The sequence below is a fragment of the Cetorhinus maximus genome, chromosome 23 (genome assembly GCF_964194155.1).
Source record: "Cetorhinus maximus chromosome 23, sCetMax3.hap1.1, whole genome shotgun sequence".
NCBI classification, from domain to species: domain Eukaryota; kingdom Metazoa; phylum Chordata; class Chondrichthyes; order Lamniformes; family Cetorhinidae; genus Cetorhinus; species Cetorhinus maximus.
In genome coordinates this window covers 11,355,928-11,500,106 of record NC_135901.1, presented here as the reverse complement: position 1 = coordinate 11,500,106, position 144,179 = coordinate 11,355,928, and the positions used below count along the sequence as shown (strand labels likewise).

The following is a 144,179-nucleotide window of genomic DNA, read 5'->3' as shown; positions in this document are numbered from 1 at the left end:
GCGAATGCACGGGACACAAACAGGAAGTCTATCCGGGAACGGATGGACCTGTCTGGCCGCGACCAGGTGTATCTACGCTGCGCTCCGTCTGCAGAGTTGCTGAAGACGTCGTGCAGCTTGGCATCCTTAAGTGTTTCCATCAGAGATCTGGACGTAGCATCCAGTCCGCTGCTTTATAGTCTTTTTTTTTTGCAAAAATATACTTTATTCACAAAATATCTTCAAACAACATTCCAAAACATTTCAAAATCACCAACGCAAAAATACAAACAGGTTCAAACTTTGACAACACGTATCACGAAATCCATTGATACATACAATAAATATTACATTCATTTTGAGCTGTACAGCCCGAGGGGATTTAAACAGTTCCCAGTCCCTCGGTGCACTACGGCAGAAAGGTCTTAGGCAGCGACCCTTCCCCATTGCGCCTTTGTGGCGGCTGCCCCCAGCTTTAGTGCGTCCCTCAGCACGTAGTCCTGGACTTTGGAATGTGCCAGTCTGCAACACTCGGTCGGGGACAACTCTTCGCGCTGGAAGACCAACAAGTTTCGGGCAGACCAAAGAGCGTCTTTCACCGAGTTGATGATCCTCCAGCTGCAGTTGATGTTTGTCTCGGTGTGTGTCCCTGGGAACAGCCCATAGAGCACAGAGTCCTGTGTCACCGACCTGCTCGGGACAAACCTTGACAGAAACCACTGCATCTCTCTCCAGACCTTCTTTGCAAAGGCACAATCCACAAGGAGGTGAACAACGGTCTCTTCCCCACCACAGCCACCTCGAGGGCAACGTTCAGAGGGGGTGAGACTCCTGGTATGTAGGAAGGATCTGACAGGGAGGGCCTTTCTCACCACCAGCCAAGCTATGTCTTGGTGCTTGTTGGAAAGTTCTGGCGATGAGGCATTCTGCCAAATGACTTTGACAGTCTGCTCGGGGAACCATCCCACAGGATCCACCCTCTCCTTTTCCCACAGGGCCTCTAAGACGTTACGTGCTGACCACTGCCTGATGGACTTGTGGTCAAAGGTGTTTTTATGCATAAATTTTTCCACGAGGGACAGGTGGTACGGCACGGTCCAACTACTTGGAGCGTTCCGTGGCAGCGTGGCCAGACCCATCCTTCGCAACACCGGGGACAGGTAGAACCTCAGCACGTAGTGACACTTGGTGTTTGCATACTGAGGGTCTACACACCGCTTGATGCACCCGCACACAAAGGTGCCATCAGTATGAGGGCGATGTTGGGCACGTCTTTTCCCCTTTTATCTAGAGGCTTGTACATCGTGTCCCTGCGGACCCGATCCATTTTCGACCTCCAGATAAAGCGGAAGATAGCTCGGGTGATCGCCACCACGCAGGAGTGTGGAATGGGCCAGACCTGCGCCACGTACAGCAACAGCGAGAGTGCCTCACACCTGATGACCAGGTTCTTACCCGCAATGGAGAGGGAGCGTCGCTCTCACATGCCCAGTTTCCTTTTCACCATAGACACTCACTCCCTCCAGTTTCTAACGCATGCCCTGGTCCCTCCGAACCATATCCCCAGCACCTTCAGGCCGTCAGCCCTGACAGTGAAGGGGACAAAGGATCGGTCAGCCCAGTTCCCAAAGAACATGGCCTCGTTCTTCCCACGGTTTACCTTGGCTCCCGAGGCCAGTTCGAACTGGTCGCAGATGTGGATCAGTCTGTGCACCGACAGCGGATCCGAGCAGAAGACGACGACATCATCCACGTACAGGGAGGCTTTGACCTGAGTGCCTCCACTGCCTGGGATCGTCACTCCTCTTATGCCCGGATCCTTCCTGATGGACTCAGCAAAGGGTTCTACGCAACACACGAAAGGAACAGGCAAGAGAGGACAGCCCTGCCTGACTCCAGATTTAATCGGAAAGCTATCTGTTTCCCACTGAGACTGCGCTACTGATGTTAGTGTAGAGCAGTTGGATCCAATTTCGAATTCCCTCCCCAAACCTCATTTTGGAGAGCACATCCACCATGTAGGTGTGCGATATTCTGTCAAAGGCCTTCTCCTGATCCAAGCTGATGAGGCAGATATCCACACCCCTGTCCTGTACATAGGCAATCGTATCCCTGAGCAGCGCGAGGCTGTCAGAGATCTTCCTGCTCGTCACAGTGCAGGTCTGGTCAGGGTGGATCACCAATTCCAGAGCGGATTTGACCCGATTGGCGATGACCTTGGACAGAATCTTATAGTCCACATTCAACAGTGAAATAGGTCGCCAATTTCTAATTTCCTCCCTTCCCCCCTTGTGTTTGTAGATGAGGGTGATAATGCCTTGCCTCATGGATTCTCACATACTGCCGGCCAGGAGCATACTCTGGTACACTTCTAGCAGGTCTGGACCGATCCAGTCCCACAGAGCCGAATACAATTCCACCGGCAAGCCATCGCTTCCGGGAGTTTTACTCTTCTCGAAGGACTCAAGGGCCTTAGTCAGTTCGTCAGGAGTTAGCGTTTTGTCCAGGCTCTCCTGTGTACTGTCATCTAAGACCTCCGTGATAGAGGACAGGAAGGACTGGGAGGCCGTGCTGTCTGTGGGCTTCACGTCATCCAGTCCGGCATAAAAGGATTTGCTGATCCTCAAAATGCCGGACTGTGATGACTTTACTGAGCCGTCTTCTTCCTTCAGGCTGCTGATCACAGAGCGCTCTCTGTGTACCTTTTGGAAGAAGAAACGTGAGCACGTCTCATCCTGCTCCAAGGAGCGGACTCTGGAACGGAAGATGATCTTGGAGGCCTCCGAGGCAAAGTGCAAGGCTTGCTGGCTCTTCACCTCTTGGAGTTCCTCCTTGACATCGACCCCCATCGACTGCAGTCGGAGCAGATTCTGCATGTTTTTCTGGAGTCGAGACATTTCCCTCTGTTCCTTTCTAGCTTTCTGGGTGCCTTTGAGGATGAAAAACCTCTAGTTGTTTCCCTTGATCGCTTCCCACCAGTGTGTCAGGGACTCAAAGAGGGGTTTCACGGTTCTCCAACCTTTGTAATCCCTCTTGAGCTCCTCAATGTTCTCTAGGGTCAGCAGTTGCACATTTAGCTTCCATGCCCCCCTGCCCACCCTCAGGTCCTTCTCTAAGTGGCAGTCCGCCAGTAGGAGGCAGTGGTCAGAGAAAAACACCGGCTTGACGTCGGTGGATCTGACTGTGAATGCACGGGACACAAACAGGAAGTCTATCCGGGAACAAATGGACCCGTCTGGCCGCGACCAGGTGTATCTACGCTGCGCTCCGTCTGTAGGGTTGCTGAAGATGTCGTGCAGCTTGGCATCCTTAACTGTTTCCATCAGGGATCTGGATGTAGTGTCCAATCTGCTGTCGACACTGCTGGATCGTCCAGCTGCATCGATGATGCAGTTGAAGTCACCGCCCAGAATGACCGGCCTGGAGGTCACCAGCAGCAGTGGGAGCTGCTGAAAAACCTCCAGCCGCTCGGCCCCTTGTGACGGGGCGTACACATTAATTAACCGGAGTGGAGCACTCTTGTACATTACGTCTGCTACGAGGAGGCGTCCGCCCACCACCTCCTTAACCTCGGAGACGGTGAAGTTGCCTCCCCGCAGCAGAATACCCAGGCCGGAGGAACGAGAGTCGTTTCCGCCCGACCAGATCAATGGCCCATGGGACCACCATCGTGACCATTGCCTGTAGGAGCTGAGGTGTGGTATCGCACACTCCTGCAGAAACAACAGGTCAGCTTTAACCTTGGCAAGGTAGTCCAAGGTCGCAACACATCGCGTAGTAGATTTAATGCTTCGCACATTTATGGATACAATCTTTACACCCATTTTAAAGTGTTTATTTTCTTACCAAACCAATTGTCTCTGAGGGCCCCAGACCTTCAGTCTGCTCCTTCATACCCGTGGTGAGCTCAAATTGCTTCACTTTGGATGGGCTGAGGAAACGGTCCTGAAACTCCCCATTGGAGATGTTCCGCTCAGGTGGCATCTGGGGGTTCGTGTAGAGAACGGGATATGAACTGTCCTCTGTTGGAGAAGCTTCTCCAATCCTCTCCCCCTCTGGGGCGTTGCTGCTCCCGGCTTCCCGGAGCTGGGGTGCGCTGAGCGCCTCACCGCTCCCAGATTCCTGAGGCTGGGGTGCGCTGAGCGCCTCATCGCTCCCGGCTTCCCAGAGCTGGGGTGTGCTGAGAACCTCACCGCTCCCAGATTCCTGGGGCTGGGGTGCGCTGGCCTCTTCGGGTTGTGGACAAAATTGGGGAGCGCTGGTCTCTTCTTTGTCTCCAATGTTCTGGAGCTCGGGGGTCTCGTCCTCCAACACACTAGAGCTTTGCCGCTTCTTCTGTGGGTGCCACCCTGGCCCTTCTTCGTCCGAAGAGCTGCTTCCTTTGTCATCCGTGTCGGATGGGAGACACCTCTTGCCACTTGTCTGGGAAATGGCTTGGTTCCTTCTTAGCCCCTTCTTCCGTTTGGCTCTTTTCACCAGCTGCAACTCCCCCTGCTGCTTTCCCACTGCTGCCTCCTCCTTCTCCATTTGTGATCGAGGTTTCTGCCCTGCCAGGTAAGTATAGTCTTTATAGTCTTTGTCGTTCTGAATGATGACAGTATTAACCTGCTCCCTAGCCTGTCCTAACTCTTCTGCCGGTTCATTTATTGAAACCAGGGACTCTCCTTGTCCTAATGCTGACATTCCCTGTCCGCCCAGTTATTCCTTCAAGTCAGCCCTTGAATTGTTTCATCATGTTCCCTTTATTGTTTCAGAAACAAATGTTGAAATGTTTGCTTCACACCCACAGGGTTTCATCTGTTTAAAGCCACAAACAGAAAGGTCCAGTTTTCTCCTGGAGTTTGAGACAAATCAGCTTAGAATGATGCAGAGTTTCAGCCAATGAGGGAGATCCGGGCTCAGCCCCGTCCCTCATTCATTCCGATTGGTTGGCGGGCCAGGCACAGTTAGTTATCCAGCCCCGCCTCCTCTTGCTATTGGTCCAGAGCGGCCGTCCATCAGGCGGGCTCTGTGAGCTGGAGCATGCGCAGTGCGGGTGAGGACAGAGAGCTGAGGTGATTTGTGTCGAAATTCTCGGCCGGTAAAATACTGCCGGGTGGGTTATGGGGGAGGGATGGAGCCGACGAGTTGGGTGGGAGGCTTCACAAACACCCTGTGAGGGCCCCAAGCCTCGAATACGAAGCTCGGGTACAATATTTGAACCGGCTGCAGCTGCTCGGACCATTAGCCGACACTGGGCCGGGTTAACGGCCGCCACCTTTATCGGGGACAATATGCAGCCTGCGGAGACAATGAGGGATTTATGGGCTCAGCCCCGCCCCTCGTTCACTCCGATTGGAGGACCAGCCGTTCTCGTTCTGTCCTCCAGCTCCATCCCCTCGTCCCATTGGTCATTCCCTCCCGTCAATCACTCCCCGGGCACAGTGAGCTGGAGTAACCGTTATGAATAATTATCAGGTCCTGGTTTGCAGCTGCGGGGCTTCTCCCTCCCGGGAACAGGCCCAGGTTAACGGCCGCCATCCTGGGTCAGCGAGTGGAGGATGGTTCACATCAGAGGATGGGGGAGGGGGGACAATAAATAAGAGGTTACACTTTGGGCTCCAGTCAATCAGGATCTGATCTGTGGGAAGGAAGGAAACCCTGGGAGGTGGGCGGGGAGGATTCAGAAACACCCGCTGGAGGCCCCAACGACGGCCTGGATCCAACTGCTCTACACTAACATCAGTAGCGCAGTCTCAGTCAATGGGTGGGAATCAGATAGCTTTCCGATTAAATCGAGTCAGGCAGGGCTGTCCTTTCTCGGCTGTTCTTTTCGTGTGTTGCATAGAACCCTTTGCCGAGTCCATCAGGAAGAATCCGGGCATAAGAAGAGTGACAATCCCAGGCAGTGGAGGCACTCAGGTCAAAGCCTCCCTGTACATGGACGACGTCGCCGTCTTCTGCTCGGATCCGCTATCAGTGCGCAGACTGATCCACTTCTGCGACCAGTTCGAACTGGCCTCGGGAGCCAAGATAAATCGTGGGAAGAGCGAGGCCATGTTCTTTGAGAACTGGGCTGACGGCCTGAAGGTGCTGGGGATATGGTTCGGAGGGAACAGAGCATACATTAGAAACTAGAAGGAGCGAGTGTCTATGCTGAAGAGGAAACTGGGCATGTGGGAGCGACACTCCCTCTCCATTGTGGGTAAGAACCTGGTCATCAGATGTGAGGCACTCTCGCTGTTGCTGTACGTGGCGCCGGTCTGGCCCATTCCACACTCCTGCGTGGTGGCGATCACCCGAGCCATCTTCCGCTTTATCTGAGGTCGAAAATGGATCGTGTCCGCAGGGACACGATGTACAAGCCTCTAGATAAAGGGGGGAAAAACGTGCCCAACATCGCCCTCATACCGATGGCCACCTTTGTGTGTGGCTGCATCAAGTGGTGCGTAGACCCTCAGTACGCAAACACCAAGTGTCACTACGTGCTGAGGTTCTACCTGTCCCCGGTGTTGCGAAGGATGGGTCTGGCCACGCTGCCGCGGAACGCTCCAAGTAGTTGGACCGTGCCGTACCACCTGTCCCTCGTGGAAAAATTTATGCAGAGAAACACTTTTGACCATAAGTCCATCAGGCAGTGGTCGGCACGTAACGTCTTAGAGGCCCTGAGGGAAAAGGAGAGGGTGGATCCTGTGGGATGGTTCCCCGAGCAGACTGTCAAAGTCATTTGGCAGAATGCCTCATCACCAGAGCTTTCCAACAAGCACCAAGACATAGCTTGGCTGGTGGTGAGAAAGGCCCTCCCTGTCAGATCCTTCCTACACGCCAGGAGTCTCACCCCCGCTGCACGTTGCCCTCGAGGTGGCTGTGGTGGGGAAGAGACCGTTGTTCACCTCCTTGTGGATTGTGCCTTTGCAAAGAAGGTCTGGAGAGAGATGCAGTGGCTTCTGTCGAGGTTTGTCCGGAGCAGTTCTGTGGCACAGGACTCTGTGCTCTACGGGCTGTTCCCAGGGACACACACCGAGACAAACATCAACTGCTGCTGGAGGATCATCAACTCGATGAAAGACGCTCTTTGGTCTGCCCGAAACTTGTTGGACTCCCAGCGCAAAGAGTTGTCCCCGACCGAGTGTGTCAGACTGGCACATTCCAAAGTCCAGCACTATGTGCTGAGGGATGCACTAAAGCTTGGGGCAGCCGCCGCAAAGGCGCAATGGGGAAGGGTCGCTGTCTAAGACCTTTCTGCCACAGTGCACCGAGGGACTGGGAACTGTTTAAATCCCCTCGGGCTGTACAGCTCAAAATGAATGTCTGCAAATGAATGTAATATTCATTTTTTGTATCAATGCATTTCGTGATACGTTGTAAAAGTTGAACCTGATTGTATTTTTGTGTTGGTGATTTTGAAATGGTTTGAAATGTTGTTGAAGATATTTTGTGAATAAAGTATATTTTTGCAAAAAAAAACACCCGCCCCAAACCTCCAATAAAACTCATTGATTTTATTGTCAGTCTGCCGACAGGAGCTGGAGAACTGAACCCAGGCAGAGGAGAGGGAGGGAGAAAACTAGGAGTGGAAGAAAGAAATGGTGGAGACGGTGAGATGGGTTTGGATTTCAGCCCAGGGAGGAGGGAGAGTGTGTGGGACGGGGATTTACAGCTTTGGGAGAACAAACTCCCAATAAGAACCTGCAGGTCCCGCGTTTGCAGTTAAAAACTTTGTGCGGCCATCTTGGTGAAACAACAAAGAGTGGGCGGGGCTTCAGGGTTCCTGTGACCAGGAGAGAAAATGATTGATTCATTGATTCTGTTCTCACTCTGCACGGAGGGGCTTGAGAACTGAACTCAGCCAGAGTAGAGGGAGATAACTGGGAGCAGAGCAAAGGATGGTGGAAATGATGTGATGGGTTTGGCAGGGTGAGCAACTCTCACAGAGATAATTAAGGGACAGCCTGCCATGGGGTCCATATGTGTGTGTGTTGAGGGAGGCTGTTGAGTGGGGTGCTGCCAGAGCTGTGAGGGTGGGTGGGGATGAGGTTTGGCTGCCAGAACAGTTTGAATAAGGTTCAATGTAGGTCCAATTTATGGGACAAACATCATCCTTGCACTATGCAGCCTGGGACAGTTAACTCAAATAAGGGACAATCCCATAAAATACTGAACAGTTGGTAACCCTGGGTTTGGATTCCAGTAAAGGGACAGGGAAAGTGTGTGGCATGAGGATTTACTGCTTTGCAGGAACACGTGAGGAAAACATGCTCCATAGAAAATAGAATTTTCTGTTCTGAATTTCTATCCTGTCTTGACAGTGCTGATGTTTGTAAACTCCTTTGACAGGATATTTGAAAAGAAGGATCTACTGACATGGAATCGGCCAACCTGGAGAATCACAAGGTCAAGAAACCATGGAAGTGTGTGGACTGTGAGAAGGCATTCAGATCTCCATCCCAGCTGGAAAGTCATCAAAGCAGTCACACTGGGGAGAGACCGTTCACCTGCTCCATGTGTGGGAAGGGATTTAATCGATCATTCAACCTACTCACACACCAGCGAATTCACACTGGGAAGCGACCATTCATCTGCTCTGTGTGTATGAAGGGAATCAGCAGTTCATCTCACCTCCTGAAACACAAGCGTGGTCACACTGGGGAAAGGCCGTTCACCTGCTCCATGTGTGGGAAGGGGTTCACTAATTCATCTGACCTTCTGACACACCAGCGAGTTCACACCGGGGAGAGGCCATTCACCTGCTCCATGTGTGGGAAGAGATTCACTCAGTCACAAAACCTAATGAGACACCAATGAGTTCACAAATAACTTCTGGAGGTGGATTCTCTTGTTATTGCAGTTGTTAATCACATCCAGGTCTGAACCATGTTCATTCGGACAGTTTGCATTTGTTTCTGCTGCTGTTCATAACCCCTATAACTGGTTGGAGCTAACTGTTCAGGAAATTGTCCCTCAAGTTCTGAGGAGATGAATTGATCAGCCAGAGTCTAACTGAATAGCAGAGCAGGCTCGAAGGGCTGAATGACCTACTCCAGTTGATAAAAGATGATCAGATAGGTGTGATCTCATTCTTATCGAACAATATGCAATGAGAGAGATAAAGGAGTCCATTTGGCCCTCAGATCATTTAACTGTGGACTGTGACTTGGAGTTGATGAAGCATCTGTCAGGCTGTGTTTATACTACATTCCTAGCCCATCTAACAAGGCACATCTCATACTGAGCCAGATGATCTGCTGCTTACAACCACTGGGGTGTTACATCACGGAATTGACCACTTACCTTGGCAAAATAGGTGCATTTCAATTTTTGGATGGAAATGATGGCACTGTTCTGGGAACCAAATTGGAGACACAAGCACAGAGGTGTGGGGAATCTACCCACTAGTGTGGGGATTGTTAACACAGCTGTGAAGGGATTTGGAACTTTTTACTGTGGCTAAGGCGCTATATACAACATGCTGTAGTTACTGTTGACTGGGGTGACATTCAATTCCCTGTTAACTCGTGGATACATTCACAATGCAGAAAGGCTGTTCACCAGCTGCATGTGGAAAGGGATTCACTGAGCCATCCTTCTTTCTGACACACCAGCACAGTAACGTGAGAGGGAGACCATTCAGATACTTCATGTGTGTGAAGTGATTTACTCAGTTTTCCCACCTGTAAACATTCCATATTTAAATTTTCAAAGGATTTGTTGCACAATGGGTACATTCCGGCTGGTGAGAGGTTGTATAAATGTGTGTGTGGAAGAAGATTCATTCATGTATGCTACTTGGTGACACATCAGTAGGCTCACATTTGACCATAGGGAGTTATCGATGCTGTTATTCACATCCAGGAGAGCACTATGACAGAGGACCCATGCACTAACTTTCTGAAACATAATCACAGAATGTTACGGTGCAGAAGGAAGCCATTCAGCCGTCGTGTCTGCAGGGCTCTCTAAATAAGCATTGACTGAGCACCATTCTCCTGCCTTTTCCCTGCACCCTTGCACATTGTTTCTATTAAAATAATCATCTACTGCCCTCTTGAATGCCTCAATTGAACCTGCCTCCACTACACTTCTAGGCAGTGCATTCCAGACTTGAACCACTCACTGTGTGAAAAAGTTTTTTCTCACGTTACATTTGCTTCTTTTGCAAATCACTTTAAATCTGTGCCCTCTCATTCTTGATCCTTTTACAAGTGGGAAAAGTTTCTCCCTACCAATTCTATCCAGCCCCCTCATGATTTTGAACATCTCTATCAAATATCCTCTTACCCTTCTCCTCTCCAAGGAGAGCAGTCCCAACCTCTATCTTCATAACTGAAGTTTCTCATCCCTGGAACCATTCTCGTAAACCTCTTCTTCACTCTCTCCAACACGTTCACATCCTTCCTGTCGTGCCCAGAACTGTACACAGTACTTCAGCTGAGATCTAAATAATGTCATATATAAGCTCAGCATAACCTACTTGCTCTTGTAGTCTATGCCCCTATTGATAAAGCCCAGGATACTGTATGCTTTATTAACTGCTCTCTCCACCTGTCCTGCCACCTTTAATGATTTATGCACATATACACCCAAGTCCCTCTGCTCCAGCACCCCCTGAACAATTGTATCTTTATTTCATATTGTCTCTCCATGTTCTTCCTACCAAAATGCCACATCCAGTCGTGAATGATGGTGGACAATTAAACAACTCACTGGAGGAGGAGGTTCCACAAATATCTCCATCCTCAATGATGGAGGAGCCAAGAACATCAGTACAATAGATTAGGCTGAAGCATTTGCTACAATCTTCAGCCAGAAGTGCTGAGTGGATGATCCATCTCGGCTTCCTCCGGAGGTCCCAAGTATTACAAATGCCAGCCTTCAGCCAATTCGATTCATTCCATATGATGTCAAGGCACGAGATACTACAAAGGCTATAGGCCCTCTCAACATTCCGGCAATAGTACTGAAGACTTATGCTCCAGAACTTGCCACGCCTCTTACCAAGCTGCTCCAGTACCCACTGGCATCTACCCGGCTATGTGGAAAATTGCTCCAGTATGTCCTGTGCACAAAAAGCAGGACAAGTCCAACCCGGACAATTACTGCCCCATCAGCCTACTCTCGATCTTCAGTAAAGTAATGGGGAGGGGTCATCGACATTGCTATCAAGCGGTACTTGCTTGGCAATAACCTACTCATTGACGTCCAGTTTGGGTTCCACCAGGGTCACTCAGCTCCTGACCTCATTACAGCCTTAGTTCAAACATGGACAAGAGAGCTGAACTCCCATGGTGAGGTGAGAGTGATTGCCCTTGACATCAAGGCCGCATTTGACCGAGTGCAGCATCAAGGAGCCCTAGCAAAACTGAAGTCAATGGGAATCATAAGGAAAACTCTCCGCTGGTTGGAGTCATAGCTAGCACAAAGGAAGATGGTTGTGGTTGTTGGAGGTCAGTCGTCTCAGCTCCAGGACATCACTGCAGGAGTTCCTTAAGGTAGTGTCCTCAGCCCAACAATCTTCAGCTACTTCATCAATGGACCTTCCTTCCATCATAAGGTCAGAAGTAGGGATGTTCGCTGATGTTTGCACATTGTTCCGCGATTCTTCGGATACTCAAGCAGTCCATGTCCAAATGCAACAAGGCCTGGATAATATCCAGGCTTAGGCTGACAAGTGGCAAGTAACATTCACGTCACACAAGTGCCAGGTAGAGACCATCTCCAACAAGAGACAATCCAACCATTTCCCCTTGATGTTCAACGGCATTGCCATCATTGAATCCCCCACTATCAACATTCTGTGAGTTACCATTGACCAGAAACTTAACTGGACTAGCCATATAAATGCTATGGCTACAATAGCAGGACAGAGGCTAGGAATCATGCGAGGAGTAACTCACCTCCCAACTCCCCAAAGCCTGTCCACCATCTAAAAGGTACAAGTCAGGAGTGTGATGGAATACTCCCCACTTGCGTAGATGAGTGCAGCTCCCACAACACTCAAGAAGCTTGACACTGTCCAGGACAAAGCAGCCTGCTTGATTGGCATCACATCCACAAACATTCACTCCCTCCACCACCAACACACAGTTGCAGCAGTGTGTACCATCTACAAGATGCACTGCAGGAATTCACCAAGGGTCCTTCGGCAGCACCTTACAAACCCACGACCACTACCATCTAGAAGGACAAGGGCAGCAGATAGATCGGAACGCCACCAGTTGAAAGTTCCCCTCCAAGTCACTCACCATCCTGACTTGGAAATATATCACCGTTCCTTCAGTTTCGCTGGTTCAAGATCCTGGAACTCCTTTCCTAACAGCACAGTGGGTGTACCTACTTCACATGAAGTGCAGCGGTTTAAGAAGGCAGCTCACCACCACCTTCTGAAGAGCAACTAGGGATGGGCAATAAATGATGGCCCAGCCAGCGAAGCCCACATCCCTTGAATGAATAAAAACAAAAATCACCTCACACTTCTCCGCAATGAACATCATCTGCCACCTATCTCTCCACTCCACAAACTTGCCTCTGTCCTTTTGAAGTTCAACATTGTGCTTCTCAAAGTTTACAATTCTTCCAAGTTTCCTATCATCCCCCAACTTCGAGATTATCCGAACTCTTTGGCTGCAATTCCAATCGAATGAAAATGATATTTCGAGTTTATTGAAAGATTGATATTTAATGGCGATGCTACTCCCCAGCATTCCCCGGGGCCCAGATTGTGCCCTATCTTCACGACAGGAGACACCGCGCTGGGCGGGGCTGTGACTGGAGCATGCGCAGTTTGATTGTTGAAATTGGACGGCCTCATTTCAATTCGATCAAGATCAGGTGAGAAACGTCAAGGGAGGAGCGGAGCCGGCGGGCGGGCGGAGAGGAATGGAACCCGTGTGGGGGGAGGTGGCGGCGGGAAGGCTTCTTAAATACCCTGTTTAAGCTTCAGACCTCGAATAACAAACTCCCAGTCCCGCCTTTATACCCAGCGGGCGGCAGCTCCGAGCTCCTGCTGGACCCGGGTTTATGGGGGGAGGGCAATGTGCAGCTGGGCGCATGCGCGGTCATCCCTGTCAGCAGGAGAGAATGTTGTAAATTTCTATCCTGGGGTCATAGAGGTCGACAGCACAGAAAAAGGTCCTTTGGCCCGTCGAGTCTGCGCGGGTCAAACAAGTACCTAATTCTAATCCCATTTTCCAGCAGGAGGCCCATGGCCTTGTATGCCATGGCATCGCAAGTGCACATCCAAATTAAATGTTATGAGGGTATCTGCCTCTACCACCCTTTCAGGCAGTGAATTCCAGACTCCCACTACCCTCTGGGTGAAAAAATCCTTCCCCAAATCCCCTCTAATCCTCCTTCCCCTTACCTTTAATCTATGCCCCCTGGTTATTGATCCCTCCATCAAGGGGAAAAGTCCCTTCCCGTCTACCCTATCTCTGCCCCACATAACTTTATACACCTCAATCATGTCCTCCCTCAATCTCCTCTGCTCCAGGGAAAATAACCCCAGTCTATCCAATCTCTCCTCATAACTAAAACTCTCCAGCCCAGGCAACATCCTGGTAAATCTCCTCTGCACTCTGTCTAGTGCAATCACATCCTTCCTATAATTCGGATTCCAGAACTAAAGGCAGCACTCTAACTGGCCAAACCAGCATTTTATACCGTTCCAACATAACCTCCCTGCTCTTATATTCTATGCCTCGGCTAATAAAGGAAAGTATCCCATATGCCTTATCTACCTGTTCAGCTACCTTATGGGACCATTGGACGTGCACACCAAGGTCCCCCTGATCCTCGGTACTTCCCAGGGTGCTACCATTCATCGTGTATTCCCGTGCCTTGTTTGTCCTATACCAAGTGCATCACCTCAAACTTATCTGGATTAAATTCCATTTGCAACTGACCAGCCTGACTATATCCTCCTGCAATCTAAGGCTATCCTCCTCACTATTTACCACCCCACCAATTTTCGTGTCATCCATGAACTTACTGATCAATTCTCCTACATTCAAGTCTAAATCGTTTATATATACTGCAAACAGCAAGAGACCCAACACTGATCCCTGTGGAACCCCGCTGGACACAGGCATTCAGTCACAAAAACACCCCTCGACCATCACCCTCTGCTTCCTGCCACTCAGCCAATTCTGGATCCAATTTGCCAAATTGCCCTGGATCCCATGGGCTCTTACCTTCATTATCAGTCTCTCATGTGGGCCCTTATCAAAAGCCTTGCCGAAGTCCAAGTAGACTACGTCATAATGCATTGCCCTCATCTGCACACCTGGTCACCTCTTCAGAAAATTCAATCAAATTGGCCAGACATGACCTCCCCTAAACAAAACCATGCTGACTGTTCTTGTTTAATCCCTGCCTCTCCAAGTGTAGATTAATTCCATCCCCCAGAATTGCTTCCAATAGTTTCCCCACCACTAAGGTTAGACTGACTAGCCTGTAGTTCCCTGGTTTATCCCTTCCTGCATTCTTGAATGACGGGACCACATTGGCTGTCCTCCAGTCCTCTGGCACCTCTCCTGTGGCCAGACTTGCCTCACTGACTGACAGGAATGGATTTTGGAAACTCCTTTTACAGGGGGTTAGAAGGGGAGGATTTACAGAAGGGAAACTAAAATGTTTTCCTGATGAGATCTTCTACAGGAATTGTGTTGGTGAGTGGTCAGAAAAGGGCAAATGAAATTAAATCCAGAAAAGTGCGAGGTAATGCATTTGGGGAAAGCAAACAAAGCAAGGAAATACTCAATAAACAGGAGGATATTGAGAGGGCTGAAGGAAGTGAGAGACCTTGGACTGCAAGTCCACTGGTCCCTGAAGGTGGCAGGACAGATTTACAAGAATGTTGCCAGGGCCGGAAAATTGCAGCTATGAAGAAAGATTGGATCGGCTAGGGTTGTTTTCCTTAGAACAGAGGAGGCTGAGGGGTGACGTAATTGAGGTACACAAAATTATGAGGGGCCCCGATAGCATAGACAGTAAAGGCTTGTTTTCCCTAGCTGAGAGGTCAGTTACCAGGGTCCATAGATTTAACGTGATTTGGTAGGAAGATTAGAGGGGACTTAAGGAAAAATCTCTTCACCCAGAGTGTGGTGGGTGTTTGGAATTCACTGCCTGGTTTGACGGTGGAGGCAGAAACCCTCAACTCATTTAAAAGGTACCTGGGTCTGCATCCAAAGTGCTGTAACCTGCAAGGCTACGGAGCATGTGCAGGAAGGTAGGATTAGAATGGGTGGCTAGTTTTTTATTTTTCGGCCTGCATAGATACGATGGGCTGAATGGCCTCTTTCTGTGCCATACCTTTTCTGTAGTTCAATGAATTGTTTCTGAACCGCCTCACTATCCCATTAATATAAATAGACTGTAGGTTGCTGTGAGTGTCAGACTATATTGTGTCTCCTCATTCTTCCCCCTTCTCCCACTCCGAGTTCCAGGCTGGAGGCTCCTGCGGATCGATGTGTAGCTTTGGTGGGAATGTGGGACAGTTCTTGGGCCCAGAGATCCTGGAGGGTTGTAGGGCTGGAGGAGATTATAGAGATTTGGAGAGGGGAGGCCATGGAGAGATTTGAAAACAAGGATCAGCATTTTAAAATTGAGGTGCTGCTGAACCGGGAGCCAATGTGGGTCAGCAAGCATGGGATGGTAGGCGAATGGGACTTGGTGTGAGTGAGGATATAGACAGCAGACTTTTGGATGATCTCACGTTTACTGGAGGTAGAATATGGGAGGCCGGTCACGATTGTGTTAGAATAATCAAGTTTAAAGTTAACAGTTTGATGGATGTAAGTTTCAGAAGCAGATGAGCTGAAACAGGGGCAAAGTCAGGCGATGTTACTGAGGTGGAAATGGGCAGTCTTAGTGATAGTGCAGATTTGTGGTCAGAAGCTCACCTTCTGATCAAATATGACATCGAGATTGCAAGCAACGTGCTTTAACTTCACACAGTATGTGTACCATCTACAAGATGCACTGCAGCAACTCACCAAGGCTCCTTCCAAAGCTGAGACCTCTGCCATCTAGAAGGACAAGGGCTGCAGATAGATAGTAACACCACCACCTGGAAGATCCCCCCCCAAGCCACACACCATCCTGACTTGGAAATATATCGTCGTTCCTTCACTGTCGCTGGGTCAAAATCGTGGAACTCCCTCCCTAACAGCACTGTGTGCGTACCGACACCACATAGACTGCAACGGTTCAAGAAGGCTAAAAGGTTAGTTAAGGAAAAAGGGACCTATCAGAGATGAAGATGGAAACTTGTGTGTAGATGCAGAGGCTGTGGGAAGGGTTTTGAATGAATATTTTGTCTCCATGTTTACAAAGGAAAGGGAGGATGGAAATATAGTAGTCCAGGAGGAACACTGCGAGATATTGGACTGGATAGTCATAAAGAGAGAGGAAGTACTCGAAGGGTTGAAACCCTTGAAAGTTGATAAGTCACCAGGGCCAGATGGATTGTTTCCAAGGCTGCTGAAGGAAGTCAGGGAGGAGATAGCAGATGCTCTGAGGATGATTTTCCAATCTTCACTAGATACAGGGGAGGTACCGGAGGACTGGAGAAATGCAAACATAGTTCCATTGTTTAAAAAGGGATCAAAGGAAATGCCAAACAATTATAGGCCAGTTTGTCTCACATCGGTGGTGAGCAAATTAGCAGAATCAATCCTGAGAGATAGGATTAACTGTCATGTGGAAAGGCATGGGCTAGTCAGGGATGGTCAGCATGGATTTGTTAAAGAAAGGTCTTGCCTCACAAATTTGATTGAATTCTTTGAAGAAGTGACAAGAAGGGTTGATGAAGGTAGTGCAGTGGATGTTGTGTACATGGATTTTAGCAAGGCATTTGACAAGGTCCCACACGGCAGATTGGTCAGGAAAGTAAAAGCCCATGGGATTCAGGGTAATGTTGCAAACTGGATAAAAGGTTGGCTTTGTAACAGGAAACAAAGAGTAATGTTCGATGGATGCCCTTGCGAATGGAAAGTTGTCTCAAGTGGTGTTCCACAGGGCTCAGTGTTGGGACCTTTGCTGTTTGTGTTATATATTAACGATTTGGACGTGAACGTGGGGGGAACAATTGGGAAATTTGCAGCTGACACAAAGATTGGTGGAGTAGTGGATAGTGTAAAGGATAGCCATAATCTCTAAAACAATATAGATGGGTTGGTGGAGTGGGCGGTAAAGTGGCAGATGGATTTTAACATAGATAAGTGTGAGGTCATACATTTAGGGAGATCAAACAGTTACAAGGATTACACAATAAATGGGAATATACTGAGAGGGGTAGATGAAGTGAGAGATCTTGGCGTACAAGTACACAGGTCCTGAAGGCAGCAGTTCAAGTAGACAAGGTTGTAAAGAAGGCATATGGAATGCTCTCCTTCATTGGCAGAGGTATAGAATATAAAAGTAAGGATACAATGTTGGAATTGTATAAAACACTGGAGAGGCCATAACTGGAGTGTTGTGTGCAGTTCTGGTCACCACATTATGGGAAGGACATAATAGCTCTGGAGAGAGTACAGAGGAGGTTTACAAGAATGTTGCCAGGGTTAGAAAAGTGTAACTATGAGGAGAGATTGGATAGGTTGGGGTTATTTTCCTTAGAACAAAGAAGGCTGAGAGGTGACTTGATTGAGGTGTACAAAATTATGAAGGGAATAGATAGAGTGGACAGGATAAAATTGTTTCCCATGGTAGAGAATTCTAGATTCAGGGGACCGTAGATTCAAGATAAGTGGCAGAAGGTGTAGGGGGGAACATGAGGAAGAACTTTTTTACGCAGAGTGTAGTGGGTGTCTGGAATTCGCTGCCCAAGTTGGTGGTTGAGGCAGAAACTTTAAACTCCTTTAAAAAGTACCTGGATCTGCACCTTAAGTGATGTAAGCTACAGGGCTATGGGCCTGGTGCAGGAAGGTGGGATTAGAAAGGGCACCTGGGTGTCCTCGGGCTGGCATGGACAAGATGGGCCAAATGGCCTCCTTCTGTGCTGTAACTTTTCTATAGTTCTATGGGTATAATGATGGCAGATTTGAAGGAAAGATGGACAGGACTTGAGAGAGAAAACTGTCGACATATTCAGTGAAAATGGGGAAGTTGAGTGATCAGTAGTTTAGTGGGTGTAGGGTCAATAGAGCAAGAGATGAATTTCATGGACAAGATGAGCTCTGAGAGGGCATGAGGGGAGATGGAAGGGAAACTACAGAAAGATGTGAGTTCAGGGCTCAGGTATTGGGGAACTTTAGGGAGGGCGAGTGGAAAGGAGGGAAGCAACAGAGGCAGCTCATCCGATTGTCTCAATCTTAGTGACAAAGAAGCTCCATGAGATCCTCACACCAGTTGTTGGGGGTGAGGATGGAGGGAGAGCATTTCAAAAGGAATGAACTTGTGTTAGAGATTTAAAAAGATTCAACACATCGTGTCTTTAACACAAAACTAATTTATTTGATATTTATCCAGAATATTCGCCCTCCTAAGTGGTCTGTAGTTTATTAACATCAGCAGGAACAGATCCCAATGAACATGGTTCAGACCTGGATGTGATTAACAGAAAAATCCCACCACTTTAGTTACTTGTGAACTCGCTGGTGTGTCAGCAGGTTGGATGAGGTAGTGAATCCCTTCCCACACTGAGGGCAGGTGAATGGCCTCTCCCCAGTGTGAATTCGTTGGTGTGCCAGCAGCTTGAATGAGGTAGTGAATCCCTTCCCACAATGGGGGCAGGTGAATGGTCTCTCCCCAGTGTGAATTCGTTGGTGTGTCAGCAGGTGGGATGGATGAATAAATGCCTTCCCACACTGGGGGCAAGTGAACGGCCTCTCCCCAGTGTGAATTCGTTGGTGTGCCAGCAGGTTGGATGAGGTAGTGAATCTCTTCCCACACTGAGGGCAGATGAATGGCCTCTCCCCAGTGTGAATTTGCTGGTGTGTCAGCAGGCTAGATAACTGAGTGAATCCCTTCCCACACTGGGGGCAGGTGAATGGCTTCTCCCCAGTGTGAACTCGCTGGTGTCTCAGCTGGCTAGATAACTGAGTGAATCCCTTCTCACACTGGGGGCAGGTGAATGGCTTCTCCCCAGTGTGAACTCGCTGGTGTCTCAGCAGGTAGGATGAGGCAGTGAATCCCTTCCCACACTCAGAGCAGATGAAAGGTCTCTCCCCTGTGTGAACTTGCTGGTGTGTCAGCAGGTGGGATGACTGAGTGAATCCCTTCCCACACTCGGGGCAGGTGAACGGCCTCTCCCCAGTGTGAATTCGCTGGTGTACAGTGAGTTGAGATGATCGCCTGAACCCAGTACCGCAGTGAGAGCATTTAAATGGTCTCTTGTCAGTGTGAACACGTTGATGGGACATCAGCTCACAGGAACTTTTAAAGCACTTCCCACAGTCTGGGCATTTAAAAGGTCTCTCTTCACTGTGAACTCGCTGGTGGCTCAACAGGTAGCTTGAAAGAGTAAATCCCTTCCCACACGTTGAGCAAGTGAACGGCCTCTCCCCAGTGTGACTGCGCCGATGCTCTTCCAGCTCTGACGGGAATCTGAATCCCTTCCCACAGTCCCCACATTTCCATGGTTTCTCCCCGATGTGGCTGCGCTTGTGTCTTGACAGGCCAGATGATCGGTTGAAGCCTCGTCCACACACAGGACACATGTACGATTTCTCTCCACTGTGAACGGTACTTTCTCCTTCCATGTTCAAAATCAAATGATATTCAGGGCGAATGTCAGATTCTGCTGTGATGTTTTGTTTCTGTTTCCTGACTGCAAATCCTCCCCTTCTAATACCCTGTGAAATTGATTTAAAACAGAAAAAAAGGTGTGAGAGAGAATCCACAAAAACACAAATGCAGGTTGTGAAATTGAGCTGAATGAATCTGGTAATTTGTGGGGCCGGCATGAGGGAAAAGTGACCATGAAAACTGCCGGATTGTCATAAAAACCCAACTGGTTCACTAATGTCCTTCAGGGAATGGAACCTGCCACCTGGTCTGGGTCTACACAAGACTCTGGCCTCCATGGGATGAAAGAGAGAGGTGGGAGGTGCAGGGGGTGAAGATGTGTTTAATACATCTTCAGCTCAACCAGAACTTTGGCAGAATATCCCAAACCCTCAACATCCCCTACCTAGAAGTACGAAGGTAACAGGTGTCAATGAACACCATCACCTCCAACTCACACACTGTCCTAACTTGTCTGACATCCAGTACTGGATGAGCAGAAATTTCCTCCATTTAAATGTTGGGAAGATGAAAGCCATTGTCTCCACTCCCTAACCACCGACTCCATCCCTCTTGCAGCTCTCTGAGGCTGAACCAGACTATTCACAATCTTGTTGTCAAATTTCAGCCCAAGCTGAGCTACTCACTACAAATCACTAAAACCACCCATTTCCACCTCAGTAACATCGCCCAGCTGTGCCCCTGCCTCAGAGCACAGCCCGGTCCCCACGCTGGCGCTCTGGGTTCCTGTTCTCATTGATAGGGGACTTTCTGACCCACAGGGCATTCTGGATAAACCAGCCGCCATCGAGACCAATCAGTGAACAGCCATTTTTTTCCCCCAGTTGGTAAATTGGAAGATCCATGGCAAGGGGGATATTGGACAGGAAGCACAATGAGAGGTTCGGACACTTTATTAAATACTCACAGCAGAAGCACATTAATCTGATCGGAGATCACTTCCTCACGAGCAGCCAGCGGTGTGAAGCCTCCTGAGATTCCGGTCCCTCAGTATCTGTGGATGGAAACCATCCTGGTACCTTGTCTATCTTTCAGTACAGACAGCTTATCCAATATCTCATCAATTTTAAACCCTTCCAGGGTCTCAGCTATCTCCTTTCTCATCAGGACCTGTGCAACGTCTTTTTCTTTGGTAAAGGCAGGTGCAAATTGTTAGTTTAATACCTCAGCTATGCCCCTTGCCTCTATGTGTAAATCCCCTTTGTGGTCCCTAATCAGCCCCACCCATACCTTTATCACCCTTTACCTAGTTGTATGCCCACAGAAGACATTTTAATTTTTAAGTTACCTGCTAATCTCTTTTCATACTCTCTCTTTGCTTCTCTTAATTGCTTTTCCAATTCTGCTTTGAACTTTTTTTATTCAGCTTAGTTCTATTTTACACCTGACATCTGCAAGAAGCACATTTTTTCTTCTTCATCTTAATCTCTGTCGTTTTAGTCATCGTGAGAGCTCTGGACTTCTTGCCCCTATCTTTTGCCTTGTGGGAATAAACCTTGACTGTGTCTAAACTACCTCTTTTTCAAAGGCAGCCAATTTTTCAGTTCCAGTTTCACCTGCCAACCTTTGATTCTAACTTAACTGGGTCAGATCCATTCTTACCCCACGGAAATTGGCTTTCCCCCAGTTCATTATTCACATACTTACCTGAAACCTTTGCCTACAGACAAACTGTTTCACTTCCACATTCAAACTTTGATGATATTTAGGTCCTGATTAATCGAGTGACTCTGTCAGATGTTGATGTGATGTTTGGTTTGAGTTTCCCGTCTGTCAATCCTCCACTTCCAGTGCCCTGTAAGTTTACAATAACCGTCACGATAAATCCAGGATAGAAACTGAGAAGGGACAAACATTTCTCTTGATTTGAGTTTGCTGTGTGTAAATCTTCCCCTTCTAATCCCCTGTAAAAGGAGTTTCCAAAATCCATCCCTGTCAGTCCAGGATAGAAATACACAATATCATCTCCTCCTGCTGACAGGGATGATCGCGCATGCGCCCTGCTGCACAAGATGGCGGCCGTTAACCCGGGTCTCTCACCTAGGGACGCGGATCGGGGGAACTGCCCGCCCACAGATACCAGCGAGGAACCGGTAGCTTGTTATTCTGGCTTCAGAACGGCTCAAGGTGTTTACGAAACCTGCCCGTCCACCGGCCGGCTGCATCTCTCCCTCAATTCCGCCCTTTATCTTACCGGCTGCGGACCTGACAAACAAGCAGCTTTCCTTCGCCCTCACTCACACTGCACATGCTCCAAACTCGAGGCGGGACTGCACCTGCGCTCTGATGTCCAGTTCCAGCAGCCACACTGCAAATGCCAACGTCACAATGTCCGGGTGATTGACGGCAGCTCCGGACCAATGGTGGATAGGGGCGGGACTGCAGGATCAAGGGGGTGCGATTGGCCCTCCAACCAATCGGAGTGAATGAGGGGCGGGGTTGAGCGCGGGTCTCCCTCATTGGCTGAAACTCTGCATCATTTTGAAAACTGATTTGTCCCAAACTCCAGGAGAAAGCTGGACCTTTCTGTTTTTGGCTTTAAACAGATGAAACCCTGTGGACGTGGAGCAAACATTTCAACATTTATTACTGAAATTTGGGAACATGGTGAAACGAGGCATAAACTTAAAGGAATAACTGGGCAGACAGGGAATGTCACCACAACAATGGGAGTCCTTGGTTTCAATAAATGAACAGGCAGGAGGGTTTAGGACAGGTTAGGGAGAAGATTAATACTGTCATCATTCAGAAAAACACAGAATGTAAAGGAAAAACTGATCTCAAAGACAATCTGTTGTAATATGTGTCAAGGGAATGTGCTGAAACAGGTTTAAAGGAGTTAGATATGTTTTCTATATTGCACAATCACATGAAAGCTTCAAAGATGAGACATGAAAGCCCTCGACATTAATCATGACAAGTGGGAAGCTAACTGATGATTGATGCAATTGGAAACACCAGCTGTGGGCAGGAGTTCACCACCACAGCGACATGTGGTTTCAGAAACTCCAACACAGACAATCAAGGTGTCAGCAGAGATCATCCCACAACAGGAGTAAGGAATACCTTCATACGGGGCACTTTTGCCTTTACAGTATCGGCTTGTTCAGCCATCAGATGGAGTGCAGCAAATCATCTCATCTGATCTCACCAAGGTTCTGAGGCTGTATTCCCATCATCTCTCACAGATGAATGGATGCTAAACATATGGGACAATCACATTAAAATCTGGAACTCAGATGGGAATATGGATTGGTGTTAGGTGGGAAGATCTGGATCAATGTCTTACTCCAGGAAGACTTAAAATCAAAGTGACAGTATTTCAGAACTGATTCCTGTGATATCAGTGATCCCATTGCTCGTAAGACCGATGGAAGTATTTAGTGGAGACAGTAGCATGTTGGAAGATGCTGTACAGAAGGTTTTCTAAACTAACTGAGGATAATAGTGAGGGGAAAGGAAGGGATCTGGAAAAAAAGACTCTTTGTGTTGTTACAAAGGACATTGGACCTTCCACTTGGTTTGACACACACACACCCACATGGATACACTTCCTATCGATCAGGTGGACCAAGTTTTGCCTCACACCGCCAACCCGACTACTGACTAGGACTGGGGATAAAGTATCAGTGTCTGTAAGGACCAAAGTGTTATAGAAATTCAAGTAAACATTACGCTCCAGGGACTCAAAGCAGTTTTGACTATCTAATTCCAGCACTTTCTCTGAACCTTAATCTATAATGGACAACATCTTGAACAGAAGCAATAACAAAAAGTTAAGCCATCAACGGATATTGAGCGGTCTATGGCCACCCTGGTGATCAGCCCTGGTGGGAGATTTTAGACAATACAGGACATCTTTGCATAATCGCAGCCCCTACTTCCCTATCGGTATTACAGATAAACCCCCTTATATTGATGGTCTGGGTGAAGGTCAGGCCACAGAGCAGAATGGATGAAAAGATGGCTCCAAACTCCCTGTAAATCTAACCCTCTGAATTCTGTTTTGTAGCCATCTTTCCATCCATTCTGCTGCCTGGCCCTTCACACCACACAGCCTGATCTTGGTTACCCTGTAGGTTGTACACACTGTTATGGATAACAAGCTGGTTACAAAACAGAAAACAGAGAGAAGAGGTTAAGCAAAGTGACTCAGACTGGTAAAAGATGGGGATTGATGCTCCACAGGAAGAAATGCTGGGGCCACTGTTATTCACAATTTACATAAACAATTTGGACTCAGAAATCAGAAACCCAATTTTAAAATTTGGGAGCAGAATTTCAGTAAATCACAGATAAGAATTCCCAGTTAACAAAACTTTGTTGCACAATTCATTAAATCTTTAATTCAGTAGCAGAGTGTACAACGACACGAGGAAGTGATGAACTGATTTATTTATGAATTGTTGTGGTGTCTTTGATGAACGGACCACAGGAGACTCGGGTACAGGTTACGATCGTTTATTCGAGCAATTGCAAGGAGGGCACCATCTCAATGTAGCTTGAGAAAGTACTCTGCTAAACTACAAGTGTTCATCATATTTATACATTATTGGTCACGTACAAGAACAATTTCCAGATTTCGATCTCGTCAACATATAGGTTTACATTAAACAGACAAGTCTTTGGTACAAAAGTACATGCATCATCTGACCCCACCTTCACCCAGGCAGAGACCTGCCTTCCTATCTAAGCTGGAACCATCTGTCCTTCCCCTATCTGTTGAAGAGCACACTTAATCTGTTATTGCCATCCTCTGACTCCAGCCTAACTCCCAAAACTCCCAATCTATCATATTTACATTCTTCTTCGTTTAATATGGCCTTGCTGATGCTCGCAAGCCCTGAGAATGTGCAAGGTTCAGCATTCTCTCTGTCCCAGCCTGAACTTTAAATGTTAACTACTTAGCAATTGTGGTTTTGCATGCTGGGATATGTTAAGTCAAGTCCCTTGACCATTACTGTATTCCTTTATTTCCCTCTAACATGAATTAATTGATTACCAAATTGGGAAGTACAGTTAATACTGAGGAAGACTGCAACAAAATCCTAGGATCTAACACACACACATCAATATAACAGGGAATTCTTGAAAACACGGTGCAGGTCCTTCTTTATCTGGAGATCAGATGTCTGTTGTATAATTGTCCCAGTAGTTAAAAGGATCATGTGAATTCCTCCATGTGTTATTTCAATGCAGACTTTACACTATTTATTTTTAACTATGTCTCACTTTTTAAAGGTGCTATGTCAACACAAGTTGTTGTTGACATTGGTTTAAAGTAGTGGACTCAGGACTGTCACTAATAAACCTTAAAAACTTCACAGAATAATCACCACAGTCATTTTTAAACTGGAGACTTATTCCTGCCATTTCAGTTTCAGTCAGGAACAGAGCACAGTTTTACATCAATCTCTGATTTAAAAGCACATTCCCAGACTGCCTGACTCAGGTTGAACAACCACAGTTGTAAAGGAACCTTCTGCTCTGTGCCTAGGAGCTTTGAACCACGATGGTTCCAAACAGAAATCAGAGGGTTAGATTTACAGGGAGTTTATATTTTTCCATCCATTTTTCTATGTGGCCTTGGACTCCACAAAGCCTGACCTTGGTCATCTTTAGGCTGTATGTACTGCATAGAAGTGGCTGTGACACATTTCTTACACACCTCAGGACTCACCCACATATGGGTTTTGCTGTCAGTGAAGAGAGATGAGAAAGACCAAAGTGTCATTTGTCCCTCTCAGTGTGACCCTGAAGGACTGTGTCCAGGCTAAAGTTCTGTTCCTGCCATATGATCCTCCCTCAGATTGTCCTTTCTGAGCTCCAGCCAGGTGATGTTAAACACTCCGGTGGGAAAGACAAAATTGTACAACAATGTGTGAAAAACAAAGTTTGACATGCTATGTGACATTTATCCGGAATATTAAGCAGCAGCCCATTGATATGGTTTATTAACTTATATACGAACATACGAATTAAGAGCAGGAGTAGGGCACTCGGCCCCTCGGACTTGTTCTGCCATTCAATAAGATCATGGCTGATCTGATTGTAATCTCAATTACACATTCCTGCCGACCCAATAACCTTTCACCCCTTGCTTATCAAGAATCTATCTACCTCCGCCTTAAAGATATTCAAAGACTCTGCCTCAACTGCCTTTTGAGGAAGAAAATTCCAAAGTCTCACAACCCTATGAGAGAAAAAAATAATTCCTCATCTCTTTCTTAAATGGGCGACCCCTTAAGCAGTGGCCCCTAGTTCAAGATTCTCTCAGAAGAGAAAACATCCTTTCCACATCTACCTTGACAAGGCCCCTCATAAGCTTATGTGTTTCAATCAAGTTGCCTCTTACCCGTCTAAACTCCAACAGATACAAGCCTAGTCTGTCCAACCTTTCCTCATAAGACAACCTGCCTATTCCTGGTATTGATCTACTAAACCTTCGCTGAACTGCTTCCAATGCATTTACATCCTTCCTTAAATAAGGTGACCAATACTACACACAGTACTCCAGATGTGGGCTCACCAGTGCCCTGTATAACTGAAGCATAACCTCCCTACTCTTGTATTCAATTCCCCTCGCAATGAAAGATAACATTCTTTCAGTTTTGCTTGTTGCACCTGCATGCTAATATTTTGCGATTCATGCACCAGGGCACCCAGATCCTTCTGAATCTCAGAGCTCTGCAATCTCTCACCATTTGAATAGTATGCTCCTTTTTTTATTCTTCCTGCCAAAATGGACTTGTCACATTTTCCCACATTATACTCCATTTGCCAGATCTTTGCTCACTCACCTAACTTGTTTGGATCCTTTTGTAGGCTCCTTATGTCCTCTTCACAATTTATTTTCCTACCTGTGTGTCATCAGCAAATTTAACAACCGTACCATCGGTTCCTTCATCCAGATCATTTATATAAATTGTAAAGAGTTGAGGTCCCAGCACTGATCCTTGTGGCACACCACTCATCACATCCTGCTAATCAGAAAAAAGACCCATTTATGCCTACTCTCTTCTTCCTGTTAGCTAGCTAATCTTCTATTCATGTCAATATGTTACCCCCTACACCATGAGATTTCATTTTCCGCAATAACCTTTAATGAGGCACCTTATCAAATGCCTTCTGGAAATATAGGTACAGTACATCCACCAGTTCTCCTTTATCCACGGCGCCTATTACTTCTTCAAAGAGCCCCAATAAATTAGTTAAACATGATTTCCCTCTCACAAAACCTTGTTGACTCTGCCTGATTACCTTGAATTTATCTAAGTGCCCTGTTATAATGCTTCTAACATTTTCCCTATGACAGAAGTTAAGTAACTGGCCTATAGTTTTCTGCTCTCTGTCTCCCTCCCTTTTTGAATAAAGGAGTTACATTTTCTCTTTTCCTATCTGACGGAACCTTCTCCAAATCTAACGAATTTTGGAAAATTAAAACCAATGCATCAACTATCTCACTAGCCACTTCTTTTAAGACCCCAGGATCCATCAGGACAGGGGGACTTGTCAGCCCGCAGCTCCAAAAATTTGCTCAATACCACTTCCCTGGTGATTGTAATTTTCTTGAGTTCCTCCCTCCCTTCCAATTCCTGATTTACAGCCATTTCTCACAAGTTACTTCTACCCTCTATGGTGAAGATGATGCAAAATACCTCTTCAATTAATCTGCCATCTCCTTATTTTCCATTAATAACTCCCCTGATTCACTTTCTATAGGAGCAACCTTCACTTTGTTAACACTTTTCATTTTTAAATATCAATATTTACTCTTACTTTCTGTCTTTATATTTCTAACTAGCTTTCTCTCATATTCGAATTTTTCCCTCTTTATTAATCTTTCAGTCATCCTTTTCTTTTTTAAAATTCTGTCCAGTCTTCTGAGCTGCCACTCATCTTTGCACAATTATATTTCAGCAGAAACAAACTCCATCTGTCAGAATGAAAGAATTAAATCCTGAACAGGATTAACAGCAACAGTAACCACAGATTTCAATCCCCATAGTCACTTGTGAACTCGCTGATGTGTCAGCAGGGTGGATGACTGAGTGAATCCCTTCCCACACACGAAGCAGGTGAATGGCCTCTCCCCAGTGTGAACTCGTTGGTGTGTCAGCAGATCCTTTTCACTTTTGAAGGTCTTCTCACATTCAGAACATTTAAAAGGTCTCTGATCAGTGTGAACAAGTTGATGTGTCAGAAGGTGGGATGACCGAATGAATCCTTTTCCACACACGGAGCATGTGAATGTCCTCTCGCCAGTGTGAACTCGCTGATGTGTCAACAGGTCAGATGAATTGGTGTATCCCTTCCCACACATGGAGCAGGTGAATGGCCTCTCCCCACTGTGAATTCGCTGGTGTGTCAGTAGTTTGGAAGGCCGATTAAATCCCTTGCCACAGATAAAGCAGGTGTATGGGCTCTCCCCAGTGTGAATTCTCTGGTGATTCAGAAGCCTGGATAATTGGTTAAATCCCTCTCCACACAAGGAGCAGATGAACGGTCTCTCCCTCGTGTGAATGCGCTGGTGTGTCAGCAGGTAGGATGACTGAGTGAATCCCTTCCCGCACACAGAGCAGGTGAATGGCCTCTCTCCACTGTGAGTTTGCTGGTGCCTCAGAAAGTTTGATGAATGACCGATTGCCTTCCCACACACGGAGCAGATGACTGAACTCTGCTCAGTGTGAATGTGCTGGTGTCTCAGAAGGTTGGATGAACTAGTGAATCCCTTCCCACACACGGAGCAGGTGAACGGCCTCTCCCCAGTGTGACTGCGTTGATGAATTTCCAGCTTTGACGGGGAGCCAAATCCCTTCCCACAGTCCCCACATTTCCACGGTTTCTCCATGGTGCCGGTGTCCTCGTGGCTGTCCATGTTGGATGGTCAGACCAAACCTCTTACACAGTTTATCCCCGCTGTGAATGATTAGATGTTTTTTCACGCTGTGCAATTGGTTAAAACATTTCTCCTTCTACATTAAAGGTTCAATGATATCCAGCACCTGATGTATTGAGTGAATCTGTCAGATTTTGACGTGATTTTTGGTTTGAGTTTCCTGTCAGCAAATCTTCCTGTTCACTTCCTTGAACTGCTGTAGTCCATGTGGTGTCGGCGCTGTTAGGAAGGGAGTTCCAGGATTTCGACCCAGCGACAATGAAGGAACGGCAATATATTCCCAAGTCTGACTTATGATGGAAAAAAGGTTATTGATAAAGCAGCTGAAGATGGTTGGGCCTAGGATACTGTCTTGAGGAATTCCTGCAGCGATGTCCTAGGATTGAGATAACAAAGAATATAAAAAAATTAAACTGACAAATGTTAAATTGTGTTGTTGATAAAAGAGATACCCATTTAATTTTTCAGAAATGACTGATTCCCCAGGGGTTCACTCTGACTCCCCTGACTGACTGACTCAGGGTCCAGTCCTCAATCCCCCCCGATTGGTGACTGAACTCGCTGCTCCTTTGCCCCTCCGGCCTCTGAGCTCCTCTTGCTGTTGTTTCCCAGGACAGTCAATGCCCGCTCTCCAACATGACCCTGTCAGATGGAGTTCAGGGGCTCAGAGGAAGAAAAGAAAATGAGGCGGTGAATCTGAGTTGGGAGAAACAGGATTCAATGGAGAAACTGAGCGGGGGGCGAGCGCAGCCTCAGGAGCAGCGAGTGCGGCTCTCAGAGGCCGAATGAGAGCGGCCGGGCCCGGCGGCCGTGCGGTGATCTCCCCGGGCTGGGGGTCGAGGCTGCCCATTAAAGCAATGCTGCAGCGCCTCCCCCATCCTCGCCGCCGCTTCCAGGTTTCTTCTCCCGTTTCCACCGAGTCCGACTCACAACAAACGAGCCTCCCAGAATGCCCCGCGGCGGGCCCTGGGGAGCATGCGCACTCTCAGCGCCTGGGGAAAGGAGCGAGTTGGATAGAGCGGTTTCTGGGGCGCATGGGGATTGTGGGAATTTCGGCCGCCATTAGCGTAAGAATCAAACAATGGTTCCACCAGAGAAGGAGGACAACTGGCGTGTCTTATCTGCGAGAATCACTCAGCTAATCACACTGTCCCGCCTTTTCTCCATAACCCTGCAATTGATTATCGATACAGAGCTTAGATTAATATAAACTGAAACAGGGTCTAGTGTTGGGATGACTGCGACAGGGCCCAGATTAATCTCAACTGAGACAGGGTCGAGTGCAGTGATTACTGATGCAGCAGGAGGAATAAAATAATCCAAGACCTGATCTCGTGCAGTAATGAAAAGGATGGTGCCTAATGGAATATTAAACAAGACATGGTCTGACTCTAGTACAATAAGGGTAGCCAGGGAAAGGGTAGGCCCACTTAGGGACAGAGGTGGAAATCTGTGTGTGGAGCCAGAAGTAATGGGAGAGATACTAAATGAATACTTCTCATCAGTATTCACCAAAGAGAAGGACTTAGCGGTCGATTTGTCTAGGGAAGAGTGTGTAGATAGCCTGGATCATGTTGAGATCAAAAAAGAGGAGGTGTTAGGCGTCTTGACGAATATTAAGGTGGATAAGTCCCCAGAGCCAGATGGGATCTACCCCAGAGTGCTGAGGGAGGCAAGGGAGGAGATTGCTGGGACCTTGACAGAAATCTTTGTATCCTCACTGGCTACGGGTGAGGTCCCAGAGGACTGGAGAATGGCCAATGTTGTTCCATTGTTTAAGAAGGGTAGCAGGGATAATCCAGGAAATTACAGGCCGGTGAACCTTACGTCAGTGGTAGGGAAATTATTGGAGAAGATTCTTCGTGACAGGATTGACTACCATTTGGAAGAAAATGGGCATATTAGTGAGAGGCAACATGGCTTTGTGAAGGGGAGGTCGTGTCTCACTAACTTGATCGAATTTTTCGAGAAAGTGACAAAGATGATCGACGATGGAAGGGCAGCAGATGTTATATACATGGATTTCAGTAAGGCCTTTGACAAGGTCCCTCATGGCAGACTGGTACAGAAGGTAAAGTTGCATGGGATCAGACGTGAGCTGGCAGGATGGATACAGAATTGGCTTCATCATAGAAGACAGAAGGTAGCAGTGGAAGGGTGCTTTTCTGAATGGAGAGCTGTGACTAGTGGAGTTCTGCAGGGATCAGTGCTGGGACCTTTGCTGTTTGTGGTATACATAAATGATTTGGAGGAAAATGTAACTGGGCTAATTAGTAAGTCTGCAGACGACACTAAGGTTGGAGGAGTTCCAGATAGTGAAGAAGATTGTCAAAGGATACAACGGGATATAGAGAAGTGGCAGATGGAGTTTAATCCGGACAAATCCGAGGTAATGCATTTTGGAAGGTCTCATACAGGCAGGAATTACACAGTAAATGGCAGAACCCTTAAGTACATCGACGGGCAGAGGGATCTGGGTGTACAGGTCCACAGGTCACTGAAAGTGGCAATGAAGGTGGATAAGGTAGTCAGGAAGACATATGGCATGCTTGCCTTCATTGGCAGGGATATTGAGTATAAAAGCTGGGAAGTCATGCTGCAGCTGTATAGAACCTTGGTTAGGTCACACTTGGAATATTGCGTGCAATTCTGGTCACCACATTACCAGAAGGATATGGAGGCGTTGGAGAGGGTGCAGAGGAGGTTTACCAGGAATGCTGGCTGGTCTGGAGGTTTTTAGCTATGAGGAAAGGTTGGAGAAACTCGGATTGTTCTCACTAGAGTGACGGAGATTGAGGGGCACCTTGATAGAAGTTTACAAAATTATGAGTGGCATGGACAGAGTAGATAGTCAGAAGCTTTTTCTCAGGGTGGAAGAGTCAATTACTAGGGGACATAGATTTAAAGTGAGAGAAGAAAACTATAAAGGTGATGTGCGGGGCAAGTTTTTTACACAGAGGTTAGTGAGTGTCTGGAATTCGCTGCCAGAGGAGGTGGTGGAAGCAGGTACGATAATGGTGTTTAAAAGGCAGCTTGACAAATACATGAATAGGTTGGGAATAGAGGGATATGGGCCCCAGAAGTGCAAAATGTTTTAGTTGACGGGCAATATGATCGGTGCAGGCTTGGAGGGCCGAAGGGCCTGTTCCTGTGCTGTACTTTTCTTTGTTCTTTGTTCTAATAACTAATATATATTGTGATATGGCCCACTGTAATGTAACAGGCAAAGGGCCCAAATTACAGTGGTACAGTCGACTGCAGTAGCTACTTTGACTAGTGTAGTGCAAATAGTGAGCTCGTCTCATATAGCAATAACTGAGCCATGGTCAAGATCAGTAAAAAGCAAAACAAGGCCGAGTGCATTATAAACAGGGACAGGGTCTAGTGCAGTAATCTGTGCACTGGGTCTAGTGTACTATAAACCTGGACAGGGTCTAGTACAGTTCAAAATAATATTAAGAAATATTTACATTTATATAGCTTATTTCATGATCACCAAACGTGTCAAAGCACTTTACAACCAATTAAGTCCTTTTGAATTGTTAATAATGTTGTTACTAACACAGGGCCTCGTGTAATATAGGTAGATATAATTAGAGACATGGTCAAATAACTGAGACGGGGCCTAATCAAATATAAACAGAAACATGGTCTAGTTTGTAACAACTGAGACAGCACCAAGGGCATGAATGACAGTCATGTGTAATATAAATAGAGACATGGTCGAGTCTGGTGATAATCAGAGGGGATCCATTGCGGTAATGTCTTGAATATAGCCTATTGTTAAATAATGAGAGATATGATACAATGCGGTAATAACTGAGACAGATCCTGGTTTGTTCTAATTAGAAACATGGTCTAATGCATTAATAACTGAGGAAAGGGCTATTGTAATACAAACAGAGAGATGACCTCGTTAATTTAAATATATTCAGGCTCAATTGTAATAATAACTGTCTAATAAGTGTCTAATTTAATATACACAGAGTCAGAGACTAGCGCAGTAATAACTGAGATAGGGCCTGGTATAATTGAAACAGTGACATTGTCTAGTGCAGTAATCTGAGATGGTGCCTTCTGTAATATAAGCAGAGATACATTCTACTTTAATAGAAACACTGATACAGTCTGTTTTAATATAAACAGGGACACAGTCTGAAGTTTTAATTTCTCTTTTATCAGCAGAAACAGGCATGGTAACAAAGATCAGTTGTGAAACAACTTTATTGAGACAAAGTCAGGACAATGTTTATCAAGTTCATGTAAACGACAGTGAAAAACTCTGGCAGTGATTTACAGTTTAATGTGGGTTATTCCACTCGTATCAAATCTATTCTCTGTTTCTCCTTCTCTTGGCTGCTCCTTCTCCTCCACACAGCCTTGCTCAGGAGGATCTCTTTCATGTTGCCTCTTATCCAATTAACCTCTGCCTGTCCCCAATCAATGCTAATCCCTGTGGTGATCATGCCCTGAGAATGTTTCTCTTAACCAATCAGGTATAGCTCATGGCAGCATTGTTAGCCTTACTTAATCACCTAAGTTTATCATATTCACAGTTCGTGACAGCAATGTTAGCCTTATTTAATCATGTAATGTTCCGTGTATTCACCCTGGTTCTATTTCCCCATGTCTGCAGGCTGCTACACCCTGTTGCCATTTATCTCAGAGAGGCCCCTACATTCTGGCCTTTAGCTCACACAAACAATCTTCAAGAATTTTAGCTTTTAGCTGCAGTAAGTGTTTTAGAGTTTGTCATTATTTCCCAGAATCTTTCTCCCTTGGCATTAATTTATATTAAGCCCTATTTCTCCATTTTCCGACCTCACTATACCACAAAAGAGGTTTTAACAGAGTTCAGTGTTAATAATTTTACACTATCTTCTATTGAAGACCTCTGGTTATTCCTGCTTTGAGCCAATGTGGAAACTTAGCGTTTCAATTGCTAAGGGCAGACGATCGGGTCACTGGACAAAGAATCCAGAAGTGTGGACATAGGTTCAAATCCCACCGTGGCAGTGGGTGGAGTTTAAATTCAATTAATCAATAAGTCTGAAATTGAAAACTGGTCTCAGTAACTGTGACCATGAAGCTATCGTTGATTGTCATAAAAACGCACCTGGTTCTCTAATTTCCTTTTGGGGATGAAATCTGCTGTCCTTACCTGGTCTGACCTACATGTGACTCCCGGCCCACGGTGATGTGGTTGACTTTTAACTGCCTTCGAAAATGGCCGATCAAGCCACTAAGGTCAATGGAAATTAGGTTTTGGTCATAACTGCTAGTCTTGACAGCGACTCCACATCCCATCAAGGTATATTAAAAAAATGATCAATTAACATTTTGTTCCATTTGTTTTCGAACAGGGTGACAATAACTGTTGTCTCATTCTTTAATGGCTCCTTCTTTAACTTCTTTAAACAGGTCACGTTAAGTGAGAGAAAACTGATCCACAGTGACCCAAAAACAAAATACTGCAGAAGCTGCAAATTTGTACTCAAAACAGATATTGTTGGAAACACTCAGCAGGTCAAACAGCCTCTATGGAGAGGGCAATAGCATCAATGCTTAAGGTGAGTGAACCTTCATCAAAAGTTGAAGAATTTAGAGATATAACAGTTCAAAAACAAGTACAGAGTCAAGGATAAGAGGTGAAGAGGAGGAATGAACATTGTTGATGGAAGGCAGGAGTTATTAAATGATAAAGAGGAGGATAATGCAAGACAAACTTTTGTGATGAGACAATAAACTAATGGGACAAGTGAACAAGTAAAAGACAGGTCCAGAGTAGGCATAAATAATAATAACAGAACCATTACCAGCACATACTGTCTGAAATAATGGGAGTGGTGATTATGATCAGTGTAGGAGGCTGAGGACAGAGAATTCAGACTGGGTGTGGGGCAGAGAATTAATATAGCAAATGACCAGATGCTCAGGAATATATTTGAAGATTGAATGGTGATGTTCCACAAAGCAGTTGCCCAATCTTGATTTAGTCACCTTAGTGTGGAGGGGATCACATCATAAGCAGTGAATACACGATCCTAAATTGAAAGAAGTACAAGTAATTTGCTGTATCACTTGGAAAGTGTATTTGGGGCCTCAGAACGTGGGAACCGAGGAGGTGAAAGGGTAGTTGCTGCAACTGCACTGGAATAATGCCAAAACAGCAAGGTTATACCTATCAAGAAAGACTGAACAAGCTGGAGATGTTTTCTCTGGTAAAGAGAGAGTGAGAGATGACCTGATCGAGCTTTTCAGATTATAAAAGAGGTTGACAGGGAAGACAAGTGGAAGATGTTTCCAGTTGCAGATGGCTGAGAATAAATGTGAGTTCATCATCACTAAAACTAATGTGCAATTCCGGAGAAATGTCTTCATCAGGATATAAAAACAGAAAATGCTTCAAATCCTCACCATGTCTGACAGCATCTGTGGATTGGGAAAGATAATTAACATTTCAGCTCTGTGCACTGACACAGTGCAGTTCTGATGAAAGGTTGCAGATCTGAAATGTAAATTATATCTCCCCTCTGCAGATGCTATCAGATCTGCAGAAAATTCCAGAATTGTCTGTTTAAATTTCAGATTTACAGCATCTGCAGTATTTTTTTTTTACTGGGAACATGTTGAGAATCTGGAATTCATCATCAGAAGGGTTTGAGATCCCCATCTGAGCTGGAAACTGATGGGTCAATTCACACCCATGAATAGATCATTCACCAGCTGAACGTGGAAATGGATTCACTCAGTTATTCCATTTACTGACACAGCAGCACAGTCACTCCAGAGAGAGACCACTCAGATGCTACAAGCGTTCAATGGGATTTATTCAGTTTTTCCACCTGTTCACACTGCAGCTTTAAAAGTTCAAAGGACTTTATCCACAATGGGTGCACTCTTCCAGGCAAGACATGGTTTAAATGTTCCATGCATGGGGAAGAAAAATCACTTGTTCACCTTCCAAGCTGCTGAGGCCCCAGTGAGTTCACACTTAACTGTAGTGGTTTGTTCTGTTGTTAATTACACCGATGACAGAATTATGGTGGAGGGCCACATTATTTGCTGTATAAATTAATTTAATAGTTTTCTAGCTTGGCCCCATGGCTCCATCGTAATCCGATCACAAATCATAGTTTTCTATTCAACAATGTCATGTTTCAATGGCGCGGCTCTTACCCAGCATCCGCGACGATACAGAATGTGCCCTATACGCATTAAAGGAAACCCTGGCACAGGCGTAGTGGCGGGTTGTGAATGGCGCGTGCGCATTGTTCCAACTGGCGCATGCGCAACTTGGTTGCTGTAGCGACAGTGAGGCGGTCGTCTCGACTTCGCAACCGGTGAACAACGGCTGATTTTTGGACGGTAATGGAGGCGGCGGAATGGGCGGGGAGGCCTCATAAACACCCAGTGGAGGCCTGGGAACAAAAGTAAGAATGTACACCCAGTGGAGGCCTGGGAACAAAAGTAAGAATGTACCAGTCTCGCATTTAGTCCAAGCGGGGCAGCAGCCGCAGGACTGATCCTGATGACAGGCCCGGGTTAACGGCCGCAATCTTTTCGGTGTCAATGTGCAGCAGGGCGCATGCGCCGATATCCCTGTCAGCAGGAGAAGAGAATATTGTGCATTTCTATCCTGGACTGACAGGGATGGATTTTGGAAACTCCTTTTACAGGGGGGAGAAGGGGAGCATTTACTTTTAGGTGGTGGTGGGTGAGGGTTTTTAAGATTTCGTCAAAGTTGTGATCAGGTTGAAGATACATAAAACCTCTGTCCTTCGCCCCTTCTGCCCCCCCTCTCTCTGTCTCCTTCCTCCCATAGAGGCCAGGGTCTTGTAGGTCCAGACTGACTGGCAGGTTATCCTAACCTGAATATCATAGAATTGTGAACGTGGAAGGAAAAAGCAGTGTTTACAACAGGGAGAAACCGTACATGTGTGCTGTGTGTGGATGAGAATTCAGCCAATCACCTAGCCTGTCGAGACACAAGCACATTAATACCGGGGAGAAACTGTCTCAGTGTGGTGACTGTGGGAAACATCTGGCTTAGTTGTAGAAATATGAAATCCCTCTCCTTCGCAACTTCCTTTCCCTCTTTTTCTCTCAATCTTCCCCTAGAGGCCAGAGTCTTGTGTAGAGTGACTCGGTGGCAGGCTCCATTCCCTGAAGGACATTAGTGAACCTTTTGGATTTTTATGACAATCCAGCAGTTTTCATGGTCACTTTTTCCAAGAGCCAGCCCCAAAAATACCAGATTCATTCAGCTCAATTTCATAACCTGCCTTTGTGGGTTCCTTCTCACTCCCTTTTTTCTTTTGAAGGGCTCTCCTTCAAAATGATCGAGGAGCCTTGAGTTCTTTGCAGATGTAATAAGCAGAATGGATAAAGGGGAACCAGTAGATGGAGTGTGTTTGGATTCACAAAAGGCATTCAATGAACAGTCACATTAAAGGTTACTGCACAAGATAAGAGCTCATGGTGTTGGGGGTGATATATTAGTATGGATAGAGAACTGGCTAACTAACAGGAAAGAGTGAGTTGGGATAAATGGGTCATTTTCAGGCTGGCAAACTGAACTAGTGGACTGCCACAGGGATCAGTGTTGGGGCCTCAACTATTGACGATCTATACTGATGTCTTGGCTGAAGGGACCATAGCATTGTAGCAAAATTTGCTAATGATACAAAGATAGGTACAAAATCAAATTGTGAGGAGGATACAAAAAGTCTGCAAAGGGATATAGATCGGTTAAGTGAGTAGGTAAAAAAATAGCAGATGGAGTATAATGTGGTAAATGTGAGGATGTCCACTTTGGCAGGAAGAATAGAAAAGCAGAATATTATTGAAATAGGGAGAGAGAGAGAGACTGCAGAATGCTGCAGCATAGAGGGATCTGGGTGTCCTTGTACGTGAATTGTGAAAAGTTAGCATTCAGGTACTGCAAGTGATTAGGAAGGCAAATGGAGTGTTGGCCTTTATTGCAAAGAGGATGAAGTATAAAAGTACAACTGTACAGGGCATTGGTAAGACCATACCTGGAATACTGTGTACAGTTTTGGCCTCCTTACTTAAGGAGGGATATACTTGCACTGGAAGCAGTTCAGAGAAGGTTTACTTGGCTGATTCCAGGGATGAAGGTGTTGTCTTATGAGGAAAGGATGGGCCTGTATCTATTGGAGTTCAGAAGAATGAGAGGTGATCTTATTGAAACATACAGGATTCTGAGGAGTCTTGACAGGGTAGATGCTGAGACTATGTTTCTTCTCGTGGGGGGATTGAAAATTAAGGGATACTGTTTAAAAGTGAGGAGTCTCCCATTTAAGATGGTGATGAGGAGGAATATTTTTCTCTCAGAGGGGCATTAGTCTTTGGAATTCTCTTCCACAGAAAGTGTGGAGGCTGTGTCATTGAATATTTCAAGGCTGAGTTAGACAGATGTTTGACCTACAAAAGAATCAAAGGCTAATGGGATTGGGGACAGACAGGAAAATGGAGTTAAGACCACAATCAGATCAGCCATGGTCTTATTAACGGGAGGTGCAGCCTCAAAGGGTGAATGGCCTACTCTGGCTCCTATCTCTTATGATCTTGCCTACCTGAGCAGTACATTGTTATCTCCCTGCAGTCTCCAGCTTTCTATCTCATGACAAAACGTAGAGCAATTTTTGTATTGTTATCCATGTTCTGACATTTAAGTCTGAATCGATAATATAAACCATGAATAAAGGAGCCAGTACTGAGCTCTGTGAAAACCCATTGGAAACAGCCTTCCAATCACAAAAAAACACCTATCGACTGACATTCATCACTTCCTGCCATTGAGCCTATTTTTGATCCAACTTGTAACTTGTTCTGGGATCTCATGAGGTTTTATTTTTCTGCCCAGTCTGCCATGTGAGACCTTGTAGATGTGGAGATGTGGGAGAATCCAAAACTAGGGGCCAGAAATATAAGATAGTTACTGATAAATCCAGTAGGGAAATAAGGAGAAATGTGTTTACTCAGAGCGGTTAGAAAGTGGAACTCACGACCACAGGAAGTGGTTGTGGCAAAAAGCTGAGATAATTTCAAAAGGAAACTAGGCAAGTGCGTGAGAGAAAAAGGAATAGAAAGATAAAGTGAAAGACTGAGCTGAGGTAGATGGGATGGAATGAGAAGCATGTGAAATATAAAGACCTGCAGAGACTAGTTGGGCTGAATGGCCTGTGTCTATTCCGTATATTCTGTGTAATTCTCTGTAAACTTTTTTTACAGGGCATTAGGAGGGGAAGATTTACAGATGGGAAACTAAAACCAATTATCAAGATCTGACAGAGTCACTCGATTCATCAGGGCCTGAATATCATCGGCCTCTGAACACGGAAGGAAATATGTTTGTCCGTGGGAAGAGATTTCAAACATCAGTGTGACTGGGAAAGCACCGAGACACACACACCTGTGTGTGAGTGTTCCACAGCCTGAAAAGAAATCACACCATTCACAGCGAGGAGAAAATGTACATGTGTTCTGTATGTGGACGAAGCTTCAACTGATCTTCCAAGTTGGAGAGACAGAAGGGCACCAGCACCATGGAGAAACCATGGAAATGTGGGGACTGTGGGAAGGGATTCAAATACCAGTCGCAGCTGGAAACTCATCGACGCACTCACACTGGGGAGAGACCGTTCACCTGCTCCTTGTGTGGGAAGGGATTCACTCGGTCATCTGACCTTCTGAGACACCAACTCACTCACACTGAGGAGAGGCCGTTCACCTGCTCCATGTGTGGGAAGGGATTCATTAATTCATCAGATCTTCGGACACACCAGCGAGTTCATACTGGAGAGAGGCCATTCACCTGCTCTGCCTGTGGGAAGGGATACACCCAGTCAGCCCACCTGCTGGCCCACCAGAGAGTTCACACTGGGGAGAGGCCATTCACCTGCTCTGAGTGTGGGAAGGGATTCTCTCGGTCATCCCACCTCACTGCACACCAACAGGTTCACACAGATGAGAGACCTTTTAAATGTTCTGACTGTGAGAAGAGCTTTAAACGCAAGTACCAGTTGCTGACACACCAACACATTCACACTGGGGAGAGGCTGTTCACCTGCTCCGAGTGTGGGAAGGGATTCATTCATTCATCTGACTTTCTGATACACCAGCGAATTCACACTGGGGAGAGGCCATTCACCTGCTCTATGTGTGGGAAGAAATTCTCCCGATTATCCCGCCTCACTGCACACCAACTTGTTCACACTGATCAGAGACCTTTTAAATGTTCTGACTGTGAGAAGAGCTTTAAAAGCAGACGTGAATTGCTAGTACACCAACGTACACACACTGGGGAGAGGCCGTTCACCTGCTCCAAGTGTGGGAAGGGATTCGTCCATGCATCCAACCTGCTGAGACACCAGCGAGTTCACACTGGGGAGAGGCTGTTTACCTGCTCCGAGTGTGGGAAAGGATTCACTCAGTCATCCCACCTGGTGAGACACCAGCGAGTTCACAAGTGACTGCAGGGGTTGGATTCTGCTGTTCTTGCTGCTGTTAATCATGCTCAGGATTGAACCATGTTTATTCTGAAAGTCAGTGTTTCTTTCTGCTGATGTTAATAATTGAACTGAAGTTTAGTATTCTGATTATACATCAAATAAACTCCCTTTGTTTTAAACATATTGTTGTACGGTTTTGTCTTTCCCACCTGAGTGTTTAACATCACCTGGCTGGAGCTCAGAAAGGACAATCTGGGGGAGGATCATTCGGCAGGAACAGAACTTCAGCCTGGACACTGTCCAGGAGCACGATGACCATCGTGTCCCTGTTGGATAAAATCAAACACAGTTTATTTTCCATCTAGTTATCTGACCTTTTCAGTTTGTCGAGTTTACACTGATTTCCATGGTAACACAGATATTGTGTTTCCTTCTCTTGTTACTGAATACTCAATCTAAGATTTGTTTCTCCCAATTTATCCAGATCATCATATGAACCTTCCCAAGTAGCCCCCCAGACTGACCCCCTTTAACAATGTTTTTAACATTACTTCATCTCCCATCGGACAGTTAATTTAACGGGTGGGGTGCTTTTCCCGGGAGGTGTTGAGATGGGCAGCACCATCTTCTTCACTGCCTGTAGCAGGGAGAATGCTGAGGTTTGTTGAAGGTTCTGGAGAAACTGGTCATGAGTCTGTCAAGTAGCCATGGGGAGTGTGACCCGGGGGGGGATTCACAATCTGGAGTGGGTGACCTGTCGTGAGCTGAAATGGGCTGCGACCGGGGAGTGAACAGGAGGGGAGTGAATGGTCATTAAGACACCAGACAAGGCAGTGACCCAGTCATTGGCCTTGACCAGATCATCAGCTCCCTTCGTGACAGCTTTTTTCAGTGTTGTTTCTCCGGAGTGAATAAAGCTCTCGATCATCCCACTGGACTCTGGGTGGTTGTGGGTTTGGAAATGTTATTCCACAACCACAAGATGACAGAGCTGCTGTATTACTACTGCTGTGAAATTAGAACCATTGTCACTTCTATCCTTTTCAGAAAGTCCCATCTGGTAAAGATCTGTTCCCACAAGATTTTAGCTGTAGTGACTGCATTTTTACAGACAGGGAAAGCTTCAGTCCACCAGGTAAACATATCTATAACTACCAGGATAGAGTGGTCCCCTCCTTTACTGTGGGTTGTGGGCCTGTGTAAGTTTCCCAGGGACAGAATTCAGATGGGACATCCCATTGGCATCTTACATTTTGCAGGGCCAGATTCATCTGGACACAGATGAGACACAGGTTCAGGTGATAATGGGCAGCCTGGTGCATCCTCAGCCACCAAGAGTAATTATGTAACATATCGAGGACTGGAAACAGAGAAACACTCCCCTAATTTGCTTCATAAACAAAATTCATTCTTTTCTAAGCCATGAAGATATGAACCAAATCAAAATTAGAGCCATCCTCGTAATAGAAAACCTCATCATGTAGGATGAGTGAATCCTTACTTGCTGTGAGGGATGAGGGAAAATCTTTCCAATGCTGTACTGCCTCTTTGACCATAGTCACATCAGGGTCAGGGTCCTGACAAGTTTTCAAATCAGGTTTAACTGCAGTCTGTCGTACTGGTGCAACTCATTGTGTTTTGAGTGGATTCCATGGAATCCCCTCTGGAGCAGCTTTCCTGGTGAGTCAGTCTGCCTGGTTATTACCATCACCCTCTGCACTAACTCCTGCTGCTGATGTACCTTCACATTACAAATCACAATTTGTACTGGACACTTATCAGCAATATCCCAAATCATTCAGAGTTTGGATTGGTGGGTGAGTGGTTTCCTTTCTGCTGTGGAGAAGCTATGTTTTTTTTTTCCAGAGAGGTAAGTTTTCCCTGAGGGAGTTACAACCAAAGGATAGTTTCAGGATAGTTGGAGATTCCATCAGTAACAGTTTGAAGGGCTGTGATCACAATAACAGCAGACTTCTGGGCTAAATATTGTAGTGGGTATTGAATAAAGGTACTACAGCTATCATGAAGCAAAATCACAGCACGAGTCTGATACAGTCCTTCTTTATAAAACCGAGACTCATCCACATAAACCCGAGTGGAGTTTAACAGTTGTGTGGCCTTGATAGGCCCATTGGACACGGCCTCTTTCATCTGACAAGCATATAGTATTCTTTCATACTGCAACATCCCAGCCAATTGATATTTGTGAGGTTACAGGATATTAATACCATGCTTTGTAACTCCATAATTAATCTACTCTATCACACTGGGGATACTCCCTTAGTTTGGCCCTTTCTTAATAATACCACTGTGGTATCTGGGGTGTGTAGAATTATTCAATTAAACTCCACCAGGTACTCTATGTCCTTAACGCTTAAGCAATGTACTTAAGGATGCTGGAGATCTGAAATAAAAACAGAAGATTCTGGAAAAACTCAGCAGGTCTGGCAGCAGCTGTGAAGAGAGAAACAGAGTTAATGTTTCAAGTACAGTATGACTCTTCTTCAGAAGTGAAGAGAGGTAGAAATAGGATGGGTTTTATGCTGTTGAAAAAGGGGGGAACGGTCAGGTAGAACGATGGTGAAGGTCGGGGATAGGTTAGAGGGTGGGAGAAATTAAATAACAAAGATATAATTGAATTAAAGGCAAAAAGAGTGGTAAAGGCTGTAACAAAATAAACAAAACAGTAGCTGAATGAAAAAGTAAATTAATTGGAAAAGCAAAATTCAAAATGTGTTTGATTTATCTTCAATCTGAATATGAAGTTATGTAAATTTGACACAATTGTGTGCATTTGTGACTGTTTTCTCCACCCATTTGCAAACAATCAGAGAAGTTACCCCTTTCCACTGACAGCATCATGACGATTTGAGCTAAAGATTTTGCCTTTTAAAGATTTGGCTAATTCCCATTTGTATCTTTCGAGACAAAGTGCTTCAGAACGGGAGATATGAGAGTTATCTCCAACCTGATTGCAAATGCTTCTGTGTCTGATATAAAAACATCATATTATGTGAATGTCACATTGGACAGTAACATTCCTCCACTACTCTTGAATGAGATAGAATGGTAATTAATGGGATGCTGCACTTAGAATAAAAGAGAAAAATCACAACACCAAATGGGAATTGGAATGACTCACTCTGAGTACAGTTCAGTAGAAAAGATCAGCCTGGTATTGTCACGACTCACTGGGGATAGTGCACTGTAATAGCAAGCCCCACTGGTCCCTGAGCTGAGACAAATGTGAGAAGTTTGATTAGACCACCAAATTGCCCAAATTTTACCTAACTGTAATTTAAATTAGACTAACAATACGAGCACCAAGTTTGTAAAGTTAACAAGTAAATAACTGTTTATTAAACAAATTATCTGTGACCAGTGGCAATCGGAAGAAAAATGAACTGCTAACTTTTAACTCTATAACTTAAACTCGACCCCTTCTTAACCCTTATACACACACACACATGCACGCATACAAAACATGGGTTTTAAGGTTGAGGTAAAAACAGTTCAATGGCACCAATCCAGACTATGGGATTAGATGGGTTGATTTTGATTGATGTCTTCCGAAATTCCTTGCAGCTCATTGTTAATGACACGAGATGATCTTCCATCACTTTCTGACTGTCGTTCACTGGTTGAAAACTTGCTTTTCAATGTCTCTACTGGTGATTTTCCTCCTTTCCATCTGGCTTGGGGTTTTCAAAGCAATCAGGTCACAGGGATATTAAGAAAAGCCAGCTATCTGTTATGGCAGAATTACTGAAATCTTTCAAATACAGGAGAGAGGTTTCAGGCGTCTCCTCTTAGCAGGCTAGGAGCTGTTCTCTCTGCTCACTGTGCTTTCATACAAAACCTTGATCACCTGATCAGGAGCCAATTAAAACATTGTTGCCAGGCAGTTCCCCTTTCCAGCTACATTCTGTCCAATCTGGCACTCTGTTCCTGGGAATCGCAACATTGTATATTTTACATCCTGCAGCACCGGTAGTTTTAAAGCCACAATCCAAGAAAATAAATGATATGTTATTTACAACAGTCCAACAGAAAATAAAAAGCTATGTTCCTTACAGTGTCCATGTCCACTCTGGTGAAAGTCAGGAAAGTACAGAATCAATCTTCAATATTTCACAGGGGCATCATTCAGATGGGACATGTACATTGGGATCTTTCATTTCAAAAGGCTAGTGACGAACATCCTGGTGCATTCTCAGCCATCAATAGCAATTATGAACAGATGGAGGGCTCGAACGAGAAACACTCCCCAATTGGATCCCGAAACAAAAATAATTCTTTTTGCAGGCATCAAGGTGTCACCCAAGTCAAATTAAAGCTATCCTTGTGATAAAAAATCTCATCATGTAGGACGAGTGAGTCCTTATTTGCTGTGAGGGATGAGGGGAATTCTTCCCTGTAGTGTACGGCCTCTTTGGCCTTAGTCACATCAGGGTTAGGGTCCTGACAATTTTTAAAATCAGTTTTAACTGGAGTTTGTCGTACCGGTGCCAATGATTGTGAATTTTCAGCATCGGGGATAGAGAGAGGGGGGAACCAGTGACTGTGGGATTGAACTCAGCAGAATCAGCAGCACCTTCAGGAAAGGGGAGAGAGAAAACAGTGGGAAAATCCTTAAAATTTCTGTGTATTTCCAGGGGAGAGCAGCAGCTTAAATCAATTCGAAAAATTGAGCATGGCAGAGCATCAATTCACTAAGATTTGTGGGTGTGCTTTCTTTTAATCTATCTCAATTTGGTCGCATTTTTTTCCAGTTCCTATTTGGAGCAGCAATGGCGCTTCTCTTACCCAACATTCCCTGCGGAAGCGAACGTGCCCTATTCCCTCTATAGGAGTCCATTGCGCAGCCGCAGCACTGGACAGTATCTAAAGCATGCGCAGTGTCAGTTTGATAAGAACCCTGCGAGTGCTGGAGACGCTTCTTGCAACGGGTGAAAGTCAGCGGGACGGAGGGACAAAGGGAGCCGGGAATTGGATGGGGCAATGGGGAGGGAGAGGAGGCTTCATAAATAGCTGATGTCGGCTCCAAATCCCGAAAAAGACGCTGCAAGTCTCGTGTATGCAGCACCGGGGCTTATTACCGGGAACAGGCCCAGGTTAACCGTCGACATCTTGGTTCTGCGGGTAGGATTGCGCATGCGCGAATAACTTAGTGACGCAACAGAGCCGTCTTCAGGGTCCCGGTGACCAGGAGAGAAAACATTCACTCATTGATTTCATTCTCATTCTGCACACAGGAGCTGGTGACAGGCTTGGGTTAATGGCAGTCAACTTTAGAGCGGCAAGGTGTTGCAGGGAGCCTGCACGGTCGTCTGAAGAACATGAGAACAAAAGCAGCAGAATAAGCAGTAAGCATTTGGCCCATCAAGCCTTCTCCATTCAATAAGATCATGGCTGATCTGATTGTGGCCTTAACTCCACATTCCTGCCGCCGTCCCCCTACCTCCATAACACTTGATTTCCTTGTAGCTCAAAACTCTCTTTGACACAGCCTTGAATATATCCAATGACCCAGTCTGCACTGCTCACTGGGGAAGAGAATTCCAAAGACATAAAATTCTTAAGATTACTGTTTAAGCACCAAAATTTGAAAATTCACATCCTTGTGAAGAGAATAAATTTCTCTTCATCTCAGTTTTACATGGGAGATGCCTTGTTTTTAAACTGTGTTCCCTAGTTCTAGATTCCTCCATGAGGGGAAACATCCTCTCAGCCTCTACCATGACAAGCACCCTCAGAATCTTACATGTTTCAATGAGATCACCTCTCATTCTTTTAAACTCTTATAAGTATAGACCCAACCTGTTCAACCTTTCCCCAGGAATCAGCCAAGTGAACCTTCTCTGAACTGCTTTCATTGCAAATATGTCCCTGCTTAAGTAATCCTGGGCCAAGAGCAGAAGGAGAGACATTGTGAATTTTTATCCTGGACTGAGAGGGATGGATTTTGGAAACTCCTTTTACAGGGGGTTAAAAGGGGAGAGTTTACACACAGCAAACTCAAACCAAGTGAAATGTTTGTCTTTCTGAATTTGTAATCTCAACTGACACTTATGACTTTTGTAATCTCCTTTTATGAGGAGTTAGAAGATATGAAGATTGTGAGATTTTTCTCTTACTCCAGTGCTTCTGATATCTTTTCAGCTTCAGGCTTCAACAGGTTCAGAAGTGAGTATTATTGAACATTCATGTACACTTTAGAGCTTTTAGTGCTGTGCTGTGGTTCCAAGACTCTCGGACTGGTGTGGGTCCTTTACTGTGGATCTGAATCCATGTCTATCTATTGCTCTGCTTCACCTCTGCCTTCCCTGATCACCTCTCTGTCATTGTCTAACTTCCTCTGTCTCAAATAGTGGGTTTATTTTAACCATGTTTGGTAATTTACTGTTATTTCTGCCAAATCAGGTTCCCAGTGTTGCCCACCACCCCCCAGGTTTTTTTTATTCATTCACGGGATGTGGGCATCGCTGGCTAGGCCAGCATTTATTTCCCATCCCTAATTGCCCTTAGAAGGTGGGGGCGAGCTACCTTCTTGAACCACTACAGTCCTTCTGGTGTAGGGATTTGAAAACAAGGATGTGAATTTTCAAATTTTTGTGCTTAAACAGGAACCTTTGTAGGTCAGTGAGCCCAGGCATGATGGGTGAACAATATTTGGTGCGAGTAAGGATACAGGCAGCATTGATTTACATGACCTCAAAGTTACAAGGAAGCGAAATGTGGGAGGCTGGCTAAGAGTGCCTTAGAATAGTTAAGCCCAGAAGCAATAAAGGAATGGATGAGTGTTTCAGAAGCAGATGAGCAGAGACAAGGACAGAGTCAGGTGATGTTACTGAGATGAAAGTGGTCTTGGTGTTTATGCAGGTATGTGGTCAGAAGCTCTGTTTGGAGTGAATCTGAGATTGTGAACAGTGTGGTTCAGCCTCAGATAGTTGCCGAGGAGAGGGATGGAGTCAGTGGTCAGAGAGTGGAGTTCGTAGCGGGGACTGAAGACAATGGTTTTCATCTTCCCAACATTTAATTGGAGGAAATTTCTGTTCACCCAGAACTAGATGTCAAACAAGTCAGGATGGTGTGAGACTTGGAGAGGAACTTGGAGGCAATGGTGTTCGCTTACACCTGCTACCCTGGTCCTTTAGCTGATGGAGGTACAGGGTTTGGGAAATTCTGTCAAAGTTTTGGCCGAGTTGTAGATGTATAACATCCCTCTCCTTCGCTCCTGCCTCTTCCATGTATTTCTATCATCCCATAGAGGCAATGTCTTGTGTAGGTCCAGGCTGGGTAGCAGGGTCCCTTCAATGAAGCACATTAGTGACCATCTGGCAGCTTTCACTTTTTCCTAGTCTCAGGACCCACGAATTATCCGATTCATTCAGTTCAGTTTCACATCCTGCCTTACTTTCAGAATCCTTTTTTTCTGTTTGAAATCAATTTCACAGGGTATTAGAAGTGGAGGATCTGAATTTGGGAAACTCAGCCCAAACATCACATCAGGATCTGACAGAGTCGCCCAATTTATTGTAACCTGAATATCATCAGATTCTGAACATGGAAAGAAAAAGCACCGTTCACAGTGGGGACAAACCGTACACGTGCTCTGTGTGTGGACGAGGCTTCAGCAGATCATCTGGGCTCACAAACCATAAATGCAGTCACACTGGACAGACACCTTGGAAATGTGGGGACTGTGGGAAGGAATTCTATAACCTGTCAAAGCTGAAAACTCATCAACACAGTCACACTGGGGAGAGTCCGTTCACCTGCTTGGTGTGTGGGAAGGGATTCACTCAGTCATCAATTCTGCTGAGACACCATCGAGCTCACACTGGGGAGAGGCCATTCGCCTGCTCTGAATGTGGAAAGGGATTCACTCAGTTATCCATCCTGGTAACACACCAGAGGGTTCACAGTGAGGAAAGACCTTTTAAATGCCCAGACTGCGGGAAGTGCTTTAAAAGTTCCTGGGAACTGATTTCCCATCAAAGTGTTCACACTGAGGAGAGACCTTTTAAATGTCCAGACTGTGGAAAGTGCTTTAAAAGTTCCAGGGAACTGATGTCCCATCAACGTGTTCACACGAAGGAGAGACCTTTTAAATGCCCAGACTGCAGGAAGTGCTATAAAAGCTCTGGGGAATTGATGCGACATCAACGTGTTCACACTCAGGAGAGACCGTTCAGGTGCTCTCACTGTGGGACTGGGTTCAGGCAATCGTCTCAACTCATTGTACACCAGCGAATTCACACTGGGGAGAGGCCGTTCACCTGCACTGTGTGTGGTAAGGGATTCACTCAGACATCTCACCTCATGAAACACCAGCGAATTCACACCAGGGAGAGGCCGTTCACCTGCACTGAGTGTGGGAAGAAATTCACTCGTACATCCCACCTGCTGACACACCAACAAGTTCACAAGTGAATTCTGGATTTACGGGGATTTACAGCTTTGGGAGTGGAAAAGAGAGGAAAAAAGGTTCCATAGAAACTAGAATAATCTGTTCTGAATTTCTATCCTGGACTGACAGTGATGAATTTTGTAAACTCCTTTTGCAGAATATTAAAAGGAAGGATTTGCAGATGTGAAACTCAAGCCAAATGTCACATCACTTTCTGGTTGACTCACTTGATGCATCAGGACCTGAATACCATTGGACTTTGAATGTGGAAAGAGAAATGTTTGTCTGTTCTGTCTGTGGGAAAAGATTTCAAGCATCAGGGTGACTGGAAAAGCACCAAGACACACACACCTGAGTGAGAGTGTTCCAGTGAACTGACTGCGGAAAGAGCTTTAACCGGTTACACAGCCTGAAAATACATTGCATTGTTCACAATAGGGAGAAAACATACACGTGTTCCCTGTGTGGACGAGGCTTCAACAGATTATCCAACCTGGAGAGACACAGGCAGTCATCCACCCTCACCTCACACCAGCGAGTTCACAATGGGGAGAGGCCGATCACCTCTGCATGTGAAAAAGAATTCACTCATTCATCCATTCTGTGGTCACACCAGTGAATTCACACTGCGGAGAAGCCTTTCAGCTGTATTTCCTGTAGAAAAAGGTTCAGCCAGTCACCTGACCTCAAGGCACACCAGTGAATTAACACTGGGGAGAGGCCGTTAACCTGCTCTGAGTGTGGGAAGGGATTCACTCAGTCATCCACCCTGCTGACACACCATCAGACTCATACTGAGAAGAAGCTATTCAGCTGCACTTCATGTGGAAAGGGTTTCAGGCAATCATCCACCCTCACTGCTCAGCAACGCACGCACACTGGGAAGAAGCCATTCACCTGCTCCGTGTGTAGGAAGGGATTCGCTCAGTCTGGCAGCCTGCATTCACATGAACGCACTGACACTGGGGAGAAGCCATTCACCTGCTCTGTATTTGGGAAGGGATTCATTCAGTCATGGTATCTGCTGCCACACCAGTGAGTTCATAAGTGATTCCAGAAGTTGGATTCTCCTGTTTTTGCTGCTGTTAATCACATCCAGGACTGATAGTCTGACAATATTAGGTTTGTTTCCGCTGATTTAACAGCCCTATAACTAGCTGGAGTTTAATATTCTGGAGATGGTACTGATTTTTGGGACTGCAGTATCCTTTTTTAATAACACCATCTCTGATCTTTCCCCTTAATTCAAGAATTCTCAACAAGAACTCATTTACAATAAAATTATGAACTTTTACTTCAATCCTAAATCGGCCTTTGCAAAATCTAAAATTCAGTGTCTGAAAGGGTCCACTGATTAACATCTCCAATTAGAAAGTGCTGATTGTTGGCAAGGATTAATCAGGATCCACAGGATACGTGTGATATAAAAATCATCACATTATAGAAAAACAAAGGTGACAGAGGAGATTGCAACAACTACAGGGACATCTCATTCCTTAGAGTCACTGGGAAGGCCTTCGCTGGAGTCATGCTTAAAGACTCCATCTGCTTGCAGACTGAGTGTATCCAGAAGCACAGTGCGGTTCCTGTGCTGGCAGATCTACAGTGAACATGATCTTCTCCATACACCTGCTATAAGAGAAGTGTAGTGAACAGGATATACCTCTTTACCTGACTATTATAGATCTCAGTAAAGCATTCAACACCATCAGCAGGGCAGGACTCTCCAAGATTTTGGAGAAAATTGACTGTCCCCCAAAGCTGCTCAGTCTGATCTGCTCCTTTCATGACAACGTGCAGTGACTGTACAGTTTGACGGCACCACTTCCGACAGTTTCAGGGTGAAGAATGGAATGAAACAGACGCCTACACTGAAAACAACAACCCACAATGACAGCTGATCACCATGACTAATAATAACTTCTATCAGGGAGATAGAACAGGGAGATGTGACGTTGAATGGTGAAATGAGTCATGAGATAAGTACATTTAAAGTCCAGAAAGGTGTTGTTTAAATCAGTGCATCCCAAACTTTTTCCCAGTGTGACCACAGTTTAATGCCTCAGACTTCGTGTGACCCCAGAGTGAAAATTTGAAGGGATGAGAATTGTGACAGGGGAGGGGGTGGGGGGTGGGGGTGCTTCAGCTGTTGAGCGGGTTTGGGGGGGATTATTAATGTATTTGAACTCATTATTAATGTAATAGCGTCCTGATTATTCATTTATTTATAGGATGCTGATTATTGACACAATGGCAAATAACTTAAATGTGACAGGATTCTGATAGTTGATGCCATTGGACTCTGATTATGAATTGAAATAACTCTGATTATTAATGTATTAGTATCCTGATAATTGCAATAATTTCCTGATTATTGAAGCAATAGGCAGCTGATGATTAAACACGGTTTCACAGTATCTTTACAGTGCAGAAGGAGGCTATTCGGCCCATTGAGTGTGCACTGGCTCTCTGAAACAGCATTCCACACAGTCGCACTCATCCCCCTAACCTTGCACATTCTCTCTTTTCAGGCAGCAATCCAATTTCCTTTTGAATACCTCGATCAAACCTGCATCCTCCACCCTTTCAGGAAGTTTGTTCCACACTCCAACCACCTTCTGGGTGAAAAATAATTTCCTCATATCATCTCTTGCCAATTATTTTGAATCTGTGCCCTCTAGTTCTTGATGTTCTCCTGAGTGGGAACAGTTTCATTATTTATCCTGTCCATACCCCTCAGGATCTTGAATACCTCTATCAAGTCTCCTCTCAGCCTTCTTTTCTCCAAGGAAAACAGTCCCAATCTCTCCACTCTATCCTCACAGCTACAGTTCTTCATCCCAGGAATCACTCTTGTGAATCTCCTCTGTGCTCTCTCCAATGCCTTCCTATCCCTCCTTAAGTATGGTGCCCAGAACTGGACGTAGTCCGCCAGATGAGGCCTAACTAGTGTCTTAGACAAGTTCAACATGACCTCTTTACTCTTGTACTCAATGCCTCTATTAATAAAGCCTAATATACTATATGCTTTATTAACTGCTCTCTCAACATGCCCTGCCATCTTCAATGACCTATGTACATATACAGTGAGGTCCCTCTGTCCTGCACCACTGTTAGAGGCTCTCCCTTTATTTTATACTGCCTCTCCATATCTTTCCTGCCAAAACCAATCACCTCACATTTCTTTGCATTGAACTTTATCTGTCACATTAATACAACTGGAATTATGTAATTTGATCCTGATTATTAATGTAATTAGACTGTGATTAATGTAATAGGACGCTGATTATTTATACAATAAGATCCTGATTGTTGATGCAATCGGCACCAGACTATTAATGTAATAATATCTTGATTATTAATGAGTTGGGATCCTGAATCTTAAAGTAATTGGACTCTGATCATTAATGTAATAGGAACCTGAACATTGATGTAATAGGATCCTTATTATTAATGCAATAGGATTCTGATCATTATTGTAACAGTGTCCTGGTTATTGATGCAATATGATCCTGAACATTAATGCATTACAATCCTGATTATTAATATACTATTATCCTGATTATTAATACATTATGATCCCTGTTATTGAAGAAGTCGGCTTTCCAGAAAAAACGAACACCTGTACAATGTGCACAACCTTTTCCACAAATTTTATTTGCAGCAGCAATTGCGCCTGAGAGAGGAGGCCATTAGGCCACGCCCACCAACAAAAAAACCGTGAGGATTTAAAGGGGCCTCACAGCTGTCAGGAAACAGTTGGAGCTCCACGGCAGCCATTGCTGCCTCGGAGCTAGCGAGCCCAAAATCTTGTCTCACACCCCACTGGGGTCACGACCTTCAGTTTGGGAAGCCCTGACTTTCACTGGGACTATAAAATGGGAACTGGCTTTGAAAGCACTTGTTACAGTCCTAAGCATTTAAACCCTCTCTCCCTCCAGTACGAACTCATTGATGTGTTTGGAGGCTGGATGACCGAGTGAATCCCTTCCCACACATGGAGCAGGTGAACGACCTCTCCCTGGTGTGCATGCCCTGATGACTTTCCAACTCAAATTGAATCCCTTCCCACTGTCCCCACATTAACACAGTTTCTCCCTAGTTGACCGTGCTTGTGTCTTAACAGGCCAGATGTTCGGCTGAAACCTCCTTCAGTGATGTGGGGAAAGATTGGGGGGAGGTGGGGGGGGGTAGTGGGATAAACTGGATCACTCTTTGAAAGAGCCAGTGCAGATTCAATGAGCTTCTGTGCTGTACTCTGATGAGATCCTATGATTCTATAACAGGATAATGATTCATAATAAATACCATACGATTGAACCATAGAGCTCAGAAGGTGGCCATTCAGCCCATTGTGTCTGTACTGTCTCTCTGAAAATGTTGCCATTCTGTCCCACTCTCCTGATCTTTCTTCCAAGCCTTGAAAATCTTTCCTTATGAAGTAAAAATCCAAATCACTTTTGAAAGTTACTATTGGATCTGCTTCCACCAGTCATTCAGACAATATGTTCCAGATCAAAAACAAAAATTGCTGGAAAAACTCAGCAGGTCTGAGAGCATCTGTGGAGAGAAAGACAGAGTTAGCGTTTTGAGTCTGTATGAATCTTCATCAGTTTTTCCAGCAATTTTTGTTTTTGTTTCAGATTTCCAGCACCCACAGTATTTTGCTTTTATATTAATGTGTTCCAAATCATCAGAACTCACTGAGTAAAATAATCTCTCCTCATCTTCACCCTGGATTTTTTGCCAATTATTTTAAATCTGTTTTCTGTGGTTACCAACCATCCTATCAATGGAAACAATTTCTCTCTATGTAGATAAAAACTCCTCAAAAATGTCCACACCTCTGTTAAATCACTCCTTAATCTTCTCTGCTCTAAAGAGAACAATCCCAGCTTCTCCAGTCTCTCCACATAACGGAAACCCCTCATCCCTGATACTATTTTGGTCAATTTTCCATGTACTCTGTCCAAGGCCTTGACATATTTCCTGAAGTGTGGTGCTCAGAACTGAACACAATATTTGAGCTGAGGATTAAAAAGTGATTTATAAAGTTTCAGTGTGACTTCCTTGCTTTTGTACTTCATGTCTCCATTAATACATGGAGGGCCCCCATTAGCTTTTCTTAAACAATTTGATCAACTTTTCCTGTTACCTTCAAAGATTTGTGTCCATACACTCCCAGGTCACTCCGTTCCTGCACTCTGTTTAAAATTGTACCATTTAGTTTATACTGCCTCTCATTCTTCCTTCCAAAATGTATCATTGACTGTGAGTCACTTTGGGATGTTCTGAGGGTGTGAAAGATTTGAAATGAACACAAGATCTTTATCCTCCACATCCTGTCCACAGGGGAGTTCTCCTGGTGCAGTGGGACCAACATTCGTGTTTTAACTAACACCACCAAAAAAAACTGGATTAATCGGTCACTCTTCTGATTGCTGTTTGTGGAACCTTGCTGTGTACAAACTGGCTGTTATGAAACAGTAATAACTTGTAGTTATATAACAGGATTATTATAATAAAACGTCCCAAGGCACTTCAGAGGAGTTTCATAAAGTAAAAATTGGACACTGAGTCACATAGAGTGATGTTATGACATAGCATGTGGTAAATGCTGAGCTGTTCAAATCCCAGAGGGAAACTTGAAACAACTGTCACAACTAATTTACAATTTGTATGTTTCGAGATGCAGGCTTTGAATTCAGTAATAACAGGACCACCGAGTCTTAAGAGGTTTTTATAAAACTAAATTAAACATTTATTAACAAGAAAAATGATTTTTAAGCACACACATATGTCTACAAATTATCACTATAATAACTTCTAAACCCCCTAATTAATTTAACTCCCAGTTACACCTCCATAAGGCAACAGTAAGACACACAGGTTTTAAAAGGCTCAGGCAAAGCAAACAATACCCTGAACAGTTGAATTCAAAGTGAGTTATCTTAACTTCAGTCCCTAGAGGCAGCAGTTTGGTACATACAGGCTGAAGGCGTTTCACCCTTGTTAGATCTTAAAAATGTCTACCCTTAGACACAGCCTTCGCTCCTTTGTACATATTTTCCCCTTTGAATGCAAATTCCCATTGTTTCACTATGTCTTTGCACTTTATTTTTCTGATAATAAAAGTCTCTCATAGCATAAAGTTTTACCAGTAATCTTTGGGAAAAATAAACACACTGTTCCTTAACTTCACCTGGCTAGGTGACACATTTCTCTCCTCCTTTGAAAGCAATCTAGTCTGATTTATTTAAAAATGCAAATTTCCCCCTTTACACTTCACATTCTAAAACTTCCCCATGTTTACCTAATTCACATTTCAAACCTAACTTCTCTTACATCAAAGCACCCAGACTAGCTGCCACCTCTAATTCATATAAGTCTCTCTCACACACAGACACGGACTCTATTTTACAATAAATTCCAATAACATTTTGGACATTATTATATCTTCCTGACAGTGATATTAGGGTAAATAGAAAAAACCTTGACTGGAGAGGCAGATTTTAACAAGATTTTTAATCAGGAGAGAGATGGAGAGTTTAGGGAGGGAATTTCAGAGTTTCATGCCTCAGCCCTGCCACCAATGGTGGAGTAATTAAAATCAGGGATGCTAAAGAGACCAGAATGAGAAGCACAGATATTTCAGAAGGTTGTGAAACTACAGGTTAGAGAGATAGGGAGAGATGAGGCCATGGAGGAATTCGAAAACAAGGAGCTGAATTTTCAAATTCAGGCATTACTTGACCTGGAGCCGACATAGGTCAGCGAGCTCAGGGGTGATGGTTGAATGGAACTTGGTGTGAGAAAGCACACGGGCAGCAGAGTTTAAGGTGATCTCACATTTCCACATGTGGGGTGGGGTGAATGTGAGAGGCTGGTCAGGAATGTATTGGAATTGTCAAGTCTAAAGGTAATACGGGCGTGGATGAGGGTTTCAGCAGCAGATGAGCTGGGGTGGAATGGAGACAGGCGACGTTATGGAGATTGAAATATCTGGTATAGTGATGGTGTGGATATGTGATTAGAAGCTCATCTTGGGGTCAGATCTGACACCAAGATTATGAACAGTGTGGTTCAACCTCAGACAGTTCCCAGGGAGAGGGATAGACTCGGTAGTTAGGGAACAGAATTTGTAGTCGTGATTGAAGACAATGGCTTTGGTCTTTCCAATTTTTAATTGGAGGAAATTTCTGCTCATCCAGTACTGGATGTCGGATAAGAAGTTTGATAAGTTAGTAACAGTGGAGGAATGGAGAGGGATGGTGGTGAGGTAGAGCTGGGAGTAGTCAGTGTACATGTGAAAACTAATATGTTGCTTTTGGATGATGTCACCTAATGGCAGCATGTGGATGAGAAATAGGAGAGGCCAAGGATAGATCCTTGGGTGACACCAAGTTCAAGGACTTTGGAGAGGAAAGGAGGGTTGGAGATGGGGTGGTAATTTGCCAAAACCGTGGTGTCAAGGGTTTTTTTTTCAGGAAGGGTAAGATTGGTTTATTTAAAGGTGAGAAGGGCAAAACCAGAAGAGAGAGAGAACCATGAGCAATATCAGCTAACATGGGAAAGTTAGATGGTCAGCAGTTTAGTGGGAATAGGATTGAGGGACTCTGACAGGGCATGACGGGAGATAGGAGAGAAACTGGAGAAAGATGTGAGTTCAGGGCTGAGACAAGGGGGAACTTTGGAGATGGTTTGGCCCGGTGGGCTAGTGGAAGGGAGGGATGCAGCAGAGGCAACTGATCGGATTGTCTCAATCTTAGTGACAAAGAAGCTCCATGAGCTCCTCACACTTGTTGGAGGTGAGGATGGAGGAGACGGGGAGAGGGAGAGCACTTCAAAAGGAATTGACTTGTGTTAGAGATATTAAAAGGATTAAACACTGTATTTAACACAAAGCTGATTTATTTGACTTCTATTCAGAATGTTAGCCCTTTTAACTGGCCTGGGGTTAATTAACATCAGCAGAAACAGACCCCAATGAACATGGTTCTGTCCTGGATATGATTAATGACAAAATCCAATCACTCTATTTACCTGTGAATTCGCTGGTGTCTCATCAGGTTGGATGACTGTGTAAATCTCTTCCCACACTTCGGGCAGGTAAATGGCCTCTCCCCAGTGTGAACTCGCTGATGTGTCAGCAAGGTGGATGACTGAGTGAATCCCTTCCCACAGTCCGGACAGGTGAATGGCCGCTCCCTGCTGTGAATACGATGGTGTACACCGAGGTCAGATGATGTCTTGAACCCAGTCCCACAGTGAGAGCACTTGAACGGTCTCTCGTCAGTGTGAACACGTTGATGGCGCATCAGAACCCCGGAACTTTTAAAGCAGTTACCGCAGTCTGGACATTTAAATGGTCTCTCATCAGTGTGAATACGTTGATGGGACATCAGTTCCCTGGAACTTTTATAGCATTTACTGCAGTCTGGGCATTTAAAAGGTCTCTTGTCGGTGTGAACTTGCTGGTGATTCAGCAGGGTGGACAACTGAGTGAAACCCTTCCCACACTCAGAGCAGGTGAAAGGTCTCTCCCCAGTGTGAATTCGCTGGTGTGTCAGCAGGTTAGATGACCGAGTGAATCCACTCCCACACACAGAGCAGATGAACGGCCTCTCCCTAGTGTGAACTCGCTGATGTTCAGTGAGTTGAGATGATTGCTTGAACCCAGTGCCACAGTGAGAGCACCTGAATGGTCTGTCATCAGTGTGAACACGTTGATGGAGCATCAGGTCCCGGGAACTTTTATAGCACTTCCCACAGTCTAGGCATTTAAAAGGTCTCTCATCAGTGTGAACTCGCTGGTGTGCCAGCAAGTCAGATGACTGAGCGAATCCCTTCCCACACTCTGAGCAAGTGAACGGCCTCTCCCCAGTGTGAAAACGCTGGTGTGTCATTAGCGTGGATGAGGTGGTGAATCCCTTCCAACACACACAGCAAGTGAATGGTCTCTCCCCAGTGTGAACTCGTTGGTGTGCCAGCAGGGTTGATGACTGAGTGAATCCTTTCCCACATTTGGAGCAGGTAAATGCCCTCTCTCCTCTGTGAACTCGCTGGTGTTGCAGCAGGTTGGATGACCGAATGAATCCCTTCCCACACTCGGAGCAGATGAATAGCTTCTCCCCAGTGTGACTGGGCCGATGAGTTTCCAATTCAGATGAGGATTTGAATCCCTCCTCACAGTCTCCACATTTCCATAGTTTCTCCCCTCTGTGAACGGTGCTTTTTCCTTCCATGTTCAAAATCTGATGATATTCAGGTTACAATAAATCGGACAACTCCATCAGATCCTGATTTAATGTTATGTTTCAGTTTTCCGACTGTAAATCCTCCCCTTCTAATACCCTGTGAAATTGATTTAAAACAGAGAAAAGGGAGTGAGAGAGAACCCACAAAAACACAAAGGCAGTTTGTGAAATTGAGCTGAATGAATCTGTTATTTTGTGGTACAAGCAAAAAACTGTGGATGCTGGAAATCCAAAACAAAAACAAAAATACCTGGAAAAACTCAGCAGGTCTGACAGCATCTGCGGAGAGGAACACAGTTAACCTTTTGAGTCCGAATGACTCTTCATCAGAACTAAGGAAAAATAGAAAAGAGGTGAAATATAAGCTGGTTTAAGGTGGGGTGGGACAGGTAGAGCTGGATGGAGGGCCAGCGATAGGTGGAGATTGCCAAAAGATGTCATAAACAAAAGGATAAAGAGGTATTGACGGTGGTGATGTTAGCTAAGAAATGTGCTAATGGTGACGTTAAGGGTAGAAAGCAGGACAAGCAAGGTACAGATGGCCCTAGTGGGGGTGGGGTGGGGGGAAAGGATCGAAATAGGTTAAAAGGTATAGATAAAACAATGGATGGAAATACATTTAAAAATAATGGAAATAGGTGGGAAAAGAAAAATATATATAAATTATTGGAAAAAGGGGGATTGGAAAGGGGTTGGGGATGGAGGAGAGAGTTCATGATCTAAAGTTGTTGAACTCAATATTGAGTCCCGAAGGCTGTATCCCTTCCTCCCACCCCACCCCCACTAGGGCTATCTGTACCTTGCTCGTCCTGCTTTCTACCCTTAATGTCACCATTAGCACATTTCTTAGCTAATATCACCACCGTCAACACCTCTTTGTCCTTTTGTCTTTGACATCTTTTGGCAATCTCCACCTATCAATGGCCCTCTATCCAGCTCTACCAGTCCCACCCCCCTTAAACCAACTTATATTTCACCTCTTTTGTATTTTTCCTTAATTCTGATGAAGAGTCGTTTGGACTCGAAACGTTAACTGTGTTCCTGTCCACAGATGCTGTCAGACCTGCTGAGTTTTTCCAGGTATTTTTGTTTTTGTTCTGGATTTCCAGCATCCGTAGTTTTTTGCTATAATCTTAGTGTTTATTTGACTGCCTCTTCTCTTCAAGGAATGCCTACCTTGAAGAAGTATTGCTCTTCTCTCCGATAGGATTTCCGCTTCTCTCTTTTGCCTTGTTCACCTTCATTGCTTTCCATTTCTCTCCCGGTGTTTGACAAGGTGTTTACTAAAACTCGCTTTCACAGCCATATTTCCTTCCTCAGTGACTGTCTCCATCTCCGACTTACCCCACGTGGATTTCAACTGAAATTCCATCCCTCATGTTTCGATCCCACCCAGGATTGCAGGTATCTCTGGGACATACAACGCTCCTTGGACTGCTGTTCTTGTCGCATTCCGAGATCCACACTCAGTGCCATGCACCGCCATATGTACACACTCGACCTCCCCCTCCAGCAGCACCGACGCACCCTATTTCTAAGCTGCCCTTGCCCCCAGTTTCATTTTATTCTTCGTTTCATCCGACGCCTCAACAAGAAACTTTGTCTCTTTCTTTCAGGTGCAAAGGAATGCAAGCTCCAACAACTCAACGACACCAACGCCCATCCAGGACCCTCCACCCCTGCCCGTCCCTCTGTCCCCATCCTGTCTTCCAATCCCAGCCCCGGCCGTGTATTCACCATACCCCCTGACCTTCCCCTCTCTGATGCTGAACGTTCAGTGCTCAGCAAAGGCCTAGGTTCATACCCTTACGCCCTCATCTCAATGAATTTCGGGCTCGGCACGATGCTGAACTCTTCTTCCGCCGCCTTCGTCTCCGTGCTCACTTCTTTGGCCAGGAGTCCTCTCCACATTCAACAGATCCTTTTACCCGCCTCCAATATTCTCCCTCCACCTGGACCCCTCCCTCTGGATTCTTACCTTCTCTTGATCTTTTCATTGAGAACTGTTGGCGTGACATCAGTCGTCTCAATTTCTCTGCTCCTCTCACCCACTCTAACCTGTCTCTCTCTGAACTTGCTGCACTCCGTTCTCTCAGGTCCAACCCTGACATTGTCATCAGGGTAGTGCTGTTGTTGCCTGGCGCACTGAGCTCTACCTCGCAGAGGCTGAGCATCAACTCGTAGACACGTCCTCCTTCCTCCCCCTGGACCATGACCCCACCATTGAACATCAAGCCATTGTTTCTAGGACCGTCAATGACCTCATCTCCTCTGGAGATCTTCCTTCCACAGCTTACAACCTCATAGTCTCCCAACCTTGGATGGACCGCTTCTACCTCCTACCCAAAATCCACAAACAGGACTGTCCCGGCAGACCAATCGTGTCAGCCTGTTCCTAGCCCACTGAACTCATTTCTTGCTATCTTGACCCCATTCTCTCTCCCCCTGTCCAGTCTCTTCCCACCTATGCAATTCCTCTGACACCCTACATCATATCAACCATTTCCAGTTCCCTGGCCCCAACTGCCTCCTCTTCACCATGGACATCCAATCCCTCTACACCTCCATCCCCCACCAGGATGGTCGGAGCTTTGCTTCTTCCTCGAACAGAGGCCCGAACAATCCCCATCCACCACTACTCTCCTCCGTCTGGCTGAACTTGTTCTCTCACTGAACAATTTCTCCTTAAACTCCTCTCATTTCCTCTAAATAAAAGGTGTGGCTATGGGTACCCGCATGGGCCCCAGTTATGCCTGTCTCTTTATGGGGTATGTGGAACATTCCTTGTTCCAGTCCTACTCCTGCCCCCTCCCACAACTCTTTCTCTGGTACAACGATGACTGCTTCAGTGTTGCTTCATGCTCTCGTCTGGACCTGGAAAAATTTATTAATTTTGCTTCCAATTTTCACCCCTCCATCATTTTCACATGGTTCATCTCTGACATTCCCCTTCCCTTCCTTGACTTCTCTGTCTCAATTTCTGGTGATAGACTGTCCACTAATATTCATTACAAGCCTACCGACTCCCACAGCTACCTTGATGACAGCTCCTCACACCCCACTTCCTTTAAGGACTCCATCCCATTCTCTCAGTTCCTTCACCTCCATTGCACCTGTTCTGATGATGCCACTTTCAAAAACAGCTCCTCTGACATGTCCTCCTTCTTCCTTAACCGAGGTTTTCCACCCACGGTGGTTGACAGGGTCCTCAACCGTGTCCGGCCCATCTCCTGCGCATCCGCCCTCACACCTTCCTCTCCCTCCCAGAACCATGATAGGGTCCCTCTTCTCCTCACTTATCACCCCAACAGCCTCCACATTCAAAGGATCATCCTCCGCCATTTCCGCCAACTCCAGCATGATGCCACCACCAAACACATCTTCCCTTCACCCCCCCGGCAGCATTCCGCAGGGATCGGTCCCCCCGGGACACCCTGGTCCACTCCTCCATCACCCACTACACCTCAACCCCCTCCCAAGGTACCTTCCCATGCAACCGCAGAAGGTGCAACACCTGCCCCTTTACTTCACTCCTCCTCACCGTCCAAGGGCCTAAACACTCCTTTCAAGTGAAGCAGCATTTCACTTGCACTTCCCTCCATTTAGTCTACTGCATTCGCTGCTCCCAATGCGGTTTCCTCTACATTGGAGAGACCAAATGCAGACTGGGTGACCGCTTTGCGGAACACCTTCGGTCTGTCCGCAAGCATGACCCAGACCTCCCTGTCGCTTGCCATTTCAACACACCACATTGCTGTCAAGCCCACATGTCCGTCCTTGGCCTGCTGTAATGTTCCAGTGAAGCTCAACACAAACTGGAGGAACAGCGCCTCATCTTCCGACTAGGCACTTTACAGCCTTCCGGACTGAATATTGAGTTCAACAACTTTAGATCATGAACTCTCTCCTCCATCCCCACCCCCTTTCCAATCCCCCTTTTTCCAATAATTTATATATATTTTTCTTTTCCCACCTATTTCCATTATTTTTAAACGTATTTCCATCCATTGTTTTATCTCTACCTTTTAGCCTATTTCGATCCTTTCCCCCACCCCACCCCACCCCCACTAGGGCCATCTGTACCTTGCTCGTCCTGCTTTCTACCCTTAATGTCACCATTAGCACATTTCTTAACTAACATCACCACCGTCAACACCTCTTTGTCCTTTTGTCTATGACATCTTTTGGCAATCTCCACCTATCAATGGCCCTCTATCCAGCTCTACCTGTCCCACCCCCCCCCCGCCTTAAACCAGCTTATATTTCACCTCTTTTCTATTGTTCCTTAGTTCTGATGAAGAGTTATTCGGACTTGAAACGTTAACTGTGTTCCTCTCCGCAGATGCTGTCAGACATGCTGAGTTTTTCCTGGCATTTTGTGGGGCTGACACTAGGAAAAAGTGACCATGAAAACTGCTGGATTGTCAAAAAAACCCAACTGGTTCACTAATGTCCTTCAGGGAAGGGAACCTGACACCCAATCTGGGCTACACAAGACTCTGGCTTCTATAAGAACACAAGAAATATGGCCTGTTGAGCCTGCTCCACGATTCAACATGATCGTGGCTGATCTTGGTATTCGCTCCACTTTCCTGCCTGCACCCCATATCTCTCGACTCCCTGAGAGACCAAAAATCTCCGCATCTCAGCGTTAAATATATTCAATGATGGAGCATCCACAACCCTCTGGGGTAGAGAATTCTATTTTGACAAGAGAGATGGAGAGAGAGAAAAAGAGAGAGAAGTGGGAGAGACAGAGAGAGGGCATGAGACAAGTGGGAGAGAGAGAGAGGGATGTGCGAGAGACAGGAGGCAATGGGAAGGCATTTTATAGACCTACAACTTGAACCACAATTTGACAAAATCTCCCAAGTCCTCAACCTTGAAGGACCAGGGTAGCAGGTGTATGTGAACACCATCACCTCCAGGTTCCCCTCCAAGCCATACATATTCTGACGTCTGACATCCAGTACTGGATGAGCAGAAATTTCCTTCACTTAAATATTGGAAAGATGAAAGCCATTGTCATCAGTCCCTAATACAAACTCCATTCCCTGGCCACCAACTCCATCCCTCTCCCCAACAACTATCTAACGCTGAACCAGACTGTTCACAACCATGGTGAAATATTTCACCCCAAGATGAACTTCCAAACACATATCCACATCATCACCAAGACCTCATTGCCCGAATCCACCCAAGGCTCAGCTCATCTGCTGCTGAAACTGTCATCCATTCCTTTGTTATCTCTGGACTTAACTCTGGCTGGAGGTTCTAGAACTAAGGGCCACAGTCTCAGAATAGGGGGCCGGCCATTTGGGACTGAGATGAGGAGGAGGTTCTTCTCTCAGAGGGTGGCAAACCTTTGGAATTCTCTGCCTCAGAGAGCTGCGGAGGCTCAGTCATTGAACAAATTCAAGACTGAAATCGATATTTTTGAGATTGATTCAAAAAGTAGTGGCAGCAGAGTCTTTGAATATCTTTAAGGCAGAGGTAGATAGATTCTTGATAAGCAAGAGGGTGGAAAGTAATTGGGAGTATGCAGGAATGTGGTGCTGATGATCAGCCATGATCATATTGAATAGCAGAGCAGGCTCAAGGGGCCGAGTGGCCTACTTCTGCTCCTAATTTGTATGTTTGCTGGATTTCTCATATTAAAAACATCAAAGTACATGGGGATAGTGCAGGAAAATGTTGTTGAAATAGAAGATCTCATTGAATGACGGAGCAGGCTTTAAGGGCTGAATGGCCTATTCCACTCCTATTTCTTATATTCTCTCCTAATGCACTCCCGGCCAGCCTCCCACATTCAACTTCCCTCTAATCTTGAGGTGATCCAAAACTCTGCTGCCCGTGTGCTGACTCACACTGAATCTTGTTTACCCATCACCCCTGTGCTCACTGACCAACAAAGGCTCCAGGTAAGCACCACCAAAATTTTAAATTTCTCATCCTTGTTTTTAAATCTCTCCATGGTCTCACCCCCACTATCTCTGTAATCTCCTCCAGCCTCATAACCCTCCAAGCTCTCTGCACTCCTCTCATTCCGTCTTCCTGAGCATTCCCAATTTTAATTCCTCCATCCTTGGTGTCCACGCCCTGAGCTGCCAAGGCCATAAACTGTTGAATTTCCTCCATAAACCTCTGCCCCTCTCTATTGTTCTTTCTACCTTTAAGATTATCCTTAAAACCTACCTCTTTGACCAAACCTTTGGCCATCTGCTCTCATATCTCCTTACATGACTGTGTCTAGTGTTGCTCTATAACATTCCTGTGAAATACCCTGGAAAGGTCTATTACATGAAAGACATGATATAAATACACATTGTTGTTGTTGATTTGGACATATATCACCGTTCCTTCATCATTGTTGGGTGAATAACCTGTAACTCCTTACCTCACATCATTGTGGGAGCACCTTCACCACACGGACTGCAGTGGTTCAGAAAGGTCAAACATCATCTTCTCCACAGGTAACTGGGGATGAGTAATATCTGCTGCTGGTCTTGTTAGTGAAAGGGCAGAGGAGTGGGACTAGCTGATTTGCGCTTGCAGAGAGCCAGCACAGACAGGACGGGCTGAATGGCCTCCGTCTGCATTGTAACCATTCAATGACGAAAAACCGACTCTGGAGACCAGGGACCAGCCTCTGGAACCAATGCCCAGCCTGATACAAACCGGCTCTTCATTGATCTGGGAGCTGCGGCCCCGCTCGGTGTAAACGGGGGAGGGGGACCGGTCAGTTTATTTCCGGGGTTTGCGGTTTACACAACATGTTTCCGGAGCCTCTCCGTCCACCCGCCGGATCCATCGCTCCCTCCGCCCCGCCATCCCCCCCTTTACCCATTGTGGACCCGTCACCCCATCGCCATTACCTGCACTGCGCATGCTCCAGTCATTGCCAGGCCCCGCCCCTTCATTCACTCCGATTGGTTGGAGGACCAGCCGCATCCGCTCGGTCCTCCAGTCGTGCCCCCTCTTCCTATTGGTCCGGAGCTGCCGTCAATCACCCGGGCATTGTGACGATTGCAGACGCTGAGAGCAGCCACAGACTCAGCCTGACTTGCTGATTCTTGGCAGCATTTTCTGTTTGGGAATTAGAGCTAGAGATGGATGGTCAGTTCCCCTCTGTCCGGGGGGTGGAATTCGCACTCATTTCCCCAGTGCAGTAATTATCATGTTTACTTTACATGAGAAAGTCCCCGGTTCAATCCCGGCTGGAAACTTTGTGTTTAAAATTGCTACTGATGAGGAATTAGCAGTGAGTTTAGTTTCATGTTCAACAGGGTGACAGTTACTGTTGTCTCATTCTTTAAAAGCTCCTTCTTCACCTTTAAACAGGTAACAATAAGTGAGAGAAAACTGATCCACTCTGACCCCAAAAACAAGATACTGCAGATGCTGCAAATCCGACCTCAAAACAGAAAATGTTGGAAACACTCAGCAGGTCAAACAGCATCATTCACAGTGAATGTTTCAGGTCGTTGAACTTTTATCCAAATTGGAAAAATTTCCCAGATTTAACAGTTTATAAACAAGTCCAGAGTCAGAGAAAATGGACAGACAGAAGGAAACAACAAACGGTCTTGTGACAGAATGGAAGGCTGGTGAGAGTAAATGATAAAAGGGACAATGGTGCAAGGCAACATTGGGTGACAATGAGACAATTAAAGAAACTAATGGGACAAGTAAACATATAAGACAGGTTCAGAGGAGGGATAAATGGTAACAGCAGAATCATTACCAGCATCTACTGTCCTAAAAATGGGAGTGATGATTATGATATGAAATTATTAAAATTACCGATGAGTCTGACGAGACGAGCTGCTGTTCCTTGAGCTTCTGTTGGACTTCATGCGGCAGTACAGGAGGCCGAGGGCTAAGAGGCCAGACTTGAAGTGAGGCTGAGAATTAAAATAGTAAATGAGAAGAAGCTCAGGATCACACTTGCAAAGAGAATGGTGATTTTACATGAAGCAGTCACCCAATCTGGATTTAATATCCACAGCGTAGAGGAGACCACATTGTAAATTGAAAGAAGTACAAATAGAACAATGTGTCACTGAGAAAGTGTGTTTGGGGACCTGGAACGTGGAAAGGGAGGAGGTGGCAATGAATCTGTTTCAATAAGTTTGTAACAGGCCAATGCACAGTTGTTCTGCTGTGCTTTATATTTTAATGGGAATTATCAAATGTTTTTACCACTATGATCTTGGCTGGTGGACTATAATGTCCTCGCATTTCTCTGTTGATCTATCCAGGAGGGCTGGTGTGGTAAGAAGGCTTGGTCTGTAAATTACAGTCACTATGAACGTGATAATGGAACATTTGTATATCAAAGGGCAATGATACCTGATCACCTATCGAGTGAGTGAGTTTGTAACAATGTAACTCAAATGATCACAACTACTGCAGGTGATTCTCTGGCTATAAGCTGGTAAGAAAGGAATCAGGAGCATGCAGTCTCACCCAGCTGGACACCAGTGGAGGGGCATTGGCGGAGGATGGATTGGTCAATGGTGTCTGCTGCCCTTGTCCTTCTAGATGGTAGTGGTCGTGGGTTTGGAAGGTGCTGTCTAAGGAGCCTCAGTGAGTATGGAAACAGGTGAGGGAGAGCACTTCAAAGGAATTATCTTGTGTTATAGATATTAAAAAGACTCGGCACACTGTGCATTTAACACAAAGCTGATTTATTTTAATTATATCCAGAATATTAGCACCTACAACTGGGCTGGAGTTTATTAACATCAGCAGAAACAGACCCCAATGAACATGGTTCAGTCCTGGATGTGATTGGCAGAAAAATACAATCACTGTTGTGACTTGTAAACTCGCTGGTGACTCAGCAGAGTGAATGACTGAGTGAATTTCTTCCCACACTCAGAGCAGGTGAACGGCCTCGCCCCAGTGTGAACTCTCTCGGACCTCAACATGTGGGATAACTGAGCGAATCCCTACCCACACAAGTAGCAGGTGAATGGCCTCTCCTGGTGTGAACTCGCTGGTGTACAGTGAGTTGAGATGATCGCTTGAACCCCGTGCCACAGTGAGAGCACCTGAACTGGATTTCATCAATGTGAAAACGTTTATGGGATATCAGTCCCCCGGAGCTTTTATATCACTTCCCACAGTCTGAGCATTTGAAAGGTTTCTCCCCAGTGTGAACTCGCTGGTGTCTCAGCAGGTTGGATAACCAAGTAAATCCCTTCCCACACTCAGAGCAGGTGAACAGTTTCTCCCCAGTGTGAACTCGTTGGTGTGCAGTGAGTTGAAATGATGCCTTGAACCCAGTTCCACAGTGAGACCACCTGAATGGTCTCTCCTCAGTGTGAACACGTTGAGGGGACATCAGTTCCCCAGAACTTCTATAGCACTTCCCGCAGTCTGAACATTTAAAAGGTCTCTCAGCAGTGTGAATTCGCTGGTGTCTCAGCAGGTGGGATGACTGAGTGAATCCCTTCCCACACTCGGAGCAGGTGAATGTTTTCACCCCATTGTGAACTCGTTGGTGTGCAATCAGCTGGGATGATCGAGAGAATCCCTTCCTACACATGGGGCAGGTGAACGGCATCTCCCCAGTGTGAATTCGCTGGTGTACCGTGAGTTGAGATGATCGCTTGAACCCAGTCCCACAGTGAGAGCACCTGAACGGTCTCTCGTCAGTGTGAACACGTTGATGGAGCAGCAGTTCCCATGAACTTTTATAGCACTTCCCACAATCTGGGCACTTAAAAGGTCTCTCCCCAGTGTGAACTCATCAGTGTCTGAGCAGGTTGGATGACTGAGTGAATCCCTTCTCACACTCGGAGCAGGTGAATGGTTTCTCCCCGGTGTGAACTCGTTGGTGTGTAATCAGCTGGGATGATCGAGAGAATCCCTTCCCACACACGGAGCAGGCGAACGGTCGCTCCCCAGTATGACTACGCCGATGAGTTTCCAGCTCACATGGGTAACGGAATCTCTCCTCAGTCCCCACATTTCCACGGTTTCTCTACACTTTGAACAGTGTTTTTTCTTTCCATGTTCAAGATGCTATGCTATTCAGGTTACGATGTATTGGGCAACTCCTTCAGATGCTGTTTTCTGACTGCAGATCCTCCCCTTCTAATATCCTGTGAAGCTGATTTAAAACAGAAAAAGGGGGTGGAGAGAACACAGAAAAAGACAAAGGCAGGTTGTGAAATTGAACTGAATGAAGAGAGAGAGAGAGAAAAAAAACGGGGGTAGAGAGAGATTTTATATGTTTTATATATCTACAGCTTGACCAGAACTGTGAAGGAATCCCCAAAACCCTCAACTTCCACCACCTAGGACCAGGGTAGCATCACCTCCAAATTCCCCTCCAAGTCACACAACGTCCTGACTTGTTTGACATCCAGTCCTGGATGAGCAGAAATTTCCTCTATTTAAATATTGGGAAAACAGAAGCTGTTCTCTTCAGTCCCCACTACAAACTCCACTGCCAGCCACCGACTCCATCCCTCTCCCTGGTAACTGTCTGAGGCTGAACCAGGCTGTTCACAACCATGAAAAAATATTTCACCTGAAGATGAGCTTCCAAACACATATCCGCATCATCACCAAGACCATCAATTCCCACCCCAGTAACGTCGCCGACTCCACCCTCATCTCAGCTCAGCCCCTGCTGTAACCATCATCCATTCCTTTGTTACCTCTAGACTTAACTATCCTAACACAATCCCAGCCAATCTCCCACCTTCAGCCTCTCTGTAATGTTGAGGTCATCCAAAACTCTGCTGCCCGTGTGTTTACTCGCACCAAGTCTTGTTCATCCTTCACCCCTGTGTTCACTGACCTACAAAGGTTCCCAGTTAAGAAGCAGCAAAATTTAAAAATTTTCATCCTTGTTTTCCTCTCTGGCTGCGATCATCCTTATCTCTGTAATCTCCTCCACCCACACAACCCTCCACTCAATGGATTTCCTCTCTGCCTGCGATCATCACTATCTCTGTAATCTCCTCCCCCACACAACCCTCCAATCAATGGATTTCCCCTCTGGCTGCGATCATCCCTATCTCTGTTATCTCCTCCACCCACACAACCCTCTGAAACATGTGTTCATCTCCCACCGGCCTCTTGAACATTCCCCATATTAATCACCCCACCATTGGTGCCGATCTTTCCGTTACCAAGACCACAAGCTTTGGAAATTCCTCCTCCGTTCACCCCGCTCTGCAGCAGCAGGAGCCCCTCAGCTGTCCCCCTGCTCTTGTAAACGGGGACCGGTAGCTTCTCATTCGGGAGACTGCATCTTACACAACATGTTTACGAAGCCCTCCCGTCCACCCACCGGATCGTTCGCTCCCTCAGACCCTTCATCCCTCCCTCACCGATTGCGGATCAGAGAAAGAAGCTTCTCTCCATCGACATTGCTCACTCCGCGCAAGCTCAAACACTGTTCGACACTGCGCCTGCGCGCTGACTTCCTGTTGTGTGGATAGGGGATATTCTCTACCGCGGGGAATGCTGGGTAACCCCTTCCCCCATTGAAAGTCCAAATTAGGATATCCTGATTTGTTTTCCTGTTGCGGAGTGGAAGCTGGGTCGGAGGGTCCAATACTAAAGTTAAGAAACAAATTATACCGAAAGCCAACTGCATGGACCCTCCATTACCCACCAGAAGAAAGGAGAATGGGAATTAATGGCGAATCGAGAATCCCCAAAACAGCAGAAAAACAGAATTCCAACCCCTACAGTCACATGTGAACTCACTAGCATCACAGCGGGTGGGAAGAACAGGTGAATCACTGCCCACGCACACAACATTTAAACAGCCTCACTACTGTGTGAATGTGCTGAACATGCATCAAATGCTTTGAACTTTCAAAGTTGGCGGGAAAACTGAGTAAACCCTCCCGTACTCGTGAATTACCTGGATGGTCTCTCTCTAGAGTGACTGTGCTGCTGTGTCAGTAAATGGGATGACTGAGTGAATCCCATTTCACTCTCAACCAGTACAAATCCTCTCCCTGGTGCCACAGCGCCCATGGTTTTTCAACTGAGACTGGTAATGAAATCGCTCCTCAAAGTAGACAACAATAGCTTGCATTTATACAACACCTTTAATGCATTAAAAACTTTATTAAAACTTACTCATTCAATCGTGAGGGTGATTTGCACCATTGACACTTACTTGAGTCTCCCATTTGCAGGCATCTTGCATTTGTTCTCACCGAGGTCATAAAATGAATGCAGCAAAATCAGACATTCTGAGATTTCATGACGCACTTGAGTGGAAATAGATGTTCTTATTTCACTGCGCTCACATATTAGCAGTTCGTTCAGTCAACAACAGAAATGAATGCGTCTTTCGATACAGATTAACACAGTTACTCACCATGTCAAAGATGTCTCATAGTAATGTGTGCTCAGAACAACAAAGAAGGATCAGATATTACCGCATCATTCTCAAATTGGTTCCCTGTAAAATTCTTCGATGATTTTGTTGAAATGCTGACTGTTGTGCTAAATTTCAAATCAGTCCCATATCAAGTGCATTACCTGGTGTCTGGCAATCTTTTGTTTGCCAGCCACGTTTGCAATTCAATGTTGTATATTTCAGAGAGTCTCAAGTCAACCAAGGGCATTAATATCAAATAGAAATATATTAATACTGAATGTTGAATAACGTAAAAAATTGCTGAGAAAAGTTTGTTGAATTTCGTCTTCTGAGGAGGAGAAGGGCGTTCCTAATAATTGAGCAGAAAGGATTGCTGCCTGAGACATTTGCTGGACCGAGCCTCCTGCATTTTGAAATTCAAAACAAACTGAGGCACCAGGTGGAAACCAACAGTTCTCTTCCTGTAACAAGAGTCATGACGTCTCAGCCTAACCATTGGACAAAAATACCTGGAAAAACTCAGCAGGTCTGACAGCACCTGCGGAGAGGGATACAGTTAACGTTTCGATTCCGTATGACTCTTCAACAGAACTAAGGAAAAATAAAAAGAGGTGAAATATAAGCTGGTTTAAGGGGGTGGGGGGTGGGAAAGGTTGAGCTGGATAGAGGGCCAGTGATAGGTGGAGATAGCCAAAAGATGTCATAGAGAAAAGTACAAAGAGGTGTTGACGGTGGTGATATTAGCAAAGAAATGTGATGATGGGGACATTAAGGGTAGAAAGCAGGACGAGCAAGGTACATATAGCCCTAGTGGGGGTGGGGGTGGTGGGGGTGATCGAAAAAGACTAAAAGGTAGAGATAGAACAATGGATGGAAATACATTTAAAAACAATGGAGATAGGTGGGAAAAGAAAAATCTATATAAATTAATGGAAAAAGGCGTATCGGAAAGGGGGTGGGATGGAGGAGCGAGTTCATGATCTAAAATTGTTGAACTCAATATTCAGTCCAGAAGGCTGTAAAGTGCCTAGTCGGAAGATGAGGCGCTGTTCCTCCAGTTTGCGTTGAGTTTCACTGGAACATTGCAGCAGGCCAAGGACGGACACGTGGGCATGAGAGCAGCGTGGTGTATCAAAATGGCAAGCGACAGGGAGCTCTGGGTTATGATTGCGGATCGACCAAAGGTGTTCTGCAAAGCGGCCACCCAGTCTGCGTTTGGTCTCTCCAATGTAGAGGAAACCACATTGGGAGCAGCGAATGCAGTAGACTAAATTGAGGGAAGTGCAAGTGAAATGCTGTTTCACTTGAAAGGAGTGTTTCATACTAAAGTGCGCTCATAAGGACTGGCACAAGCGATGCTGTAATTGAACCAGAGGAAATGACATAATCACTCCTTTAAACAATTGGTCTTCAGAATAGAGTATCAGGAAAAACGACCCGGCGAGATGTGGAAACCGAGGTGCAGTGCAGATCTGCTGGCTTCCCTCCTGTCTTCTACATGGACGCGATTTATACGCCAGAAAGCTTCTCAGCTGGAACAAAGAGGGATCAAATATCATGAACGAATCATTCTCAAAACTGTTCCCAGTAAAATTATTGGATTTTGTTTCAAAGCTAACTGTGCTCAATTTCAAATGAGCACCATATGAATTGCATTCCCTGCTAACTGGCAATCTCTCAGTCATATTTGAAATTCGAGTTTGCTGTATATTTCAGAGAGTCTCAATTCAAATGAAGGCACCAATAACAGATAAAATATTAATATTAAATATAGAATAGCGGAACAAATACTAAGTAAAGTTTGTTCAATTTCGTCTTCCAAGGATTAGATGGATGTTCCTAATGATTGAGCAAAAAGCATTGCACCTGGAGACATTTGTTGGACGCACACGTCTACATTGAGAAATTCAAAACAAGCTGAGACACCAGGGTGAAACCAACAGTTGTCTCCCTGCAACAAATGACATGGCCTCTCAGTCCAACCATTAGAAACCTTCAAACATTCTGGTAGCTCAGCACTGCCCTATTTGCTGCACAAATATTTATCCTCTGTAAGATTCCGGTCCATGAACAAAAATTATTTCAAACCAAATGAAGTAAACGAACTAGTGAAGCACGTGCTCTTGGCAGGGCTCTGTTAAACTCCGGAACAAGCATTTTCCTCTCTAATATCGCACCCTCGATTGAAGGGGTATGGAGTAAAAGTAATAAGGTTGTAAAAATAGTAAAATTGAAAAAATGACACTTTCGTAAATTCGATATGAGAATCAATTGCATAAATACATCATGTTCATATGGTAAAGTATATTAGGAACCCAAGTCCAAATCGTCATGTGAACCTTGTGATTAAGGCAAACTAGGCATGGATTCTGCAGAAACTACTTTTTCAAAAGGGTATTGAGCAATTTAATGAAAGGGAGGAAAAAACAGGTTTATTAAAAGAGAGAAGCAAATTGTGATTAATTAGTTTGCTCGTTTAAAAAGGGGACAGCGGTCGCATAGTGGAAGGGCCTCTTGTGTGATTGTATGAATACACGGTGCTCGGCCACTTTATGATTAGACGGTTATGTCAGTCTTGCTGCAGCATTCCTGCTGATTGCAGCTGAATTCCATTTCTCTGCAACAGACACCCAGAGTGCTGCTGTGTTGCAGCGCAGTTTAACATTCCAGACAGGCTCAATGGAAACATGACAGTTTCTGTAGTAAAGTGGTTATCACGTTCGCCCAACACACGAAAGGACCCTGGTTCAGTCAATAGTGAGGGTGATTTGTAAGCTTACTTGAATCTCCTATGTTGCAGTTGCTCTCACCCCGAGATCATAAAATGAATACAGCAAAATCAGACGTGGTGCGATTTCATGACACAGTTGAGTAGAAATAAATGATCGTATTTCACTGCGCTCACATATTAGCAGTTTGTTCAGTCAACAACAGAAATGAATGCGTCTTTCAATACAGATTAACACAGTAACTCACCATGTCAAAGATGTCTCATAGTAATGTGTGTTCAGAACGACAGACAAAGAGGGATCAGATATAACTCTCAAATCTGTTTCCTGTAAAATTCTTTGATTTTGTTGAAATACTGACTGTTGTGCTAAATCTCAAATCAGACAAATATCAAGTGCATTACCTGGTGTCTGGCATTCTTTTGTTTGCTAGTCACGTTTGCAATTCGATGTTGTTGTATACTCCAGAGAGTCTCAAGTCAAGCGAGGGAATAAATATCAACAAAAATATTAATACTGAATCTTGAATAACGTAAAAAATGCTGCTGAGTAAAGTTTGTTGAATTTCGTCTTCTGAGGAGGAGAAAGGTGTTCCTAATGATTGAGCAGAAAGGATTGCTGCCTGAGACATTTGCTGGACTGAGCCTTCTGCATTATGACACTCAAAACAAACTGAGGCACCGGGTGGAAACCAACAGTTGTCTTCCTGTAACAAGAGTCATGACCTCTCAGCCTAACCATTGGAGTCTTCCAAGCATTCTGGTAGATCAACACTGCCCTTTTTCCTAAACAAATATGTATTCTGTAAAGATTTCATTCCCAGGACAAAATTATTTCAAACCAAAATGAGCACTTTTGTCAATTCAACATGAAATCAAGAGATAAGTAAATAATGTTCATATGCATAGCTAGGTAAGGAACACAAGTCTAAATCTTTTAGTCTAAATTGGGTGAGGGGAACAGTGTTAATTAAGGCAAACTGGGCATGGAATCTGCAGAAACTCCTTCCAAAGAGAATTGTGCAATTAATTGATATTCAGAAGAATAACAGGTTTACTAAAAGAGAGAAGGAAACTGAGATTAATTCGTTTGCACTTTTAAAAAGCTGACAGAGACAGGATGATGGAAGGGCCATGGTATGGATGCATGGTGTTATGCCATTTTATGATGACCTTGTTATATGAGTTTATATGAATTTGTTATATGAATTTGCAGCATTCCAAATTAAAGCAGCGGAGTTCCAATTCTCCCAAAGATCCAGAGAACTGCTGAGTGACAGCACAGTTTAAGCAGTCACACTTCAAACTGACAGAAGTGGTATGAAAAACCTCTCAATGTTTCATTGATTAAAACTCGAATATAAATGTCCCAGCTCTTAAACATCTGTTTCATTATTTTATCCTATTTTACAGACCAAGTGATCGGTTGAATTTTGGGCACCGTAGATTTTCATCAGCTCTTTATTGAAATCTCTGTATTCCGGATTTAAAATGTGCCCTCTTGGTGACTCTAAAAATGAAATACCTTCAGTTTGTTTCCGAATTTGTAACTGAGACAAACATGGATGGTATTTCTGGTTTCCTGTTTGAAATTTTCGAGATAACTATGGCTGTATTCTAATTGTAGCTTATAATTCCCCTGTAGTTTGAATTCTCCGTGTAAATAAATAACTTTTCTCATTCCTCATTCACAATTATCCCCTTCCCTTTATGTTGAGCTCCTGTTTTCTCTTTCTGGTGTCTGTTACTATTATACATACAGTTGGCAGTTCAGAGGGAATGTGTTCTGTTCTGAATGTGACGCTCCTATTCACTTTGGTTAACTTTAAAATAAACTGTTCTGTAAAATGTTCTCTGAAATTGTTAATAAATCATTAATGTGAAACGAACTATGGTTCTGACGAAATCCTTTCTCCAAGGCCCATTGACACCACTCCACCTTCTCTATTACACGGTTTCCCCCTCTCCCCCACCCCACCCCACCCCACCACCACCACCACCACCACCACCATTTCCAGACAGGTATTTTTCACCAGTCCTGTCTGGGATGTGGGGATGTGCTTGAATCGAAGACCCGTCAGTGAAAGAGTCACTCATTCGTGTTAATACATCTTTCCCTCTGAGCGAGGGGAGCCTCAGTCATATTCTGGTCTGTCAGCTAATTGTAAACAGCAGGACTCTGCTTCATCAGAGGCCGATGTAGGGCAGTGCGTGGAGAAAGAAAGCTTCCTTTACACTGTCCCATCAAGCACTCCCAGGGTCTGTGCAGCAGGGGTTAGATAGAGAATAAAAGTTTTTTTCTCTTTATCCTTTAATGAAATGTGGGTGTCACTGGCAAGGCCGCCCCGAACAGCCCGGCTTCCGAGGCCATTTCAGAGGGCAGTTAAGTGTCAGTCACATTGCTGTGGACCTGGAATCACATGTCGGCCAGGCTGGGTAAAAGTGGCAGATTTCCCTCTCTAAAGGACAGTAGTGAATCAGCTGGGTTTTTACGACAATCGGTGTTAGTTGCCATGGTCACCATTACTGAGTCCAGTTTTCAATTCCAGATTTTATTAATTGAATTCACATACCAGCAGCTGCCATGTTGGGATTTGAACCGAAGCCCCCAGAGCATTCACCTGGACTCTCTGTATCTTGTCCACTTAAACACTCACAAGGCAGAGACGTCACAGTCCATCTTCTCAAGCCAATTAGGGATGGGCAATAAATGCTGACCCAGACAGCCACTCCCATATCGCATAAATAAATAACAAGGAATACACATATACCGCACACAGAACATTTGGTACAAACCCAGGGATGATTCCGAGAGACCGGGGCCGATCTGACACAGACACGTTTTCAAGCAGTAATCCTGCAAGTTATTACCACAGTTTGGGGTTTAATAAGAACACCAGGTAGCACAATCGTGGAAATTCCCAGCGTTGCGGCCTGCCTGATGCAACAAACAACTGAACTCACAGAACATCACCCCAGGGATCCTCTCTCCTTGCTCCATTCCCTCTGATACCATCCTCCTGAACTCACTGACCATCACCCCAGGGATCCTCTCTCCCTGCTCCATTCCTTCTGATACCATCTTCCTGAACTCACTGACCATCACCCTAGGGATCCTCTCTCCCTGCTCCATTCCCTCTGATACCATCCTCCTGAACTCACTGAGTATCACCCCAGGGATCCTCTCTCACTGCTCCATTCCCTCTGATACCATCCTCCTGAACTCACTGAACATCACCCCAGGGATCATCTCTCCCTACTCCATTCCCTCTGTGACCATCCTCCTGAACTCACTGAACTTCATCCCAGGGATTTCGCTGCATCTCCTCAGAGAGCCCTTCATACCATCCCCCCACCACCACCCCCCCACCCCCCCCCCCCACCCCACCCCCACCCCCCGCACCCCCCACCCCCTGTCACGGGAATATCAACAGAGATTTCTGGTCAGACCCCAATATCTTCCAACATTTTCCTTCTGATGCAGAGCCGTTGTTCCTTTAAAATCCTGGAGTTCAGGCGCTCGTTGTTGAACATTATAAGATTAAGGGAGGGAAAAATTGCTGGCCCACCTGAAGGGTTCGGAATGATATTTAAGAAAGGGTAGTGTTAGTGTTTAATCTGTTGCTCTGTCTCAGTCTCTATCCCAATCTCTACCACATTTCTCCCCTCTATTTTTTTTTTTATTGTAAAAATATACTTTATTCATAAAAAATCTTCAATCACATTCAAAACCATTTCAAAAACAACATTACAAGGGTACAATCCAGGTTAAACTTTTACAAAATGTATCACCAGGTGCATCAGTACAAACAATATTACAATCATTTACAGCCTTTCATTTTGATCTGTACAGCCCGAGGGGCTCTAAACAGTTCCCAGTCTCTCGGTGCGCTGTGGTAGAAAGGTCTTACACAGCGACCCTTCCCCATTGCGCCTTTGCGGCAGCTGCCCCAAGCTTTAGTGCGTCCCTCAGCACGTAGTCCTGGACTTTGGATTGTGCCAGTCCGCAACAATCGGTCGGGGACAACTCTTTGTGCTGGAAGACCAACAAGTTTCGGGCAGACCAAAGCGCGTCTTTCACCGAGTTGATGATCCTCCAGCTGCAGTCGATGTTTGTCTCGGTGTGTGTCCCTGGGAACAGCCCGTAGAGCACAGAGTCCTGTGTCACAGAACTGCTCGGGATGAACCTCGACAGCAACCACTGCATCTCTCTCCAGACTTTCTTTGCAAAGGCACAATCCACAAGGAGGTGAACAACGGTCTCTTCCCCACCACAGCCACCTCGAGGGCAACGTGCAGAGGGGGTGAGACTCCTGGCGTGTAGGAAGGATCTGACGGGGAGGGCCTTTCTCACCACCAGCCAAGCTACGTCTTGGTGCTTGTTGGAAAGTTCTGGCGATGAGGCATTCTGCCAAATGACTTTGACAGTCTGCTCGGGGAACCATCCCACAGGGTCCACCCTCTCCTTATCCCTCAGGGCCTCTAGGACGTTACGTGCTGACCACTGCCTGATGGACTTGTGGTCAAAGGTGTTTTTCTGCATAAATTTTTCCACCAGGGACAGGTGGTACGGCACGGTCCAACTACTTGGAGCGTTCCGCGGCAGCGTGGCCAGACCCATCCTTCGCAACACCGGGGACAGGTAGAACCTCAGCACGTAGTGACACTTGGTGTTTGCGTACTGAGGGTCTACGCACCGCTTGATGCAGCCACACACAAAGGTGGCCATCAGTATGAGGGCGATGTTGGGCACGTTTTTTCCCCCTTTATCTAGAGGCTTGTACATCGCGTCCCTGCAGACACGATCCATTTTCGACCTCCAGATAAAGCGGAAGATGGCTCGAGTGATCGCCATCGCGCAGGAGTGTGGAATGGGCCAGACCTGCGCCACGTACAGCAACAGCGAGAGTACCTCACACCTGATGACCAGGTTCTTACCCGCAATGGAGAGGGAGCGTCGCTCCCACATGCCCAGTTTCCTTTTCACCATAGCCACTCGCTCCTTCCAGTTTCTAACGCATGCCCCGGTCCCTCCGAACCATATCCCCAGCACCTTCAGGCCGTCAGCCCTGACAGTGAAGGGGACAAAGGATCGGTCAGCCCAGTTCCCAAAGAACATGGCCTCGCTCTTCCCACGATTTACCTTGGCTCCCGAGGCCAGTTCGAACTGGTCGCAGACGTGCATCAGTCTGCGCACCGACAGCGGATCCGAGCAGAAAACGGCGACGTCGTCCATGTACAGGGAGGCTTTTACCTGAGTGCCTCCACTGCCTGGGATCATCACTCCTCTTATGCCCGGATCCTTCCTGATGGACTCGGCAAAGGGTTCTATGCAGCACACGAAAAGGACAGGCGAGAGAGGACAGCCCTGCCTGACTCCAGATTTAATCGGAAAGCTATCTGTTTCCCACCCATTGATTGAGACTGCGCTACTGATGTTAGTGTAGAGCAGTTGGATCCAATTTCGAATTCCCTCCCCAAAGCCCATTTTGGAGAGCACATCCCCCATGTAGGTGTGCGATATTCTGTCAAAGGCCTTCTCCTGATCCAAGCTGATGAGGCAGGTATCCACACCCCTGTCCTGTACATAGGCAATCGTATCCCCGAGCAGCGCCAGGCTGTCAGAGATCTTCCTGCCTGGCACAGAGCAGGTCTGGTCAGGGTGAATCACCAATTCCAGAGCGGATTTGACCCGGTTGGCGATGACCTTGGACAGAATCTTATAGTCCACATTCAACAGTGAAATGGGTCGCCAATTTCTAATTTCCTCCCTTTCCCCCTTGTGCTTGTAGATGAGGGTGATGATGCCTTTCCTCATGGATTCTGACATGCTGCCGGCCAGGAGCATACTCTCGTACACTTCTAGCAGGTCTGGGCCGATCAAGTCCCACAGAGCCGAATACAACTCCGCCGGCAGGCCGTCGCTTCCGGGGGTTTTACTCTTCTCGAAGGACTCGAGGGCCTTAGTCAGTTCGTCAGGAGTTAGCGGTTTGTCTAGGCTCTCCCGCGTACTGTGGTCTAAGACCTCCGTGATAGAGGACAGGAAGGACTGGGAGGCCGTGCTGTCCGTGGGCTTCACGTCATACAGTCCGGCATAAAAGGATTTGCTGATCCTCAGAATGTCGGACCGTGATGACTTTACTGAGCCGTCTTCTTCCTTCAGGCTGCTGATCACAGAGCGCTCTCTGTGTACCTTTTGGAAGAAGAAACGTGAGCACGTCTCGTCCTGCTCCACGGAGCGGACTCTGGAACGGAAGATGATCTTGGAGGCCTCCGAGGCAAAGTGCGAGGCTTGCTGGCCCTTCACCTCTTGGAGCTCCTCCTTGACATCGACCCCCATCGACTGCAGCCGGAGCAGATTCTGCATCTTTTTCTGGAGTCGGGACATTTCCCTCTGTTCCTTTCTAGCTTTCTGGGTGCCTTTGCGGATGAAAAACCTCTTGATGCTTCCCTTGATCACTTCCCACCAGTGTGTCAGGGACTCAAAGAGGGGTTTCACGGTTCTCCAACCTTTGTAATCCCTCTTGAGCTCCTCAATGTTCTCTGGGGTCAGCAGTTGCACATTTAGCTTCCATGCCCCCCTGCCCACCCTCAGGTCTTCCTCCAAGTGGCAGTCCGCCAGTAGGAGGCAGTGGTCAGAGAAGAACACCGGCTTGACGTCGGTGGATCTGACTGTGAATGCACGGGACACAAACAGGAAGTCTATCCTGGAACGAATGGACCCGTCTGGCCGCGACCAGGTGTATCTACGCTGCGCTCCGTCTGCAGGGTTGCTGAAGACGTCGTGCAGCTTGGCATCCTTAACTGTTTCCATCAGGGATCTGGACGTAGCGTCCAATCTGCTTCCGGCCCTGCCGGATCGTCCAGCCGCATCGATGATGCAGTTGAAGTCCCCGCCCAGAATGACCGGCCTGGAGGTCGCCAGCAGCAGTGGGAGCTGCTGAAAAACCTCCAGCCGCTCAGCCCCTTGTGCCGGGCCGTACACGTTAATTAACCGGAGTGGAGCGTTCTTGTACATTACGTCTGCTACCAGGAGTCGCCCGCCCACCACCTCCTTGACCTCGGAGACGGTGAAGTTGCCTCCCCGCAGCAGAATACCCAGGCCGGAGGAACGAGAGTCGTTTCCGCCCGACCAGATCGATGGCCCGTGGGACCACCATCGTGACCATTGCCTGTAGGAGCTGAGGTGCGGTATCGCACACTCCTGCAGAAACAACAGGTCAGCTTTGACCTTGGCTAGGTAGTCCAAGGTCGCAACACATCGCGTAGTAGATTTAATGCTACGCACATTTATGGATACAATCTTTAAACCCATATTAAAGCATTTATTCTCCTACCAAACCCATTTCTCCCCTCTATGCTGCATTTATAATTAACCTCCACCGCTGCGCTTCCCAGTTTCTCGATCTTTCTCCAGTCTCGGATATTCTCAGTGGGCGCACGGCACCATTAAGGTGCCAAGGGGTCACAGTCCTGAGTCAGGATCACAGGCGGCTCAAACTTCACCGCTCAGCAGAGACTGGAGACAGCCTGTGATCTCCCGCACCTGAATCAATGCGGGTAATAACCAATCACGGTCCAATGGCGTGCGAAAAGCATTGTGGCGTCATCCACTGCCGGGCCAATTGGCGTCAGCCATGTTTGTGTGACGTCGCACCTTGCTCAGATCTGCGGTTAATTGAAAAGAAAAATGACGTCAGTTCTTTTCAGAACAATCGCTCAACCTGATCGCTCATTGGACCATGAAATGCAATGATTCCGAGAGTCCACTATTTAATCTTCTGTTCCATGACAGCGTCAGTTTATGACGCTGGTTATAAATGTAGCATCATGTGCGATGCACTGTCATGACAGAGTAAAGTTTCCTTTCATCCCCAGCTGAGCTGTCCTAGCAGATGATGTCGGCCAGGCGGACCAAATCCACAAAGGAAACGTGGTCACGCTATCACAACGGTTTTACAATTTGTATTCATTACGAGAAGATTTGTGCACCGAATTCAGAAGTAATGAGTCCACTAACACCTTTAGAGATTTTAAAACTAAGTTAAAACATTTATTGACAAAAGGAATAATTTCAAGCACATGCATAAGATTACAGTTACTTAATACTATAACAAATCCCAAAATCCCTAATTAACCTCACTCCCAACTATACACCCTCTTTAGGGCAGCAGTCCAAAATAGCTTTAAAATTTAAGTAGCAAGCAAGCAAATTTACCACAGCGCCTACTTGACAGTGGAATTCCAAAGGCTATCCTCCACCTTTGGTTACTGGACACAGCAGGCTGGAGGCTTCCCCAAGGTTGTTTTGCACGGTCCTATTAGATCTTACATGGCCCCCCAACATAGCCTTCCATTCCTCTTCATATATGTTTCTCTCTCTTTAATCTGTAAATTCCGTTGTTCTTTGTGTCTTTGGAAATTTACTTTTCCCATGATACAAAAAATTTTCATGTTGCTAACATGGTCAGTACCTTTGGGAAAATAAATACACTACTTGACCTTTCTTACCTTCCTTCACTTATCTAAAAATGCGAATTTCCTTCACAATATACGTGCTAAGGCCTCATCCATGTTTACTCAATAGCATTTAAAATACCTTTTGCCCCTAATTTATTTTGATAATTTGAAGCTTGCAGCCTATCTGGCCCTAATGCAATTAAATCGCACAGACAGAACCATACACTCACCACCATAAACCTACTTTACAATAAACCACAATAACATAATGAAAAGATCTGTTAGTTTCATGGCACAGCTCTGACCTGTGACACTGCTGAACTGTCTGCTCTGTAGGTTTGGTCAAAGGTGGAGCCATTGAGCGACTCCAGGTGGAATTCTGTCTGTGAAATATCGACTCTAAATGAAAATATTCGCGAATATCTCTGGATTGTCGTTATGGCAAATTAATATGTTTTTATTGTGTTGATTGCATTATTATTGTAACTGTTTCCCTTTTTGTACCGTTTCTTTATATTGATTCTGAGATTATTTTAATACCAGTTATCTTGATACCAGTTGTATAACATCCACAAATTAAATGGAACTTCACACGGTGCAATGGTGTGCTCCAGTTCTGTTAATATATTCAGCGAATGAATTTCTATTCGCAGCTTTGAATCCTATATTTCTCATGAATTGGATGTATGTACGCTGTTGAACTATTTTTATTCTCATTGTGTTTGAAATTAATATTTAAACGCCTGTTTGTGTGAGAACATACTGGACAACAGATGGCTGACAAAGTTTGGGGAATATTTTCATCAGATCAAAGCGCACAATCCGGAACTGTGACGGCAATGGAAGTAGGAAGGGAGGAGGGTGAGGAAGAGACTTTTATCATTGCCGGATGGTGTCAAACCACCAAGTTTTCAGTTAATATCGGAACACACTCACTACTTATGCCACAAAGACGAGGTACAGCAAAGGAATCAAGGGCTGGGAAATTGGTGTTGAGACCCAGGATCCTCCGTGATCTTATGAAGTAGCTGAGCAAGCTCCAGGGGCCTTTTGGCAGACTCCTGGTCTGATTTCTTATGTTCTCATTCAATGCCGATACCAGTCATGACGATGACTGGCTGTAAGCATTTTGGTAGTGTGGCCGAGCGGTCTAAGGCGCTGGACTTAAGTTCCAGTCTCTAACGAGACGTGGGTTCGAATCCCACCACTACCAGCCGATCATTTTGGGGACTTCGTGCAAATCGCCTCCGGCGGAGGGGAGGCTGCTAAAATTTATAGCAGGAAAGTGAGCGGTGTTTCCGATTGGTCGGAATCCCGAGGAGAGAAAATGTGAATATTAATTACAGGGCGACTGGGAAAAGGCCGGCATTGTGAGAAGAGTTGAGTTGCTCTTCCAAAGAGCCAACAAGAACATGACGGGCCGAATGACCTCCTCTTCTGTAATCATTCTGTGATTTTATATGACCGCTATTGGTGAGCGCACAGGGTCTGCAGGCGAAAGCGGAGTGGTTAAGGTGATGGATTGTCCCCATCCAGTGTCCCATCCAGCCGACTACACTTCTCCTCATTCCTGATTTTAACCTGGCGTCTACAGATACAGGACTAATTATCTGTTCAATGGAATAAAAAACACAGCCAAATACTTTGGTTTTTTCCTATTGGCGTTCATCTACAAGCATTTACGGAATTTGCTGTCGGATTTGTGAAAACAAAACTTAGCCAATTTGTGAAATCTTTGTTTTCTGAGTGTTTGCCTGTCCTTGGGTCTCTGTCACTCTCGGACTTATATGTATGTGTGTGTTCCTGTGTGTGTGTCAATGCGCTTCAGTTCCCCACTTTTACCAATCAAAACTTTATTTATGGCAGTGGTGGGATTCGAACGATTTATATTAGTTGGGTAGCTTCATATTAAAATCGGACAAACAAAAAAGAGCAGCTTTAAAACATGCAAGAGGGGAATTCCGGCTCTATTTGTTTTTGAATGGAGACTGCTCAGCGCCTAAGTGCCCGTATGTTACAAAGTGGGGGGATGATTGACATTTACACTGAGCAACATTAAAACAGACACAAACCGAGTCCTTGTGGTGGAGGAGTTAAGGCAATGGACACACCGAGAGAATGAATTTGTAAATACAAATAGTCCAAACTGAAATCCCTCAGACCTTAGGAACTGTTTCTACTGTGGTCATACCTCAGAAGGAACAGGAAAATTAAAGTTCAATCCCAAATGTTATAATCACCTGGAAAGGCTGAACAGCCTGAAGCTCTTTACGCTAGAAAAGGGAAGGCTGAACGCTGGCCTTATAGAAATGGAATGCTTTGTCCCTGTTTTGTCAAGGATTCCACCTGCAGAATCTGATCAAACAAATAATGAAAAGTTTAGAAACGTAGAATGAAATGTTTACATTGAGGTGTAGTTCTTAAGATCACATTTTGTCATTTGCTGGATCAGCATTTTTGTCGAACTGTCTCTCTGTCATTAAATTACAACACTGACTACACTTCAAAAGCACTCCATCGGTTCTACAACACTTTCTGTTGCCCTGAATTCGTGAAAGGCTCTGTTTAAACGTAAGTCTTTTATTCTCTTCTTCTTTTCCGTCTTTCAATCTAAGTTATCAATGGTGACGTGAATCTGTTCCTTTCAGTGTCGAGCCAACTCTCTGTCTCTATCTGTCTCCGTATATCTGCTTTCGCCCTCACAGTCTCTCTGTCTTTGTCTCGGTCTCCTTTACCTCTTTGCAAAGTGTGAAATTCTGAGACAATTTGACAGTGTTCATGGTGAGAGGATGTTTTCCCTCTGGCTGGAGCGCCTAGAACTGGGCTCACATTCTGCAGATAATGTGTCAGCCATTTAGGACTGAAATGAGGAGACATTTCTTCACGCAAAGGGTTGTGAATCTTTGGAGTACTGTAGCCCAGACATCTGCAGATCCTCAGTCGGCGAGTACATTGAAGGTTAAGATGGATAGATTTTTCGATTCTAAGGAAATAAACGGTTCGCGCGATGGGTTAGAAAATTGATGTCACAGCTGGGGATCCGCCATGATACAAACAAGTGGCAGAGCAGGTTCGAGGCATCTGAAGGCCGCTTCCTGCTCTTTTCCTTACTGTCTATATTTCAATGGAAATACCAGGTAAGGTAAAAGGCGTCCATTATGTTGTCGTGGCCGAGTGGTCTAAAATGCTGTATTAAACGCACCATTTCGTTGGAGGCGTGGGTTCGAATCCCAGAGTTACAATGGGCTGGTATTCGCGCCGTGTCACAAAACCTTCAGACGGGGAAGCTTCAGTTGAAGTGTGCTGTGCTTTATTTTGATGGGAAGAACAAGGAGAGACAATACAAATATGAATTCCTGTGGGGGGAAAGGAGCTTGTGTGGAACCAGCTGATTGGCTCTTCCAGAGAGCTGGCACGAACATGCCCGGGCGAATGTCTTACTGTTCTGCTGTAGCCACCTATCATTTTATATGAACGTTGTAAACATACCCGTAGTCTTGGCCGAGTGGTTAAGGCGATGGATTCGAAATCCATTGGGATCTTCCCACGTAGGTTCGAATCCTGCCGACTACGTTTCCTCATTATTCCCGATTTCAACCAAAAAAAATTATTGGTAAATTGTAGAAAATAAACTCTCCCGCGTTTTCCTATTTCCGTTCATCTGCCACATCTCAAGGAGTGTGGATATCTCGGAAGGTTTTGGGGTTCTGGGAGACTAAAGAAAAAGAGAGGGGCAAGGACATGGAGGGATTTGAAAACAAGCAGGAGAATTTTAAACGAAAGATAATACTTGTCCAGGAGCCAGTGTAGGTCAGAAAGCACAGGGGTGATAGTGGAATGGGATTTGCTGCGAGTTCAGACACGGGCAGCAGAGTTTTGAATGACCTCAAGTTTACAGAGGGTAGAATGTCCACTCACATTCCAGAACTCACATCCTGGTGGATCAGCGCTGCCGTGTTTCCAAGATCAATACTGACCCTTATCAGGTGCCATCCTCAGAACTACACACAGTGCTCCAGTAAAAGCAGCCCCATTCCCATCCATATTCTGCCTTGTACCAACATCGTTGTAGCCAGTGCTTTGCAACCGATCACAGCCTTTCTCTTTTATTCTTTTACTTTCCATCCCGACACGACATTTGTTCTCGACCTGACGCACATGTGACATTTTCATTTCTGATGCGGAGCTACAGTTCCAATTCCACTGATTCGGGCAGAGCTGTAACGCATTTTCTGTTTTCAATCAGTAACTTAATAAAGTCGTTTTAACAAGAGAATTAAGCGGCTAGCTTCTGACCGGGATGCAAACCCAGGCCGCAGCGGTGAGATCGCCGAATCCTAACCACTGGACTACCAAGGGAGCTGCTTGCTGCGCTTGCATCTCCGGATATCCACGCGGCTTTTGCCATTTTCTTCATTCTGGACCATTTTCACGGGGGCGAAGTTTCTCCGACAAAACGTCATGTTGAGATAGAACACAAATTATTTCTTCAGCCAATGAAAACCAACGTTGCTATTGGCTGGAACATGAAATCGACAGCGTGGTGAAATAGTACCAAAGCTGTGAATTGCAAAATTCAATTTCCAAAACCCACCAATCACTGCGGCTCCTATGAAACTGACAAGGCAGCGCACGGCAGATTCATCACTAAAAGCAACTGATAGACATCAAATTCTTCACTTTCACGTCACATTTTTAAACTCGTATTCTCCATCTCAGACATTTCCAGTGCAAAAAGATACAAAAGGAATCTTTCCAATCTGCTTTTTCTCTCTGAACCATTTTAATATGAAGCTACAAAACTAAAGTGAATGTAGCTGTAAAGCGTGAAGTGAATGCGATGGTAAAAATTCTTTCACCTGCTTGTGGAACTGAGCCGCATTGATACATTCCGGATCCTAACCACTCGCTGTGTAACATAAATTTGTACGCTTTATTTCCTGTTGCCTCTCCTCTCCGACCAAAATGAATCACTTCACACTTCCTTACATTAAATTTCAGCTGCCACTTGTCCGTCCAAATGGATTTGTTGAAGAGCCCGAAAGAGGAACCAACTCAAACTGGAAATGGAAGCGTGAGAATGAAAGAAGAGAAGTGACGGGTTTTGTACATCCCGGAGTGAAGAGACTCCAGGATCAAAATAAATCAAAATACTGCGGATGTTGCAAATCTGAAACAAAAACAGAAAATGCTGGAAAAACTCAGCCGATCTGTCAGCAGCTGTGGAGAAAGAAACAGAGTTAACGTTTCGAGTCCGTATGAAGAAGAGCCATTGGGACTGATTGGAATGCTCTTTGCAAAAAGCTGCCATAGACACGATGGGCCGAATTGTCTCCTCGTGTGCTGTACCATTTTATGGCGACATTGTTAAATCAGTCTTGTCTCCAGCATTCCTAATGATAGCAGCTGAATTCCATTTCTTCAACACAAAAATCCAAAGTGCTGCTGCATGGCCGCACAGGTTACCGTTTCAGCCAAGTCCATTGAGGATTCGGCAGTGCAGGGTTTCTCTAGCGTCGTGGCCCTAACACGCAAATAGTCTCCCGGCTCGTTTAAGTGCACTTGCGTATTACAGTCACGTGACAATTGGTCTTCTCGAAATACTAAAGAACATCCCACAAATAAAACAGAAGTGACATTTTATCGCACCCGATGCAGTAAAGGTTGTAAAACACTTTCCACTGTCACTCGACAGACATATTAACAGTTCATTCAGTTAGCAAAATAAATGAATCTGTTTATTGCTGTAGGTTAACATACTTACTCGTCGTCTCAAAGATGAATAACAGTAATAATGTGTGCTCCGAAAGACAGACGAAAGCGATACTGTAATTGAAACAGAGGAAATAGCAGACACGCTACATCATCACTTTGTATCGGTCTTCAGCAGAGGAAGAGGAAAAACTGCCAGGGTGCGATAAAAGGTCCGAGGAAACCGAGGCTCAGTGCAGGCATGGTGAAATCCCTCCTTTCTTATTCAGCCTGGAAAGAAGAGACACGAACGGGATTTAGGCGCCAGAATATAAAAGCTGCCATGAGCCTATTTGAAAGAAGAGCAGGGGAGTTCTCCCCGCTTCCTGGTCAAATTTATCCCTCAATCAACGTCACATATACACATTATCCGCTCATTAGGACGCTGCTGTTTGTGGGAGTTTGCTGAGCGGTGATTGGCTACCGTGTTTCCTACATCACAATGCCGACACTTCACAATGTCCTTCATTGACTGGAAAGCGATTTGAGACGTCCGCTGGTCGGGAAAGGTGCTATATAAATGCAAGCCTGTCTTTATTTAATTATCATAAACCCCAGTCCTCTGGTGACTGACCCTCGAGAGTGGAAACAGCTTCTCGCTAACTGCTCTATCAAACCGCCCGCCGCCGATCCCTTCCTCAGCCCAATAATTTTAAACAACACCATGAAAACGCAGTTTAACCTGCTTTGCTCTAAAGAAAACGATCCCGGCCTTTATATTCTCTACACAAAACTGAATGTGTTCACCCCTGAACATGGTACAAGGCGGAACATTGTGACGAAATTTTGGAAAATGTTGTTCGTTGGCAGGCGGAAAAATAGAGGAGGAACCAAAACAGGAAACCCAGTCTCCAGTTCTGTGAATATTTACAAACTCTTTAGGAAGTGGAATCAGGGGAGAATGAAGGGTGAGCTGTCCGACTGATCAGGGCTTATCCGGAATGTTAAGCCATGCTGTCATGCAGCAGCACTCTGGGTCTCTGTTTCGGTGAAATTGAATTCAGCTGGTATTATCAGGGATGCTGCAGACAGACTCTTATAACAATGTAATCATAAAACGGCAAATTACCATGTATCCATTCTGTGGCATAAGGGGCCCTTCCATAATTCTGTCTCGATCAGCTTTTTTAAGAGCAAACGAATTAATCTCATTTCCTTCCCTCTTTTAGTAAACCTGTTATTATTCTGAATATCAATTAATTGCACAATTCCCTTTTGAAAAAGGAGATTCTGCAGATTCCATGCCTAGTTTACCTTAATTAACACTATTTCCCTCACCCAATGCCATGAAGATCTAAATCTTCAAGACTAGTGCTTCTTACATAGCTATACATATGAATATTATTTACTTTTTCTATTGATTTCATATCGAATTGACAAAAGTGCTTATTTTTCTGATCAAACATCTCATTATTTCTGAGTTGATTTACACAATCTAATTACATTTGCTACACAAACCGCTAATCAAGGGTGTTATATCACAGTGGGAAATCATTGTTACAGTTCAACAGAACCCTGCCAAGATCAAAGGCTGGCATAGTTTGTTTCATTCATTTGGTTTAAAATGCATTTGTTCTGGGAAGGTAATCTTACAGAATACATATTTGTTTAGGAAAAAGTGTTGATCTACCAGAATGTTTGGAGGATTCCAATGGTTAGACTGAGAGGTCATGTCACTTGTTACTTGTTACCACCTGGTGCCTCAGTTTGTTTGAATTTCAAAATGCAGAAGACTCGATTCAGCATATGTCTTAGGCAGCAATGCTTTCTGCTCAATCATTATGAACACATTTCTCCACAGCAGAAGAAATTAAATAAACTTTTCTCAGCAATTTTTTTTACCTTATTTAACATTCACTATTACTGTACTTGATATTGATGCCCTTGGTTGACTTGAGGCTCTCTGAAATAGACAACATCGAATTGCAAACTTGACTGGCAAACAAAAGAATGTAAGTCACCAGGTAATGCATTTGATATGGGTCTGATTTGAGATGTAGCATAACAGTTAGCATTTCAACAAAATCAAAGAATTTTACAGGGAACAGGCTTGAGAATGATGCGTTAATTAGATCTGATCCCTCTTTGTCTGTCTTTATGAGCACACATTACACTGAGACACTTTTGACATGGTGAGTAACTTTCTTAAGCTGCATCGAAAGACCCATTGATTCCTCTTGTTGACGAAACGAACTGCGAGTATGTGAGTATGAAATACGAACAACTATCCACTCAGGTGTGTCATGGAATCTCAGCAAGTGCTGATTTTGCTGCATTAATTTTGTGACTTCGGTGAGAGCAAATGCAATATGCCTGCAGATTCAGGTCAGCTTCAACGATGCAAATTATCCTCACTATTTAATGAGTAAGTTTTCATAACGTTTCTGCCCGGTTTCGAACCGGTGACCTTTCGCGTGTTAGGCTGCAGCAATCTGGGTCTTTGTTGCGGAGAAATGAAATACAGCTGCAATTCTCAGGAACGCTGCAGCAAGCTGATGTAACAATGTAATCACAAAATGGTCGAGCCAAATAGATACATGGTGCTGTTTTATGATTACATTGCTACATCAGTCTCGAGATCCAGATTGCTGCTGCGTTACAACGCAGTTTAGCATTCCGGACAGGCTCGGTAAAATCACAGCAGTTTCTGTAGTGTAGTGGTTATCACGTTCGCCTAACACGCGAAAAGTCCCCGGTTCGGAAACCGGGCAGAAGCATTATGAAAACTTACTCATTAAATTGTGAGGATAATTTGCATCGTTGAAGCTTACCTGAATCTCCAATATTGTAGGCATAATGCATTTTCTGTCACCGAGGTCATAATACACGTGCAGCAAAATCAGAATACCCGCAAAAACTCAGCAGGTCTGGCAGCATCTGCGGAGAGCAACACAGTTAATAAATAGAAAAGAGGTGATAGATAAGACTTTATATTTCACCTCTTTACTATTTTTGCTTAGTTCTGCTGAGGAGTCATACGGACTCGAAACGTTAATTGTGTTCCTCTCCGCAGATGCTGCCAGACCTGCTGAGTTTTTCCAGGTATTTTTATTTTTGTTTCAGTTTTCCAGCACCCGCAGTTTTTTTGCTTTTATCTGCAGCAAAATCAGCACATCTTTCGATGCAGCTTAACACAGTTACTCACCATGTCAAAGGTGTCTCATTGTAACGTGTGCTCACAAAGACAGACAAAGAGTGATCAGATCTAATTAACGCATCATTCTCAAGCCTGTTCCCAGTAAAATTCTTGGATTTTGTTTAAAAGCTAACTGCGTTCAATTTCAAATGAGCACCAAATGCTTTGCATCGAGATAAAGGAGAAAAAGTGTGCTTATGACACATGTCAGCTGGATAATAAAACCAAGAACCAGGATGAATAGAGAAGGTTCAGAGGGATTTGGAAAACCAAATAAGAAAAGCAAAGAGAGCATAAAAAGAGACTGAAAGCAAACATAGAAATCAATCAAGAAGTCTTCCATGGGCATGTAAATAGTAAAACGGTGGTAAAAGGAGGAGCGGAGGCAATTAGGAACCAAAGAGGTGATTTATGCATGGAGGCAGGGGGCATGGATGAAGTATTAAATTAATATTTTGCATCTGCCTTTTCCTGCTGCACAGGTGATCGTGAAAGAGGAGATAGTTCAGACCCTTGTGGGGTTTAAAATTGATAAGGAGGAGATATTGGATAGTCTGTCTGACAAAGTTGCCAAAACCCCAGGACTGGATGAGATGCATCCAAGGATACTGAGGGGAAATGAGAGTGGAAATTGTGGAAGCGCTGGCCATAATTTTCCAGTCTTCCTGAGATTCAGAGTTGCTGACACAGGGACTGGAGAATTGCAAACGTTACACCTTTGTTCAAAAAAGGTGTAAAGAGAAGCCCAGCAACTACAGACCAGTCAGTTTAATCTCGGTGTTGGGGAACCTTCCAGAAATGGTCATTCAGGATATATTTAATAGTCACTTGAGAAAATGTGGGTTAATTAAGGAAAGCCAGCATGGATTTGTTAAGGGAAAATCACGTTTAACTAAGTTGCTTTAGGTTTTTGATGAGGTAACAGAAAGTGTTGTTCAGGGTAATGCTGTTAATGTTGTGTTACATGGACTTCCAAATGGCATTAGATAAAGTACCATGCAACAAACTTGTGAGCAAAGATTATAGCTCATGGGATAAAAGGGACAGCAGCAACATGGATACGAAATTGGCTGAGTGACAGGAAACTGAGAGTCATGGTTAATGGATGTTTTTCAGACTGGAGGAAGTTTAAGAACGGAGTTCCCCAGGAGTCAGTGTTCGGACCCGTGCTGTTCCTGATACATATAAATAACCCAGACCTCAGTGTTCAGGCACAATTTTGAAATTTGTGGACAGAGTCTTGAGTGGGCATAGACCACGTAGCAGGTTCCCTTCCCTGAGATGAGGAAAAATGTCTTCACTCGGAGGGTGGTCAACCTGTGGAATTCTCTACCACAGAAGCCTGTGGAGGCCGGGTCACTGAGTATAGCCAAGGAAGAAATTGATCATTTTTTGGATATTAGGGGCATCAGGGGGTTTGGAGAGAAAGCAAGAATATGGCGTTGAGATAGAGAAACAGCCATGATCATATTGAATGGTGGAGCAGGCTCAAAGGGCTGAATGGCCTACTCCTGCTCCTAATTTCTATGTTTCTGAAGGATATTAGTGAACCAGTTGGGTTTTTAGGACAATCCAGCAGTTTTCATGGTCTCTTTTTCCTGGTGGCGGCCCCACAAATTACCAGATTCATTCAGCTCAATTTCACAACCTGTTTTTGTGGGTTCTCTCTCTCTCACTTTTTCTGTTTTAAATCAATTTCACAGGGTATTAGAAGGAGAGGATTTGCAGTCGGGAAACTCAAACCAAATATCACATCAGAATCTGACAGAGTCGCCCAATTTATCATAACCTGAATATCATTGGATTTTGAACATGGAAGGAAAAAGCACTGTTCACAGTGAGGAGAAACCGTACACGTGTTCTGTGTGTGGACGAGGCTTCAGCCAATCATCTGACCTGTCAGAACATAATTGCCGTCACAACGGGATGAAACCATGCAAATGTGGGGAATGTGGGAAGGGATTCAAATCCCCGTCTGACCTGGAAAGTCATTGGCGCACTCACACTGGGGAGAAACCGTTCACCTGCTCCGAGTGTGGGAAGGGATTCACTCGTTCGTCCTATCTGCTGATACACCAGCGAGTTCACACTGGGGAGAGACCTTTTAAATGTCCGGACTGCGGGAAGTGCTATAAAGGTTCCATGGAACTGATGCGCCATCAACGTGTTCACACTGATGAGAGACCATTCAGGTGCTCTCACTGCGGGACTGGGTTCAGGTGGTTGTCTCAACTCACTGCGCACAAGCACAGTCACACTGGGGAGACGCCGTTCACCTGCTCTGTGTGTGGGAAGGGATTCACTCAGTCATCCAAACTGCTGAGACACCAGCATGGGCACAGTGATGAGAGGCCATTCACCTGCTCCATGTGTGGGAAGGGATTCACTCAGCAATCACATCTGCTGACACACCAGCGAGTTCATGCAGACGAGAGACCTTTTAAATGCCCAGACTGTGGGAAGTGTTTTAAAAGCTCCCAGGACCTGATGTCTCATCAAAGTGTTCACACTGGGGAGAGGCCTTTCAGGTGCTCTCACTGCGGGACTGGGTTCAAGCGATCATCTCAACTCATTGTACACCAGCGAATTCACATTGGGGAGTGGCTGTTCACCTGCCCTGAGTGTGGGAAGGGATTCACTCAGTTATCTACCCAGCTAACACACCACCGGGTTCACACTGGGGGGCAACCATTCATCTGCCTTGAATGTGGGAGGGTTTTACCCAGTCATCCAACCTGCTGACGCACCAGCGAGTTCACACTGGGGAGAGACCATTTACATGCTCTGAATGTGGGAAGGGGTTTGCTTATTTATCTACACTGCAGAGACACCAGCAAGTTCACAAGTAACGACAATGGTTGGATTTTGCTGTTAATCACATTCAGGACTGAATTATGTGTATTGGGGTCTGTTTCTGATGATATTAATAAACTTCAGCCCAGTTATTCAGGCTGATATTGTAGATAAAGGTCAATTAGATTAGCTTTGTGTTAAACACATAGTGTCTTGAGTCTTTTCAATATTTCTAACCCAAGTTAGTTCCTTCTGAAGTGCACTCTCTCACCCCTGTCCCCTCCATCCTCACCTCCAACAACAAGTGTGAGGAGCACATGGAGCTTCTTTGTCACTAAGATTGAGACAATCTGATCAGCTGCCTCTGCTGCTTCCTTCCCTCCCTCATCGGCAGTGGCTGTGATTATTTGAATTAGATTTTTACATAATCACTCGGTAAGTGATCGGGTGTCACTGAACATTTGACAGAAAATTGTTCCATTATCATTCTCACAGTGACTGTATATTGCAGACCAAGTGATTCTATCTACACCAGCCTTTCTGGAGAAGATCACCAGAGAAGAGTGAAGGCATTACAGTCCACAACCCAGCTCATAGTGGTGCACACATCTGATAAATCCAATTAAAATGCAGAGTATATAGGTCTGCTACAGGTTTATCGATATACGTTGATTATCAATCATAAGAAATAGGAACTAGAGTTCCTGGGTCCCCTGTTTGAAACCAGGCAGAAGCATTATCAAAACATATTTTAAGTGTGAGCAATAATTCATCTTTATTGTTAAATATTAACTGTATGTAATACCTTACAGCCATGAGACATTAGCTCTTCCCCTCTACAGTCTGTACACACTGAAACTAGACAGAATCTTCCACTTGTTCCCATTTCCAGTCCTGATGGTTCAGAAAGCTTCCCTCAAACCTGCACTTGCCAGCTGACTTGTGTAAGATTATTAAAGGCTCCTGCAGCATGATCTCCATCATGAACAGTCGGTCAAAGCTACATTTCAGACAGGGCAACAAACCCATCAACGATTCTGTCTTCCCTGCTCCGTAGTGAGTGAGACAGGGAAAAGCAGTAGGATTTTGCCCCACCCTCTCCAATTATCTACTGCAAACAGAAAACAGTGACAGCAACTTCAATCAGCGGGTTACTGCCCATCCCTGGGATGCAAGATACTCCAATACGGGTCAAACCTCCTAATACACCAAGCACAGATTCAGATTATTAACTTTAAACATTGCTGCTGTTTTCTGGAGTGAACCCCAGCTCTCCATTCCTCCAGTAGTGTCACCGCATTTAAACGGAGTCTATCTCCATCCCGCTTTGTTAACATCACAGTTGTTGAGTTAGGAATGAAAACTGCTCTTTTCTTCACTGGAAGAGTGGGAGAGCAGTTTGTAGGCACGGGTCTGATATGCAATGAATGATGATTGAATATTTTTAAGGCAGAGGTGGATAGATTCTTGTTAGGCAAGGGAATCAAATGCTATCGTGGTTAGATGGGAATTTGGAAATCGAAACACAAGATCAGCCATGACCTTATTGAATGGCGGAGCAGGCTCGAGGGGCCGAATGGTCTACTCCTGTTCCTATTTCTTACGCTCTTATGACAGTTTAAAAGTGGCAAGTTCCACTCAAGCCCCTGCACCAACAGAACTGCTCAGAGCCACAGAATTAGAATAGTCACTTCCTGGAGGGCTGATAGCATTGGGTCCACATCCGATGGGATCAAGTTGAGAATGGTCTAATTCATAAAATTACAGGAGGGAAATTAAGGAACTACACCTGAAATTATCCAAGTCACAGTGAAGATTTCTTTTCCTGTGTTACTTGTGTGGCTTGTTCAATGAAATGTTTGTCCCGGGTAACGGAGGGGAAGGATTGAGAGTTTTCAGTGTGGGACAGAACTGAGAGCAGAGAGAACTGATTGATACAAAATGGCATCATCATCCCTTTTGTGCTTTTTTCATTCATTCATGGGATGTAGGCAGTACTGGCTGGGCCAACATTATATTGGCTATTCCTAATTGCTCTTGAGAACCGAGTGGTTTGCTCAGCCATTTCAGAGTCAACCACATTATTGTGCATCTAGATTCACATGCAGGCCAGACCAGGTAAGGACAGCAGATTTCCTGAAGGACATTTGCGAATCGATGGGTTTTTAATGACAATTGATGGTTTCATCATTTAGACTTTTAATTCAAATTTCACCACCTGCCATGGTGGGATTCAAACACTACCCTGGGCCTTTGGAGTACTAGTCCAGTGACAATACCAGTCCGCTGCCCCCTCCATCTCCCCTGCCCCTCCCAACCTATCACATACCTTCCCTTTTGTTCTTTCCTCCTCTCCTCTATCTGTTTCAAACCTGTTACATCTCTAGCATTTACCAGTTTTGATGTAGCATAGTGGTATTTTCACTGGACTGGTATTCCAGAGACCTAGGGTAATGCTCTGGTGGTCCAACCATAACAGATGGTGAAATTTTAATTCAACAAAAATCTGGAATTAAAAGTCTACAAAACCCCATCTGGTTCACTAACGCCCTTTAGGGAAGGAAATCCGCTGTCCTTACCTGGACTAGCCTACATGTGGCTGACTCTTAACTGCCCCCTGAAAAAATGGGCAATTTAAGGATGGGCAATAAATGCTGGCTTAGCCAGTGATGCCCACATCCCATGAACGAATGAGGAAAAAAACCATTAACTCTGTTTCTCTCCCTGCCTGCTATTTCCAGCTTTTCCTGATTGAAAAGGCAGGAATCACTCTGTAAAAAGAACAAAAGGGAAGATCTGTGATAGAGAGCGAGGCAGGATGGATTAACTGACACAAGAATGATGGACGGGGCAACACGGAGCTGGTGATGGTGGACCCGGGTGGTTCGGAGTCAATGCTTTCTCCATCACGGCCTGGGCTCGATGGCCGGTGACCAAACGTTAACTAAACAAACCATTTTGTGTGAGAAACCTGTCGGCAGTGTCAGTGAACTGAAGGGCAGTAACGGGTAAAGAGATGATCATCAGTGATTTTGAAGGCTTGCTTGTCAGCTTCCCTGGTCAGTCCAACCATTGGAAACCTCCAAATATTCTGGCAGCTCAGCACTGCCCTGTTTGCGACACAAATATTTATCCTCTGTAAGATTCCGGTCCAGGAACAAAATTATTTCAAACCAAATGAATTAAACGAACAATTGAAGCACGTGATCTTGGCAGGGCCCTGTTAAACTCCGGATCAAACATTTTCCTCTGTAATATCGCACCCTCGATTGAAGGGCTGTGGAGCAAAAGTAATAAGATTGTAAAAATACTAAGGTTGAAAAAGTAACACTTTCGCAAATTCGATGAGATCAATTGTATAATTACATCATGTTCATCTGGCGAAGTATATTAGGAACCCAAGTCCAAATCGTCATGTGAACCTTGTGAATTAAGGCAAACCAGGCATGGATTCTGCAGAAACGACTTTTTCAAAAGGGAATTCAGCAATTTAATGAAAGGGAGGGAAAAACTGGTTCATTAAGAGAGAGAAGCAAATTGCGATTAATTAGTGTGCTCGTTTAAAAAGGGGCCTCGGATCGGATGTTGGAAGGGCCTCTTATGCCTTTGCATGAATACATGGCGCTAGGCCATTTTATGATGACATTGTTACATCAGTCTCGCTGCAGCGTTCCTGAGAATCGCAGCTGTATTTCATTTCTCCGCAACAGAGACTCAGATTGCTGCAGCGTTGCAGCGCAGTTTAGCATTCCGGACAGGCTCAGTAGCAACACAGCAGTTTCTGTAGTGTAGTGGTTATCACGTTCGCCTCACACGCGAAAGGTCCCCGGTTCGAAACCGGGCAGAAACATTATTAAAACTTACTCATTAAATTGTGAGGATAATTTGCATCGTTAAAGCTTACCTGCATCTCCAATGTTGCAGGCATAATGCATTTGCTCTCACCGAGGTCATAAAACACGTGCAGCAAAATCAGAATACCCGCATAAACTCAGCAGGCCGGGCAGCATCTGCGGAGAGGAACACAGTTAATAAATAGAAAAGAGGTGAAATATAAAAGATATATGCGATTTTATATTTCACCTCTTTTCTATTTTTACTTAGGTCTGTTGAAGAGTCATACGGACTCGAAACGTTAACTGTGTTCCTCTCCGTAGATGCTGCCAGGCCTGCTGAGTTTTTCCAGGTATTTTTATTTTTGTTTTGGATTTCCAGCACCCGCAGTTTTTTTGCTTTTATCTGCAGCAAAATCAGTACGTCTTTCGATGCAGCTTAACAGTTACTCACCATGTCAAAGGTGTCTCATTGTAACGTGTGCTCACAAAGACAGACAAAGAGTGATCAGATCTAATTAACGCATCATTCTCAAGCCTGTTCCCCATAAAATTATTGGATTTTGTTTAAAAGCTAATTGTGGTCTATTTCAAATGAGCACCATATGATTTGCATTCCCTGTTGACTGACATTCTTTCGTCTATCAGTCATGTTTGCAATTCGGGGCTGGTGTATATTTCAGAGAGTCTCAATTCAGACGAAGGCATCAATAACAGATAAAATATGAATATTAAATATAGAATAATGGAACAAATACTGAGTTTCTTTAATTTCGTCTTCCAAGGATGAGAAGGATGTTTCTAATGACTGAGCAGAAAGCATTGCACCCGGAGACATTTGCTGGACGGACACGTCTACATTTTGAAATTCAAAACAAGCTGAGGCACCAGGGTGAAACCAACAGTTGCCTCCCTGCAACAAGTGACATGGACCCTCAGTCCAACCATTGGAAACCTCCAAACCTTCTGGTAGCTCAGCACTGCACTGTTTGTTCCACAAATATTTATCCTCTGTTAGATTCCGGTCCAGGAACAAAATTATTTCAAACCAATTGACGTAAACGAATAATTGAAGCACGAGATCTTGGCAGGGCCCTGTTAAACTCCGGAACAAACATTTTCCTCTGTAATATCGCACCCTCGGTTGAAGGGGTATGGAGCAAAAGTAATAAGATTGTAAAAATAGTAAGGTTAAAAATAACACTTTCGCAAGTTCGATATCAGATCAATTGCATAATTACATGTTCATCTGGTGAAGTATATTAGGAACCCAAGTCCAAATCGTCATGTGAACCTTGTGAATTAAGGCAAACCAGGCATGGATTCTGCAGTAACGACTTTTTCAAAAGAGAATTGAGTAATTTAATGAAAGGGAGAAGAAATAGATCATTTAGAGAGAGAAGCAAATTGTGATGAATTAGTTTTCTCGTTTAAAATGAGACGTGAGTTCGGATGTTAGAAGGGACTCTTTTGCCATTATATGGATACATGGTGCTAGGCCATTTTATGATGACATTGTTACATCAGTCTCGCTGCAGCGTTCCTGAAAACAGCAGTTGTATTCCATTTCTCCGCAATATAGACCCAGATTGCAGCTGAGTTAGAACGCAGTTTAGCATTCCAGACAGGATCATTGGATCCGTGGCAGTTTCTGTAGTGTAGTGGTTATCACGTTCGCCTCACACGCGAAAGGTCTCCGGTTCGAGACCGGGCAGAAACATTATTAAAACTTAACTATTAAATTGTGAGGATAATTTGCATTGTTAAAGCTTACCTGAATCTCCAATGTTGCAGGCATAATGCATTTGCTCTCACCGAGGTCATAAAACACGTGCAGCAAAATCAGAATACCTGCAAAAACTCAGCAGGTCTGGCAGCATCTGCGGAGAGGAACACAGTTAATAAATAGAAAAGAGGTGCAATATAAAAGATATATGCGATTTTATATTTCACCTCTTTTCTATTTTTACTTAGTTCTGTTGAAGAGTCATACAGACTCGAAACGTTAACTGTGTTCCTCCCCGCAGATGCTGCCAGACCTGCTGAGTTTTTCCAGGTATTTTTATTTTTGTTTTGGATTTCCAGCACCCGCAGTTTTTTGCTTTTATCTGCAGCAAAATCAGTACGTCTTTCGATGCAACTTAACACAGTTACTCACCATGTCAAAGGTGTCTCATTGTAACGTGTGCTCACAAAGACAGACAAAGAGTGATCAGATCTAATTAACGCATCATTCTCAAGCCTGTTCCCCATAAAATTATTGGATTTTGTTTAAACGCTAACTGCGCTCAATTTCAAATGAGCACCACATGGTTTGCATTCCCTGTTGACTGACATTCTTTCGTCTATCAGTCATGTTTGCAATTCGGGGCTGGTGTATATTTCAGAGAGTCTCAATTCAGACGAAGGCATCAATAACAGATAAAATATGAATATTAAATATAGAATAATGGAACAAATACTGAGTTTCTTTAATTTCGTCTTCCAAGGATGAGAAGGATGCTCCTAATGATTGAGCAGAAAGCATTGCACCCGGAGACATTTGCTGGACGGACACGTCTACATTTTGAAATTCAAAACAAGCTGAGGCACCAGGGTGAAACCAACAGTTGCCTCCCTGCAACAAGTGACATGGACCCTCAGTCCAACCATTGGAAACCTCCAAACCTTCTGGTAGCTCAGCACTGCACTGTTTGTTCCACAAATATTTATCCTCTGTTAGATTCCGGTCCAGGAACAAAATTATTTCAAACCAATTGACGTAAACGAATAATTGAAGCACGCGATCTTGGCAGGGCCCTGTTAAACTCCGGAACAAACATTTTCCTCTGTAATATCGCACCCTCGGTTGAAGGGGTATGGAGCAAAAGTAATAAGATTGTAAAAATAGTAAGGTTAAAAATAACACTTTCGCAAGTTCGATATCAGATCAATTGCATAATTACATGTTCATCTGGTGAAGTATATTAGGAACCCAAGTCCAAATCGTCATGTGAACCTTGTGAATTAAGGCAAACCAGGCATGGATTCTGCAGTAACGACTTTTTCAAAAGAGAATTGAGTAATTTAATGAAAGGGAGAAGAAATAGATCATTTAGAGAGAGAAGCAAATTGTGATGAATTAGTTTTCTCGTTTAAAATGAGACGTGAGTTCGGATGTTAGAAGGGACTCTTTTGCCATTATATGGATACATGGTGCTAGGCCATTTTATGATGACATTGTTACATCAGTCTCGCTGCAGCGTTCCTGAAAACAGCAGTTGTATTCCATTTCTCCGCAATATAGACCCAGATTGCAGCTGAGTTAGAACGCAGTTTAGCATTCCGGACAGGATCGTTCAAACCGTGGCAGTTTCTGTAGTGTAGTGGTTATCACGTTCGCCTCACACGCGAAAGGTCCCCGGTTCGAAACCGGGCAGAAGCATTATGAAACTTACTCTTTAAATAGTGCGGATGATTTGAGTCGTTGAAGCTTACTTGAATCTCCCATGTTGCAGGCAATATTTGCTCTCACGGAGGTCACAAAATGAATGCAGCAAAATCAGCACGTGCTGAGATTCCATGACACGCTTGAGTGGATAGATGTTCGTATTTCACTGCGCACACATATTAGCAGCTCGTTTAGTCAACAAGATAAATCAATGGATCTTTCGATGCAGCTTAAATAAGTTACTCACCATGTCAAAGGTGTCTCAGTGTAATGTGTGCTCATAAAGACAGACAAAGAGGGATCAGATCTAATTAACGCATCATTCTCAAGCCTGTTGCCTGTGAAATTCTTTTATTTTGTTGAAATGCTGACTGTTGTACTACATCTCAAATCAGACCCATATCAAATGCATTACCCGGTGACTTACATTCTTTTGTTTGCCAGTCAAGTTTGCAATTCGATGCTGTCTATTTCAGAGAGCCTCAAGTCAACCAAGGGCATCAATATCAAATACATTAATACTGAATGGTGAATAAGGTAAAAAATTGCTGAGAAAAGTTTGTTGAATTTCTTCTGCTGAGGAGCAGAAGTGTGTTCATAATAATTGAGCAGAAAGCATTGCTGCCTAAGACATTTGCTGGACCGAGCCTTCTGCATTTTGAAATTCAAACAAACTGAGGCACCAGAGTTGTCTTCCTGTAACAAATGACATGACCTCTCAGTCTAACCATTGGAATCCTTCAAACATTCTGGTAGATCAGCACTTTTTCCTAAACAAATATGTATTCTGTAAGATTACCTTCCCAGAACAAATGCATTTTAAACCAAATGAACGAAACAAACTATGCCAGCCTTTGATCTTGGCAGGGCTCTTTTGAACTGTAACAATGATTTCCCACTGTGATATAACACCCTCGATTAGCCGTTTGTGGAGCAAATGTAATTAGATTGTATAAATCAACTCAAAAATAAGGAGATGTTTGATCAGAAAAATAAGCACTTTTGTCAATTCGATATGAAATCAATAGAAAAAGTAAATAATGTTCATATGCATAGCTATGTAAGAAACACTAGTCTAAATCTTCATGGCATTGGATGAGGGAAACAGTGTTAATTAAGGTAAACTAGGCATGGAATCTGCAGAATCTCCTTTTTCAAAAGGGAATTGTGCAATTAATTGATATTCAGAATAATAACAGGTTTACTAAAAGAGGGAAGGAAACTGAGATTAATTCGTTTGCTCTTAAAAAAAAGCTGATCGAGACAGGATTATGGCAGGGCCCCGTATGCCATTGAATGGATACATGGTGCTTTGCCGTTTTATGATTACATTGTTATATGAATCTTTCTGCAGCATCCCTGATAATACCAGCTGAATTCCATTTCACCGAAACAGAAACCCAGAGTGCTGCTGCATGACAGCATGGCTTAACATTCCGGATAGGCCCTGGTCAGTCGGACAGCTCACCCTTCATTCTCCCCTAATTCCGTTTCCTAAAGAGTTTGTAATTATTCATAGAACTGGAGACTGGGTTTCCCGTTTTGGTTCCTCCTCCATTTTTCCACCTGCCAACTAACAACATTTCCCAAAATCTCGCCACAATGTTCCGCCGTGCACCATGTTCACGGGTGAACACATTCAGTTTTGTGGAGAGACTTTAAAAGCTGGGATCGTTTTCTTTAGAGCAAAGCAGGTTAAACCTAGTTTTCATGATGGTGTTTAAAATTATTGGGCTGAGGAAGGGATCGGCGGCTGGCGGTTTGATAGAGCAGTTAGGGAGAAACTGTTTCCACTCTCGAGGGTCAGTCACCAGAGGACTGGGGTTTATGATAATTAAATAAAGACAGGCTTGCATTTACATAGCACCTTTCCCGACCAGCGGACGTCTCAAATCGCTTTCCAGTCAATGAAGGACATTGTGTAGTGTCGTCATTGTGGCAATGTCGGAAACACGGCTGCCAATCACCGCTCAGCAAACTCCCACAAACATTAACGTCATGATGAGCGGAGAATGTGTCTTTGTGACGTTGATTGAGGGATAAACATTGACCAGGAAGCGGGGAGAACTCCCCTGCTCTTCTTTCAAATAGGCTCATGGCATCTTTTACATTCTGGCGCCTACATCCCGTTCATGTCTCTTTTTTCCGTACTGAATATGAAAGGAGGGATGTCACCAGACCTGCACCGAGTCGTGGCTTCCTCGGTTCCCTGGTAGTTTTTCCTCTTCCTCTATTCTGAAGCCCGATACAAAGTGAACCTGTGGCATATCTGCCATTTCCTCGGTTTCAATTACAGTATCGCTTGTCTTGCTAGTCTTTAGGAGCACTCATTGCTATTAGCCATCTTTGAGACGGGGAGTAAGTATGTAAACAAACTGCTAATAGGTCTACCGAGTGACAGTTGAAAATGGTTCATAAACTTTACTGTTTCGTGTGTGATGAAATGTGCTTGTTTTTCGTTTGTGGGATGTTTTTCAGCGCTTCTGGAAGAGCAATTGCCACGTGGCCGTACGATACTGTATTTAATATTTAACAACACAAGTGAATTATCGAACTTCTCTTCACATTTACATGTACAGGTTTTGATAATGTTTCTGTCCAATTTCAAACCGGGGTCTTTTTGTGTGTTTGGCGAACGTGATAAGCACCACGCTACAGAATCACTGCGCTGCCGAAACCCAATGGACCTGTCCGCAATATTAACCTGCGCGGTCAAGCAGCAGCACTTTGGGCCTTTGTTTGGAAGAAATGGAATTCAGCTGCTACAATCAGTAATTCTGGAACCAGACAAATTTAGCAATGTCATCTTAAAATGACACAGCGCATTAGGAGACAATTCGGCCCATCGTGTCTATGTCAGTTTTTTACAAAGAGCTTTCCAATTCGCCCTAATTTCCTTCTCTTTTTCCATTACCCTGATTTTTCTCCCTTTCCAGTTCCCTTTTGAAAACTCTGAGAAACAATATTGAAAGAGGAGCAGGAGTTTCTGCAATGCCCATGCGCACTGTGTGATCATTAACAAAGGTTCCCAGACCCAAAGACATCAAGAGTTGGACTTTAGATTCCGAAATAGTTTTTGAAACAAAAAATGTATTTACGCAGCTGATTTCATACCGAACTTTCCAAAGAGATTGATTCAGATCAAGCATGTCCTCGTTTTTCTCAGTCGCTCTATACAATCTAATTCCTCTTGCTGTACAAACTGTTACAGAGACAGTTATAGAAAAGAGGGAAAGGTTTGCTGCAGCTACACAAAGCCCTGGTTAGGTCACACCTGGAGGACTGTGGATAGTTCTGGGAACGGCACCTTATAAAGGATCAGTATTTGCCTTGAAAGTTTCAGAGGAGCCGCATTGATTCTGTTGGTGGGTTTGGAAATTGAAAGTTGTCCATCCGCAGCTTGTGGCACTATTTCCCCTCACTGTTCACGTCATGTTCATGTCGAACACACTCGATGCTGTTATTGGCTGAACAAGTCTTCTGTGTTGTAACTAAACAGGCTGTTATTCAGCGCTCCCGCTCCTGCCGCCCGGGTTTGGCCCTCATCAGGGAATGTTGTTTTCTTGTTGCTGTGTGAACTGTCACAATGAACTGATCCCGGAGTCTCTTTCCTCCGGTATCTATAAAACCCGTCACTTCTCTTCCTTCATTCTCACTCTTTCATTCCAAGTTTGAGTCGGTTCTCCTTTCGGGTTCTTCAACAAATCCATTTGGACGGACAAGTGGCAGCTGAAATTTAATGTCCGGAAGTGTGAAGTGATTCATTTTGGTCGGAGAGGAAACAGAAAATTAAGGTTCCAATTTTAAAGAGGCTTCTATATTGCACAGCGAGTGGTTCGGATCTGGAATATATCAATTCGGTTCAGTTCCACGAGGGGGTGGACGCATTTTACCATCGCAAACTTCATTCACATTAGTTGTGTAGCTTCATATTAAAAAGGTTCAGGGAGAAAAAGCAGGTAGGGAAGATGCAAGAGGAGATTGTTTCTTTTTGTATGTTTTTACATTGGAGGCCGTTCAGTTACTGAGCGTTACAAAGTGGACGGCGATTGAAATTTCCAGTCAAGGCAATGACAATTTTAGACGTCGCAGTGGCCGAGCGGTCTAAGGCGCTGGATTTAAGTTTCGGTCTGTGTGGAGGCGTGGCTTGAAATCCCATCGCTGCCAGAGTTTCAGACTGTCCGTATTTTCAATCAATTTTGCCATACCCTTCAGTCATTGAGTTGGTGAGGGCTGCAGCACAGAAAAAGGCCCTTCGGCCCATCGAGTCTGCGCCGGTCAAACAAATACCTAATTATTCCAATCCAAATACTTCTTAAATGTTATGAGGGTTTCTGCCTCGACCACCCTTTCAAGCAGTGACTTCCAGATTCCCACCACCCTCTGGGTGAGAAAATTCATCCTCGCATCCCCTCTAAACTTCCTACCCTTTACCTTAAAATCCGTCCACCAAGGGGAAAAGTTCGTTCCTGTGGGCCCTATTATGCCCCTCATAATTTTATGCACCTCAATCATGTCCCTCCTGTGTGCGCTCGGTGTGCAGTGCTCCATTCTGGCGGAAAGATCGAGGAGAGGCAGCAGAAATTGCAGGACAGCCAGGAATAGATGGGGCTGCATTTCTTCATTCCTTTCTGTAACCCCTCTGTCGTTTTATGTACAGAACATTAAAAGGTACATGGCGACGATGTACGGAACTGACTTGCTTATGTAATGGGTTTGAAACCCTTTAGAGTTCCCTGATACAGGTGAAAATCCGACATTTTGAACCTGCAATCTACATTTAGTAGTTTACATGTTCCTGTTTTAAGAATGAGTTACAGAATTGATTATCTATTAAATGGATTAAAAAACCTTTCAAACGCTTCCCGGTATTTTTCATTTACGTTCATCTGTTGGCATACACCAAATTTGCAGTTGGAAATGGAACAAAAACGGAGCCAATTTGGTGACATCCTTGCTTTCTGGATGTTTGTCTCTCCTTATGCCGCTGTCACTATCGGTGTCTATGTCTGTGTGTGTTTCTCTGCGTGTGTCAATGTGATTCAGTTCCCTGAGGGGGATGAATGCATTTTTACCATCATAAACTTTACTCACTTTCGTTGTGCATCTTCATAGTAAATGGCACAGAGAATAACAGTAGGTTTAAAAGTTGGAAGAGGGCCTTAAGCTTTCTGGCGCTGTTGGCGTAACCTATGGTTAAAATAGTGGACTTATCAAACCAGATGCTGTGAGTTCGATCCCTGCTGGTGCCTGTGGATATAGTTTAGCTGATGGAAGCGGTGGAAATGTAAAGTGTGGGGAGGAGTATCTCGGCTGTGAAGAGATTTAGACACGTTAGGGTAACAAGGATAGAACATGGGAGAATACTTTCCAGATGTGCAAAGCTATTAAGAAGGTCTGACAGAAATTGAAAAATGCTGAACTACTTAGGCACAACAAGTAATTAGGAAAGCTAATAGAATGTTATCATTTGCTGTGAGGGGGAATTGAAATAAGAAGGTTATACTTCAGTTGTACAGGACAGTGATATCAGGAGTACAGTGTAGAGTATTAGCCTCCTTATTTAAGGAAAATGTAAATGCGTTAGAAGCAGTTCAGAGAAGGCTTACTGAACTAATACCAAGAATGGGCGGCTTGTCTTATGAGGAAAGGTGGCAGGCTAGGCCTGCATCCGCTGGAGTTTAGAAGGCTAAGAGGCGACTTGATCGAATTCTTTCAGATCCTGAGGGGTCTTGACAGGGTGGATGTGGAGAGGATCTTTCGTCTTGTGGGAGAATTTAGAACCATGGGTCACTGTTTCAAAATAAGGGGTCGCTCATTTAAGACAGAGATGAGAGAAGTTTTTTTCTCAGAGGGTCGTGAGTACTTGTAACTCTCTCCTTCAAAAGGCAGTGGAAGCAGAGTCTTTGAATATTTTAAAGGCTGAGCTAGATTGATTCTTGATCAACAAGGGGGTGAAAGATGATCGGGGTAAGCAGCAGGTTTCAATCAGATCAGCCGTGATCTTATTGAATGGCGGAGAAGGGCCGAGTGGCCTACTCCTGCTCCGAGTTTATATGTTCACATGTTCTTTGAGTCCAGACTGCTTCCCGGCTCAGTGCTCAAATGCCAAAAAGTCAAGGATGATTGAAATTTTCACTGAGCAACATGTAAACTGACAGTGGATTCACTCGGTGCAATGGTGTGTTCCAGTTCTATATGTGCAATCATAGAATCAATTTATATTTGTTGTTTTGAACCAATATTTCTAATGGGCTGGCTGTTATGCACATGTTTGATCTAATTTATCCCACTTATAAAAATAAATATTCGAAAACTATTTGTGTGGGAGGTTACTGGATAACAGCAGGCCTGGAAATGGAGCAGAGAAAGAGGATCCCTGGGGTGATCTTCAGTGAGTTCAAGAGGATGGTATCAGGGTGAATGGAGAAGGGAGAGAGTATCCTTGGGGTGATGTTCAGTGAGTTCAGAAGAAAGGTATGAGAGGGAATGGAGCAGGGAAAGAGGATCCCTGGGGTGATGTTCCGTGAATTCGGTTGTTTCTTGCGCCTGGCAGGCCGCAGGGCCTGGGAATTTCCACTATTTTTTCTCCCTGGTTTTCCTAATAAGCCCCAAACTGTGGTAATAATTTGCAGAATTACTGCTCGATAATGTGTCTGTGTCAGATCGGCCCTAGTCTCTAGGAATCTTCCCATGGTTTGTGTCAACGGTTCAGTCTGCGGGTTTATGTATTTTTTGTTATTCATTTATGCGATGTGGGCGTGGCTGTCTGGGCCAGCATTTATTGCCCATCCCTAATTGCATTGAGAAGGTGGCCAGTGACGTCTCTGCCTTGTGAGTGTTTAATTGGACAAGGTGGAGAGAGTCCAGGCGAATGCTCTGGGCGCATGGGTTCAAATCACAACATAGCAGCTGCTGGAATGTGAATTCAATTATTAAAATCTGGGATTGAAAACTAGCCTCAGGAATGGTGACCATGACAACCATCACCGATTGTCGTAAAAATCCATCTGCTGCACTAATGTCCTTTAGTGAAGGAAATCTGCCATCCTTACCCAGCCTGGTTGACATGTGATTCCAGGTCGACAGCAACCTGACTGACACTTAACTGCCCTCTGAAATGGCCTTGGAAGCCGGGCTGTTCTGGGCGGCCTTGCCAGCGACACCCACACCTCATGAAAGGGTAAAGAGATAAAAAAAAACTTTTATTCCCTATCTAACCCCTGCTGCACCGACCTTGGGAGTGTTAGATGGGACAGTGTAAAGGAAACTTTCGTCCTCCATATACTGTCCTATATGGGCCTCTGATGAAGCAGATCCCTGCTGTTTACAATTACCTGACATGTGACTGTGACAGGCCTGAGTATGAGTGAAATCACCGAGGTTACCCTCGCTGTGCAATCATCCTGGCTCTGAAGTTTGCCATAAAAAGGTAGAGGTAAAGGTGTATTAACACCGATGGGTCGCTGGGTGGCGCAGTGACTCTTTCACTGAAGGACCTTGGGCTCTGAAGAAGTCATGAGGACTCGAAACGTTAATTCTTTTTTTTCTCCACAGATGCTGTTGGGCCTGCTGAGTTTTTCCAGCATTTCTGTTTTTGATTCACATCCCAAACAGGAATGGTTAAAAAAAATCTGGGAAAGGGGAGGAAACAGTGTAATAGGGGAAATGGAGTGGTGTCGATGGGCCTGGGGGAAAGGAGTTCAGCAAAGTCCGTTCGTTTCACATTCATGATTTATTAACAATTTCGGAGAACATTTTACAGAAAAGTTTATTTTAAAGTCAACTGGACTGAATATGATGACTGAGTCACACTGAGAACAGAACACATTCGCTCTGAGCTGCCAACTGTATGTACAGCTGTGACAGAGACCAGAAAGAGAAAACCGGAGCTCAACATAAAGGGAAGGGAATAATTGTGAATGAGGAATGAGGAAAGCTACTTATTTACACATGGAATTCAAACTACTGGGGAATTATAAGCTACAGTTACAACACAGCCATAATTATCTCGCACATTTCAAACAGAGAAGCGGAAATACCGTCCATGACTGTCTTAGTTACAAATTCGGAAACATGAACTGAAGGTATTTCATTTTTAGATTCACCGAGAGGACATATTTTAAATTCGTAATACAGAGATCTCAATAAACGGCTGAGGAAAATCTACGGTGTCCAAAATTCAACTGGTCACTTGATCTGTAAAAGAGGATAAAATAATGAAGCAGATGTTTAGAATGTGGGACATTTATGTGAGTGTTTTAATCAATGAAACATTGAGAGATTTTTCAAACCGCTTCTGTCAGTTTGAAGTGTGAGTGGATTGAACCTTCTGACCTTCACCAGAGTGACGGCAGTGCTGTAGAAAATGCTCAGGAAGAACAGGATGATGAATGTGGAAGCGGTTGTCCAGATGTTGCCGTTATCATCCTCAGAGTCTTCAATCCAGGGGCGATCTGTGGAATCTGCGAGGATATAACCGAGGAAATATAATTAGGTTATTTATTAATCTAGGATATCTTTTAAAAATATACTCTTTACTCTTTCCTAAGTTATTAATGTATTCTCTAATTTAATGTTCAATATATATCTACTGTTAAACTCGTGAATTTCAGCAACCTATCTCTGTAACTATCTCCACAGCTGTTCTTCCTTTACAATCCTCGTATAGTCCGAGTCGGAAAATATAGAAAATTATCTCCAATATCATTTTATTTTCGAACAATTTCGAACGATCTATTATTGGAGAATATTATGATGGGTATTGGGAGAGATTCACTGAGCAACTTATTTGGAAACTGTGAACGTTGCTTTTTAAAATCTCGGATGTGATTTCCCATCTTGTTTGTCTATTTGTGATGGGAATGTTTGGTGCGTCATTAACTTAAATCAGATTCTCAGTAAGAACATTGTTTCAGTGTGCTTTTCGGATCATTATGTAATAGGGACAATTGCCGGAGGATACGTCGGTTAAAAAAGTGCATTTGAATTATACCTTCTTCAATAGCCTGGCGTTTGTGTCATGCTTTAGCTTTTATGTATGTGTGCATGAGTATATCGTGCCTTGCATCACTCTTTGTTTCTGTGTCCATATGTGTGTATGAGTATTGAGGTGTGTTCATTTGCCAATGAGTGCTGACTTGTGCATTTTTGTGTCTGCGTCTGCATGTCTATTTTGTTTTTTTTGCCAATGTGTATGTATGAGTGTGTTATTGTGTGTGTTTATGTATTGATATCTATGTTTATTTATTACTATCTGTGTTAATGTGTGTTTATGCGTTCTTGTCTGCTAATATGTGTTAATGTTTCTTTTTGTGTTCCACGTATGTGTCAGCATATTAATGTCTGTGTCACAGCGCGTGTGTGTGTGTGAGAGAGAGAGAGTTTTTAATGTGTGCATTTGTGTGTTGATGGATATTTAAAACTATGTATCAATATGTGTTTATGCTTTCAAACGTACTAACGTGTGTTTTTTGTGTTCTCGTGTGTATAAGCGTGTTTCATGTTTGTGTCTACATGTGTGCCTGTGAATATGTTAGTCTGTTCCTCTATGTGTTTGTCTGTCTGGGTGTCGTCTGCTCATGTGTGTGCATGTGTTCATGTGTATCCATGTACTTGTTTTAATGTGTATGATAGTGTGTGTCTTTTTGTCTGTATTTCTGTCATTGTGAATGTGTGATGATGCATATTTGTGTCCTTGTATGAGTCTGCTTGTCTGGTTTTATCTGTTTGTGTGTGTGAGATTGTGTATATGTGTGTGAGTATGTGTGTGTGTATGTGCGTGTGCACGTGTGTATTTGTTTGTGTGTGTGTGATTGTGTATATGTGTGTTCCTGTGCCTGCATTTGTGTGTGTATTTGTGTTTATGTGTGATTGTGTGTGTGTGATTGTGTGTGCGTGTGTGTGTCTGTCTGTGCCTGTTTGTGTGTGTGCGAATGTGTATTTGTCTATGTGTGTGTGTTTGTGTGTCTGCCCGTGTTTGTGAGTGTGTCTGTGCCTGTGTGTGCGTGTGTGTGTGTGTGTGTGTGCCTATGTATGTATGTGTGTGTGTCTGCCTGTACTGTGTGTTTGTGTCTGCGTGTCTGTGCCTATGTGTGTATGTATGTATGTTTGTGTGCGTCCATTTGTGACCCTTGTGTGCATTTTTACCATTTTTCAGTGTTTCACCAGGTCCTAACGATCGATCCCACCCTGATAGTGAAAATTTTGGTGAATATTTTCAATGTTCTGTATAAACGTGTTTTCTGTGAGATGCAAGGTGATATCAGGTGAACGAATGCAAACAATCAACCATCTGCCTCATAAAATGCAGGGACAGAACCGTGAACAACCCAGGGAGGATTTAATAATCAGTTTAGATTCGGATGATGGGAAATCAATCTTAGCATAAGATTAACAGGAACAAGAGTGTGAAAACTTCTTAAAATTATGTTGCATAAATATATATTTTACAACATTTTAAGCATGATGGGACTTTAAAACCTGTGGCCAGTAAGCTAGAAGCCGACTTCTGCTGTTGGTAATTGGGTCCTTACAGCAAAGGCCCGTTCCCTTCCAGATTCTCTGCTCGGGGACTGAGAGTCCAGTGAGTTAATAGTTTTGTTCCGTCTGGTTGGCTAAGCTATTTCCCTTTCGGTTCTCTCTGCTGAGAAGGTGGAGACACACCAGGTTAACCAATGACCTTCCTCGTCTTTCTGTTTAGGAAGTGGAGGTAAAATTGGCTAAAAATTTTCCTTTCAGTTTTCTCTGTTGGGGAAGCGGAGGTACAGTGGGTTAATAATTTCCCTTCCCCCTCTGTCTGTTGGGGAAGTGGAGGTATAGCAGGTTAACAATTTCCCTTCCCCCTCTCTCTGTTAGTGAAGTGGGGGTACAGTGGGTTAACAATTTCCCTTCCCCCTCTCTCTGTTGGGGAAGTGGAGGTACAGTGGGTTAACAATTTCCCTTCCCCCTCTCTCTGTTGGGGAAGTGGAGGTACAGTGGGTTAACAATTTCCCTTCCCCCTCTCTCTGTTGGGGAAGTGGAGGTACAGTGGGTTAACAATTTCCCTCCCCCCTCTCTCTGTTGGGGAAATGGGGGTACAGTGGGTTAACAATTTCCATTCCCCCTCTCTCTGTCGTGGAAATGGGGGTACAGTGGGTTAATAATTTCTCCTCCCCCTCTCTCTGATGGGGAAGTGAGGGGGTGCAGTGGGTTAACAATTTTCCTTCCCCCTCTCTCTGATGGGGAATTGTTGAGACATGTTTCTGTGTGACCCTCACTTCAATTCCCAGTGGGTGCGATGCAGCAACTTAAAGCTGGCATCCATTTTAAAGGAATGGACAATAAGAGAAGCAGCAACACCGAGATCTAAATGTGCTGAGTTTGTTTGCCGGAAATAGGAAATTGTTAGATTTCCCCTCAGTGGGAGGAGAGTTGGTGATGTTATTTTGCAGAATCCCGTGATGAATGAGCTTTACTCTGTCTCTAACCCAGGGTGTATCTGAGCTGGGAGCACTGGGTGTACAAGACTTGGTTCTGAGCCCTGGAAATATCCGATTTTAACTAAACAGCTCTAACATTAGCAAAAGTGGAAAACAACATTAATTAAGCGATTGTGCATTTAAATCACAATTGGAGAAAAGGACTTTATTATTTTTTTATTGAAGTTTGAAACGTAACCGAGAGATTCTCATTGACATGAATTAACGGTGTCCATCAGTGCAAGGGAAATATTCACAAAACTCGGTTTACCGCTGGATTTATCAACCGTTCTGTTGATGATCTTCAAGGGGATCGCTTCATGTCCCACCACACAGGAGTAAGAAGCGCCGCTGGCCCACTCTTCCGCTGCAATGGATAACAGGCTGTACATGAAGAAGGAGCTATTGCCGTTCTCCGCCACCACCTCGGTGTTCTTGTAGTTCCCGGGATTCACCGGCTTGTCATTGACGGTCCACTTGACGAAGATCTCTCGGGGGGAGAAACCTCTCACCAAGCAGCTGAGGGAGACGAATCTCTGAGCGGAGACATCTTCTGCCGAGGGCAGGAGGACAGACACGGACGGTTCCCGCAGATTTTTACCTGCAGAAAATGTACAATAAGTGTCAATAAACTGGATAATTTCGTAGACAATGAAACCGCTGGTTAGATGTGAGAGAAACGTGTTTTGTGATGAATATTAAGGGGTTTCATTATCCACTTCTTGGAAATATATCACCGATCCTTCACTATAGCTGAATCAAAATCCTGGAACTCCCTCCCTAACAGCACTGTGGGTGTATCTACATCACATGGACTGCAGCGGTTCAAGAAGGCAGCTCAACACCACCTTGTCAAGGGCAATTAGGGGTGGGCAATAAACGCTGGCGCAGCCAGCGACGCCCAAATGCCATGAATTAATAAATAAAAATCTTTGGGATCTGTCCGGTTTTCCAGCTCGGGGCAGAGATGGATACAATCCTTTTCCCTGAGAACTTATGGGGTTGGACGAGAAAGTTTCTCAAAGTTTACAGCACAGAAACAGGCCATTCGGCCCAACTGGTCTGTGTTGGTGTTTCAGCTTCGCACCAGGCTCCTCCCATCTTGCTTCATCTAAACCCAATGGCACAGCCTTCAGTTCATTGTTCATTCATCTACTTATCAATTTCCCCCTGAAAGTCCACAGGCCCAGGGCGTTTAGTTGGCGAAATTGCTAATCAGAGTAGACCATAAATACACTGAATAGTAAATATTGATTCTTACACTTACACTGGAAATAGACACATTGAACTACTTATTGCTTCAATCTCACCGCTCACCTGGTTCCTTGTGGATGGAACTTCTTAAAGGAGTCGGCAGATCCTGATTGCTCACCACGCAATAAAACTCAGCCCCACTCAGCCAGGCTTGTGTCGAGATGTTTACGTTGCTGACCACGCTGTCGGGGTCCTGTCCCGGTTGGACGGCGATCTCTGATTTCAAAGGCTTCTTCTCTTGTGTCCAGGACACGAGGACTCCATAAGGAGCATTGGAAACGATGCAGGTTAAGGTCACGGTCGCCTCCAGTAAGACCTGTTCTATTGGCGGTGGCAGTAGAGTAATTGTGGGATCGTTGGGGCAGTGGTCTGGGCCTGTGAGACAGAAATGAAGATCAACCAAAGTTTCACCTTCAGGAGCAGGACAGCAGTATTCAGCCTTCACTCCCTGAAGGAGAATAAATCACCTTGGACATATCGACCTCTAACTATCGTCTTTAATCTTCTTTACACAATGGAAAACCAGCTTGGTCTATGTAAATCGTTCTCATAATTTAAGTCGTTCAGCCCCGGTAACATTCTCATGAATCTATGTTGCCCCAGTCCCATTACAAATGTACCATTCCTGGGCCCTGGAATGCAGTACTGAAAGCCGTTTTATAAATAGGGTGGATGCACTTTCCAACACTCTCTCCCGAAGCTGTTACCAGTGAAGGGTTCCAGACACCTTCTGCGTCTCCAAATATGATCAGCTGACTCAGGGTAAAGCTAATGTCAAGTCCACCTCACTCATTCTGTGACGTCAATGCAGAGACGTGACGTGATAAAATCCTGAATGGTGAACAATCCGAATGCAGCCCTCACATCGGAATTAAACAATAACTACATGACAGTAAATTAGAAGTTGTTCCGTGCTTTCTACTAACTCCAGTAAATTCCTGATTTGATTAACATCGGAGAGCAGAATGATCTATTGCTTCCTCTGTTTGTATTTCTTACCCTCACACTTGGTGGCGTTTCGACTTTGGGTGACCCCTTGGTGAGTGACCTGACAGGTATAGACCGCGTCGGTGAACCATGCCCCAGCAGAGACTTTCAGCCGACTGGTCGCCGAGAAGTTCCCGTTCACTTCAAAGACGGGAGAGGTGACAATTCCTGAATCCATGGGTTGTCCATTCTTCAGCCACTTCACGGTGATTGGATTTGGTCGGAAATCGACGATGGAACAGACGGCGGTTGCAAATTTGTTGGTTGTGATTTCTTCCCGGGAACTCACGGTGAGGAGAACAGTTGGAGGGACCTGGTCATATCCAGCACCTTCAAAAAACACAGGTTAGCCATTTCTTGCAGAAGAAATTGATAACAGATACAATGAGTTCTTATATTTTAACAGGCTCTTTGCGGTCAATGGACACTAACCTGGAATTTCCAGGGATCAAAAGTATGCAGAGCACAATAAATGTATTATAACCAAGGCCCTATACAGGTCAATTACAGCCTTTCTGTTTCTCACAGGTTCCCCAACACTTACATTGCCATTCAATGCTCTTGTCTGAGCCGCTGTATTGAACCTCACACTTGATTTTGCTGCATTCCCCCTCTGACTCGGTGATGGTTAACTGGCTGCTCAGGGTGAAGGTTCCCTTCTGGTTTCTCACTGACGGGTAAGTCTTAAATCCAGTGGTGATCGGCTGCCCATCTTTCTTCCAGGTCAGTTTGGTGATTTCTGGGGAATAGTCCATCGCCAAACAGCCGTAGGTGACGGAGCCGTCGGTGTTGTGTTGCTGACAGGAGGAGACCAGTTTGTAGAGAGTGGGCGCAGACGGTGTCGCTGGGAAAAAATGGCCGATTGAAAAAGTTAGACTCTGTGATTTGTGATCATTAAGTAACCAAACAACTCAAAATTTGACTATAACTCTAAACATATCCTAATATATTCCAACTAAAACCCACATCCACATTTGATCATTTATTATTTCCATCATTTGGTGATCCTCATCTGTCGGTTCCCTCTTTAGAAACCCACACCTCTTTTCCCGCCTCTATCCCATGACTAAAATAGAACATTTTGATGTCATCTGAATGACATACCTTTCAGTGGATTAAAATGGAAGAGCAGAGGATTTCCCCCATTATTTCGCCACCATTTATTTCTCAATCAACAGCACTTGGTGATAGAGAAATTGTCTCGTCATTCATATCATTGCAGTTTGGAAATTGGCTCTGTTCAAATTGGCTGATGCCCCCTCCCTTCTCCACGTCCCCCCAAAACAAAGAATAGCAAAGACCCTTCGAAAGTACCTTTGTAATGGTACCTATATAATGACCATAGAACTCTAAACTGAATACCAGTTACAGTAAGTACGACATTTTCCAATCGTATGTACATATGAACATGCAGATCAGTAGCAGGAGTAGGCCATTCTGCCTCTCGAGCCTCCTCCACCATTCACTCCGATCATAGCTGATTGATTGTGGCGTTAACTCCATATTCCCGCCTATTCTCCGCTAACCTTTGACTCCCTTGTCAATGAAGAATCTCTCCACCTCTGCCTTGAAATATTAATGACTTCTCCTCCATCGCACTCTGGTGAAGAGAGTTCCAAACTTTCACTACCCTTTGAGAGAAAAATAAAATCTCCTCATTTCTGCCAGAATGGGAGACCCCTTATTTTTCAACTGTGTTCCCTATCGTTAGTCTCTCCCACAAGTGGAAACATCCTTTCAGCATCCACCCTGTCAATTTTCCCCAGGATTTTATATGTTTCAATAAAATCAGCTCTCATTCTTCTAAACTCCAATAGATACAGACCCAGCCTACCCAAACTTTCCTCATAAGTTAACCAACAACACCTCCCAGTATCATTTGAATGAATATTCTCTGAACAGCTTCTAATGCTTTTATATCCTTTCTTAAAGGAGACTAAATCTGGACACAGTAATTCAGACGAGGTCTCATCGACGCCCTGTTAAACTATAGCAAAACATCTTTACTTTTATATTCTATTCCCTTTGTAATAAATGACAACACTCCCTTTGCCATCCTCATCACTTGTTGTTCCTGCATTGTAACATTTTGTGATTCATGCACCAAGGGATCCACATCCTTCTGTACCTCAGGGTTCTGCAATATCTCTCCTTTTCAATAATATGCTGCTTTTGTATTCTTCCTGCCAAACTGGACAAGTTTATATTTTCCCACATTATACGGCATCTGTCATTTTTTGCCCACTCCTATAATCTATTTATATCCCTTTGCTGACCTTTATCCCCTCTTCACCACTTACTTTCCTCTCTATCTTTGTGTCATCAGCAAATTTCGCAAATTCATTCAGTCCTTTCATTCAAGTCATTGATATAAATTGTAAATAGTTGAGGCCGCAGCATTGATCCCTGTGGCACTGCACTTGTCACAAAACCATGATGGATCTACATAATTGCATTTGGATTTTCTTAGTGACCCGTGATAGGATCCTTAATAATAGATTCCAGCATTTTCGCTCGGACAGATGTTAAACTAACTGGCCTGTCCATTCTTGCTTTCCCTTTACCTCCTTTATTTGATATAAAAGCCTCATTCTCTATTTTCCAATCTGATGAGACCTTTCCACAATCTAGGGGAGTTTGGAAAATTAAAACCAATGCCTCTGCTATTTTAGCAACCACCTCGTTCAGGCCAAGATATTTGGCCAACTTCTCTGCCCATTTCCTTATTTTCCTTTATTGTCCAATCCGTGTCCCGCGGCTGGATTGTGGCCCCCGAAGCCCCTCTATCTGGACCCTGGAGCCGTTGTTCTAAATGCTGGTAAGGCGGGTCAGTGGAGTTCAAGATTTCTGGAAGGAGCTGCTCCTCCAATCACAGGCCAGTCTTCTACCCCGTTAGCTGCTGATAGGCCCGCTAGTCAGCCTATCAGCAGTAAAAGTGGGAGACAATCTGGTTGTGATTGGAGGGGCAGCGACCACCCGCTGGAGAAAGGCGCAGGGAGCCAGGGGGAAGCGCACAGAGGCATTGTCTCCCTTTTATGCCAGGGACTGAGACCCTTTCCCCGGGAATGGAAAGGATTTCAGGAGGAGGAGAGACAATGAGAGAGAGAGAGGGCGAGATAGAGAGAGTGGGGCCCAGGGCGCCTGGGGCCTCGGCTCGCAACTGCTATCGCCCGGATCTCCCCGCTATAGCCCGGCTCTCAGCCCTTCCCCCACCCTCCGCCTCTCTGCCCCGTCCCTCCCCCCCGCCTCTATGCCCTTAAACCCCTGGCTCTCTGCCCTTTCCCCTCCGGTCTCACTGCCCTTCCCGCCCCGGCATCTCTGCCCTTTCCCCCCCGCAACTTTGCCCTTTCCCCCTCGCCTCTCTGCCATTTCTCCCCCAGCTCTCCGCACTTATTCCACGGCTCTCTGCCCTTCCCCCCTCAGCCTCTCTGCCCTTTCCACCCCCCGCCTCCCTGTCCTTGACCCTCCGCCTCTCTGTCCATCCCCCCTCCGCCCTTTCCCCCTCTTCCCCTCGCCCTTTCCCCATCTGCTCTCCCCCCTCCCGCCTCTCTGCCCTTTCCCCCTCCCGCCTCTCGGCCCTTTCCCCCACCCGCCTCTCTGTCCTTTCCCCCACCCGCCTCTCTGCCCTCCCCCTCCCGCCTCTCTGCCCTTTACCCCCCCCCGCCTCTCTGCCCTTTACCCCTCCCGCCTCTCTGCCCTTTCCCCCCCCGCCTCTCTGCCCTTTACCCCTCCCGCCTCTCTGCCCTTTACCCCTCCCGCCTCTCTGCCCTTTACCCCTCCCGCCTCTCTGCCCTTTACCCCTCCCGCCTCTCTGCCCTTTACCCCTCCCGCCCCTCTGTCCTTTCCCCCTCCCGCCTCTCTGCCCTTTCCCCCTTCCGCCTCTCTGCCCTTTCCCCCTCCCGCCTCTCTGCCCTTTCCCCCTCCCGCCTCTCTGCCCTTTCCCCCTTCCGCCTCTCTGCCCTTTCCCCCTCCCGCCTCTCTGCCTCTCTCCCCATCCCGCCTCTCTGCCCTTTCCCCCTCCTGCCTCTCTAACCTTTCCCGCTCTGCGTTCCTCCCTCCGGCCTCTCTGCCCTCCTCCCTCCCGCCTCTCTGCCCTTCTCCCTTCTACCTCCCTTCCCTTCCCCCTCCTGCCTCTCTCCCCTTTCTCCCTCCCGCCTCTCTGCCCTTTCCCCCTCCCGCCTCTCTGCCCTTTCCCCCTCCCGCCTCTCTGCCCTTTCCCCCTCCCTCCTCTCTTCCCTTTCCCCCTCCCGCCTCTCTGCCCTTTCCCCCCAGCTCTCTGCACTTACTCCACGGGTCCCTGCACTTTCGCCAGGCTCTCTGACCTTTTCACCGACGCTCATCACTCCATTCGGCCATGCTCCACTTTCTGACACTGTGAGGATTCAGGCCTCGCTTCCAAGTCTCACTTCCCTGCAGGTCCCGCCCTCCCACACACCGATTTAGGAAAAGTGATCTAGTAAGTGAGCATGTGCATGATTGACAGTGAGGGTGGCTGAGTGACAGAGTGAGGGTGGGTGGCTGATTGCATGAGGGTGCGTGGGTGAGTGAAGGAGTGAATGAGGGTGGGTGGTGAGTGAGCGAGGGTGGGTGTCTGAAGGTGGGTGAGTGAGGATGGATAAGTGAATGAGGGTGGGTATTTGAATGAGGGTAGATGAGCGGGTGAGTGAGGGTTGGTGGGTCTGTGAGGGTGGGTGTGTGAGTGACGGTGAGTGGGTATGTGAGGGCGGGTGGATGAGTGTGAATGAAGCTGGGTGGATAAGGGTCAGTGAGAGTGAGTGATGGTGGGTGAGTGAGTAATTGATGGTGAGTCAATGAGGGTGTGTGAAGGTGGGTGAGGGTGGATGAATGAGGGTGTGTGAGGGTGGGTGAGTGAGGAGTGCGAGTGAGTAAGGGCGAGGGAGTGAGGGTGAGTGAGTGACTGTGGGTGAGCGAGGGTCAGTGAGTGAGGGCCAGTGAGTGAGGGTGAAGAAATGATGGTGAGGGAGCGAGGGTGTGTGAGTGAGGGTGAGTGAGTGAGGTTGAGTGAGTGAGTGTGAGCGAGTGTGAGTGAGTGAGCGATGGTGAGTGAGGGTGAGTGAGTCAGTGTGAGGGAGTGAGGGTGATTGAGTGACTGTGGGTGAGCGAGGGTCAGTGAGTGAGGGCCAGTGAGTGAGGGCCAGTGAGTGAGGGTGAAGAAATGATGGTGAGGGAGCGAGGGTGTGTGAGTGAGGGTGAGTGAGTGAGGTTGAGTGAGTGAGTGTGAGCGAGTGTGAGTGAGTGAGCGATGGTGAGTGAGGGTGAGTGAGTCAGTGTGAGGGAGTGAGGGTGAGTGAGTGAGTGAGTGAGGGTGAGTGATTGTGGGCAGTGAGGGGGCCCAGGTGCAGGAGGCTCATCAAGGCGATGTTTCTCCGGATGATTTTCCACTCCGGCTCAGTTTTCCATTTCCTGTCGTCCACAGCCGAGCTGGGGGCACCTCCATTCGGCTCCACCACCTCCACCTCCTCCTCTTCCTCTCCATCGATCCTGTCCCGATTCTCCATATTGATCAGCTTTCAGTAACACCGGCTGTGTAAAGTCAGACAGCAGTGTAGATCGCTGGCCAGCTGCTTTAATGCCGATGCCTTTCTTTGAGAAACCCATGTCAGTGTGCGAATAGGCAGACTGAGGGGGCTGGAGGGGAAGGTTACAGCAAAACCAGGATGGGCCGTGCAGGCTTCTTGCACCAAGTGTGCACCAGTATTGGGGATCCTGGCGGCTGTGGTCCGCCACATCTCTCCCTTTTTTCTGTTTCTATATGTTTGGTTCAACACTTGGAAATTCTCCACATATACAGTGATGTCACCTGTGTAATTTCATTTTACACAACAGGTCCTCAGAAATGGAGCAATGAACATGCATGCAGCTTAACGGATTTTCATTCTGCAATTAGTATTTTCAGCCCACTTCTGTGTGTGATAATGTGTGTGTGTGTGTGAGAGAAAGAGAGAAAGAGAGTGCATGCAAGTGTATGTGTGTTTTTGAGAGAGAGAGAGAGACAGTGACAGAGAGAGACGGAGAGTGAGATACGGAGTTTAATTGTGAGAGTGTGTGAAATGGAGAATGTGTGTGTGGGAGAGAAAGACTGCGTGTGCTTGTGAGTGTGGGAGAGAGAGAGAGAGAGAAAGAGAGAGTGTGTGAGAGGGGGAGAGTGTGTTTTTCTGTGCGTGTCATAGGGAGTATAAGTGTGAGAGTGTCTGAGATAGAGAAATGTGTGTGAGAGAGAATGTGTGTGTGAGAGAGAGCTGCTGTGTGTGTGAGAGAGAGAGCGACTGTGTGTGTGTGAGAGTTAGAGAGAGAGAGAGATAGAGAAAGAGAGTGTGTAGGGGTGTGAGTGATTGGTAGTATAAATGTGTGAGAGAAAGTGTGTGAGAGAGCGAACGTGTGTGTGTGGGGGAGAGAAAGAGTGTGTGAAAGACAGAGCCAGTGTTTGTGTCAGAGAGAGAGAGAATAAGAGAGAGTGCATGTGTGAGTGAACAAGTGTGTGTGTGAGAGGGAATGTGTTTGTGTTTCTGTGTGTGTGACAGAGAGAATGGAGAGTGTGTGCATGTGTGAGAGTGTGTATGTGTGTGGGAGAGAGGGTGCATGTATGTGAGAGAGAGAGTGGTTGTGCGTAAAAGAGAGGGAGTGTGCGTGTGTGTGAGAGAGAGTGCATGTGTGAGAAAGAAAGAGTGCATGTGTGTGTGAGAGAGATAGTGTGCACGTGTGTGAGAGTGTGTATAGTTGAGAGAGTATGTGTATGAGAGAATGTGAGTGTCTGCGTGAGAGTGTGTGTGAAAGAGAGAGGAAATGTGTGAGAGACAGAGTGTGTGCATGTTAAAGAGAATTTGAGTGTGAGAGGGAGAATGTGACAGTGTGTGTGAGTGTGACAAAGAGAGCATGCGTGACAGAGAGAGTGAGCGAGTGAGGGTGTGTGGTTAAGAGACTGAGTGTGTCGAGGTAGATCAGCCATGATCTTACTGAATGGAGGGCAGGATCGAAGGGCTGATATCCTCTCATTCTCTCATTTCTGTCATTCATTCCTCCCCCTGCAGGCGGCAATCCAATGACTCAGTTTTTGATGGCGGCTCCTTTTCCCCAAATCCCCCGCGGCTGGTTGTTTGGAGCGGGAGCCTGGTCATTGTCCATTTCAATCGTTTAAATAACTCGCAGCCTCTGATCAGATCAGAACAGGCGCTGCTCTCTGGAGCCTCACTGTCACTCCCTGATTCTGTTTGTTCTGAAATTGTGCTCAAGTTCAGCTCACTCACATTCAATGATTTTCTGATACTCAAAATGCTGAAACATAATTAATTCATTAAAATTTATACATGTTCTCTCCAGAAATATTGTTAATAACAATTAACGTTCGTCATTTCAACCGAGCAATGGAACAATTTGTTTTCAGAGATGTGGCTCGAGAACTCACTGCCAGTTAGTTCGATGCTGATTCAGTTTGTTTGACCTCTGCAGGGAGAAGACTCTCAGGTCAGTAACAGGACAAGTTAAGATATGGATTAAAGCCCCCACTCCTCCTCCAGTACACTCCTGTCATCAGCTGCAAGGGTGGGGCTCAACAGAAAGCCAACTCTCCACTCAACTGTCAAACACTCCGGGTCAGGTACAGCACTGGTTTGATATAAAATAAAACTCCCTCCACATTGTCCTATCAAATATGCCTAGGAGAGGGTTCAATCCTGTTTTGATATAAATGCTGTGGCTGCAAGAGGCGGTCAGAGGCTGGGAATTCTCTGGCGAGTAATTCAACTCCTATTGCCCAAAGACAACTCACCATATACAAGGCACAAGTCAGGACTGGGATGGAATAGATTTCACTTACCTCAATGAGTGAAACTTCAAAACACCCCAAGAAACTCGATACTATCCGGGACAAAGCAGCCCACAGAATTGGTACCCCATCCACTACCTGAAACATTCACACCCTCCCCCACAGACGCACAGTGACTGCAGTGTGTACCATATACAGGGTGCACTGCAGCAACTCGCTAAGGCTCCTTCAGCAGCACCTTCAAAACCCGCAACTTCTAACTAGAAGGACAAGGGCAGCAGGTGCTTGGGAACACCACCACCTGTACGCTCCCCTCCAAGGCACCCACCATCCTGACTTGGAACGATATCGCCGTGCCTTCACTGTGAATACGTCAAAATCCTGGAGCTCCTTTCCTAACAGCACTGTGAGTGTACCTGCAGCTATTCAAGGAGGCGGCATTTCAACACTTCAAGGGATAATTAGGGATGGACAACGAATGCTGGCCTTGCCAGCGACCCCAACATCCTATGACAGGATTAAAAATAAGATACAGGCTAATTTCTTCCTCCACACTGTCCAACTAAATAGGTCAAGGACTGCTACAGCACGGATTAAAATAGAATAAAACTCTCTCTGCATTGCCTAACCGAACACTCCCAAGATACATACATCACTGGTTTAAAATCGACCAAATCTCCTTCGACAGTCTGTCTGTCGTTTCTGAATTGTCCTTTCTGACTGTCACAATGGGTTGGGTATCTCATTTCTGAGGCGCCTGGTCAAAAAGTCAAACTTTCACTTTCTCACTGATACAAGTTTTTTGAAGAGATAAATCAAATTGCACTTCTTGAAATCCAGGAGAGTGAACCAGAAGGTTTACAGCCAGTCAGGAAGATTCCTGGTTCCAGCACAGTGACCACACGCACAGAAACAGAACAGACACAAATGGTGCAACAAACGAGTTCCCGAGAGATCAATCTCTCCATTTCATTCAAGCTGTTTGATTCCAATTGATCAACGGTCAATTTACTACAATTATTCTATAACTTCTTTGAAATTAATCTGATTTTCATTTCAAAATTCCCTTTTAAGTCCATCTAATTCTCCCTGATCTGTCTCAAATCTCCAAATAATATAGGATTTAAGTTACCCTAAAAATGAGCACAGCAAATATTACAGATTCAGGATAATTTGAGAAACTCAGTGACAGGGTAAGAATTAAACAAATCAGGAAACATTCACATTGAAAACCGATTACCCGCTGATTTGATTTGATTTAGGTATGAATAGAATCAATAAAAACATCGAGGCGAAACACCTTATCGAGCTGAGCACAGCTGAGTAAGAAAAGTATTCTTTTCTAAATTCATTTTGGATACAATTAAAAATTCTCTCCACTGAGATTTTGCATTCACTATAATGACAGTATACTACTTAATTGTTGGAGCAGATTTATGTTGAATTAATTATCACTAATATTATATTGTAAGCTAATTATCTTGTTATTGTCAATTCATTTTCTTGTCAGCTGATTTCTACTCTATAATATTAAAAATGGTTTTCAAAAATTGAAAACTTGTTTCTCCTTGGGACTTTGTGAAATAACTGGGGTTTATTTAAATCAACCTGATACTGAAGCAATGTTAAACAATAAACTTCAAATTGCTAGATGGCAACATTCAGGCAAGTGTATCAATTTTACTTAAATCTAAGCACGATTTACTATTTTACTTCTACTTCTACTGCACTGTTTTAACCAACAATATTGTAAGCTATGAGTGTTTCTGAACGCATTGAGAAATCATAAATTCCATCTATTCTCATCGAGTAATTCACAGGGCGAATTTATCAGTAGAATATTTGAAATACTTTGAAATCTGGCCGGGGTCACATCGCATTAAGTGTCTATGAGCTGTGACATCATCTGTTTGCTAAAGGAAGCTTGCCTTAACTCCAAACTATATGTAAAAAAAATGTTCCTGGCAGTTACTTATTATCAATAAAATTGCTTCCTAGATAACAATCCCTATTCTTTAATTGTTACATATATTGTTCATTGAAAGAAGATCCAAATTGATCAATATAAAACTTGATGAGAACAATCCATTCAGATCATCTGCGATACTGAAATATAATCAGCAAATTGAATCGAGATTTTGTTCTTCAATTTAATATTTAATAAGAATTAAGCATGAACCTCAGATATAATCTGTTCTTCTCCTATAATCCTATCCTGTGTACAGCACAGCTATGGTAGACAGGATGTTGTCATTAAATTCAAAACTAACATTCATGTTTGTAATTAAATTAATCTGTTCTAATTTCAAGCTTTTCCTTGTCAATCTCTATTCATATGTAGTCTGCACCTTCCTACAGTTAAAAAAAAAGTAAGAACAATTCATTTACTGCCAGCGAATTCCACCCCCAGAAAACTGTTTAAGATTAGATTAGTGACAATTATCTCGCTATCCAAATCCCAATAACATTGAAGGAATAATATGGTTACGGCTGCACAGAAAGAATGTAATAACCAGGTAGACATATTGCCAAACTGAAATGTCAAACTCCTCTTTAAGTCAATGCAAACGTTATCAGGGATATAAAAAATAATTCAAAATCCCTTGTGAAATTGACCAAATCTGTAGAATCAGTATATTCTTATTGAAATTATTTCATGCATAATCACAAAATGTTTCCAGCCTAAAAACTTTCCCGATCATGTTAATTGTGCGCAGTGCATAACAAAATTATGAAAGGAGATTAATGATCAATTATGTTAATATGAAATCTGTTCAGCCAATATGGAGAAATATAACCACATTATAATTGTTTGAATTGTATTAATTTTACTTTGCAACTTGAAAACTTGTTAATTATATAGTTTCTGATTGCAGTAACGAATTATGTTCTGAATGAGCGTCATAATCCATGGTTTAGTTTAATCTGCAATTATCACTTAAAATAAAGACAAAATGTTCTAACACATCTTTAAACGCTTTTTTTCCCATTTCTGAAACCTGTCTGTTTTCTGCCTACAATCGTGTTTCAAGCAGATACAAACGCGTAGGCTGTTTCCATTCAATCACAAAACGTGCAACCGCTCAATATCACCGAGTTTAAACAATGCAGAAACAATGCAGAACCGCCAAACCGTTTCACAAATTCTACTAATTCAAAGTCATCCAGACACACAATCTCCTCAGGAGAAAAACACCAAATCACATCACTGAGGGGCTGAAACCCGTTTCATGGAGAAGCAGCTCAATTGTACAAACACTTCCAACAGAATCCAATGTAACATTGCAAGAAAATCTCAATATCGGATCCAGGCAACACGCTCGTCACTAAATAAATGAGTAATTAAACTAAACAGAAATATGGAATAATGTCAACAGCATTGTGAGCAGGCGGAACATGTTCAATAAATTAATATTGAAACTTAAGCATATTTTGTTCATTTTGGGTTTGATTTCAAACCTATTTAAACCCTTGTGCAACAGATGGTAAAACCCGCAGGTGTTAGATGTCACCGATATTAAACATTGCAGAAACGTCAAACTGTTTTAACAAACGTTAGATATTTCAAGTCGCCCGGCCACACAGTATCCTCAGAAGATAAACACCAAATCACAACAACCAGGGACCGAATCCCTCAGCAGCACTTTTTGTCAAGACACAGCGGAATTATATAATTCAATTTAAGCAGAATCACATGAAACATTGTAAAACAAATCTGCATACAGAATCCACCAAACCCACGTTTCAGTGAACGAATGAATTATTAAAATAGACAAAAATATAAAGCATAGACTCAAATAATACAATCAATAAATAAACGTGTGGTTCTTACCTGCAGTCACCGTCACCATGGTCCCTTGTCCCCAGTAGTCGAAATAATCACAGTGTTACATTCCCTGGGCTGTGCCATACAATAACTGGCCCTACACGAAAAAGACAGAATCTAACATTACTTTAAATATTCATAAGTCAGAGGCAAAGCAAAGTCACAGTGAATCTTCACGAAATTATATTTGCGTTTGTAGATATCTTTAGGTATTCATCAATGACCCTCATGTTTAATAATTCACAAAGTAACACATGAACATGTTATTGAAATCACCAACTGATGAATGCATAATTATCACAGCTTTTCCATCTTAAACCATGTTTTTTGGGCAGTTTTGGACAGAAATAATGTTTCACTGTAAATATAGCAGGATTGTAAAAGCGAGCACTGACCCAGGCAGACTCTATTAGTGCTGAGGTGTTTTTGTATTGACAGTAACTGCTGTGCCATCCCGTATATCACAGTGAGACACATCATGTCAAATACTGCGGCAGACTGTTCACTGTAAAATACAGAGATTTAATGTCACTGCGCTCTCAAAAACCTGATCCCGACTCGCCTAAGAGCGAATCAGTGAGATATTTCAGCTTGTACTGGTCATTATACTTATCAATGTGATTGGAATTCTTTCAAAACCTCTTTGCAGATTTAGCGTGTCCGAAAACACTTACAAAGCGGAAGACTGCTATATCTTTTCACCAGCCAATATTACCTCTACCCATTATTTTATTTAAATATGATTTTCTTTGACGTTCCTGCTGTGATAGTGATCACCAATTTGAACAAACTCCTTCTCTGAGGTTTTTGTATGAGGATGTCGCTGTGCACAGCACTGTGACCCCCCGTTGTAGTATCACAGTGAAATACACCCGCACAAAAACTGCACCCACTCTCTGTTCAGTGCTGCCTCTCAATATCCACATCAATAGCCGTTTAATTCTGATCTAGAAGTAGAATTCATGCAGCAGTTTACAAAATTGAACGAAAAGAGACCTCCCCCAAGTATCAGATATATTAAAATGAACATTATATCCAGGTCTGTAATTGCGGAAACTGTTACCAGTAAATATCAACACAGCCAAAAGCTCAGTTCATTACATCGACTGGTTTGGTTTGCTAGTTTTACTGTTTGCTGTGCTACTTATGTCAGGAGCTGCTTGTTACCTGGTCCTGATCATTACAGTTAATGTTACATTTAAAACAAGTACTGACCGTCAGGTTATGATGGAAGTTGTTGAGTTTCTCTCGATCTGTTCTTGTTCGGGTCCAGCCCTGATTCCTCTCGCTGTGGTCTCTTGCACAGTAATAGATGGCGGTGTCTTCAGTCTTCAGGCTCGTCATGTCCAAGGAGAAGATGTTCCTTGAAGTGTCTTTGGACGCAGTAAATCGATTCTTAATTCCTGAGGCGTAGTAATTGCTGGATGAACTATAGTACCAAACCAGCCACTCCAGCCCCTGTCCGGGAACCTGTCGCATCCAGCCCATGTAGTTGCTGCCAAGATCGAACCCGCTGGTTTTACAGGTCAGTGTCAGGGAGCCTCCGGGACGCCCGGTCTCTGCCTCTGGCTGAGTCAACACAACATTCGACTGGACACCTGTAAAAAATATATGAAAAACCTCGAGGATTAATCCTGGTGAAATGATTCCTGACTCTGTAACATTCCAGAGAGAGACTAACACTGAGACAGAAATAGTGAGAGACTTGGACAATAAAAACTACTCACGGGATAAGAAAGTCAGCAACAAACTGAGAGAAATCGCCGACCTCATCCTTCTGGTCACTTGGGGAAAATGGTTCTGTCCAGAACTCAGTGAACAAACCAGCTCCCGGACTGTTGGATTCCGGTCCCAGTGAGCGGCATTTAAATACCCGGCAGAAGGGGGCGGGTTTCCAGGCGCCGCCTGTTGATTCCCTGGTGGAGGCGGCGACTGGATCCACGCCCCACCTTCCACACCCTCAACAGAATGGACCCAGATATTTACAATAGGTTATTGTTAAACGTGGACATTTTATCTGTATCGGGATATTTGGCTGAATGGACTTATTGTAATGTCGCCAGTGGTTCTAATGGTGAAATTACAGTTGAGCATCTGTTAATAAAAATATAATTCCATTGAAAATTAAGCCCATTTATTTCTACACCACTTCACAAGGCGTTGAACCAAAAAAAATAAATTATATTATCAGGGAATAAAGGGAATGTCAGTCTGTTTTGCAGCAACTCCGGGTCTTTATCTCATTACCACAATAAAGTGTCATCAGTCATAGGAATTATTATTGATTTATGTAACTAAATGCGGGGGATGAACAAAATGATTCTATTTACAGTGTGGGTGGCTATCGCTGTACAATTTGGGTCCGGAGATAAGAAAAATCTCCTTACATTATATAATGTCTCTCATTGCATTTCTCGAACTGCCCCTGACCCTCTGACAGCCCTTTGAAAATTAGAGGCTAAAGAAACCCGTCTGCCTGATAATTAAACAGTAAGTTTACACAGAAACATAAAATTTAATTATATTAAACGTAAGAAGTTAATGAATCAGAACGGACACGGAGATCAGCACAGTTATCCTTCAGCATCCAAATCACTGCAGCTAATTTTATTGGCCACCGGCTGTCTACCATTCACTGGTATTGGGAACACAGGATATCAGGACTTTGCGGCATATTACACAATATCACAAGAATAAATGCTTTATCTTCCACTGAAGCGGGCCATGAACTGGTCAATTCTCCACTCATTGGCAGCTATGAGAGGGACTGTTCAATAATCAAAATCAGCACAAATTAAACTATACAGTACACGGTGCTAATCAGGTATAAGAGATCCCTCAGGTTAAATGAGGTGCACAACTCGGATAATATTCAAGGAATTCCTGCGGGTTCAAGACAATTCTATGATTTTCTTTTAATTTAATTTCTTTTAATTTTTTTGCCATTCTACTCAAATCATTAGAAAGGGGGATTGGGACCATCAACATGGCTCTCTCGCACTCCATGAAGTTCTTAATAAACCGGCTTTAATAACTGGAATGTCCTTTACTTAGAAATAATATAAATTAAATAGTATACGGCCAATTCCCTGATCGTGTTTAACCTCAGCGAACACGGCATTCATTAAAATGTTTCCTTAGATGAAATGCCATTTAAAATGTGCCTTTCGTGTGCGACAGAAACATTTATTGTTTGAATGGCTAAATCCCATTTTCTTCATTCTTATCCAGGCTAATCTGCCCCACACAGTATTTGGCAGCAAGCCAGCCGGCTGCAGTCAGGGAGGCTCGAATGTCCAATGTTGTTTACAGGAAGCATCTGCGGGTTTGTGCAGTAAATGAAAGATCTGTTTCCTCAGTACTGACCGCTTGGCTGCCAGCCAACTTCAAACCCTTAACATTGTCAACAAGGCCTATTTATAACAAATCTACCCAGTAACAACACTGGAGTCAGCTTTATTTTTTAAATTGTGAACTTATGTGGACTATGCCCAGCTCTCAGGAAAGAAAAGTTATCCAGTTTCTCTGACACCCTGTTAGCATCCACAGCTCATTGGAGGATCTCTCCAACACATCATAATATTGTGATGGATGGATGGATGGAAAGAATTACAGGCAGATTATCAAAGAGGACTCAGAGAGAGGATAGGTTCTGTTACAGTCAAACATATAAATCTGTGTGATTTTTTTGCCCCTTTACTCTTTCACGGGATGTGGGAGTCACTGGCAAGGCAAACATTTGTGCTTCTCCCTAATTGCCTTTGAACTGAGTGCCTTGCTGGGCCATTTCAGAGGGCAGTTAGAGTCCACCTTATTGCTGTGGATCTGGAGTCACATGTAGGCCAGACTAGGTCCAGTGGCAGATTTCCTTTCCTAAAGGACATCAGTGAACCAGATTAGTTTTTTCCACAGTCGATGATAGCTTCATGGTTCCCTTCACTGAGACCAGTTTTCAATCCCAGGTTTATTGTTGAATTTAAATTCCACCAGCTGCCATGGCGGGATTTGAATTCGTGTCCCCAGGAGAATAGCTTGGGTCTCTGGATTACTAATCCAGTGACATTAATACAACACCACCGTCTGCCAAAGAATGGAGGGATGGCTGCAGTGATGCGGGAATGAATGATAGTTGGATGCCTGAACATTTTGATGAAGGGATCAGTGAATGAATTGATCGATGTATCGATAGGCACATCTGGACGATACTGTTTTACTTTCTAATCTTGGTGCTTGACTACTTTAAACCTTGAAGCAGGTCCAGTATTTCATTTGTGTCAGTCTAAAAGCTTCAGTCCCTCCAGATTTTCTGGATGTATTCCATCTCCAGGGTATCGAGCTGAACGTCACCAAGAGAAGGCTGGAGATGTCCCTACGGTACTGATGATTCTTTCTTGCTGATGGGGAATCATCATCATTCAGACAGAAAGCGGGTACATAATTTGATTTAGGATGGAGGATTGTAATATTTGGAACATGTGGTCCTTTCATGGAAAACAAAGCATTCAACATATCCTCACCCAAATTACCGAAGGTAACAGACATTACTCACTGGAGAACCGCATTAACTTACAGTCAGGTCCAGGTAGTTTTATTTATACCATCACTTTACAAATCCTCACACACTCCAGTTATATATCAGGAGTTTCTGTGTGATTATGAGCTGGTTACTTGTCAATAAAGCGCAGAGGCTGCTGGGTAGCTGCTCATTATCCTCGGTCTGATTTAATTCCATTTTCTACGGAATTCTGGGACAGATGTGATTCCTTGCTGACAGAATGGTCAGTGTGATCTCAATCAATGTCAATGATATTAAATGAATCGCAATTACATTTTGTATGAAATAAAATGCTGAAAATGCTTGGTTCATACAATTATTAATCTTTGTGAATGGATGATAATTGCTGATTATAATTATTTGTCTTGTGAATTGAAGGTAATTGGTGAATATAATTATTTATCTTTGTGGATTGATGATAATTGGCGAATATAATTATTTATCTTTGTGAATTGATGATAGTTGGTGAATATCATTATTTATCTTTGTGAATGGATGCCAATTGGTGAATATACTTATTTATCTTTGTGAATTGATGATAATTCTTGAAGATAATTATTTACCTTCGTGAGTTGATAATAATTTGTGTTGATAATTATTTACCTTTCTCAGCCTTTACGACCTTCTTCTTCTCTGCTGAAAGATAAGATCCGTTCCATAGGAGGTGAATGATGCAAAAATCACCACACTATCTGAAAACAAAGCCGACAGGTGAGACTGCAACATCTACAAGGATATCTCACTCATAGAGTTACGGTGAAGGCCTTTGCTCGGGTCATGCTTTAAAGACTTCATCTGGTTGCAGGCTGAAGCACAATGTGATGTTTTTATCAGAAGCTATACTCTGGACATGATTTGCTCCACACGCTGGACACCGTCAGCAGAGCACCACTCGAGAAGATTTTTGGGAAAATTGGCTGTTCACCAAAGCGCCTCAGTCTCATTCACTCCTTCCATGACAACATGCACTGCACTGTACAGATTGATGATTCCACTTCCGACACATTCGGAGTGAAGAATGGAGTAAAACACACTTGTGTCCAATCCCCACTCTGTTGGGCACCTTCTCCATGCTGCTGATCTTTGTCTTCCCTGTAAATATGGAAGGAGTCGACATACACTCGATCAAACCACAAGCTCCACAATCTATAAGACTGAAAGCGAAGACGTAAACACATTGAATCTTGATCAGAGAATTCCTCCACGCTGATAACTCTGTCATCAAAACGGAAATTCAGCCACAAAGACTGATGGACTGTCTCTCCCATGCCTGTAACTTGTTCTCCCTGACTATAAGCATGGAGAAAACCGTGGTCCTGGGATAAGGTGTTGCATTTCCGTCTTTGATCAGACTAAATAACAAACCGATGGAAGTAAATTCCACTCCCTGGGTTCCATGGTGATAGGCAGCCTGTTCCTTGCTGCAGAACTTGATACCCGTATGGGGAAAGCAGCTGTCACCTTTGGCTGACTCATGAAACACCCCTGGAATAACATCAAACTGGCCCTTAGGACCAAGCTGATGGTTTATAAGGCCTGCGTTCTCAGCACCTTTATCTATGGCTGTGAAACATGTACGAATTACAGTTATCAAGAAAAGAAGCTCCACAATTTCCATCTTCACTGCCTGCTGCGCATTTTGGGTATGTACTGGCAGGATAAAGTCACGACTGCAGTGGTACTGTCAAAGGCAGAGCTCCCAAAACTGCAGAACTCATCAAACAGAAGCGGTTTTTGTGTCTTGGGAAAGTTCGCAGGATGGAAGATGGTCACATACACAAGGACTTTCTGTTTGGTGAGGGAGCCGGAGGCAGACAACCAGTGGGACGCCCAAAGCTCCACTTCAAGGCTGCTTGAAGTGAAGGCCCTAAATACCGATTATCACAACTGACTGTACCTAACTGACGACTGAGGAAAATGGCGACATCTCCTGTGGTCTGGCGTGAACCACCACGTTGACCAGTGGCTACAGTGGCTTTGTAATCCAGGCTAACACCGGGAAAAAAAAAAGCCACAACGACATTTTCTAGCTTCATGTGCAGCACTTGTGGCAGAACCTGCCTCACAATAATTGGCCTCCTTAGCAATCAGCACATCAGAAATGGCTTTGTTTCCATTGTGTGCCTGTGACCTTTCACAGATGGAAGGTTGTCCAGGATCTTCATGAAATTCAGTTGCAAACAATGCGATTTACTTTTCCCTCTTCCTCTCCCTCTCTTTCTCTCCCTCCCAATCTCCTTCACACACACACACACAGACCAAGATGGCATCTTGTGCTTCAACTTAAGATCGCACCTTGGCTTCCTGGGAGGCTCCATAGCCCTTAACTATTGAATAAAATGACCCTAACTGTCTTTCAGGTGGTATCATGAACCAATAAACTCTTCCCAACACTATGTTTGTTGAGCTGGATATTAATGCTCCCATGGTCTCTGTACAGTGCCCTGGTCAACATCCCTTCCTTTGATCAAGATGAACAAAGTTACATCACCAGGAATTGGGCCGCTTTACTCTGGTGCTGACTTTAACGTGCGCTAATCGGCCACGTCCACCTGCAATTAGTTGAATTTTGTTAAATTTTGACACCACCTCCCACAGAAGGCGATGTGGTGTGACACCTGGGGAAGTGGATTCTTGATACAATAATGTCAAAGACCTAACCTGACAGCGACATTTTCACAGGAGCTGCAATTGCAAAGTTTGGCCAGCAGATGGATGTGAAATCTTGATGGACACATTCTATGAAGCAGGCATTCACTCAATTAATACTGCACTGGATCCCCTCTTTGTCTTTTTAAATTGGACTCCATCTATTTTTGTGTTAGACCAAACACTGTCTCTCTTTATGTTTCAAAGTACCCTGTTTCAATTAATACTGCACCAGTCAACACCAATATTTATATCACACAGTCTGGAAGTTCCCAATTCAAACCGATCGGATTTACCTCTGCAGTCCTGTCACATCCAGTCGTAAATGGTGGTGGACAAGTAAACAAATAACTGGAGAATGGGGCTTCACAAAGTTGTGGGTCTGGAGTTATATGTATGGGAGGTGGTGATGTGCTGGTATTCTCACTGGGCTAGTAAATTGCTGGGGGTCTGGGTTTGAATCCCACCACAGCAGATGGTGAAATTTGAATCGAAAAATCTAATGATGGCCATGAAACCATTGTCGTAAAAACCCATCCTAACAAGCCACACTGTTCTCAAGGGGGCAATTAGGGATGGGCAATAAATGCTGGCCTAGCCAGCGCCGCCCCCATTCTCATGAACGAACAAAAAAAATGTAGGCCAGACTGGGTAAGGACGGCAGGTTTCCTTCCCTAAAGGACATCGGTGAACCAGGTGGATGTTTAATATAATCGAATATAGTTTCATGGTCACCATTATTGAGATGAGCTTTTAATTCCAGATTTATTAATTGAATTTGGATTCCACATGCTGCCATAGTGGGATTAAAACCCCTATCCCCAGGGAAAAGGCCTGGATCTCTGGGTTACTGATTCAGTGACGTTGCCACTGCACGATCGTCCCTCCCATGTTATACAGGATCCTGGTTCGATTATTAATTCCCTGGGGACTACTTTATTTCTATTGTGCTGGATCAGGCCTCTGTTTCTATTAAAATAGACCCTATCTCATTAATGTTCCTCTGGAAGCCATCTCAGTTTGTATTGCACTGGATTCTTTCTCTGTTTATATTTCACTAGGCCCTGTCTCTGTTTATGTTATATTAAATCCTGACTATGTCACATTACAGTGGTCATTGTAACTATGGCACTAGGCTATGTTTCTGAAGAAGAGTCATATGGACTCGAAACATTTAACTCTGTTTCTCTCTCCACAGATGCTGTCCAACCTGCTGAGTTTGTCCAGCATTTTCTGCCTTTATTTCAGATTTCCAGCATTTGCAGCATTTTGCTTTTATCTAAGCCTCTGTTTAAATTAGAGATGCATTACTCCATGTTTCTGTGAGATGGAGAGATAATATTATAAATAAAGACGTTAGGCTAGAAATGGGTATCTGAAAGGACGGTTTCGGATCGGCCGTATATGCTACGCAGCACTTGATATTCATTTTCAGTGCAGTCAGCAGAATTAGATTTCAGATATCCCTTCTTTCCCTGCGCCAAGGACCAATTTCCCACCTATAGAGTGGTATGTGTAGGAGGATGCAGGGCATTGTGTTCCCATGTGCTTGTTGCCCTTGTTATTCTGGAAGGTGGAGGTCACAGGTATGGAAGGTGCTGTTGAAGAGGCCTTGGTGAGTTGCTGCAGTGCATCTTGTGGATGACACACACTGCAGCCACTGTGTGTCGGTGGCGAAGGGAGTGAATGTTTAACTCCTGGATGAGGAGCCTATCAAGGGGTTGATTTCCCCTGGTTGGTGTGGAGGTTCTTGAGTGTTGCTGCAGTTACATTCGTCAAGGAAAGTAAATAATTTCCAACAGGCATCTGACTTGCAGATTTGCAGATGGTGGAAAGGCTTGTGGGAATCCGGAGCTGAGTTATTCACCACAGGATTCCCAGCCTCTGACCTACTCTTGTAGCCACAGTATTTATATGGCTGGTCCAGTTCAGTTTCTGTTCAGCGACACCTGCACAACGTTGATGGTGGGTTTCAACGACAGTAATGCCTTTTGAACGTCATGTGGAGATGTTTGGTTTCTTTATTGTTGGAGTTGGTCATTACCTGGCACTTGTGTGCCGCTTATATCACTTGCAACTTATCAGTGCAAACTTGACAAGTTCGAGATGCAATAAGTAAGGACGGTTTCAATATCTGAGAGGTCATAAATGGAACTGAACACTATGTAAATATGAGCGAACATCCCCACTCCTGACCCAGTGATGAAGGGAAGGTCACTGATGAAGCAGCTGAAGATTGTTGGACCAAGGACACTTCTCTGACAGACTCCTGGAACGATGTCCTGGTGCTGAGATGATTGGCCTCCAACAACACAACATCTTCAGATGCGCTAGGTGTGACTCCAGCCAGTGGAGAGACTTGCCCTTGATTCCCGTTGACCTGACACTTTCCAAGGCTTCCTGATGCCACACTCAGTTAATAGCTACTTTGACATCAAATACTGAAGCACTCATACATCATGTCTGGAAGTTCGCTCTCTTGTCCATGTTCAGACCAAGTTTACAATGAGGTTTGATGCTGGCTGACCCTGGTGGATCCAATCTGAGCTTTGGTGAGCAGGTCGGCGACACCTTCAGTCACTTTACTGGTGATTGAGAGTAGACTGATTGAGCTGCAAGGGGACAGACCTGATCTGTTGTCCATTACGTACAGTGTTCTAGCTTCACGCTATGGTTCATCATTTTCAGGTATGCCTGGTCTTGCTTCTGACCTGCTGGCCTACATTCCTCATTATTCCCAGACTGGATGTTAGACTCATAGACGTTTACAGCACAGATGGAGGCCATTCGGCCCATAGTTTCCGGCCCATCGTTTGCGCCCCGGTAAACAAAGATCTGACTACACTAATCACATTTTCCCGTGCTTGGTCCATAGCCCTGGAGGCTATGGCAGCTGAAGTGAACATTTAAATCCTTCTTAAATGTTACTAGAGTTTCTGACTCAACAACCCTTTCGGGCAGTGAGTTCCAAATTCCTACCACCCTCTGGGTGAAAAAGATTCTCCTCAACTCCCCTCTTAGACTTCTACCTCTTATCTAAAATCTCTGCTCTCTGGTTTTTGACTCCTCTACTAATGGAAAAGGTGCCTTCCTATCCACCCTACCTATGCCCCTCAGCACCCCCTCAACCATCGTTGCTCCAAGGAAAACAGCCTCAGCATAACCAATCTTTCCTCATAGCTCAGACCCTCCAGCCCAGACAGCATCCTGGTAGATCTCCTCTGCACTCTCTCCAGTGCAGTCACATACTTCCTAGAAATGTGGTGACCAGAACTGCACGCAGTGCTCCAGTTGTGGCCTAACCAACGTTTTATACAGTTCCAGCATAACCTCCCTGCTCTTGTGTTTTATGCCTCAGCTAATAAAGGCAAGTAACCCATATGCCTTCTTAACCACCTCATCTACCTGCTCTACTACCTTCAAGAATCTGTGGATAGGCACACTAAGGTTTGAGTGAGAGATATTCTGGTCCATGAGATTACAGGGTGTGATTGAATGCAACTATCCTGCTGTTAATGACCAACAGTGTCTCGTTCATGCTAAGTTTTGAGCTGCTAGACCTGTTCTGAATGTATCCCGTTTAGTACAGCGGCAGTGCCACACAACACAATGGAGAATGTGCTCAGTGTGAATACCGGCCTTGGTTTCCACAAGGACAGTGCAGGGGTCAATCTCACCTATATCGATAGTGTGGTGGGCCGGAGATCAGGTAAGGTTTTCCCTCGTGTTGGCTCTCTAACCATCTGTGGCAGGTCCATTCTTGCAGATACGTCATTCAGGACTCATCCAGCTCCAGCATTCGTGGTCTTGTCAAATGGTAATTGATTTTGAAAGTTCACAGCACATCCGTTGCCCTTGCTACCCTCAGTGTTTCTTCCATGCAGTGCTAAAGATGAAGGAGTACAGGTTCATCAGTTGAGGAAGGGCAATAGGTGGTAATCACCAGGAGGTATCTCCACCCCTATCTTATCTGGTTCTGTGGGACTTCAGGGCATCTGGTGTCAATATTGCTGCTCTCCACCATGCCTCTGTTCATACTGCACTGGGCCTGTCTCATTGTTACTGCTCTAGTCCATGTTTCTGTAATACTAGACCCTGTCTCAGTTATTGCTGCTCTCTACCATGTCTCTGTTCATATTACACTCAGTTTGTCTCATTGTCACTGCTCTAGTCCATGTTTCTGTTTCTGTAACACGGGACCATGTCTCAGTTATTGCTGCTCTCCACCAGGTCTCTGTTCATATTACACTGGGCCTGTCTCATTGCTACTGTTCTAGTCCATGTTTCTGTTTCTGTAACATTAGGTCCTGTCTCAGTTATTTATGTAATTGTCCTCTGTTTATATTACATTAGTATATTCCCTTACTTCATTGCACTAGACCCTGGAAATAGGAGTTAAATGGTTTAATTTAAACAGCCGCAAGATAAGAGAGGTCTGCGGATCATGAACACAAATCTGGGATGCAGGGAGGACAAGTCATAACTTCTAAATAGGCACCCATGATAATTGTTCCCTTATCTTCACTATTTCCACCCCAGCCAATTTCCACATTATTGCACTTGTGCAGTGCAGTAATAACTGAGGCAGGGTCTAATGTAATTTAAATACAGATATGATCTAGCACAGAACTGAGACAGCGTCTACTGAAATACAGAAACAGATTAATATATACAGAGAGAGGTCAATTATAATATAAACAGAAACAGGGCCTTGTTTAATAGAAGCAAAGACAGGGTCTAGAGTAATATAAACAGAAACAGGGTCCAGTGTAATATAAATAGAGACAGGGTCCAGTGTATTATAAACATACAGGGCCCAGTTTAATATAAACAGGGGCAGGGCCTAGTGCAATATAAACAGAGACCAGATCGAATGTAATATAAACAGAGACAGCGTCTAGTGCAAAATAAACAGAGACATATCGAGTATAATATTAACAGAGACATGCCGAGTGTAATATAAACAGTGACATATCAAGTGTAATACAAACAGGGGCAGAGCCTAGTATAATATAAACAGAAACAGGGTCTAGTGTAATATAAACCAGGGCAGGGCCTAGTGCAATATAAACAGAGAGAGCGTCTCATGCAATATAAACAGAGACATGTCGAATATAAAAAAGAGACATGTTGAGTGTCATATAAACAGGAAGAAGGCCTAGTGCAATATAAACAGAGATACCGTCTAGTGAAATATAAACAGAGACACCGTCTAGTGCAATATAAACAGAGACATGTCGAGTATAATATAAACAGGGACAGGGCCTAGTGTAATATAAACAGAGAAAGGGTCTGGTCTGTGTAATATAAGCAAGGACAGGGTCACGTTCGAACGCAATATCGAGACAGGGTCTACTGTCCCATCAAACACTCCCAGGACAGGTGCAGCATGGGGCTAGGCACAGAATTTAAAGCTACCTCTACATTGCCACATTGAACACTCCTAGGGAAGATGCAGCACAGGTTAGAGAGAGGGAAACTCTCTCGACACTGTCACCATGAAACACTCCCAGGGCAGATACAGCACGGGTTAGATATGGTTAGACACAGTCTAGTGTAATGCATAGACAAGGCTCCATCAAACAGCCCCAGGACAGGTGTAGCATGGGGCTACATTAATAATGTAAAGTTCCCTCTACATTGCCACATGAAAAACTCCCAAGGCAGGCAAAGCACGGGTTAGATTCAGGGTGAATCTCCCTCTACACTATCGCCATCAAACATTCCCAGGGCAGGTACAACACCGTTCAGATACAGCGTAAAACTTCCTCTACATTGTCAGCTCAAACACAGTTAAGGCATGTAGGGTAAGGGTTCTATGCAGTGTAAAGTTTCCTCTGCACTCTTCATCAGACATTTCCCAGGAAGCTCAACACTGGGGGCAGGTTAAGAGGAAAGCTGCCTCTGCACCGTCACATCAGGCATTCCCAGGGCTTTGATACGGGGCAAATCTCCCTTTACACTCTCATCAAACACAGCCATGTCAAATAGAGCATGGTTTAGATGCGGAGTAAAGCTCCCTCTAAACTGCCCTATCAATTACTCCCAGGCCAGGTATACCACAATTTAGATACAGAGTAAATCTCCCTCTACACAGTCGTATCAAACAGTCCCAGGGCAGTCACAGTGAAGGTTAGGTGCAAAGTAAAGCTCCCTCTACACTGTCCCATCAGACACTCCAAAGGCAGGGACAGCAGGGGTTAGATACAGGGAAAGATCCTTCAGCACGGCCACACCAAATCCTCGCTACTGGCTGCAACACAGGTTAGATACAGAGTAAAGTTTCACCTGCAGTTTCCCATCAAGCACTCTCAGGTCAGTGAATGCTCAGAACAGATTTAGAGTAAAGTTCCCTCTACGGATTCCAATCCATTTCATTAGATCCATTCAGATTGAAGTGCGTGAATCGGGCTGAGAGAATACATTGGCTAGGCATTGACTTCATGTTGTGGAGTAAAGACAGTGACCCATGGTGGAGAGACAAGACACAGAACCAGAGAGGAGAAAGAGACAGAGAGAGAGAGAGGATACAGAAAATCTTTACAAACACATTTGCCGTGTCATTATATTTCATGATAAGTGGGAATCTTTCTTAATTCTGAACATAGATATCATCCTGACATAATTCTCATATAACTGATTTTAAAAATGCCCAAAAAACAATTGTTACTGAAATCGGTTGATGTATTTGCATGTTTGACTCTATTTCTGTGCTGTGTTGATGGGGAAATATTTGTTGTGTTTTTGTGTCTCCAGAATCTAATCTGGGACTTCTATTTCTGTGTTTATTTACATAAACGCCTCACTGGTTTCAATGAAGTGTTCATGGCAGCAAAACCAGATAAACACAGACACTTATTGATTGGTTTCAACTCAAAACAAGGGTTTATTTTAAGAATATTGACAGTTGGTACAAAATTAATAGAAACTTTTTCAACGTCCATTAGAACAGATGTTATTTATTTCAAATAATTAAAAATACATTTAAATTAATAATTCAATTCTGAAAGTTCTACTGTCACAATCAATGATGAATATTTGAACAGGCTGGGATTACACTGAATGTCAACTTGTTGGAAGATTTAACCGATTAAAAATGGACAATTTAAAACAGCAGCCAGAGGAGCGACCTATAATCATATTAATCTCAGAGTTTTCAACATATCACAACTAGCATTTTAAAATGTTAACATTTAGGAAGAATTTGCATTTATAGAACGCTGCTTATGACCCCAGGACGTCCTAAAGCCCTTGAAATTCATTGATGTACATTTGTTGAAGTTTAGTCACTGCTGTAATGTTGGAAATCCATCCGGTGATTTGTGCACAACAAGCTCCCATGAATAGAGCTGCAAAAAATGACGAGATAAGATGTGATTTTAGATGAAGAATGAATACAGGTCTAGGATAGTGGGGAGAACAGTCCTGCTCTATAGATTGGTACCAAGGGAGATTTTGCACCTGTCATCGGCCTGAACGTTTGACCTGTTTCTCTCTCTATTGATGCCCACTGACCTGCTGAGTGGCTGTTTTTTGCCCTGCTTTAGATTTCCCGAATCCGCAGTATTTTGCAGCATTTTAATTTGTTCTTGGGATATGGGCGTCAATGATGAAGTAATTCTTGTACTTGGCCCTGTCTCAGTTTATTCTAGTCCAGACCATATATCAGGAATCACTGCACTGGACACTGTCTTAGTTTATATTAATTTAGACCCTGTATCATTAATCACTGCAGTAGACCCTATCTCAGTTTACATTAATCTAGACCCTGTGTCAGTCATCTCTGCACCAGGCCTGTCTCAGTTTTTATTAATCCTGACCCTGTATCAGTAATCACTGCACTAGGTCCTGTCTCAGTTTCTATTAATCTAGACCCTGTATTAGTAAAGACTGCACTGGACATTGTCTGAGCTTATATTGATCAGGACAATGTATCAGTAAACACTGCACTGGACCCTGTCTCAGTTTCTATTAATCTTGACCCTGTATTAGTAATGGCTGCTCTAGGCCCTGATTCAGTTTATATTAGTCCAGACCCTCTATCAGTAATCATTGGAAAGGACGCTGTCTCAGTTTATGTTGATCCTGATCCTGTACCATTAATTACTGCATTAGCCCCTGTCTTAGTTTATAATAATCTCATCCCTGTGTCAGTAATCACTGCACTAGGCCCTGTCACAGTTTATATTAATCTAAATTCTGTGCCAGTAATCACTGCACTAGACGCTGTCTCACTTGACATTGATCTAGAGCTGTATCAGTAATCAGTTTATATTATCACAGAATCACACTGTGCAGAAGAGGCACTTTGGCCCATCGAGTCTGCACCGACACGTGAGAATCACCTGACCTACCTACCTAATCCCATTTACCAGCACTTGGCCCATAGCCTTGAATGTTATGACGTGCCAAGTGCTCATCCAGGTACTTTTTAAAAGATGTAAGGCAACCCACCTCCACCACCCTCCCAGGCAGCGCATTCCAGACCGTCACCACCCTCTGGGTAAAAAAGTTTTTCCTCAAAAGCCCCCTAACTCTCCTGCCCCTCACCTTGAACTTATGTCCCTTCGTGACTGACCCTTCAACTAAGGGGAACAGCTGCTCCCTATCCACCCTGTCCATGCCCCTCATAATCTTGTACACCTCGATCAGGTCTCCCTTCAGTCTTCTCTGCTCCAATGAAAACAACCCAAGTCTATCCAACCTCTCTTCATAACTTAAATGTTTCATACCAGACAACATCCCGGTGAATCTCCTCTGCACCCCCTCCAGTGCATCACATCCTTCCTATAATGTGTTGACCAAAACTGCATACAGTACTCCGGCTGTGACCTCACCAAGGTTCTATACAACTCCAACATGGCCTCCCTACTTTTGTAACCTAAACCTCGATTGATAAAGGCAAGTGTCCCATATGCCTTTTTCACCACCCCACTATCATGCCCCTCCACCTTCAGAGATCAATGGACACACACGCCAAGGTCCCTTTGTTCCTCAGAACTTCCTAGTGTCATCCCATTCATTGAATACTTCCTAGTCAAATTACTCCTTCCAAAGTGTATCACCTCGCTCTTTTCAGTGCTAAATTCCATCTGCCACTTATCTGCCCATTTGACCATTCCATCTATATCTTCCTGTAGCCCAAAACACTCAACATCACTGTTAACCAACCGGCCAATCTTTGTGTCATCCGCAAACTTACTAATCCTGCCCCACATGTAGTCATCTATATCGTTTATATAAATAACAAATAATGGGGGACGCAGCACAGATCCCACTGGACACTGGCTTCCAGTAACTAAAGCGTCCTTCTGTCATCACCCTCTGTCTCCTACAACTAAGCCAATTTTAGAGTTATATTCTGCCCTGTCTCAGTTTTTATCAATCTTGACCCTGTATAAGTAATCACCATACTAGACCTTGTCTTGCTTACATTACTTTAGAGCCTGCATCAGTAATCACGGCACTGTGCCCTGCCGCAGTTTATATTGAGCTAGACCATGTATCAGTAGTCTCCGCACTAGATCTGTCTCAGAATATCATAATCTAGACCCTGTATCTGTAACCCATGTACTTGAGGCTCTCTCAATTTGTATTAATCTAAACCCTGTAACATTAATTACTGCACTAGGCCCTGTCTCAATTTTTATCAATCAAGACCCTGGATCAGTAATCACTGCAACGGACATTGTCTCAGTTGACTTTGATCTAGACCCTGTATCAGTAATCATTGAAACAGACCCTGTCTCAGTTTATATTGATCTTGACCCCACATCAGTTATCTCTGCACTAAACTCTGTCTCACTTTATATTAGCCTAGTCCCTTTATCAGTAATGACTGCACTAGATCTAGTCTCAGTTTATATTAATTTAGTCCCTGCAGCAGTCATCACTGCAAGAGCTCCTGTCCCAGTTGTATTTATCTAGGCCCTGTACCAGTGAAAATTTCACCAGGCCCTGTCTCAGTTTATGCTGGTTCAGACCCTGTATCAGTAATTACCGCACAAGAGCCTGTCTCAGTTTATATTAATCAAGACCCCATTTCAGTAATCACTCCACTTGACCCTGTTCTGGTAATAATAATTTGCACCCTGAACCTAAAAGCACTGCACTGGACTGTTTCTCAGTTTATATTAATCAAGACCCTGTTTCAGTAATCACTGCATTCGACCCTGTTCTGGTAATAATAATTTGCACCCTGAACCTAAAAGCACTGCACTGGGCTGTTTCTCAGTTTATATTAATCGAAAGCCTGTACCTGTAATCACTGCACTAGACCCTGTCTCATTTTATATGCATCCAACCCTGCAACACAAATCATGGCACCAGGTCTTGTCTCAGTTTATATCAATCTAGACCCTGTATCAGTAATCACTGCACTAGACCCTATGTCATTTTATATCAATTTGGACCCTATATCAGTAATCACTGCACTTGAGCCTCTCTCCGTTTATATTAATCTCGACCCGGTATCAGTAATCCCTGCACTATGTCCTGCCTCAGGTTTTTTTTTGTCAATCTAGACCCTGTAGCAGTAATCACTGCCCGAGCCTCGTCCCAGTTATATTTATCTAGGCCCTATATCATGAATACTTCACCAGGCCCTGTCTCAGTTTATGTTAGTTCAGACCGTGTGTCAGTAATTACTGTACAAGAGCCTGTCTCAGTTTATATTAATCAAGGCCCTTTTTCAGTAATCACTGCACTCGTCCCTGTTCTGGTTATAATAATCTGCACCCTGAATCTATAATCACTGCACTTGGCCCTCTCTCAGTTTCTATTAACCTAGACCCTGTATCAGTAATCACTGCAGTAGGCCCTGCCTCAGTTCATATTTATCTCGGCCCTGTATCAGTAATCACTGCATTGGACATTGTCTGAGTTTATATTGATTGAGACCCTGTATCAGTAATTACTGCACATGAACCTGTCTCAGTTTATATTAAGCTAGATCCTGTGCCTGGAATCACTGCACTAGAGCATACCTCAGTTTACATTAATCTAGATCCTGTATCAGTAATCACTGCACTCAACATTGTCTGAGTTTGTTGATTGAGACACTGTATTAATAAACACTGTGCTAGACCCTGTCTCAGTTTATATTAATCTAGATCCTGTATCAGTCATCACTGCACTATGGCCTGCCTCAGTTTATATTAGTCCAGACCATCTATCAGTAATAATTGCATTAAGCCCGTCTCAGGTGATATTAATCTAGATCCTGTACCAGTAATGACTGCACGAGGCCCTGTCTCACTTTATATTAATCCAGACCCTGTATCAGTAAATGCTGCACTTGGACCTATCTCAGTTTATATTGATTGGGACACTGTATCAGTAACTACTGCAATATGCCCTGTCTCAGTTTATATAAATTTAGACCCTCTATCAGTAATCACTGGACTTGGCCCTCTCTCTGTTTCT

The 144,179-nt window shown here is 44.7% G+C and overlaps 5 protein-coding genes, 5 non-coding genes, 1 pseudogene and 1 gene segment (V, D, J or C); 7 read left to right on the top strand and 5 right to left on the bottom strand.

Annotated features, from left to right (window-relative positions):
- LOC144697805 (uncharacterized) overlaps window positions 1–19,646 on the bottom strand; it is a 174,435-nt gene extending 154,789 nt beyond the window's left edge. Inside the window, 2 exon segments of the mRNA XM_078569795.1 lie at window positions 4,168–4,174; window positions 18,541–19,646. Coding sequence (XP_078425921.1) covers window positions 4,168–4,174; window positions 18,541–19,616 — 1,083 coding nt within the window. The 5' untranslated portion in view covers window positions 19,617–19,646.
- A 7,724-nt stretch (window positions 19,647–27,370) lies between these two features.
- On the bottom strand, window positions 27,371–29,210 carry LOC144698188 (uncharacterized). Its single transcript, XM_078570146.1, has one exon. The coding sequence runs from the start codon at window positions 28,580–28,582 to the stop codon at window positions 27,713–27,715; it is 870 nt and encodes a 289-aa protein (XP_078426272.1). The 5' UTR covers window positions 28,583–29,210; the 3' UTR covers window positions 27,371–27,712.
- A 4,819-nt stretch (window positions 29,211–34,029) lies between these two features.
- On the top strand, window positions 34,030–40,256 carry LOC144698181 (uncharacterized). Of its 3 annotated transcripts, none has more exons than XM_078570131.1 (2): window positions 34,030–34,173; window positions 38,861–40,155. In XM_078570131.1, exon 2 carries the CDS (start codon window positions 39,175–39,177, stop codon window positions 40,099–40,101), a length of 927 nt encoding a protein of 308 aa, XP_078426257.1. In that variant the 5' UTR covers window positions 34,030–34,173; window positions 38,861–39,174; the 3' UTR covers window positions 40,102–40,155. The 3 variants fall into 3 exon arrangements, with proteins under 3 accessions (XP_078426257.1, XP_078426258.1, XP_078426256.1); XM_078570132.1 differs by lacking the exon at window positions 34,030–34,173 and adding an exon at window positions 35,888–35,971; XM_078570130.1 differs by lacking the exon at window positions 34,030–34,173 and adding an exon at window positions 35,894–36,036 and having other exon boundaries at window positions 38,861–40,256.
- Window positions 40,257–43,419: 3,163 nt separating this feature from the next.
- Window positions 43,420–49,962, top strand: LOC144698186 (uncharacterized). 5 transcript variants are annotated; one of them, XM_078570140.1, is made up of 4 exons: window positions 43,420–45,029; window positions 45,336–45,446; window positions 46,186–46,266; window positions 47,538–49,962. In XM_078570140.1, exon 4 carries the CDS (start codon window positions 47,647–47,649, stop codon window positions 48,514–48,516), a length of 870 nt encoding a protein of 289 aa, XP_078426266.1. In that variant the 5' UTR covers window positions 43,420–45,029; window positions 45,336–45,446; window positions 46,186–46,266; window positions 47,538–47,646; the 3' UTR covers window positions 48,517–49,962. The 5 variants fall into 5 exon arrangements, with proteins under 5 accessions (XP_078426266.1, XP_078426268.1, XP_078426267.1 ...); XM_078570142.1 differs by lacking the exon at window positions 46,186–46,266; XM_078570141.1 differs by having other exon boundaries at window positions 43,420–45,446; window positions 46,186–46,258.
- A 1,069-nt stretch (window positions 49,963–51,031) lies between these two features.
- LOC144698166 (uncharacterized) lies at window positions 51,032–64,618 on the bottom strand. Its single transcript, XM_078570109.1, has 2 exons — window positions 64,148–64,618; window positions 51,032–57,847 (listed from the first exon to the last, which is right to left on the bottom strand). Exon 2 carries the CDS (start codon window positions 57,736–57,738, stop codon window positions 56,533–56,535), a length of 1,206 nt encoding a protein of 401 aa, XP_078426235.1. The 5' UTR covers window positions 57,739–57,847; window positions 64,148–64,618; the 3' UTR covers window positions 51,032–56,532.
- A 459-nt stretch (window positions 64,619–65,077) lies between these two features.
- Window positions 65,078–84,881, bottom strand: LOC144697804 (uncharacterized; annotated as a pseudogene).
- Window positions 82,431–82,512, top strand: trnal-uaa (transfer RNA leucine (anticodon UAA)). Its single transcript has one exon. It is a non-coding gene; the product is annotated as a tRNA-Leu (tRNA).
- A 4,812-nt stretch (window positions 84,882–89,693) lies between the features above and the next one.
- On the top strand, window positions 89,694–89,767 carry trnav-aac (transfer RNA valine (anticodon AAC)). Its single transcript has one exon. It is a non-coding gene; the product is annotated as a tRNA-Val (tRNA).
- Window positions 89,768–96,756: 6,989 nt separating this feature from the next.
- Window positions 96,757–96,829, top strand: trnav-cac (transfer RNA valine (anticodon CAC)). Its single transcript has one exon. It is a non-coding gene; the product is annotated as a tRNA-Val (tRNA).
- Window positions 96,830–98,459: 1,630 nt separating this feature from the next.
- trnav-cac (transfer RNA valine (anticodon CAC)) lies at window positions 98,460–98,532 on the top strand. The gene has a single exon. It is a non-coding gene; the product is annotated as a tRNA-Val (tRNA).
- A 1,631-nt stretch (window positions 98,533–100,163) lies between these two features.
- Window positions 100,164–100,236, top strand: trnav-cac (transfer RNA valine (anticodon CAC)). Its single transcript has one exon. It is a non-coding gene; the product is annotated as a tRNA-Val (tRNA).
- Window positions 100,237–107,960: 7,724 nt separating this feature from the next.
- On the bottom strand, window positions 107,961–130,283 carry LOC144697803 (Ig heavy chain C region, membrane-bound form-like). The segment is given in 8 exon segments: window positions 107,961–108,441; window positions 108,580–108,707; window positions 111,973–112,302; window positions 113,019–113,330; window positions 113,955–114,272; window positions 114,487–114,739; window positions 126,719–127,149; window positions 130,220–130,283. Coding segments are annotated over 8 exon segments (1,845 nt in total).
- Between the last annotated feature and the right edge of the window lie 13,896 nt (window positions 130,284–144,179).

Coding starts and splice junctions, on each gene's coding strand:
- LOC144698166 (XM_078570109.1), bottom strand. CDS start 57,738: ATGGAAGGAAAAAGCACCGTTCACAGAGGGGAGAAACTATGGAAATGT.
- LOC144698186 (XM_078570142.1), top strand. CDS start 47,647: ATGGAAAGAAAAAGCACCGTTCACAGTGGGGACAAACCGTACACGTGC.
- LOC144698188 (XM_078570146.1), bottom strand. CDS start 28,582: ATGGACAGCCACGAGGACACCGGCACCATGGAGAAACCGTGGAAATGT.
- LOC144698181 (XM_078570130.1), top strand. CDS start 39,175: ATGGAGAAACCATGGAAATGTGGGGACTGTGGGAAGGGATTCAAATAC.